The 144,179-nt window shown below is 43.9% G+C and overlaps 1 protein-coding gene across 5 annotated transcripts; it reads left to right on the forward strand.

Moving 5' to 3' along the window:
• Window positions 1–24,056: 24,056 nt before the first annotated feature.
• Window positions 24,057–99,379, forward strand: ACSL3 (acyl-CoA synthetase long chain family member 3). Of its 5 annotated transcripts, none has more exons than XM_023259728.2 (17): window positions 24,057–24,194; window positions 43,618–43,675; window positions 57,441–57,545; window positions 63,876–64,293; window positions 73,013–73,190; window positions 74,662–74,771; window positions 75,992–76,130; window positions 78,331–78,481; window positions 79,725–79,848; window positions 80,077–80,148; window positions 82,377–82,516; window positions 85,305–85,477; window positions 87,126–87,200; window positions 88,753–88,944; window positions 90,248–90,362; window positions 91,960–92,117; window positions 97,281–99,379. In XM_023259728.2, the coding sequence occupies exons 4-17, from the start codon at window positions 63,916–63,918 to the stop codon at window positions 97,436–97,438; spliced, it is 2,163 nt and encodes a 720-aa protein (XP_023115496.1). In that variant the 5' UTR covers window positions 24,057–24,194; window positions 43,618–43,675; window positions 57,441–57,545; window positions 63,876–63,915; the 3' UTR covers window positions 97,439–99,379. The 5 variants fall into 5 exon arrangements, with proteins under 5 accessions (XP_023115496.1, XP_023115497.1, XP_023115495.1 ...); XM_023259729.2 differs by having other exon boundaries at window positions 57,441–57,510; XM_023259727.2 differs by lacking the exon at window positions 57,441–57,545.
• Window positions 99,380–144,179: the final 44,800 nt, after the last annotated feature.

Here is a 144,179-nt window from a genome sequence, read left to right on the forward strand (position 1 = left end):
ACTCTTTTTGTAAGTGACAGAACGTTTTGTAAGTGACAGAAAAACACCTGTAACTAATTTCGACAGTGAAAGGTATTTATCGACTCACATAATTAAAAGTCTCAAGACAGATAGCCTTCAGACAAGGTTTGAGCTGACAATTCAGACAACATCACCAGGAGGAGACCATCTTCTGGTTGGTTCCCCAGGGCATCCCACCACCCTCTACCCACCCCGGAGCTTCAGGTGGCCATATGGAGGCAGCATTCTAAGATCTCACCTCTCCATGCCTTCCAGGGTAACTAGCTCCTTCATAAGTTGTGGGATGCACAGTCTTTGACCAAAATCACGCACATGTCCATCCCTGGACCTATCTCTGTGGCCAAAGGTATGAAACATGTCTGTAGTCTCAAATTACCCCTCTCCTTCCCAGAGATGAAATCGATCCTTTGTGCAGGGGTGAAGTCCCTGATGGCAGCAGATGGGGTAATGGATATAGAAAAGGCAGTCATCCGAAACCCATGGGGCCCTCCCTCTCCATGCTCTTTCCTTTCCTATCACCTTTTAGTTGGAGACACATAGATGTAAAACAAAATGAAACAAAATGAAACAAAACTATACAAAACAAAACATCCCCCCAGATCTTGACAGCCTATTTGACTGCTTTCCAATGGGGGTCCTCCAAGGTAACCTGTTGTCTCTGACCACTTCCATATGGCAAAAAGGATGTTTGCGCTCTTTCTTGCTGAGGTAATTCATTTATTTTACTTACTCGTTTGCTCATTCAATATATGCTGCTTTGCCAGGTAGTGTGTTTTTTTTCCCTCATCTTTTCTCTTAGGACCAAGTGAGGGAGCTGGGCCTGGTGGGAAGAGTTGAACCCATGTAAAGCCGGTGTGCTTAGAAACGTTTGAGAAATTTTCCCTGCTAATATGCAAGCCTGCGGAGGCCTGCCTTATGGACTTATAACTCCACCCACTCTTACCTACAAATGCCTGGGGATTTTTAAGATTGTTAATTAACGACTCAAAGATAATCCTTCGGAAGCCCCACTTGTCAAACCAAGTATGTTTCCATGGTATTTTACAATTCTCTCCTAGAGAACAAGGTAATCACTGCTACTTATTGGAGCACCTAGCAGACAAAATGTTATTTATTTTACTTACATTATTTTATTAAGTCTTTACAACAAAACGCCAAGGTAGGAATTGATTTCACCCATGACAAAATGAAGGCACGGGGAGGTCAAGTAAACTTCTCAAAGTAGAAAGTGACAAGGGGGTGCCTAGGTGGCTCAGCCAGTTAAGCATCCGCTCTTGATATCAGCTCAGGTCATGATCTCATGGCTCTTGGGATCGAGCCCTGTGTCAGGGTCTGTGCTGATGGAGTGGAGCCTACTTGGGATTATCTCTCTCCTCTCTCTCTGCCCTTCCGCCTGCTCGCGCTATCTCTCTCTCAAAATAAACAAATAAACTTGAAAGAAAGAAAGAAAGAAAGAAAGAAAGAAAGAAAGAAAGAAAGAAACAGAACCAGGATGTAAACTCAGATCTGTCCAAAGCCAAAGCCAATGCTTATTCCTTGGGCTTATCGCTTCCATAGGTATGCTGTACTCTGTTAGTAAATGTCAAGTCTTATTTTCATTATTAGGTCGCACTTAACCCCATTCACCACATCAGAGTCTATTCAGTTCAATTAGTAAGTGTGACAGAGACCCTTCCTGAGTTCACATTATAGTTGGGGAATGAGACTCGCAGAGACATCTCTACTCTTGGTTGTCAGAGCAAATTGTAAAATACAGCTGAATGTCAAATGGAGTGCTGTCAACACTTAGAACCACAGCATTAAAATACCAATGCTATCGATAGTAAGTACCCGACCATACACTGTTCCTACGATCTTTTTCTTTTCACAATTGTTGGAAGAAATCTTTTTCTTTTTTTTGCCCTGCCTCACTGTTCCGCACGGGGGACCTCCCATCAGAGCCATGTGTCTGCCCTAGAAATGAGTTCTCTGGGGCGCCTGGGTGGCTCAGTCAGTTAGGCGACCGACCTCGGCTCAGGTCATGATCTCGCAGATCGTGAGTTCAAGCCCCGCGTCGGGCTCTGTGCTGATAGCTCCATGCCCGGGGCCTGCTTCGGATTCTAGGTCTCCCTCTCTCTCTCTGCCCCTCCCCTGCTTGCACTCTGTCTCTCTAAAATGAATAAACGTTAAAAAAAAAAATTTAGAAATGAGTTCTCTGATTGGTGAATGACAAGGATCCCACGGCAAATGGTGCACGTCCCTTGACGGGATAAAAGTCAACCACTTAAAATCTGCAAGGCTGCAAATCATCAAAGACTCATGCTCTTCCCTCTGCCAGACCAGAGCAAGGCAGTGATCCCAGATATCTGCTCAGGTGCTCGGTTCCATAGTTCAGACTGCGGTGTGGGCATAGAACATTAGCCAGCCCTGCCTGTTTGGTGGCAGGTATAAATCCATATTCTGCAATCAGCTGCCACTTTCACATCCGTCTGTTGGTCTCCTGTGTCCTCTTTCTCAGATGCTTCAGAGCGCCATAGGGGAAGAAGGAAGTGTTATTGTTTACTGACCTCTTAAAACTCCCCAGATATAAAACATCTATTTTCTTCTTTATTTAAAATTCAGCAACCATCCTGGCTTATTACGGAATCAAAGACACTCAGTGTAAAACATCTTTGTTGATATTTCAATTTGCCTTGTAAGCGCTCAGCAATGATTTACCAAGAAACCCTTTTTAAGACATGTGCCTGCTTTTCCTAGGGCCCTTGGCAGTTTATGACCATGGTAAAGGTGTGTGGCCACCTACATCCAGCCCTCTACCCCCTCTGATTTCAGTCACAGCTGGTAGATGGTTCTCTGTGAGCTCAGACTGTACCGCCTCAGGTGGGCACCCTGTGTTGTTCATTTTCAATGCCACAGCCCCTTCCCAAGCTGGGGGGTTGCTCACCCAGCCTGGAAGCACAGTGTGCAATTGTGGGGGAGTCAATGCCCACAGGGGCAACCCTCAGGCAGTGAAGAAGAGCCTGTGAGAAGAGCTCCACATGCCTGGCCTTTGGGTGGGCAATTCTGGGAAGCATGTGGAACATTTCTCAAGAGGTCCAAGGGACACTGACCCCCTTTATCCCACAGAAGGGATAGATAGTACACCCCTTTACTGGCACTTCCTCCTTTCCTGTCTCTGCCCTTCTTTCTTGCCTCCAGGGGCCACCTCTCAATTAAACTACCTGCACTCAAATCCTGCTTCTGCCTTTGGAGAGACCCAAAGTAAAGTAATGACAAAAGAGGATACACTCTACCCAGAAGAAGCAGATTCCTCCTTCCTTGTGGTAGGTGACCCCATCCCAACCTATCCTGATACACGAGACATATTACACGCACATCCACACCCACATACACATGTGTGCGCATGCAGATGCCACAGACACACGTATACTCACACAGACCCACAGAGATACCTACACACACAAACACGCATGTGCACATACAGATTAAACACACACAGTGACACAAATCCATCAGGCTTCCGGTCATCGCCTCTGGCCAGATTTCGTTGTTACCACCTAAGGGCGTAAAGAAACACCACCTCGCCATCGAAACCGTGTCCCTGAATGCTGGCCTGGGCTTTTCTGGCTATACTCTCAATTTGTCCTGTTTACTACAATCAAGCAACTGGTTCAGGGGGAAGACGACATCTTATAACACTGCGGGAAGATGTGAAGGTCTTTGTTGTGCTGAATTACAGATACAGTTCCAAGTTCCCCTGTTGGCTTATCCCAACTTTGAACAGTGAAACAAAACTTTCTGACATTTACTGCCATCCTTTTCCCAGTTTAGCCAACAGCTTTATTTTTGCATCCCGACCCATAAGTTTTTCCTGGTCACCTTCCTCGTCATTCTTTGGTTTGGGATATTGCTATTGAGTTCCCCTTGTGTTTTTGGAGGAATATTTTTTTGATTCCCATTTAGGTTCCAGGACTATTGCTTGAGGTGCTTGCTGAGACCATTCCTTTGGAAGCAGCTTCCCGCACAACCTGTCCTGTGGTCTCACCTAAGCCACAGCCTAGAATCTGCTCCCGTTTTATTCCCACGGTAGACTCTTTTCCTCAGAGTCTTGATATTTGGCTCCCTGTCACAGGTTGGGTTCACCAGAAGCATACACTGAGATGATCACACAATAAGTTTTTCAGGGACTGTCCTAGAGATCAACAACTAGGTGAGGGACAAAAGTGGGCAAAGACAGGCGTGCGGCCACACAAATGCAACAGGGCCTCAGCCCACAGAGTCCTGAAGCTGAGAAGGCTCTTCAGAGTCGTCCTGACTTGAGTTGGCCCTGATTATCTCCTTGTAGGCCAGTCATTGGATGCGGGCTGCTCTGGGAAGAGATAGTGGAACAGTCCAGCCAGTTCCTAAAGAGGGCTGACAGCTGAGGGCTATGGGCTGCCAACATTCTCAGCAGCTGAAGAAACAAATCCTTCAGCCCTGAGGGAGTGGGGGAGGGATCTGGGGAGCAGAGCGCACCCCCCATAATCCCTCATTCTTCCACCAGCCATTCTCCAAGTCCTGGGCCCTGGGCTCTGACTATAGATCTTCCAGGTGAAAACCAAAGACTCAGCATCATCTTAAAAAACAAGCAGAAACCCCTTCAAAAATTGTGGTACAACATAGTCTTACTTTTTTACAAAACAGAAATTGAAATGTTAAATCTTTTTTGTTTGGGATAAACGAAACGAAAGTGTACGTTCCAAAATATATTTCTGAAACCCAAGGCATTCTTGCCCAGTGACACTAAACTTGGTGAATTCCATAGGAAATGGAAACTTTTCCCCCCAAATAAACCTTGAAGCAGTTTGGAAATAAAGAGGACCTTCCTTTTGAACCGATGCTAAAAGTCAAGCAGGCCCACAGGCCCTGTGAACCAAACTTTTTTAAGAGTTCAAAATTTGAAAAGATTGTAACAGCAGATGTACGAAAGTCTGTGGCAGGGTTTTTAAGTAACTAAGGGAGTAAACTCCCAGTTAGAAAATTATGCATTTTTTTTTTCTGAACTTAAAAATACATTCATACATTTTCTTTTGTAAATTTTTTAATTTTTTTTTGTGTTAGAGAGAGAGAGCACGCACACACGCGCGCACACACACACACACACACACACACACACACACACGGGGGAGGGACAGAGAGGGAGGGAGAGAGAGAATCCTAAGCAGGTTTCGTGCTGTCCACACCGAGCCTAACTCAAAGCTCAAACCCACGAATGATGAGATCATGACCTGAGCCGAAATAGTTGGACGGTCAACCGACTGAGCCACCCAGGTGCCCCACATTCCTACATTTTCTAACTTAAAATGCATTAACATGTCTTTCAGACATTATAAACTTATGTGAAGACAGGAGTACAAACTCATTTGGAGGTATGAACAACTCAATATTAAGTCATTGTTGTGGGTTGAGTTGTGGAATCCCCCCAAGTCCCGAAAAAGGATATACTGAAGTCCTAACCCCTGGTACCTCAGAGTGTGACTTTTTTTCAGAGATAGAATCTTTCCAGAGTAATCAAGTGAAAAAAATGGGGTCATTAGGGTGGGCCTTAATCTAATACAACTGGTGTTTCCATAAAAAGGGGCGTTGGGGTCAGAGAGGAAAACAGACACAGAGGGAGAGCCATCTGAAGATACTAGGGGAATGCCATCTACAAGCCAAGGAATGCCCAAGGCCACCAGAGGCTGGGAGAGAAGACACAGAACAGATTCTCCCTCATGGCCCTTGAAGGAACCAACCATGCAGACACCTTGATTTTGGACTTCTGGCCTCCAGAACTGTGAGACGATGAATGTCTGTTGTTTTAGCCACATATTTGGTGGTACCTTGTGACTGTGGCCCCAGGAAACCAACACAGCTACTCTGACAGCACCTTCTCCATTCAGCTCACAATTCCTTCTTGCATGAAGGTGGCTCAGAAGTCAAATGGACTTGATCTTGATTCAATCACTTGGTCGAGTTTCTTAATATCGCCAAGACTATTTCCTCATGTAAACTAAGAACATTAATAATACCTACGAGAGAGTTCTTTGGATTATTAAAAGAGCTAAAATAAATAAGATCCTCCTTTTCTAGGTGTTATAAATTCAAGGGCTGAGGCTCTTGATAGCCCACTTGACTATCTTTCAAAAAATGTTTATAAATCTATTGGCGGTCAGGCTGGTCCTTGTAATTTGTACGCCTCCTAGAGATTCAAGTTCAGCATCACTTCCTCTGTCCGTTAGTGACCATTAATAATATTGCTGTTATTTCTTAAAATATATATACCATTTAAAATATAAATATATTATGTGTGTGTGTGTTGCTATTATTTCTCTTTAACTCTCAGTGATCAAAACTGTTAAGCTTCTGAAACAAAACAATTATTTATGTTTTGAGGAAGTCATAAATCAGAAAGACAACCTTAGAGCAAGCATCCAGCCTTTCTTGACAGGTCATAGTGGATCAGTCGTGGGTCACTGTAGATTAATTAGCAGTGTGGGTCACAGTCAGGGAGTCACCCAGCCGGGGACCAACTTCCAGCCTCTTTAGAGCCAGATATGTACATGGCTTAAAGGTATTTTTAAAACCAGATAATCATCGTTGCTTTGTGTGGCACAGACTCTTTCAAATAATGCCCAGATATTACGAAACTTCATACAGATGATCTTTGGACTGTTGGTTATATTTGATTATTTGAACTATTTTTCATTCATCGACAAAGATAATAAAATACTGATTAAGCCACAGTGAGATGCCACTTCACACCTACTAGGATGGATATAATTTAAGAAAAAAGAAAGGGAAAATAGCAAGTGTTGGTGAGGATATGGAGAAACTGGAATCCTTGTACCTTGCCGGTGGAACGATGCTGTGAAAAAGTTTGGTGGTTTCCCCAAAAAGTTTAACATAGAATTACGATATGACCCAGCAATGCCGGGTCAGTATACCCCCCAAAATTGGAAGCAGGGACTCAAAGAGATACTTCTGCACCAGTGTTTATAGTCGCATCATTCACAATAGCCACAAGATGGAAACAACCCCTGTGTCGATCAACAGATGAAAGGGGGAAACAAAATGCTGTATGTGCCCACGCTGGACTATTATTCATCCATAAAAAAGGAATGAAGTTCTGATACATGTCACAACACGGATCAGCTCTGAAAACGTTATACTAGCTGAAATAAGCCAGACACAAAAGAACAAACATGTACGATTCCACTTACATGAGATATCTAGAATAGGCAAATTTACAGGATCAACAAAGTAGACTCGAGGTTGCCAGGGGTTGGGGGTGTGGGAGGATGGGAGTTAATTGCTTGATGGGTACAGAGTTGCTATTTGGGGTGATGGAAAATTTTAGAAAGGGATGGTGATAATGGCTGTACAACATCGTGCATGTGATTAATGCCGCTGAACTGCACACTTACCGATGGCAAATCTCGTGCTGTCTATCCTTTATTACAGTAAGATAAAAAGGAAAGTTGATTATATAATTCTTCTATTCTTTTTTTTTAAATATTTTTTTCAACGTTTTTTTATTTATTTTTGGGACAGAGAGAGACAGAGCATGAACGGGGGAGGGGCAGAGAGAGAGGGAGACACAGAATCGGAAATAGGCTCCAGGCTCCGAGCCATCAGCCCAGAGCCCGACGCGGGGCTCGAACTCCCGGACCGCGAGATCGTGACCTGGCTGAAGTCGGACGCTTAACCGACTGCGCCACCCGGCGCCCCTCTTCTATTCTTTTCACACGGAACCTGGGACATGAACCGAGGAGCTCTATACACATTGGATGATCTCATGTCACCTTTGTCTTCACACAATGTCATGAGGTAAAAATTGTCTCCATTTGACAACTAAGGAAACTAAGGCTCGGAGAGGTGCTCATGGCCAATAGTTACTAACTGACAGAGCTGGGATTAGGCTCAAGTCCAGTCCTTCCCCAGGGCTAAATACGTAGGTTCCTCTACCTACGACCTATCAAGGCAACCCAAACATAGATATCCATTCCTTCTTTACAGCAACAGATTGAGGTTAGTAGGGGAGAAGGGCCCTGTGGGTCCCGTGAAGGAGAATTTCCTGGTTCTGAAGGGAAACTTGAGAGAGTTTTCTCCAGTCCAGTTGATTGTTTATAGAGATAAGTTTTGCCTTGAAAGTGTTACTGGAATGCTTCTTGTGTTTGTGACCTCAGTTATCTAGAACATAGCCCAAAACCCAGAAGCGATAACCCAAAATCCCATTACCTGTTACCACATAGGAGAACGGAAACGAGTAACATGATGTTAAAGTACCAAGCTGTTTATAGTGTAGAGGATGCAGCTTTTCTGCATATTCTTCAAATCCTTTTTTTTTTTTTTTAGATTTTATTTTTAAGTAATCTCTGCACCCATTGTGGGGCTTGAACTCACGACCCCGAGATCAAGAGTTACGTGCTCCAGCAACTGAGCCAGCCGAGCATCCCCAAAGCGTTGGTTATCTTCACTCCCAATCTGCAGCGTTAGCAGCTAGGAGGTGGAGTGGGGAGGGGAGGGGGCAGTTTTCCTAAAGAGAACTGCAAATGGCTATGAGGAAGAGAATCTGCCCCTCCTGGTGTGTGGCATCCTTACTGCACCCTTCTGTGTCTCGTCCCTTCCCCTTTGTCTTCTTTTTGACTCCTCATTATTTACTGGACTTTTAAATGTTGGCCATACCCAGGGTTCTGTCCTTCTCACTTCCCTTTTCATATTATACATCCCTGTGACTGACCCATCCACGCACATGGCTTCAGCTACCCCTGGTCCCCAATGACATATTCCAGTCCTGACAGCTCTTAGAGCCATTATATTGTCTCCAGTTGGATGTCCCCAACTGTATCCATCATCTTGTTCCGAAACCTTAGTTTCTGCTGGAGTGACGGCATTAACCAAGCAGTCACCCAAGCCAGAAAACTTGTACTCTCCCCTTTTTCTCCTCTGTCTCCGTCTCCATCTCCATCTCCCTCTCCCTGTCCTCCTTCTCCCTCTCCCTCTACTCCCTCTCCCTCTCCCTCTCCCTCTCCTCCTTCTCCTTCTCCTTCTCCCTCTCCCTCTCCTCCTTCTCCTTCTCCTTCTTTTCACCCTCCCTAGTTTTTCTGTCCTGTCAATTCTATCTCCGGTACACAGCTAATCATTTTCTTTTCTTTCTCCCACTGTGCTTTGTTCAATTCCTCCCTATCAAAACCTACCAGGATGAAGTGGCCTGTATTTGTCTCCTTGTCTCCAGGCGTATTTCTCTGCAATCGTTCTCCAGAAAATGACTGGATGAATGAAGCCACACCTGGTCATATTTTTCTTCTGCCTTAAAGCTTTCAGGGGCTAATGCTTGCTTGCAAGATAACTTTCAAGCATCCAGGCTTGATATGGCCGACAAGTTCATTCGTGTTCTCGGGGCCACTTTCTTATACATACCCTGAGCTGTAGTTATCCCCGTCAGCTTAAAATTCCAAAAATGCACCTTGGCCCCTCTTGCCTTTGTGCTTTGATATGTATTGTTCTCTCCGCCTGGAATGTCCATCTAACCCCTCATCCCCCACCTCTCCCTAAACCTTACATGTCCTTAGGGATATAGCTTAAATATATTCTTTTAGAACTAGGCATGTCCTGACGGCCCTGGGCTAATTTTGAAGTTTCTCCTTCATAACTTTCCTCTATTAGCCCTATCAGTAGGGTGCAGAACTCTACTCTTTATCATGATGTCTTAATACTGATTTTCTTGGATAGCACTATCACAAGGCTACTGAGTACAGGTAGGAACTGGGTCAAGCCATTTGATACAGAGAAGGAATGAAACACATGTTGAATAAATGCTCCTTGCCTGGAAAATTGTTCTTCCTCAGTCCAAATCATAGGGGGTTATCAGGCAATCTTTCCCAGTGCTAATAGCAATGCCCCGAGAGCTTCTTGAGACTCCAAGGTTGAAAAGAGAAATTGGTTGAGAACCAAAAGTCAGAGCATGGCAGACAGACATTAGAGACATAAAAAAGTGAGTAACGATAATGAAACTTGATGATTCAGTGTGACTATTTGTCGGGGAAACTGGTAGACATTTCTTGTTTTTGCTTTCCAGAAATGCTTTCCCTTTGTACCTTGGTATGTGTGTCTTTGGAGCACCAACCCTTCTCCATCGACCCAGCCCTTGGGTTCAGGTGGGACTGATCCCCGGTTTCCACACCACTGGTAGACACATGCCCCAGGCCTGTCCAGTCAGTGTTCCATTTCCCTTTCCCAGCAGTTGGCTCGGGGATAGGCTCATGACCCAACCCGGACACTGAATGACGCTGAACGCCAGGACTTTCTCTGGAGCGAAATGGAAATTTTCTGTTTTCGCTGAGGTTGGTTGCTGGAACTCTAAGACAGAATTAAAACCTGCAGTGGCTGTTTGCCAGCTTGGTCTTCTTCTTGTGGGAAAAGATTTGAGAATGAAGCCCGTGGCAAAAGGAGGAAGAGCCGCGGGGCAGAAAAACAAATTGCTGATGATAACGTTTGAGCGCCAAATCCAACTTTGCATGAAGTGAAAGCCTGTTTTGTTTTGTTGCTTGTCATAAAATAAATTCTCCTTTTTGAATAAGGTAATCCAGTCTGGGTATCTGTCACTGGCAACCCAAAGAGGCTTTATTAGTTCTGAAATCAGGGTAGTCAGCAAATCTAGAAAAAAAAAAAAATGAATGCACAGACCCCTGGTTCTGTGGTCCTGTGACAAGGGTATGTTTCCTTCCATCTAAATCATTTCACCCGGTGACCCTCTGGGCTTGAGGTCATTGACCCTCTGGACATGTAGCCGAGGAAATAGTACCCTAGAGGGAGTTCTGGGTCTCAAACTATGGCCCACTTAGATGGGACACATCTATGAGGCGCCTGGGTGGCGCAGTTGTTAAGCATCTGATTCTTGGTTTCCCCTCAGGTCATGACCTCACTGTTCCTGAGGTTGGGCTCTCGGCCGACAGGGCAGAGGCTGCTTAGGATTCCCTCTCTTTCTCTCTCGGTCCCTCCCCTGGCTCTCTCTCTCTCTCTCTCTCAAAATAAATTTAAAAAATTAAAAACAAAAAACAAAAAACAAAAAACAAAAAAGCCCACAGATGGGGCACATTTGGTCCCCATCCCATTCTTACTCACCAAAAACATGTTTCAAAATTGATTTTGTTTCATATTAATTTTAATTACTATGCACACTTGAATACATTCTTCTGGTAGACATTGAAATATAGAGAATGCAAAAAGTCCCCTGTCTTTTCCTTGATCATCCCCCTCTAGAGGCCACCCCATATTCAGTTTGCATTTTTATTATTTTTTATTTTTTTTAATTTTTTTTCAACGTTTATTTATTTTTGGGACAGAGAGAGACAGAGCATGAACGGGGGAGGGGCAGAGAGAGAGGGAGACACAGAATCTGAAACAGGCTCCAGGCTCCGAGCCATCAGCCCAGAGCCTGACGCGGGGCTCGAACTCCCGGACCGCGAGATCGTGACCTGGCTGAAGTCGGACGCTTAACCGACTGCGCCACCCAGGCGCCCCAAGTTTGCATTTTTAAACACTTATAACCCAGTATGGACGCAAAAAAGAACGTCGAGGTTTGTTTTACATGGCGGCTATGGAGTGAATGGAATCTGCCTGCATCCACACGAAGGGTAAAGGCCCAGCTACAGAATCCCCTCCCCCTCCCTCTGTCCCCCAACCCCAAGGATATCTCAACTTGCTCCTTCCTTCAAATCCCTTCTAGTAATTTAGCAGTCCTCTCCGAAAGGTTGCTACTGAACAGTGTCCGGGTAAAAGAATAAACTATACTATGGATTTTTCTCATTTTTTTTCCCATTCATTTTTTAAAATTACATAAGTAATATATATAAATAGGTGCTTAATGTAAAAGATCCAGAAAATACAGAAATATAAGGAACAAAAGGGTAAACTCCAGCCTCACTTTACCATCTCCCCTCCACATTCTCCGCCCCTCCTCCCACCCCCACCTCCCCAATCATGTTGTGTACTTTCCCGGTCCTTTTTTCTTTCCACTTTCATTATGTGTCTTGCAAAGCAACAGTATATTTTAGAAACTTTTCCGCGTCACTGTCCTACGACTAAAGGATTAGAAAAAAACCAGAAAATGCCTTTAGGTAATGAGATACAGGATAGGCAAGTTTCAAAGGGTGAGGAGGGGCAGGAAATCTTTGTACACAAGCCTGAATAAGGAGGGCTGGGCTGCCAGGGTGTTGAGTGTGTTTGGGGCTAAGGACTCAGCAGGGCCAGGTCAAAAGCAAGCCTTCCTGCCTTCCCAGGTTTTCCATCCCTGCTTCTCAAATCCTGTTAGTGTCACTGGGGTATTTATTTTAATAATTAAAATAATATGCACGTAAAACACTGATTCAATGCACGAGTGCTATTTTCTCATCGTAACATTTTGACTTAGAGAATCGTCAATGGACCCTTCACGCCATTCAGCCAGTTAATCAGGACAGAGGAGGAAAGAGTGACTCAGACAGAAGATGTGTCTAAAAGGAAACACTGCATTAACTTCTTTTTTACCGTGTTTACTCAGAAACCTGAGCTTGCCTGACCTAGTGCAGGAAGAAAAGGAAGCCCTGGAAATGCGATTCCTGCTCTACAGAGATGGGGAGGTAGCATGTAGGCAGACTCCTGGTAAAAGGCTGAATGAGTCTGTTTACGAAAGATAGAACTCTCGATTTCCCAAGAGTGAGAAGCTACCTTCCAAGGCTTCAGTGAATTTCACTTTGAAAATCTCCTTTCATTTTCCTGTGTGTGTATTAGGACGTCTGAGTTGTGAATGACCCAACACCGGCTTCGGCAAGCACACACATGTCCTGACTCATTTTACCCGTCAAGATAGTGGTCGATGCTGACCTCAAGAACCACCACCTTTGGGGGTTTCTCACCTTCATTGCTTCCCTGGGCTGTGCTGGCCCGATGGTTTCTGAGAGAGAGTTGATTTGGACTCGGTAAACTTCAGGCTTAAACCATCCCAACTCAGCCTCTGTATAAAGAAGCCAAATGCTAGAGTTGGAATGACTGGGCCTGCTTAGATCATGTGACTGCCCTTAAACCAAACCGTAGGTATGGAGGTATTGAGGGATGGGACGTTCTGATGGCAGGTTGGGGTTTTTACTCACCTCCGTGGCCAGTGTGGGGAAGGCTTGGTCACCAGAAACACAACGCACAGGATGGCGAGGAGCCCGTTCTCAAAGGGAAGTGGTGGCTTTTTTTTTTAAATAATGTTTTTATTTATTTTTGAGAGAGAGAGAGAGGGAGAGAGCGAGGTCTTTGTTATAGCCTGAAGTATTGAGGGAAACTACCATTTTTCAGAGCTGCTTTGATAGCAACAATAAGAAGCATTATGTTGGATGGGGCACCTGGCTGCCTCAGTCGGTAGGGCACGTGACCGCTGATCTTGCGGTCATGAGTTCAAGCCCCACGTTTGGCATACCGATTACTTAAGTGCCCAGGCACTAGAAATTGGAGACGCTCTATTGGGTCTCTGGGCCTGTGGTTTTTTTTTTCTCCTTTCAATGCCTGGCTCGTCTCAGTGGCCAGCATATCTCTAGCTGGTGTAGACAAGCTGACACCAATGGTGAATCAGTACTTCTCAGACTCACAGGAATCAGCTAGGGATCTTGTTATGTTACAATGCAGATTCTGATTCAGTAGATCTGGGGAAGGGCTGGAGAGGCTGCATTTCGACTAAATTCCTGGGTGAAGTTCATGTTGCCTGACCATGGGAACACATTTTGAGCAACAAGGTATTAAAGTCATGGGAAGGCTTTCCTAAATAAATTAGGTGCCCTCACTGTGCTCTTAACCTTTGGTATTTTCAGCAATGTGTGTTCGTTTAAGAAATACCCTCTTGGGGCGCCTGGGTGGCTCAGTCGGTTAAGCGTCCGACTTCGGCTCAGGTCATGATCTTGCGGTCCGTGAGTTCGAGCCCCGCGTCGGGCTCTGTGCTGACAGCTCAGAGCCTGGAGCCTGTTTCAGATTCTGTGCCTCCCTCTCGCTGACCCTCCCCTGTTCATGCTCTGTCTCTCTCTGTCTCAAAAATAAATAAAACATTAAAAAAAAAATTTAAAAGAAATACCCTCTTGAGCAAGGTGTGATGTAATCAATACCAGGGTGTGGTGGTTTAGAAATTACATAGAAAGTATATAAAACAGATAAAATATAAAACACATAAAATGTTTTCGTATTTGTTCACGGAGTCCAGGAATGTTTTCAAAGTCATTAGAGATTTAGTGTAACCAGGAATAAACTAAGCAAGATGTAAAAATAAATAAATAAATAAGTAAATAAATAAATAAATAAAATAAGCAAGATGTAAATGAACAATTTTCACGTGTAGATTTTTTTTTTTTGAAGTCAGGTACATGGTCTTCATGACAAATTTCTAGACTAAAACTGTGTTTATAATAGTAAGACAAATAGAAATAATAAAGGTTTTCAAGTCAAGATCTGAAGGAGAAAAAGGAAACCCTGAAATGACTTCTCTGTTTTGATTTTGCCCATAGCTCTCGATTCTGTCTGCCTGATGTTTCCACCTTTAAGAGAATGGAAAGGGAAGAAGAAAGGAAAGAAAAAGGGAGGAGAGAGAAAGACGAGAGAGGAGAAAAGGGATATTTCAGATTGACTTGTACCTTTTTGAAGGTAGGGTAATTTAATTAAAAAACATAGGTTCTTGGGGCACCTGGGTGGCCCCGTCGGTTGAACGGCTGGCTTCAGCTCAGGACATGATCTCATGGTTCATAAGTTCGAGCCCCAAGTTGGGCTGCATGCTGCCAGCTCAGAGCCCGGAGCCCGCTTCAGATTCTGTGTCTTCCTCTCTCTTTGCTCCTCCCCCGCTCTCTCTCTCAAAAATAAATAAACATTAAACAACAACAACAACAACACAAGTTCAGGAGTGGGCATTGCTGTGTTTTGCACACCAGCATTCTCTACCCAGTGTAAAGTAAGTTTACTCCAACTTCTTCCTCACCTCAAGCCTACCTGCCGCCTACCCCTGGTGGCCCCACTCTCAGCTCTGGGGACAGGCCCTGACTACCTTGAGCAAGAATATTTTATCTCTCTGCACACATAGCTGTTTTTGAGGTAAGGATAGCAGATTAGTCTTATCACAGTCAACACAATGCAAGAAGATGTTTCCCAGGATTTCTGAAAAAGATAGCTATTTTTTTCCTCGGGCTTAATTTGGCGATTTGAGGAAGGGTAGTTCAGAGCTAGGGGTTACCCGTCTGGTGAAGTCAACCCATGAAGAAAGACAAGCCCAGAGGGGCAGAAATACAGAGGAGCCTGATGACAAGGGAGTCTAGATGAAGTTGCACCAGAAGGAAACTCTACCTCCAGGGCTCCAATTACGTGACTGAATACATGCCTTTTTTATTTAAATCAGCTGGAGTTGAGGTTTCTGGTCCACTGAAAAAGAAAATGATCTTAGTCAGCTGGGGTGTCCTCCGATGCACAGGAATATCATTCCTCTTTGTTTCTTCTCCTGCTGTCCCCCCCTCCCCCCCCCCAGGGTGATTCTGCACACATAGGTTCTCCCTAATGAATGAATTTAGTGGAAGGCTTTCTGGGTTGGAAGTTGAGACCTGAATATCCAATCCTAGCTTTGTGCATAAAGAACGGGTGACTGTGCACAAATCACTTACCTGTCTGGACTCTGTGTCCTCATTTGAGATACGAAGGGATTGGACCCGGGCACGTACTCTTGGCTGGTGCTATGTCTGCCCTCACCGATGTCGCAGTTATGGTTGCGACGCCCTGTGTCAATTGTGACTGGTACGGGGGACCTATACTCTTTGGTCAGTGCTTTTGCTGTGCTGGTTAAATGTTTTAAACATCTCTCCTGTCAATTTATGAATTCAACAAGCATTTAGTGAGTGCTTCCTACCTGTCAGGCACTGGACTAGGCGCTGGGATACAGTGGAGAGTGAAACACACGCCATCTGTTGTTTTCATGCATCTTACAGTCTAGAGCTGGGGTGATCAATATGGTAACCACTAACCATATGTGGCTATTGAGCACTTGGAGGGGGTTAGTCCAAACTGAGGTATACTGTATGTATAAAATATAAATATAAATATGTATACATACCCAGGTTAAAAGAGCACCCTCTAATAGTTTTTCATTAATATTTTTTATATTGATTATACGCTGAAATGATGATATTCGGGATATGTTGAGTCACATGAAATATATTACTAAAATGAATTTGGCTCTTTTCTTCGAACTTTTTTTTTTTTAATTTTTTTCAACGTTTATTTATTTTTGAGACAGAGAGAGACAGAGCATGAACGGGGGAGGGGCAGAGAGAGAGGGAGACACAGAACCGGAAGCAGGCTCCAGGCTCCGAGCCATCAGCCCAGAGCCCGACGCGGGGCTCGAACTCACGGACCGCGAGATCGTGACCTGGCTGAAGTCGGACGCTTAACCGACTGAGCCACCCAGGCTCCCCTTCTTCGAACTTTTTAAGTGTGGTTACTAGAAAATATGAAATCACATATGTGGCTTCCATTAGATTTCCAGTGGATGGCGCTAGTTAGACCCGGAGACCAGTGATTCTCAATTTTTAATGTGTCTATGAATGACCTGAACAATCTTGTTAAAATGAACATCCGGTGTTAGTAAGTCTGGGCTTGAGATTCCTCATGTCTTACGAGCTCCCAGGTTGAGCAGACTGGAAGGGCTTAGAAGGCCTGCGAAATGGTCAGTTAAATGTGGATTGAAACGTATAAGTATGAATTCAGTAGCATTCATAGAAAGAATGAACATTAAGATAAACGAAAGCCGTCACAGGCGAAATAACGTTTCGTGTCGAACAGCTCAGCACGGAATCAGAGGAAGAGAAAGACACAACTGGCCTCGAGACAGCACAAGAGCTCATGGTGGTGCCATCTGATGTCCTTGTTTCCTTTCACCTTGACTAGTGACGCGCTCTGATTTCCCTGGGGAAGAGCTACGTCTGCCTTTCCACCACACTGCCTCAGTGCCTTTGGGGTGTGGATTCCTGAACCCCACTCTCACGTCCCAGGGGGGAGCAAGTCAATCAGGTCGGGACCGAGCGGGGTGTTCCGGGCACGCAGATTGGGCAGGGAGGGACGCCCAGAAGCTCAAGCGGAAAAGAGATTTCTGGGAAGAGACCCTGAGTTTCCTGTGGGCTCCGAGCAGGCAAGGGCCTCCAGCCGTCTTACTTCCGGGGGGGGGGGGGGGGGTGGTTTCAAACACCCGCACCAAAGGAAGCCGACCTGCAGAACGGAGAGAGAGTCCAAATTGCACTTTCTGATTTCTTTCGAGCTCCTTATCAAGCTGTCCCTACGGGTAGATAAACTCCCTTCAATTTTGTAAGCCAATAAATGCCATTTGCTTAAGCAAGTTTAATTTCCGTTTCCTATTCTTTGGAACCTAAAGAGGCCTAACCAATAACCCAATGGCACAAACAAAGCACAGAAAATGGGACGCGTCATTTTGCTTGGGAGCTTCACAGAGCACTTGACATTTAAATTAAATGCCTTAAATGACAAAGCAAGATCTAATGAAGCTTTAGATGATAGGACTGTGGTCCTCTTTACATTTATTGATTCTGCAAACTGGGCAGGATTCCTAAAAAGGCCAGGTCAAGTTCACGTGATACAAGCATATGTCCCTAGGCTCTGGGAAAAGCTCTCTAGAGCGGGAAGATGATTTTCCTGCCAAAACTCTCAGCCAGTTCCTCATCAGGGCTGCAGTGTCACCTCTCTGAGTTGTCATCGCTGACTTCTCTATCCAAAAGTGTCTCTGTTCTTCCTTTCTTCCAGTTATCCTAAGGTCTAACGAGCGTCTTTGACTCTGTAATTATCTTGTTTCACTATTTTTATTTATTTATTATAGTGATCCTATCTTAGAATATGAACTCCTTAAGGGTCAGGACCTTTTCTGTCTTGATAAGTGCTAGATTTGCAGCATCTGTCACAGTACCTGTCACCTAGTGGCACAGAAATATCTTGAACTAATGTGCAATTAATTAGAGCATTGAATCCCAGCTTGGCTTCCAAACATTTTATAATGATATAAAGAAACTATAGCAGGTCCAGAAAAAAGAAGCAGAAAGGATGAAAGCATGAAGTTCAGTAAGGAACTGTGAAGAAAATTAAGACCGATGGTTCCCAAGAAGAGAAAGGACACATAACCTCACAATTATACGAAAGCTCTTTGTCAGAAAAATGTAGAACAGTTGCCCTCTATTGTCACAAACTTCTAAATCAAAGGGAGAAATGAACAGGAGCACTTTCGTTGGCCCTAGGAAAACTTGAACAACGTCGTGTTAAAGGCATGTATTTCAGGGGAACCTGAGTGGCTCAGTCAGTTAAGTGTCCAACTCTTGATCTCAGATCAGGTCATGATCTCACAGTGAGTTCAAGCCCCACATTGGGCTCTGTGCTGATGGCATGGAGCCTTTTTGAGATTCTGTCTTTCCTTCTCTCTGCCCTTCACCTGCTTTCTCTCTCTCTCTCTCTCTCTCTCTCTCTCTCTCAAAATAAATAAATAAACCAATAAAATAAAATAAAATAAAATAAAATAAAATAAAATAAAATAAAGGCATGTATTTCAGTGCTCAACATATTACGGTTTCCATCAACTGCCCCATCTTTATCAAGGGGGGGGGGCAGACTGTAGGTTGCTTACCCAATAACTTCCCTTACCCAATAACTTACCCAATAACTTCCCTTCATGGTTAGTAACAGAAGCATGATTTCATTTAGGATGGTAATGTGTGCTTCTGGGAGATTTCACATCCCAGTCTATTCTGGTCAATGGCATGTTGACCAGAAAATGGAAAAACCAAAAAATGGAAAATGGAAAAACAATTTCATAATTCTTTTAATTGCCTAAAGAGACTTACTGGGAGTTGCATGCCTTTTACAATCTTCTTTTCTTTGTTCCTGATGCCTGGAAGGCAGATGTGATGGCGGGAGCTCTGGCAGCTAGTTTATGACCTTGAGTAGGGAAGTCACTGGCAGCTATTTTATGACCTTGAGTAGGGAAGTCACACATGAAAAAGCCACACATGAGGAATAATAGCAGAAAGAGAGAATCATCTTGGGTCCCTGATGATTACATGGAGTTTCCATACTCCTTTTCGGTGGAATTAAAGTCCTTGTATGCTTCAGCCACTATTATTTTGCATTCTCAGTTACATACAGTCAAACTTAATTCTAACTGCTATGTCTCAGTTATCTCTTTTTAATCAAACATATCAAGTCTCTATTCCAGAATACCTTTAAAAAATACTAGAAAACCAACTATTTTGGAGAGTTTACTATAACTTCCTGAATTCAGAGTTCTTTATGTCTATATTCAAATGAATTGAAAAATTATAAAGTTTAATGAAGATATTATAAGACTCTATATATGTAGAGACTCCCACATAGAGCAGCAAACAAGCCCAACAGTGGATTTAAAGAGACTTTAAGACACAGACAAATGTGTAGCTAATAAATTTCACTGCCTTAGGGGCACCTGGGTGGCTCAGTCGGGTTAAGTGTCACTTCAACTCAGGTTATGATCTTGCAGTTAGTGAGTTCGAGCCCCACATTGATCTTGCTGCTGTCAGCCTGTCAGCACAGAGTCCACTTCGGATCTTCTGTCCCCCTCTCCCTGCCCCTCCCCCACTTGTGCGCTCTCAAAAATGAATACATGTTTAAAAAAAATGTTCACTTCCTTAATTGGAAATTATCCTTAATCAAAATGAACTTGGTATGAGAAAGTATGTGTTGTTACTTTCAAAAGCTAATTAGGGGTGTCTGGGTGGCTCAGTTAGTTAAGCGTCTGACTCTTGATTTTGGCTCAGGTCATGATCTCATGGTTCATGAGACTGAGCCCTTCATCGGGCTCTGTGCTGACAGAGCAGTGCCTGCTTGGGATTCTCTCTCTCCCTTTTTCCCTGCCCCTCCCCTGCTCATGCTCTCTTTCTCTCTCTCTCAAAATAAATAAACATATATATATATATAAAGATAATTAACATTAGCTTATTTTTATGGAATTCTGATGGGTAGGGCTGGGAATAGATTCATACTGATAAGAGTGTTTATGCAATCTAGTGTCATTGAGGACACTGACATTAAGAATCTCAATCCCTAGAGGTCTTTATATAGAGTGGATAGGAGGGTATCCCACTGTGATATCTTACGTCATGATCACCATGCACTTTCCTCCTGAATCTGATGCCTATGTTACAAAGGGCTTTCTAGAAAGACAGGACCACAGGATTTGGACACACAGGACCTCTTAGAATTCTCCTGATTCTTTCCTTGAAATTCAGTAACTGGAAAATTCCTTGAAATACATTCCATTCCCCCCCCCCCCCAACAAAAAGATAAATGGTAGACACAATTGATTGCCCACTTGTAGCAGATGTGTTGGTGCCCTGCACATATCTTATCACTCATATGTCCAGTATATGCTGATGGCACCTGTGAATCTCTACCTCAGGGCTTTCTCTCTACCAGTGTGTAGGGCAATTATTTGTCTTTACTGGGGCTGCTACAAAATCTTTGTATGGATTTGCCAATCCTGCCCACTGAGTCTTGGCTCACAGAGTGCCTGATTTGCCATCATGGAATCTTGCATAACATTTGTCTGCTACTAAGGGACCCATTTTATGGCAGAGTAGCAATGATGGGCATGTGACTACGGGATCCACGGGTCGTATCATACTACTTCCTCCCCGGTAAGTACTGCCCGATAAAACTCTTTTTTAAAAAAGTAAGCAGAGGGATGCTTGGGCGGCTCAGTCGGTTAAGCATCTGACTTCGGCTCAGGTCACGATCTCGCACTTACTGAGTTCGAGCTCTGTGTCTGGCTCTGTGCTGACTGCTCAGTCTGGGGCCTGCTTCGGAATCTGTGTCTCCCTTTCTCTCTGCCCCTCTCCCGCTCGTGCTCTGTCTCTCAAAAAATAAATAAATGTTAACAAAAATTTTTAAAAATAAATAAAATTTAAAAAATTTAAAAAAACCTCCTTCAAAGAAAGAAAGAAGAAAAAAAGGTAAGCAGAATGGGGGGGCTTAACCTCATGGCTCTGAGATCAAGTGCTGCCTGGTCTACCAAAGGAGCCAACTGGGCATGCCCCGCCTGATAAAACTCTTAAAGGTCCCTTAAAAGACAGTACTAAAGAGCCAGCTTGAGGATGATCCTCTTTTGGGGTGGGCCCTGTCCTTCACAGTGCCCTTCTTATAGTTTGAACTGGAGGTCAAATGATGCTGTGTCCAGCTGCTAGACTGTCCTTTCCCAGCCCTGGTAGGTGATCTGTCAGGGGGCTCAGTTTATCAGATCATTTCACTTGCTAGCAAAATCATGAAGGGAAAGAACATAAACACTGAGCTTGGCAGAACGCAGAGAAAGAAGAAGCTAGGCTCTCGATAACACCGACTGAGCCTTTGAAGCAACCCCGGAAGGGCTTTCCTCTGGCCATTTTAAGCGAGCTAATAGATGGTTTTATTGTTTTAGCACTTTGTGTCAGAGAGAAGTACTTTCAGGTGATATCTGTGGCAGATACTGGGGGCCTTCCCACATTTATTCGTTCCCTGTCTGCTTCCACGTTGACAGTGCCTGCCTCCCATTAGGGAGGCCGGGAAGGCCAACCGTTCCCAGCCTCCCTTGTGGCTAGGCTATGAACATGTGACCTAATTCCAGCCAATGGGACTTGAGGAGCGGTCTGTCCGAGCCTTCTGATGAAGGGTTTCCACCTTAATAAGAAATGGCCTTAGGGAACATGCCTCTAGGTTTGGGCCAGTTGCTGTTGTGTTTTCATGTGACACTTGACACTGTGGCTGCCATCTGTGATGAAGCCGATCTGCTGAGACTGACAGTGAAAGGTGGTAAAAGCTCTGATCCTCAGTGACAGGGCAGAGTCTCTGGACTCATCTCGGACTTGCCCTGCCTCTGGAGTAATCTTTATGTGACGCAAATAAAGGTCATCGTTTTTTGTTGATTGTTCTGATCCTTGGAGCCAGAACCATCTAACTCAAACCTATAGTATCCCGTGCTACCTCAGCTCCTCCCACCCCTTCTCAATCCCCAGAAATGAAAGAACAAAAAAGGCTTCTGTTACACTTTTGAACATCAGCTGGCCCTGGTTTTACATTATAATGATTATGGAAAATGTTAGCGGTAGTTAGCCAGGCGGTCACAGACTATTTCTGCGACCCTTCAAATAAAACAGATCATTAAGTGTTCTTGAGAATTACAAAGACATCTCCCTGGATTCCCCTGTAATTTGGAAAAATAACAAAGCTATAAAAGGTACTGTTGGATGCTTTCATTTAGTTGGCCGTTATAGTTTCTGAATTGAATTTTTCTGAAAGGAAGGAGAGCGAAGGCAAATCCTATAACTCTCAAAAGCTCTAGATAAAAATAAAAATAGACTGAAAACTTTTTTTAAAATAACTATTTTTAAGTTTATTTTGAGAGAGACAGAGAGAGTAAGAGCAGGGGAGGGAGGGAGAGACAGAGAGAGAGCCTGAGGTGGGGCTCGAACCCATGAAACTGTGAAATCATGACCTGAGCCGAAGTCGGACGCTTAACCGACTGAGCCACCCAGGCGTCCCCAGAGTCCATCCTTTGATAGCATTTCTATAGACTAGCAGCAACTGAACATATTTCCTAGTGGAAGAACAGGTTGCCTGATCAGGTAGCCATTCCTTTAGGTAGCTAAATTGGCCTGGGGCCCAAGGTGAGAGAGCCTTCTTTGCTGTGTGCATCAACGCTCCACCGAGTTCAAGTTCAGACTGCTTCGCTGATTTTAGAGATTCTCTTGGGAAGTGCGCCCTTGCTTTTAGCCTCCAGCTGGCTCAGAAACGTCACCTTTCACCTACTTAAAGAAAAGTTTTGCATAGCGGGGAGATTTACTATTCAAGTAGCTATTTCTAGCTCCTTCACTAAAAATAAAAAAATAAAAAAAATAAAACCCTCCAAATCAGTTTTATTTCCTGTGGTATCACATCTGACTTACTGTTATAACTTTGTTCCCAGACCAATTAAATATTTTGTTGGGTTAAAAAAAAAAAAGCCCAACCCTCCTACTAGTGGGTAACGAAAGGCATCTTTTTTTTCAGAGCACTGTAGTTTTTGTGTTAGTCATTTGTGTTTTGGTTTGCATTTGTTTGCTTGTGGGGAGGCAGTGTACCTGCACTCCTGTCCTTTTTGCTTTGCAGTGTTTAAAATGAGATATAACGACAAACTCTTTAAAATACAGAAACACTTCTGGATGCAAAAGAAGAATGTCTAAAAACAATAATGTGGAATAAACTTTATCCCTTGAAAACAATCAAATCTTGATGGGCTATTTACCGGGTTAAGTGGGGCCAAAACAAGAGAAATAATAAAGGAGCCCCTCTCGCTTCCGATTATTTCCGGAAATCATTTTATTTTACAAAATTTGCCAAAAACGTGTGCAAGAAGAAAAGGATAGTGATGCGCTTAAGCGTGAAAAGAATACGCGTATCATCGCATGGTCGATGTTAAGATTTAAACACCACAGCAGCAACAGTGCATTTCCAGTTCTTTTTTTGGGGAGGGGCGGTCTTTTCCCCCTGAGGGGGCGGCCCTACTGCAGACCCCGCTGGACCCGCCTGTCCTCCGCCCACGTCTCGGCCGCAGAGCCCGCCTCCCCTCTCCCCCGCCGCTGCGGTCCGATCCCTCCCGCCGACCGGGTCCCCGCCCCGCGCCGGTGGCGGCTGGGTCCCGTCCGCGGCGGCTCCGCCGAATGACCCGTAGTAACCTCGTCCCGCCCCGGGCCGACCGCGCCGCGCTCCCCGGCCGGAATTCGATAGGCCCAGCCCCGCACGCGCCACCGCCCGCGGGCCAATGGGCGGCGGCCTCTCTGCATATGCAACGAGCGCCGGCCGGGGGTGCGCGTCCCGGGCGGTTCGGCTCAACAGACGCTGGTCTGCCGGCGCCTGCGAGCGACGCTGCGTGTGTCGCCGCGGCCGGGGCTGGGACGAGGCGGTGGCGGTGGCGGTGGCGGTGGCGGCGGCGGCGGCTGCGGCCGGGGTAGCCGAAGGTCGTCCTCTCGCAGTGCGGGCGCGGCGGCTGCGCCGGGGTCCCCAGGAGGCGGCACGGGGCGTGAATTCTCTGGGGCGCAGCCAGGCCTGCGCGGGCCCGAGGCTGGAAGAACGGGGGCTCCTGCGTCGCGGTGAGTGCGGCGCCCGTTGTGGGAGCGGCGGGGGCCGGTCGGCGGCGCGGCCTCGGCGTGCGGCCGGGCTGGGCCCGAGAGCCTCCCGGGCTTGGAGGTGGGACGCGAGCGGCCCGGGGGGCCCCGGGTGCCCGACGAGGCCGCGGAGCCGGGCCCCGGGGGTGGGCGCGCAGGCGGCCGCGGGGTCGCGTGGCGGCCCGCGGCGTAGTGGGGGAGGCAGCCGGGCAGGGTGGGAGGCGCCGCCGTGGGGTCCGGGAAGCGGGTGACGTGGGGCCTGGGCCGAAGGGCTCACGTGAGCTGGGGGAACCGCAGCGCGGGCGTCCGCGCAGTCCGGGGGAGGAAGGATGCCCTGGGTCTTTCCCGGCTCTGTAGGGGCGGGCGGCTTGGCGGGCAGTGGGGGGTGGGGGGGGAGGTGCTGGCATCTTCCTTTGGGTGGGCCTTGACGCGGTCCCTGCGAGGATATAGCCTTGCGATTGCGGGAAACCCTGATGGAGGGACGCGCGGGGGTGTCTGTTGCTGCCGGCTGGGGGCAGAAATTGGGTGGGTGAGCGGGGTCGACCTTGGCATTTGTTCTGGCCCCCTGGCTGGTGGGGCCACGGTTGGCCGATGGTTGGGGTTGAGAGTTGCAGGTTTACTTTTCCGTAAGTGCGTTTTAATTACACATCCAGTAATAGAATGTGTAAAGCTGAGGTGGTGCTCGTTATCAGCAGTCCTGCGGGGGAGTAGTTATCGGGCCCGCTCCATAGGTGAGCCACCTGAGACGCAGCGACATTTAACTGGTTCCCCCGGTCTGGATTTAGAAAATGTGCTCTAAGCTATTGTATGTATGGCCCCTCCAACATGGAAAGGGTAGAACAACGTCTTTAAAATTATATGGCAGCTAGAGAGGGAATAGGCCTTGCGAAAGCGATTACGGCTGAATACAGTGACAAATAGTTGACAATTTATTGAGAGTTTATTACATGCCGGGCTCTGTACAAAGTGCATTAGACGTGGTATCTTCACACAGTTAACAGCCCTCTGTTGTGGTGCTCATTCCCATTTTACAACTAGAGAAACCGCAGTTTGGACACACAACTTGCCCCAGATCACAGCAAGTAAGAGAAGCTGGGATTCAGACTAGGCTGTCCAGAACTCCAGAGCTCTTGAATCTAACCACTATATTATGCTGCCTCTCTTTGGTGGCTGGCTGAATTGTTGCCACGGTGGATTTTTTGGGGGGGCGGGCCCTGGAGAGCTGTAGTTTGAAGACCTTTCATGACCACTGCAACCTTGTTTGTTTCCCCAGATTAGTCCTGGGAGGTGAAGGTTGTCGCTGAGTTGGCTCCTGAAGCGAATTAGAAGGTTATTACGGGGAAGAGGCGTGGTGACGTGGTAGTCAGTTGCACAGACTTCATCCTTTTGTTTTCTGGCATCTTCTTGCACAGTTCTGACCCTTAGGGATGACTAAGACTTCTGTAGTCACTGTGGCTTGTTCTTTAGGCTTTTCGTGCTGTCTCTTCTTTTATGAGCAGGGTCCAGGTGACAGGTCACCTGGTGTCTTTGGGTCTCAGTTACTGGATTTATTAAGATGTCTGGTCGGGATTCAAAGCTGAAATATTTTTTCAGTCTAAAATGTCCTTGAAGGGAGGGAGGGAGGGAGGGAGGGAGGGAGGAAGGAAGGAAGGAAGGAAGGAAGGAAGGAAGGAAGGAAAAGGGGATGGAGAAACGAAGGATGGATAAATTATGAGCGGAAAATCATGCCCACTGGTTTGGGGGGTCAGATTTTAGAGCCTCAGGATCTTTCTCATTGCTTATGTGCTTCCCTGCTTAAATGCCTACTTCTGTTCCTCATTCAATTAATTGCTCAGCTACAGCCTTTTAACTCCTGTTATATTTTAGGCACCATGTAAGTGCTGGAAATATAGCAATGAACAGAATTGAGGTGATCCTTGCCCTCATGGAGGAAACGTATGAAGCAAATCATCCTACAGATAAATATATAATTACAGGTTATGAGAAGTGCAATGAAGGAAAAGTGCTGTGTGAATGAAGAGTATAATGAGGATTGTGATTGAGATGGAAATGAGGGAGTTTTTTGAACTGATGTGGTGAGATTTTACAGTCTTGCGTTCTGAGTCTGTAATCAAATGTACATAATGCGAGAGTTTGAGAACTTTTGAACGATAACATTCTTTTTCATTTCACGGTGTTGGTTCCTACCCAGAGTACTCTAGCTCACATCGCAAGATAGAAAAATGAGATGGGGAACTTTTTGAAGCATTCTGCCTCCCGGCCTGAATGTTCCTGTAACACTTAAAATTTCCCCTCCCAACATGAACGTTTGGGAACCAAGGATCTTTAGGTGAGCTTTGGACTTGATGGGATTTGGATGTTGTCAGGAACGCCAGGCCAAAAAAGGTGACAGGGTTTTCTCACTTTAGATAAGCCAGCATCATAATGATCAAAGGTAACCAGAGTAGTTTACGCTTAAAATTCTCACCTCTTAGGAGACAAAATAATAATGTGGTTTGGGAAATACAAGCTGTTAAGTATATGACTATTTCAGTTGAATGTGTATTAAGCCAATGCAAATAATGCATTGCAGTACGCTTACTCAATGCCATCTGCCTGCACAGCACCGTTGGTGTGCCGTGTGGAATAAATAAAAAGATGAATTTGATAAAGGCCCTGTTTTCAAGGAGATTTAAATTTAATGAATACTAATACTCAGATTTAAGTCCCCCTGTCTCCCTTCAAAGTACTATCACGTTAGCCCGTTTGATCCTCTTAAGAGCCTCATATCATGAGCAGAAATACTGAGAAAAAGGAAATTTGGAGGTAGAATTGCCAGACATGGTGATTAATAGTTTACAGGTTGAGAGAAGGAGATGTCCAGCGATTACTAGTTTTACTGTTCTGGAGCCATCAGTGTGGAGGTGGTGGGTGAACCCTCTGGCCTGGGTGAGATTGCCTGTGAAGAGACTAGAATAGGACGTGGGGGAGGCCTGGGATAGAGCGGGGTAGAGGAGGCACCGCAGATGGGAGGAGTGGCCAGGGAAGTGCGGGCATAGTCAGAAGCAGTGTGCCTGCAGGGGTGGGGGCTCCAATGAGAGGGGAATTGAGTATTGTTTAAATTTAAAAGCCGAAGGGAAGGTGTTCCTTGGAAGGGAGAGGTTGACTACAGATGAGAAAAGTGCTAGCTTCTTTGTGCAAAGTTCCTGAGAACTTGGGAGGGGGTGGGATCCAAGTGAGGCCAGCCCCTTAGCTGGGAGGAGGGACACCCCTTCTGTAGTAGCCCAAGGAAGGCCTGGAATTGATTTTTTGCGAATCAGTACCTTCTAGCGGAGCCCTGGCAATTTCCAAAAAATTGCCAAGAATTGTTAAGTTAAAAATCAGCCCGTCTTTAGCTGACTGATAGGGTCTTTACAAAACCTCACTATAGAAGCATCATGTGAAATTGATTTAATACATGGTTTAGGTTTGATTTTATCCACTTTAATAGGGAAAATCCTTTCATCTGACTTGTGATTAGTTCTCTTCTGAAAAAGGAGAAAAGGAGAAGATATAAACATTAAATCTTGTGATATCTTCTTGTACATGCTATTTTTAGTTTCATAAAGTTTTTAGACTACTTTTGTTTCCTTGACATTTTAAATGCCTTAGTTCTTTTAATTTCAAAGTTTAGCTTCTGTTTTTACTGGAGTATACTTCCATACTTCTAATGTTTCCCACTTTGAGGAATAAAGAATTGGTAGATAATGGGGCACCTAGGTGGCTCAGTCAGTTAAGTGTCCGACTTTGGCTCAGGTCATGATCGCATGGTTTCATGAGTTCGAGCTCCGCATCTGGCTCTCTGCTGACAGCTTAGAGCTTGGAGCCTGCTTGGGATTTTGTGTCTCCCTCTCTCTCTGCTCCTCCCTGCTCACACTCTGTCTGTCTGTCTCTCAAAAATAATAAATAAACATTAAAAAAATTAAAAAAAAAAAGAACTGGTAGATGATTCAGTGGTTTCAACTGATCTGCTAATTCTTCTTTTTATTAAAAAAAATTTTTTTTTTTCAACGTTTATTTATTTTTGGGACAGAGAGAGACAGAGCATGAACGGGGGAGGGGCAGAGAGAGAGGGAGACACAGAATCGGAAACAGGCTCCAGGCTCCGAGCCATCAGCCCAGAGCCCGACGTGGGGCTCGAACTCACGGACCGCGAGATCGTGACCTGGCTGAAGTCGGACGCTTAACCGACTGCGCCACCCAGGCGCCCCCTGATCTGCTAATTCTTAAATAGAACTGAAGATACCTAAATAATCTTTTGGGTAAACCACCTCCAAATACAGGTTTCTACTGGTTTCTGAAGGTATTTGTTATAAGAGAATATAGTGGAATTGATTGATTCATTCACGTGCGCATTTAGTGCCTATCTTGCGACACACTGGGAATTTGCAAATGATTGCTGGTCTCTGTTCTCAAGGAGGTCCTCATGGTTCACGAAAAGAATGAGGCGTATGGACATTCTATGGTGTAGGCGAAGAAGGTGTAAGCGCAGATGCATTGCAGTATGGTACTGTACAGATGGAGCAGAGGAGGGGAAGGGGGAATCTTCACAGTGGAGGTGATAGCCTGGTTTTCTAAGATGAATTGGGCTGACAGGTGAACAAGGGAGCCAGGGAATAGCGTTTTACCTTGAATGTAGTCCAGGTGTGTATGTTTGCAAATATGTACACACTGGAGATGTTGTAATGATACCAAAGACTATTAGAAAAATAAAACGCTTACCCTGCTACCCTAACATTGACTGCGCGGGAGGTGAAAAAGCTGTCCATTTTCCTGTCCTGTCATGGTCAGCTTTGTTATCCCCTACTTGATTTAGAAAGTAACCACAATTATATTTTTCTGGTACAAATCCTGGTTTTTCTTCTAAACTAACGGTCTTTGGAAGAAGGCTAATAGCCGACACCTTTACAATAATTAATACTCCCTCTGGTCAGATGCTCGTTCTGTTTTCTTCTCAATTTTAATAGTTTTTTTGTTGTTTTTTTTAAATCCTTTTTATTTCACAGATGAGGAAATTGAGGCCCAGGGGATCTAAAGTGACTTGCTCGAGGTGTGCTGGATCTCCTGTCAGGCAGTTTGGTTCCAGAGTCTGTGTTATTAGCCCAGGCACTGGGCCTCCTCTCTGGGGCTCTTCCCTCTGAAGACACCATTATATCAGGAAAGGAGCCGCGATGACATTCAGGACAATATTTATTTTGATTACACATAGTTTTACTGCCCTCCCCCAGCCCCCACAGCCCTGTTTTTACAGGGAGAGCATAAATAAAGAGAAATGAACTGAATTGAGAGAATTTAACTAGAATTTTCTTCTTGTACTCGAATGTGAATACTTAAGGATATATCCTCCTGTTCAGGAATCATTATCATTGCCCTTTTGGAATTTTTTGGATCAGGAATATAATGCAGTTTGGAATGCCATAATCTAATTATCACGTTCCTTTTTTATTTTCTTTCTGTTAAAAAAAAAAAGTGCTCTCTGTATGTCTGAAAAGTATTTTATAGTGTTTAATCCAAAGAAAGAGACCTGTTTCCCTCCCTCAAATCCTCCAGTTAACCACTGACATGAACTTGGTGATCTGAATTTTATTATTTGTCTGCATTTCTGTACAGTTTTACTATCCCCCAACAGTGTATAGTATTATGTGTTTTTAAACTGCAGATAGTGTTGTATGTATTTTGCAACGTACCTTTTTTCACTCCTTATCACTTAATCATTGTGGTTTCCTCCGTTGCATTTCATCAGAGTAGGTATGTACATATCTGTGTAGTTCATTTCTTTTCACGGTGACGTGCTCTGACATTTCAGGGCTAGACCACATTTTATTTCCCCTTTGCTCTGTTGCTAGACCTTTAGGTTGTTTCCTTTTTTCCTTCGTTTGTCCTTCCAAATATTAGCATAAGTGTTCCTGACCATCATCCCTCGTGTCCTTCCATTGTTGGTTGACACTGTAGTCATCCATGCTCTCCTTTTTCTTTGTTCTGTATATTTTTCCTAGCTCTGCTTTCCTCCAGTCTTGTCATTGTTTGACTTAAGGTTCTTCTGTCTTAGTTGTAGTGCAAAACCACAGTGGATGCTTTTCCTTTAAAGTTCTTTTTAGTAACTTTTAATCAACCTTGTTTGACTTTCTTCGCTTTTCTCTTTTTGTTCCTAGGCAGTTTTGCACATACTATACCTAATATTTCATTGTAAGTTTCATAAATGACTGTAGGGATAATTCATATGTGCCCTTCCCCTTGGGAAATTTTTGTGCATCTACTTTTGATTTGGCCAGTTCTGCATTTTAGTGCTTGTTTAAATAACTTTTCTCTAAAATGTGCTCGTTTCCATTGTAATTTGGTGCGTCGGAATATGGACTCGGAGTTAAGATTGCTTGGATTTGAGTCCCGGCTCTACTTATTAGCTGTATGACCTTGGGCAGCTTGTTTAACCTCTCTGTGACTCCATTGCTTCTTCTGTAAAATAGGGATCATAATAGAATCTACCTGTAGGTTGTTATAAGGATTTACATGAGGTAAGTGTCTGCACACAGTCAGCACTTCATAAATGTTAACTATTTTAACTGTATTTAGAGTGTGCAATATATTCTAAGTTATCCACTTTTTAAAAAATGTTTTTAATTACTTTTGAGACTGAGAGAGACAGAGCATGAGCAGGGGAGGGGCAGAGAGAAAGAGAGAGAGAGAGGGAGACACAGAATCCGAAGCAGGCTCCAGGTTCTGAGCTGTCAGCACTGAGCCCGATGCGGGGCTCGAACTCATGGACTGTGCCTGTGAGATCATGACCTGAGCTGAAGTCAGCAGCCCAACCGACTGAGCCACCCAGGCGCCCGTATCCACTTTTTATTATTGCCTTCTCTTCTGAAGCAGCATTATTATCTTTGCATATACAAATAATACTTCAAAGAAACGTCTAATGTATTGTAACCTTTAGTTAGGGGAGACTGAGAAGAGATATTGTAAGTAGGAGAAAATTGAGAGGGACATTACCTAGTTTATTGTATTTTAACACTAGTAATTTAGGATTTATCTTGTGCTTTCATTTTCCAGAAATGTATATAAAGCACACTGAAATAGGTTGACATCGTGTACTTCTCATTCATGTAACTTGTTAACAAGAGTCGCCTCTTGTTTTAAATACCTTTTGTGATATGACCTCGATAATGATTCAGGTGGCATTCCTAAATACATTAATTATCCTATATCACCAACTCTGCTGTGGAATGGAGAAGGAATCATTGCCAACCATGTGTATAAAACTTGCTATGTAAATTTGAGCTGGTTCCTTAACCTTTCTAAGCCTTTCATTTCAGTTTCTTTAACATAAATATTTTAATTAACATAAATATTTTAATTCTCCCTCACGGAGTTATTGTGAGCATTAAGGGAGACAACAGATGGTAGTTCAGGGCACACAGTTGACCTCCTGTGTTAGTTGCTTGCCGCCTTCTCTGTCTTCTCTTTTTCTTCAGTTTTTTCTTCTTTGTTCTTCCACCTTCCTTTCTCTGCTTTTTAATTGATATACAGAAATCTTCATATATTTAATGTATACAGTTGGAGTTTGTACATACATACACCTATGTAACCGTCACCACAGTCAAGGTAATTAATATATTTATCACTTCCAAAAGTTTCCTTGTACCTCTTTGTCTTTTGTTTGTTTTGTTTTTCTGTGTCCTTCAGGAGTAGTTTTTTGGTAAGCAGTAACGAGGTATTATGAATCCAGTATGTGAGAGAATCCGTCATATAATAAAAGTGTACGTCATTTAAAGAGGAGTAGGAACTTTTTCTTAAAGACAAGAATGTTCAAGCTGTAGGAAGATACGCACGAGATGTGGTTAATGTTGAGTGAGCCATGCAGAGGTCAGAATGGTTGTGTTTGGCCAGGGCATCCAGGGAAAGGTCAGCTAAGCAAAAGGAGACATAAGTTGGATTTGAAGAAAGAGTTGAGTTTGAGTTTGGTGCACAGATGGGATGTCCAAGGCAGTTGGGGAAGAGCAGGGCTGGCAGATAGAAAGGGAACTAGGAGAGCTGTGTGGATAAATCACAGCCCAGGGGGAAGCACAAAACAGAGGGTGGAAAAACAAAACAATTAAGAGCTTGTGAAACTTTATTCATTGATTCTTTCAATTGAGACAATAATTGCTGAATGAATGGAAGGTTCTAGGAGTAGGAGGGAGACTGCGCAACCAGCAAATGAGGAGGCTCATGTGGGCTCTGAGTTGTTGCAGGAAGAGCATTGGGGGTCTGGCCCAAGGTGTTTCTAACCCTGTCACCATGGCTGCTGATGTGCACTGGCCATATCGAGCCTGGTGGTGTGGTGTTTTCCACACCAGTTAGCCTTTCTGGAGTTCAGTTTCCTTGTTTGTAATCCTTTCATGCTCAGTAGTGTTATGATCTTCTCCATCAGAGTTCTTTTTCTTCACCTTCCTTTCCTCTTCCTCTTGTCTCAGGATTTTTGTTATCTGTGCCCTGTTTCTTTCTTTGGTTTCTTTGAAATTTTATTAGTTTGCTTTGTGCATTTCTCTGTGTGTTCATTTTATATGTTTACTACTCGGAATTCGCTGGGGTATTTACATGGGTTTTATTAGATAGTAACTATGCTGATTGCTGCAATAGATAGCTCTTAACCTTTGAATATTATTTCAGTTCTAAATTGATTTTGTGGAAATGTAATAGAGTTCATTTTTCTTCATTGATGTTTCTTCTGATGTTTCTGTAAAATACTCAGTATCATTTTGGCCAGGATCTTCAACCATATAGGTTTCTTATTCTGGACCTTGTAGTAATCCTCATTCTGGACCTTGACTTTTTTTTTTTTTTTTTACTGTAACAGTGAAACAACCAGAAATTCCTCTCTTCCCATTCAGGACTGTTGATCTCTGGACTTGAAACCTCCTGTTGAGTTTTAAAAAAAAAATTTTTTTTTAATGTTTAGAGAGAGAGAGAGAGAGAGAGAGCGAGCAGGGGAAGGGCAGAGAGAGGGAGACACAAAATCCAAAGCAGGCCCCGGGGTCTGAGCTATCAGCAGAGCCCTATGTGGGGCTTGAACCCATGAACCACAAGATCATGACCCGAGCCGAAGTCAGACACTTAATCTAACTGACTAAGCCACCCAGGCACCCCTGAGTTATTTCTAAGATGAAGCATGGAGTTTATTTTAGTTCATAGACGACCAGAATAAACCACAATTAATCTTAGAACTGTATTTGACATAATTTTAATGTAAACAGAATTAACATTAATTGAAATTATACCACATGGACCATAATACGTGTGTCATTATTTTTTTACATATCCATAGTGAATATTTTCTTAATCATTTCCCTTTTGAATTGTAACTCCTGGTGTTGCTGACATGCTAGAGTTTAAGAATTTGTATTCATCATTTACCCTGAAGCTAAGCCTCTCTTTGTAGACTGTATGCTTTTTTAGACAGCATAGCACTCTCTTTAGAAATTCATAGTGTTTGGTTTGTGTGTCATTTACCGAGGCGTAAAAGGAATTCCTGTTTTATCTAGTAGCATCTTGAGGTGGGAGCATTGTGAGAAGTGGCAGCTGGCTAGGAGCTCGGTGTGAGGTCAGGGAGGGAGCTCATGGGACCCCAGGTGTAAGGAAGGAGATTGGCCTGGGAGAAAAGGGTGATGAAAAGCTTGAGCTTTGGGACCACACTGTTACTTGAATCCCCAAATCTAGTTTTGTCTCATTTTTATGAGCACAGCAAACTCCTTAACCTCTGAGCTTCAGTTTCTTTCGGATAAGGATGAGCCTTTCTTGTCGGGTCCTTGTGTTCCAGGTGTGTATGCAACCCATCGCTAGGGTGCAGGAAGAAAAGGTTAGAAACTTTACTTCTTTTTAAGAATTTCTATGTTTTATGCATGATTTGTAGTATTTACAGTATGCTAGGACGGTAGTACATATACACAGTATTAAAGGTACACGTGTTTGGAATACCAGTAGTTTTTACCAAAAGGGGCTTGTTGTGATCCTTCAAGTTTAGAGACTGAACTCTTAGACTGAAGCTAGGTCGGTGCTTGGAGGCTTATTAGTTTGAGGCGGCTTCAGAGATGAATCGAGTTTGGGAAGAGTTTCAGGAGCTTCGGTTAATGGGCTCTGGGAAATGAATTGAAGGGTATTGGATTTAGGGAGCATGTCTCTGCAAGTTCATTTGAAAAGTGGTGCACATAGTAAAACTGGCATGTGTAATGATTTGAGTTAGTTTATGAAGTCTTAAAACTGTATATTTTCACACTATATCGTGTTAGAAGACTACATGGTAGAAGTTTGGATGGGATATAACCCAGAAACATGAGTCAGTATTAAGGAATTGCTCTTGATGCGTTGATAGTTTACCCAGGTAACTGAGAGCTGACTGCATGTATGTTTAAGTTAATAGTGTTTGTTTGTATTGTATGATTTCAGTGGACAGGCAGGTTCACTGTAGGTGATTAATTATAGCTTTGTATTTCTTGTTACTGATTGATTTCACATTGGCTTCATGAAATAATAAATGTGTTTGGTATCTTGCTAGGTAAGTCTGGAACATGATGTGTTTCTTTGGGGCTCCTTAGGGGACAGTAGCTGTGTTTAATGTATCCCTGCGCTAGAAAGAAAGCTCTGTGAGGACAGGTATATTTTTGTGTTTTATCTACTGATGCACACCCAGTGCCCAGCATATAGAAGTAACTCGTATTTTGTTGCATGAATTAGTGTTTGCATCCCGGCACAGTAAAGGATGTGAGATAGGGTCTATTAAATTGAGTTGGGAGACTTGAACATAACACCAGAAAAATTTTGGAAGGCCAACAACCTGACCCAAAATGACCCGTATATGCTTATTAGTGGGAGCTCAGGAATTCTGAAAGAGCGGACTTACTATTGATAAAATATGCATTTGAATAGCTAGCTGGTTGAGTAATATGTACAGATTATAATTTAGAAATTTCCTGATAAGGAAGATGAGAAAGTGTGATACATTGTCTCAGGCCAGGCCAAGTACTTGAGCATTAATATTATATCTACTTGTTGCCTTCTCTGTAGCCTTTGACACTCCTGACAGTGTCCTTATTGACCTTCATCGTCTGCCCTTGGTTTGTAGAACAGTGTTCTTATTTTTTTTTTAATTAATTTATTGTTTAATTTACATCCAGTTAGTTAGCATACAGTGCAACAAATGATTTCAGGAGTAGATTTCTTAATGCCCCTTACCCATTTAGCCCATCCCCCCTCCCACAGCCCCTCCAGCAATCCTGTTTGTTCTTTATGTTTAAGAGTCTCTTCTGTTTTGTCCCCCTTCCTGTTTTTTATATTCTTTTTGCTTCCCTTCCCTTGTGTTCATCTGTTTAGTATCTTAAATTCCTCATATGAGTGAAGTCATATGATATTTGTCTTTCTCTGACTTGACTAATTTCCCTTAGCATAATGCCCTCCAGTTCTATCCATGTAGTTGCAAATGGCAAGATTTCATTATTTTTGATTGCCGAGTAATACTCCATTGTGTGTGTGTATGTGTGTGTCTGTGTGTGTGTGTGTCTGTGTGTGTGTGTGTGTGTACATCACATCTTCTTTATCCATTCATCTGGACATGTGGGCTCTTTCCATACTTTGGCTATTGTCAATAGCGTTGCTATAAGCATTGGGGTGCATGTGCCCCTTCGAAACAGCACACCTGTATCCCCCTAGTAGTGCAATTTCTGGGTTGTGGGGTAGTTCTATTTTTAGTTTTTTGAGGAACCTCCATACTTTTTTCCAGAGTGGCTACACCAGTTTGCATTCCCACCAGTAGTGCAAAACTGTTCCCCTTTCTCCACATCCTCCTCAACATCTGTTGTTGCCTGAGTTGTTAATTTTTAGCCATTCTGATAGGTGTGAGGTGGTATCTCATTGTGGTTTTTGATTTGTATTTCCCTGATGATGCATGATATAGAGCATTTTTTCATGTGTCTGTTCACCATCTGAATGTCTTTGGGGAAGTGTCTATTTTTGTCTTTTGCCCATTTCTTCACTGGGTTATTAAGTGTCTGGGTGTTGAAATTGATAAGTTCTTTATAGATTTTAGATACTAACCCTTTATGTGATATGTCATTTGCAGTTATCTTCTCCCATTCCATCGGTTGCCTTTTAGTTTTGCTGATTGTTTCCTTCGCTGTGCAGAAGCTTTTTATTTTGATGAGGTCCCGGTAGTTCATTTTTGCTTTTGTTTCCCTTGCTTCCAGAGACGTGTTGAGTAAGAAGTTGCTGTGGCCGAGGTCACAGAGGTTGTTGCCTGCTTTCTCCTCGAGAATTTTGATGGCTTCTTGTCTTATGTTTAGGTCTTTCATCCATTTTGAGTTTATTTTTGTGTATGGTGTAAGAAAGTGGTCCGGGTTCATTTTTCTGCATGTCGCTGTCCAGTTTTCCCAGCACCACTTGCTGAAGAGTCTGTCTTATTCTATTGGATATTCTTTCCTGCTTTGTCAAAGATTGGTTGGCCATATGTTTGTGGGTCCATTTCTGGGTTCTCTATTCTGTTCCATTGATCTGAGTGTCTGTTCTTGTGCCAGTACCATACTGTCTTGATGATGACAGCTTTGTAATACATCTTACAGTCTGGGATTGTGATGCCTCCAGCTTCGATTTTCTTTTTCAAGATCGCTTTGGCTATTCGGGGTCTTTTCTGGTTCCATACAAATTTTAGGATTGTTTGTTCTAGCTCTGTGAAGAATGCTGGTGTTATTTTGGTAGGGATTGCTTTTTTTTTTTTTTTTTTTTTTTTAACCTTTCTAACTGGCTTTGTGGCATCTGTCCTTATAGGTGAATATACTATTTTTGAGGGATTTCATGGTTTGGACTCTAATGCAGGTAGGGTCAGTGATGACTCTAAAATCCACATCTACACCTACAGCTCTGTTGGGAGCCCCAGTCCTATATTTCTGACAAAAATCTTGAATATCTCTCCTGGTCATTCCCACACACTTAGTATCCAGCCCTGTCCTCGTGCAGTCTCCCATGTGGCTGCTTTTCCTCTCATTTCCTCATGTCAAGTACAAGTCACCCAACGTTCTAGAAGTGTTGATGCTAATCTTCCACGATTAATCTTCACATTCCCCATATCCTATTGGCTTTACTTGAGAAAAATCTCTACAGTTAATCCTTCTTCTGTAGCTATTGCCCTAAACTTTGGACCTCTTTGTCCTTCACTTGGGCTATTCCAGTAACTACATACCTGGAATCCTTTATGGTTTCTTTTCTGTGATAGCCCAAGGAATCATGATAAAACAAATTGGATCAACCAACTGCTTTGCTTAGAAAATCCACCTCATTCTATCTGCTACCTGTTTCTATATTTCATTTTCACTTCTAACTTCCCTCATTTTCTGTGTTGCATCTGTCAAGCCACTTGGGATTACTCATTCTGTATTTGTTCATGCCTCTGTGTGTTAGACAGGAAGGGAGGGGGGATGAGTCAGCACAGAGGGGTCAGTGTAGCTCTGTCTGTGGGACCGAGGAGGACCTCACAGAGAGGCTTCAACTCAATCTTGAAGGACAAGTTTACTTTGGCAGGCTTTTTAGCGTCTCTTAATTCTCGCAAATTCTCTTAATTCGACTCCAGTTTTAAGTTCTGGAGAGAATATTCTCACATCAACACGTCCATGTGTTTGATACGGGCCTCCTAGCTCATAGGCTGCTGGGTCCCTGTGAATGTCACGTTTGCTGTGGTTGTCTGGGGTAGAGACGGGAGCGGAGCGGTGTCACACACTTCGGACAGAAGCAGTGTTTCTCTTCGCAAAAGTTGCAGGCCAGGCACTGGGCTGTGCAGGCAGCCTTGCTAGCACGGGAGAGGATTCCGTAATCAGAAAAAAGACTTAGAAACAAATCCTTTTTGGGACGTGGGAACTGTGGAGGAGAGGGATTGCCTGGCTGATTGTTTGCTTCTCGGATCTGCCCCTCAGCTTTCTAGGACTTAAATCCAGCCATTGGCTCAGTTCTGAGTTTTCTTTAATGCTGCTTAATTTATTGAATAATCTTTTAACCACTGCTCTGAAGTACTGCCATTGTCAAATATCAAAATCCAGTGACTGTTTCTGGTCTTAAAATTCTGTGCCAGAATAGTCAGCGTTCCTTTTGACGTCTAACGGGGCAAGTATGTACCAAGTATTCTTGTTCTCACGTTTTATTAGCAGATCTTAAAAGGTTTTCTTCTAGATACGCTTTGGAACTAGTATCAAGTAATCATACAAAACAAACAAGTAACAGAGTCCTACCAGGATTTTGATTGGGATTGCATTTGGTGTATAGGTTAGTTTTGGCAGAATTATAATGATCTTTGCTACCCAGGAACTAACTGGTCTGTTTTTGAATTTAGTGTTCATCAGTAGCATTTTATACATGTGTGCACGCATACACTCATATGTTTAAGTAAGGTGTTGTGTGCATGAGGTATTTTAAAGTTGCTTTATTGTTGTGGCTAAGATCTTTTCTCTTTTCATGATCTTCTTTTTTTAAGTAAACTCTACCCCCAACCTGGGGCTCAGACTCATGACTCCAAGATCAAGTGTTGCATGCCGTACCGACTGAGCCAGCAGGTGCTTCCCTCTTTCCATTTTCTAACTGGTTACTACAGGTATATAGAAAAACCACAGACTTATTATTTACCTAGTGTCCAGATATCTGAGTGAATTCTGTCTGGATAGTTTTCGGATGATTCTTCTGGATTTTCTTGTCAGACCGGCAATGATCTACAAACAGTGAAGGTTCTGTTCTCCTTTTCCAGTACTCCTCCGCATTTCTTTTTTTCACCGTTGCACTGGCTAAGCTGCAGTGCTGGGCTCAGAGAAAGGCAGTGAGAGCCACAAATATGAGCCACATACATGACTTTAAATTTCCGGTAGACATAGTAAATAGAGTAAAAAGAAGCAAGTAATTTTAATGTGTTTTATCTAATCAGTGTATAGTCCTGCCCCCTGAGCTGCAGTTTCGCTGTCCATGGTTGTAGTTACTCGTAGTCAGCCATGGGATGCTCCTGCCCCTGACCTGTCCTCGGAGGGCAGTGGGAGCTGGAGGCTGCCTCTCTTCCACACCTCTCTTCATCTGATCCCTGAAGCATTTGATCGTCTTGCATCATCACAAGAAGGGGGAGTGCAGTGTAGTGAGATGTTTTGAGAAAGATTACATTCACATAGCTTTTGAAAATTATGTTTTTAAATCTTAATTCCAATATGGTCAACGTAACTTTCATTACAGCATGTTGTTGTAATTGTTCTATTTTATTCGTTGTTGTTGTTAAAGAAGACAGTTCAACCATTCGAGTTGAAGACCTAATTCGTTTTACTGAATGATTCACAAATCAGGCAGCATCCCCCCTAGCAAGGAGCGGGGAGCGCCAGGGAGTTGTACCTAATGGAAGATTTGTTTTTAACGTGACTGACATGATCGCACTTTTACCTCCTACTTAAACTGCTAATGTAGGGGCACTGGGTGGCTCTCAGGTCATGATCTCACTGTTTGTGAGATCGAGCCCTGTGTTGGGGCTCCATGCTAACAGCGCAGAGCCTGCTTGGGATTCTCTCTCATTAGTCTCTCTGCCCCTCATCTCTCTCTGTCTGGAAAAATAAATACATAAACTTAAGTAAAAATAAAAATAAGCTGCTAGTCTAGAGAATGATAACAGAATTCTGCTGTGTAATACAAAAGTATGTTTGGTCTTTGTCCCCACTGCTGGTACCCGTCTCCTAAGACCCCTTAAAGTTTCCCTGAATGATAGGAATCTTTTGTTATTCATAAACACTCCCTTTGATCACACCTGAGTTTATGCTAATGAAATGACTTAGGGCGTGGGGGGGGTTCTCCAGATAGCCTCAGGATGGGGCTGGTCACCCCAGAGACCCAGTGATTAGAGGGTTTAAACCTACAGACCCACACGTTGACCTCTGAGGAGGAGTGAGGGGCCGGAGATAAAAACTCTTGAACAATGAAATTGGTTACGCTTCCGGGTTCACCGGGTTGGTGGAGAGCCGGTGCTGGGAAGGTGGCGCACCTGGAGAGGGTTTGGAAGTTTCCTGTGTCTCTCCCTCCCCCTATACCTTACTATATGTACCTCTCCCATTTAGCTGCTCCTGAGCTGTTATTCTTTATAATAAATCACTAAACATAAGTAATGGGTGTTCCTGAGTTCTGTGAGCCACTCTAGCAAATTATTGAACCTGAAGAGGGCATTGTGGGAATCCCTGATTTATAACCAGCTGGTGACTCATGACTAGCAAGTGGGGAATACTCTTGTGAGACTAAGCCCTTAACCTGTGGGATGTAGCTCTTGTAAAATAGTACAAAACCGTCAGTCAATTCTAGCTTTAATAAAATTGTCTTTAAAACTACTATCAAGGGGCACCTGGGGGGCTCAGTTGGTTAAGCATCCAACTGCAGCTCAGGTCACGATCTCATGGTTTGTGGGTTCGAGCCCTGCGTCAGGCTCTGTGCTGACAGCTAGAGCCTGGAGCCTGCTTCGGTTTCTGTGTCTCCTTCTCTCTCTGCCTCTCTCCAGCTTGCACTTTTGTCTCTGTCTCTCTCTCAAAAATGAATAACACATTAAAAAAAAAAAACTATGTATATGCACATGGTGGAGGACTTTTTAAAGTAATTTCTTAGCAGAGTTTGTTTGCAGAATAAGTTTCTTAAGTCTTTGCCTGTCTGAAAATTTCTTTATTCTAAATGCAGCTAATGAGGAATTTAGCTAGGAGTACAATTCTAGATTTAAAATTCATTTCCCTCAAAACTTTGAAGGCATCCTTGACAGCATTTAAGGCCCGTCTCATAATCCCAGGCTGCTCCCTCTTCTCCAAACCCTTAATTTAATCACGTCTACAAAGATGCTTTTCCTAAATAAGGTAACATTTACAGGTTCCAGGGATTAGGGGCTGATACCTGTGGGGTCATTTATCAGCCTGCTTTTATAGGTACTTAGGAGTTCCTGAATACCTCTGCGCTTCTGTAGATGCTGTTACTACGGCCTGTCGTGTCCTCTCTCGTCTCCTTTGCCAAAGATAATGTGGATCAGCTATGTTCTTAGCCAGCCTTCCTTGACCTTTTCCCCCTCCTGGACAGAGGATTGCATTTGTCTGTTCTCTTAATACAGCCTGTGGACTTACCCAGCAGTTTTTGCCACGTCAGGCCTGTTTGTCGTTTCTGTCTCTGCCACAGGAGTGGGAACTTTCTGAGTACCGTGGGCACATTTCCAGAATGGGAAGCATTAGGTATGGAGCCGAGTAGGCATTCACTAAATATTTGTCGAGGAGATTCAACATTTATTAAGGGCCAATTAAATACTGTGACCTGTCACGTTGGACCATTTAATTAACAAAACAAAATAGGGTAAAGTAAGTGTGCACATGTGCCAGGATTTCTCCAGGGCAAATTTTTTTAGAAGGGATTTGCTAGGTCATAGGAACTTACATCTTCAGCTTTGTCTGGGTGCTGCCAAGTTGCTCTCCAAAGTGGCTGCACTTCCCCCAACAAAGCCAAGAGGAGCTTGTTTCCTATATCCTTGCCAAGGCTTGTGATGTGTTTTTTTAATTAAAAAAATTCAATAGGGGGAAATGATAATGTTTTTATTTGTGTTTCTTTGATAACTAGTGGGGCTGACTATTTCATATTTGATGGGCATTGAGGTTTTTTATTCATGGATATTAATAGCCTGTTTTTTCTGCTGAGTTGTCCTGTATTTATAGAAATCCAAATATTGTGGATATGAATTGTTTATATGTTGTTGTCCTTATTTACATATGGATAAACTGGCACAAGAAATAGCAGGTAGATTTATAAGATTCCCCCACCCCCCCCCCCACCCCCGAAGGATAGATGGGTGAATAAATGAATGATTTGTCTAAAGTCATAGCTAATGAGGAACAGAGTGGGGATTTTGGACCCAGGGATATCTGGTTTTAAGACCTATTCCTTTTTTTAGTATATCTGGCTGCCTTACAGGGAATGAGGAAATTAATAAACCGTTAGTTAGCTCTTACAGGCTCTGTGAGTTTGGGCTGATGTTAAAATATTTCTTTAATGACTATGATGACTGCAAATCTATTTGCTTCACAAGCAATTGAGCAAATCATTGAAATAATGGATAAAAGTGTTGTATACACAGTGAAATACTGTTTATAAGTTTATTTTTGCAGAGAGACGGAGAGACAGAGCGTGAGCAGGGGAGGGGCAGAGAGAGAGGGAGACACAGAATCTGAAGCAGGCTCCAGGCTCCGAGCTGTCAGCACAGAGCCCAACTTGGGGCTCAAACCCACGAGCCTTGAGATCATGACCTGAGCTGAAGTTGGATGCTAAAACGACGGAGCCACCCAGGCACCCCGAGACTTTATTTTTTTTGAGCAGTTTCAGATTTACTGCAAAATTGAGCAGAGGGTTCGGAGATTTTCCTGTAAACCCCCAGCCCTCACGTATGCACAGCCTTCCCCATTATGAGTAATCCCACACCAGCATAGTACATTTATTGTAGTCAGTGAACCTAGACTGATAAATCGTCGTCAAAGACCTTATTTTACACTGGGGCTCTCCCTTGGTGTTGTACATTGCATGATGTTTTGACAAATATGTAATGATACGTGTGTATCTGCTGTTATAGCATACAGAGTGGTTCCACCACCGTAAAAATCCTCAGTGCTCTGCCTCTTCATGCCGCCTTCCTTTCGGCAACCTTTTAGTGTCCCAGTAGCTTTTCCTTTCCCAGAATGTCATAAATTTGGAATCCTACAGTATGTAGCTTTTTTAGATTGACGTCGTTCACTTAGTAATATGCATTTAAATTTCCTCTGTGGCTTTTCATGGCTTGATAGCTTATTTCTTTTTAGTGCTGAGTAATATTCCATTGTCTGGATGGACCACAGTTTATCCATTCACCTACTGAAGGACATCTTGCTTACTTCCAGGTTTGGCAATTATGAATAAGGCTGCTATAAATGTTTGTATTTGTTTTTTGTCTTCTGTTTTTCTTTGACACATAAGCTTTCAACTCATGTGGGTAAATATCAGGGAGGCTCAGTTGCTGGATCATATTGTAAAGAATATGTTCAGTTTTGTAAGAAACTGCCAAACTTGTCTTCCAGAGTGGCCGTTCATTTCGCATTCCCACCAGCAGTGAACGAGTTCCTCTTGCACCGTATTGCCAACATTGGGTGATGTTAGTATTTTGGATTTTGGCCATTATGATAGGTGTATAGTAATAAACCATATGCTTTTTTCAGTGATAAAATGTCATTTGCTAGTGTGATAGATGGTGTTTTCAGAAAAAAACCACAAATTTTTCTGTGGGTTTTTGGAAGTAAAAATATTTCTAGGAAAAGGCTGGTATTTGGCTCCGATTAACTAGACCACAAGTAGTAATGTTTGTCTCTGTGTGTTTTGACAGATCTTGAAGGAAAGGCGCATACCTTGAAGGCACTAACACGTCCTACCGTTGTCAACTGGTAAAATGTTAATTTTTTAATTATAAAATATTTCTCTTAGGCATAAAATGTATTAAGTTAAAATCAAGTGTGTATAAATGGTCTAAGAGAAAAATGTTTATTAATTCTTCCCATTTTGTGATTGTAGAATAATGAAAGTTAGAAGGTAGCTTTCCTACTAATTTTAAGTCAGTACAAACCCATTGGAATATTAAGCCATGTTATTCACCGATATTACTGATTTTCCTTTTCTCAGTTTAATTTCACTTAAGTATCTGTGTGAATTTGAACTCAGTAGCCTCTTTATTTTGTGAAGTTTAGCACTGATTAGAGTGGTATTATCTCAACATGTGGTAGTCATTTTTTTATTATTTTTAAATGTTTTAATATTTGCTTTTGAGGGACATAGAGTGTGCAAGCGGGGTGGGGGCAGAGGGGGACAGAGAATCTGAAGCAAAATCACAAACCATGAGATCGTGACCTGAGCCGAAGTTGGACGCTTAACCAACTGAGCCACCAGCCGGGTGCCCCGTGACAGTCATTTTAAATTTGTGTTAGTGTTATTTTAAATTTCTAAATGGATATTTTAACAGAAGTTGTAGGTGCTAGGCCAGGAAAACGGCTGTGGGCTTTTTGTTAACCTGCAGTTAAGTTCTGCACGTCACTTATAGTTGTGATGGGATAGAATGTAGAATGTTTTATTTTTTTCCTTACTGTGGCTTCTGAAGTGAATTAGTGTTTTGAAACTTTGGGGCAAGAATTTGGGGATCCAGTGAACTGAAAATTTTCATCGTAAAAGTAAAATTGGATAGAACTGTTAAAAGGAATAGTCTGTGTTGATAAAATGCTTTGAGAATATAAAAGCAATAAGCATTTTTATCAATTAGAATCATGCTGGTTGATATTTCTTTATCTTGTTTCAGAAGATCATTTCAGAGTCTTGGCTCCTTCCCCCCAAAATCTTTGTCCGTATCAGCCAAATTTACTGATTTTTATGTTATCTACTGATTTTCAACGTTTTTTTTTGTTTTTTTGTTTTTTTTTTTTTAATTTATTTTTGGGACACAGAGAGACAGAGTATGAACGGGGGAGGGGCAGAGAGAGAGGGAGACACAGAATCGGAAACAGGCTCCAGGCTCTGAGCCATCAGCCCAGAGCCTGACGCGGGGCTCGAACTCACGGACTGCGAGATCGTGACCTGGCTGAAGTCGGACGCTTAACTGACTGCACCACCCAGGCGCCCCGTTATCTACTGATTTTAAAAAGAATCCAAACAGGGCACCTGGGCGGCTCAGTCGGTAAAGTGTCCGACTTCAGCTCAGGTCATGATACCACAGCTCGTGAGTTCGAGCCCCACGTCGGGCTCTGTGCTGACAGCTCAGAGCCTCAGCCTGCTTTGCATTCTATGTCTCTCTGTCTCTCTGATCTTCCCCTGCTCGCACTCTGTCTGAAAAATAAATAAACGCTGACAATAATTTTAAAAAAGAATTCAAACAAATATTATGTCTGTTATTAAAAGCTAAACAGTATAGGAGTGTGTAAGTAGCAGATAACTTTGCTGTTCCCGTGGTTCTTTTGCAAGGGTGTTATCCCTTACCAATTTGGAGTGTGTCCTTCTAGACCTTTCATGTGCATACCCAAGATTAGCATCTTTTAATGAAGCAGGTGTGATGGAAAAAGGAATATTCCATGCCCATTGATGTGCCTTCACTTTTATTTTAGACCTTTCTTTGCCTATGGTTTCTTGAGTGGTGTACTTGGCCTCATGAGGAGTGCTTTGAACTAAATAAATGTCAGAAAACGGTAGGAATCTCTGCAGATTCCTTTTAGTGATTAGTGGGTTTTGAAAACTCCAAACTTTGAATTTCTAGCTAAGAATGGGTCAACAGAATTCAGATTTACAATGAAATTGAAATCGCACATATAATTCACTGTGTATTAAGCAATGGGTATTAAATAGTAAGGCATTTATATAAATGACTACAGTTAGTATTGCCTTTATAGAGGCTCAGCTGGATGGGGTCAATGGGGAAGTGGTTTTAGAGTTTAAGTATCTATTTGGGGGATAGGAAAAAAGTGCTGTGGCAAAGGGACAAAAGTAATTTTGTCTCTCATAATGTTGCCTAGGCTTGATCAGGTACCCAAAAAGGGAAAGGACATTTGCCATTGTATACAGGTTAAGTATATTGTGAAGTAAAAGGAACGTTCCAGACGGTTTTGGGGAACCCAGTGTCTTGAATTCTAAAACTTAGAACTCCTCCATGTCACATTGGCAACTGCACATATTCAGAAGGCCTGTGACTTCAGAAATGGTGTAAAAATTGAACTGATTCACATGCAGAGATGTCCATAGTGTAGTTGTTAGATTGCAGTATTTTATTTATACTCCTTAAAAAATCTGGAAGAGCAGAGTTTGATTACAGAGTTTTGTCTTAATGCTATTTATTGGTTAGGGACACCTGGGTGGCTCACTCGGTTTAGCATCAGACTTTGGCTCCGGTCATGATGTCATGATCTCGAGGCTTGTTAGTTCGAGCCCCTCATCAGGCTCTGTGCCGACAGCGTGGAGCCTGGAGCCTGCTTCGGAAGTCTGTGTCTCCCTCTGTCTCTGCCCCTCCCCCACTTGTGCTCAGTGTCTGTCTGTCTCTCTCTCTCAAAAATAAACATTAAAACATTTTTTTAAGTTAAAAGATAAAAAGGACATGTAGAATTTGAAAGAGAACATTAACATAGAATTGGGCAAAAATCAATTTAGAGCCATTACTGAGGTTATTATCTAGTGTTTTAAATCTATTATAGATGCTCAGCAAGTTCATTATTGTTATTTATTTTTTTAATGTGAAATTTATTATCAAATTGGTTTCCATAAAACACCCAGGGCTCATCCCAACAGGTGCCCTCCTCAGTGCCCATCACCCACTTTCCCCTCCCTCCCACCCCCACCAACCGTCAATTTATTCTCAGTTTTTAAGAGTCTCTTATGGTTTGGCTTCCTCCCTCTCTTTTTTTTTTTTTTCCCTTCCCCTCCCCCATGGTCTTCTGTTAAGTTTCTCAGGATCCACATAAGAGTGAAACCATATGGTATCTGTCTTTCTCTGTATGGCTTATTTCACTTAGCATCACACTCTCCAGCTCCATCCACGTTGCTACAAAAAGCCTATTTCATTCTTTCTCCTTGCCAAGTAGTATATACATTGATTTTAAAAAGTGTATTCTGTCAGTGATTCTAGTAATTTACATTTAAATACTTTCTGGTAATTTATATTTAAAAATTTTCTTTTTTTTAGTGTTCATTTTTGAGAGTGAGAGCCTGAGCGGGGGAGGGGCAGAGCGAGCGGGGTCAGAGGATGTGAAGTGGGCTCCGTGCTGATGGCAGTGAGCCTGATGCGGGGCTCAAACTCATGAACCGTGGTATCATGACCTGAGCTGGAGTCGGACGCTCAACCAGCTGAGCCACCCAGGTGCCCCTCTTTAAACATTTCCTAGACTAGACAAGTTCTGATGGACTTCAGGACTTCATCTCTCATCCTAATGATCCAGTGTTACCCGTTCAGATGGTAGCAGAGAGAGTTATCTGCGTGTAGCCATGCAGTAGGGAGGGATCATTCAGAATAGTGTCACTTGTACGTGAAGGTGATCTAGATTTGAAGGTTGGAAGGAGGTGCGGACAGCAGCAGGTGTGCGGCTTGTTGTGGCTTAGCAGGAAAAGGCTTCTTTGAGTTAGGCCAAATATTTCTCTTAACGGTTGAAGGTAGATACCTTTTTCTTGTGCCTTCTATTTTTGTTGTTGTTTTATTTTTTATTTTTTTTAAATTTGCATCTAAATTAGTTAGCATCTAGTACGCCAATGATTTCAGGAGTAGATTCCTTAGTGCCCCTTCCCCATTTAGCCCATCCCCCCTCCCACAACCCCTCCAGCAACCCTCAGTGTGTTCTCCGTATTTAAGAGTCTCTTGTGGTTTGTCCCCCTCCCTGTTTGTATATTATTCTTGTTTCCCTTCCCTTATGTTCATCTGTTTTGTCTCTTAAAGTCCTGATAGGAGTGAAGTCATATGATTTTTGTCTTTCTCTAATTTCAGTTAGCATAGTACTTCCAGTTCCATCCATGTAGTTGCCAATGGCAAGATTGCATTCTTTTGGATTGCCGATTAATACTCCATTGTATATATATATACCATGTCTTCTTTATCCATTCAACCATCGGTGGACATTTGGGCTCTTTGCATACTCTGGCTACTGTTAATAGTGCTGCTGTAAACATGAGGGAGGGTGCATGTGTCCCTTCGAAACAGCACAGCTGTATCCCGTGGATAAATGCCCAGTAGTGCAATTGCTGGGTCGCAGGGTAGTTCTATTTTTAGTTTTTTGAGGAACCTCCATACTGTTTTCCAGAGTGGCTGCACCAGCTTGCATTCCCACGTGCCTTCTATTTTTAAAACAACAGTTTAGGTTTTGACCACGTGTGGAAAAGCTGCAGAGGCCAGAAAGCTGGGCACACTGGCGAATGGAGGAGAGGGAAGACTACTCTTTATCTTCATAGTTTTAATTTTGAAACTTCTTGTTTGAGAAAAGCTTCCTTAGGGGTAAAATAGGCGGTTTATAGGAAGAAGAACATTTATGTAAAGAGCTAAAAAAGGAAACATAGGATGAGATAATATGAATAAAATGAAATATAGTGAAAACTAAGTATTGACTAGAGGAAGTATTGCGTATTTAAACCTTATTCTTAGCTCTGTAATGTTTAGATAGTACAAATAATGAAGTTGATCTAATGTTGGTTGGTGTAATGCAGGTTATTTATCCTGTAGTTCCATATTTCCACGATTTACTTATAGGTTCTTCTTAGTATTGCTTTTTTCTTAAGTTTGTTTTTAACTGATATGGCAAGATAAGGGCTTTTGGGTTGAGGGGAATGAAGGAAAAGATAAGCAAATAGGTAAAGAATCTTACTGAATCATTTATAAATCTTTGAAATTAAAATGTATAGATTGGGTAGACTTAGTGTAGATTAAAATTATCTTGAAAATCTTAATTTTGACACTTTAATGTCTTGACATTCTCAAAGGCTAAACTTTCCTGAGCTGCCTCTTCTCAAACACGCATACTTTATTTTGCTGATTTTATGCTCATTTGCTTTTGCTGACATATTTCACATGCTTGCAACTATTTAGCCTCTGGCTTTTGAATTTTCTTGAATTTTGTGTTCTATTCTTACTGTAGGGAAGAAAATAGTTAAGTTCAAAAGTGAAGTTGTTAATTGAACCAGAACCAATCCACTCGCTCAGATTTAGGTTAATGTAATACTCAGTGAAGTCCTTAGCTGGATTGGGTTGAAATTGCTAAGACCCTCAAGTACCGACCAGCCAAGCTGATGTTATATAATCTAATAGTTTAGGGTCTCCTGAAATATTTATATAGGTGGCTCTTATTAACCATTTTGGAGATAATTGGAATAAGTAAGGAATTAGCACTGAAAGGAGTACATGGTCCTATTTAATATTGTTCTAATATGGTCCAGGCATTTAATTCTTGGCTGTTTAGGACACACTGAAGAATTTGTCAAAACAGTGCTGTGAAGTAGGGCTCCAGGGTTTAAGTTCTCTGCCCTAACATGTGGATAATATAAGGATGATTGAACATGCCATTCTCCCCATTTCCCTTCACTGCATCAACCGTGAACAAAATTATCTGATACAACAAGGTGTACTTCTATATAGAGAATCTCAGATTACCTCTTCTGGGTACAATCATCAGAGGGGAGTTACATGGCTTGGAAGACGAATAGAAAGCACAGTAGGAATAGGTTTTCCCTTAGATGAGGAAGTTGAGGCAAAATGATTCAGAACCCTGAGCTGGTGTGTGTGTGTGTGTGTGTGTATGTGTGTATGCTCTCTGGCTGGAGGGTGGTTGGGGATTGTCACATGACAAGATTGATGAAGGAACAACGGAACCACTTCTGAGTACTCTCCTGTGTATTGCTGAGTTCTGGCATGAGGTTGTTAAGGGTAGACGGGAGACTCTAAAAATCCTGACAGGGAAGTTTGTTGAGGATCATCTTTTATAGATGTATGGAGGCCACATAAGTTGAGTTGGTTAAACAGAGTTGGCCCTGAATTATATTCTATGTGTATTCTTTACCTTTGGAACTGGAGTGGGATCCACAGAGTGGGATCCAATAGTTCTGTGTCCAAGGATATTTACACTTCACATGGAGTACTAGACATGAGAAAAAATGTTCATTTTTGTTTGTTTTCTTTTTTTAATTAAAATTTTATTAATGTTTATTTTTGAGAGAGATAGACAGAGTATGAGCTGGGAGGGGCAGAGAGAGTTGGGAGACCCAGAATCTGAAGCAGGCTCCAGGCTCTGAGCTGTCAGCACAGTAAAACCAAGTAATGGTCTGCTTTGAAACTCTGCATAAAGAGAACCCAAACCAACTATACTAATAAGTGGCATTTATAATGCCTTTGCATTTTCCAAAGTCCTTTATTATTTGCTGCATTCCATTTTATCCAAATGATGACACATATAGGAAGATGAAGTATAGAAAAGTTGTTTCATAAACAAAAGATCAAACTTAACTAGTGGTGGAATCGAGGCTATAATTTGTTTGCTTATTCCTTGAGATGGTTAATTGTAGAGTGACCAGCTTGTCCAGGTTTGCTTAAAACTTTCCTGGTTTTATTCATTTTTTATTAAAACAATTTTTTATGTTTATTTTTGAGAGGTAGGGAGGGAAAGAGAGAGAAAGAGAGAGACAGAGTATGAATGTGGGAGGGACAGAGAGAGGAAGACACAGAATCCGAAGCAGGGTCCAGGCTGTGAGATGGCAGCATTTAGCCCGATGTGGGGCTCGAACCCACAAACTTTGAGATCATGACCTGAGCCAAAGTTGGACACTTAATTGACTGAGCCACCCAGGCACCCCATATTTTTTATTTATATTCTAAAGTTTATTTATTTTTGAAAGAGAGAGTGAGTGTGCATGGGTATGTGCAAGTCAGGGAGGGACAGAGTGAGAGGGAGAGAGAGAGAATCCAGACTGCCAGCACAGGGGCTTGATCTCACGACTTGGGGCTTGATCTCACGAACCTCAAGATCAGAGATCATGACCTGAGCCAAAATCAAGAGTTGGATGCTTAACTTACTGAGCCACCCAGGGACCCCCAAACTTTCCCAGTTTTAGCACTGACAGTCCTGTGTCCTGGGAAACCCCAAAGTCTGGGCAACTCAGAGTGGTTGGTCATCCTAATTAATTGTCACACTTTGTGGTCACCTGGGGATGGGAGTACAGTTGTCAAATAAAACAGAAGAAGGCACTCAGTTAAATCTGAATTTCAGATAAAAAACAATTAAATTTTTTTAAGTTTATTATTGTTGAGAGAGAGAGAGAGAGAGTGTGCATAAATGAGGGAGGGAGAGCGAATTCCAAGCAGGCTCTTGCACTGTTAGTGCAGAGCCCGACATGGGGCTTGAACCCATGAACTGTGAAATTATGCCTTGAGCCAAAATCAAGAGTCGGATGTTCAACCAACTGAGTCACCCAGGCGCCCTCGACTGAATTTTTACTACGTGATCCAGATCCTGCATGAGACATATGTACACTAAAATTTGTTCATTGTTTTTCTGAAATTCAAATTTAACCGGCTGTCTTCTGTTTTTATTTGTTAAATCTGACAGCCTTAAGTAAGAGTAAAGCGATGTGTGAAAAGATCACTTAGCTGCTTTTTTGTGTAGACCTTAGGTTTTATACATTTATTTGCTTAAATAAATGCAGCATCTGGTAGTATTTGACTCTTGTTCTTTTAACTTTGTGGCTCGAGATGCCAGAGTTCAGGATGAATATATGGAACCGTATTGTGCTCGATGCGTCGAAACGTGTGTGTGTGTGTGTGTGTGTGTGTGTGTGTGTGTGTGTGTTGGTTGGTTTGAAGTGGTTCTTCACTTGGGAAGAAATTTAGCCAAGACGGATCGAGCCTTATCCCATCTTTGCTGGATCAGCCTGTCAAACACGGGCACATTCTCACAGACTGCCCATATTGCCTCTAGGCTATGTTAAAAATCGCTGTTGTTAAGATAGTGCATTCACGTGATTCAAAATGAGAAGGAAGTAAAGGCTTTCCTTACTCGCTTCTTGGACCTCTTCATTTGCCCACCATGGAGATAGTCTGATCTGATTGGAAAAAATTAGAATTTTGGAAATAGACCTTAGAAATCTTGTTGAGTGGTCTTGCTTTTTTTTTTTTTTTTTTTTTTTTTTAAAGCAAGGGAACTCTTGCTCTACCCCACCCCCCCCACCAAGGGGGAAGAGTATCTTATGTAGAAGACAGAAATAGAATTGGGCTCCTCCTACATCTTCAATGTTTGATGGTTTTCACTGCTCTGAAATTGATTTGGGAGCCCTTAGCATCAGTACAGTTTAGTCTTACAGTAGATTTATTTGAATCGCATCAACATTTATGGTGAGAAAATTACAATTTGTTGACTTGGACAGGGTGTCATGGTAAGTGGTGGCAGAGCCAGGACTAGTATACTTGTGTATGTGTGTGTTGTGGTGTGTGTGTGTGTGTGTGTGTGTGTGTGTGTGTGTGTGTGTGTGTGTTTGAAACCCCCGTTCTGTATCAAGCTGAGAAAGGTATAATAAGTTCCTTTGCCTAATTTCTATTTCCTATTTGATTCATTCAAGGTTCAACACTTTTCTTTTTTTAAAAAACATCTGGCTCAGACGTTAGAAAAGGAAGATAGGATAAAAGTGGATTGGAAAAAAAAAATGTGTCTTAGCCAGTTAGCGAAGTCAGGGGACTATATTTGTGGTTCAAAGAGAATATTTGAGGCCTACTGTTATTTCAACTATTATGATAAAAGGATTGAAAAAGCTTAAAAATTACAGTGAATAACTGAAGATTATGTAAAGTTAGTTGACTCTGGTCAGCTGCTTTTTAATTTTTAATGTAAATATGTTTATGGGAAAGACTAGCTGAATTTTCCTCCCTCTCCCCCTCTTTCTTCCCTTTTCCCCTTCCCTCCCATTTCTTCCTCCTTATCCCCCTCCCTTCCAGTGTCTTCAGGGCCAGAATTTCATTTCCTGTGGTTAGAATAAACACAAGCTTAGGAGTTGTCTTAAAAAGAAAAGGACACAATTCTTGTTTCCTCATAAAACTTTCTAGTTGTGAATTTGGAAGTTAATCTAATTCAGATGAAAATATGACTCAAACCTCTAATAATGCTTTTAGTAGACTTCCTGGTACAGAATTTCTTCACTTTTTTATTTGTTGTATTAAGGGAGTACTTAAATGGATTAATGGCCTCGATTTTTCAGCCATACAATCTAATAATCCGTAGACCAGTAACAACTGTGGAGTCAGAGTTGAAATTTTCCAAGTTATTAATCACTGTATTAATATTGGAAGTTTTAGGAGAAATCCTTTGTGTTTCTTTCATTAAAAGGAAGGGTGAGGGGCTCCTGGTGGCTCAGTAGGTTGGATGTCTGTCTGATTTCGGCTCAGGTCATGATCTCGCAGTCTGTGGGTTCGAGCCCCGTGTCAGGCCCTGCACTGACAACTCATAGCCTGGAGCCTGCTTCTGATTCTGTGTCTTCCTCTCTCTCTGCCACTCCCCTGCTCGTGCTCTGTCTCTCTCAAAAATAAACAAAACATTAAATAAAAAAAATAAAATTAAATGGCAGAAGCTTTGAGGAAAAAAATGTTAAAAACAACAACAACAACACATTCTCCTGAGCCAGAGATGCATTTTGTCATATTATTTCTGTTACGGTTTTAGCCTGGGGAAGCAGAGAAGCAGGTGTCCTCATCAGAGCCAGGGTCCTGCCTCTAAAGAAACTTTTTCCTGAGAGCAAGTCATTGCTGGTTGCATTTCTCATTACAACTCCTTAGAGCCTCGCTCTGGGAAGGAAATCTTTCTTTCTGCCCTTCTTGACCCAGTTTCTTATTTCAAAACAAATAATTTAGATAATTTTTCAGGGACTTTTTTGGTTTATGTAAAATGTGACTTTTGTGCAAAGGAGTGTCTCTAAAGTAGTGAAGGACTCCACTTTTTTCCCTTTTATTATTATTAGTTTTTAAGTGTATTTATTTTGAGAGAGAGAGTGAGAGAACGCACGTGAGCATGAGTGGAGGAGGGGCAGAGAGATTGGGGGAGAGAGAATCCCAAGCAGAGAGCATACAGAGCCCCACTTGGGGCTTGATCTCAGGAACCTCGAGATCAGGACCTGAGTGGAAATCTAGAGATGCTTAACTGACTGAGTGACCGAGGCGCCCCGTCCCTGTTTTGTTTTTAACAATAAAGTATTAAGCCTAGAGTTCAGGGAGTGTGGAGGAATTAAAAAGCTTGGGTGGGAGTCAAACATACAGGTTAAAATTCTACTTCATCTGTTAGTTGTAAGTGCCTTTGGGCATGATCTGTTTGAAACTGGGTTTTTGTAACAATTCAGTGAGATGATATAAAGCTCCCCACACGGTGCTTGCGTTATTGGTACTCAGAATTGCTCATTTGTTTCAAGTTTGGTGAAAAATTCAAGGCATATTTCACGCCAGCAAACACAGATACCTTGGTATCCATTGGTGTACAATCCCCTTATTTATATACTATCTTAGAGATAACATGCTGAGCTGTATTTTTTTTTCCAGATATAAATATTTCTGGAGTGTCGATGCATGTTTGGGTTTTGTTGACTATAAGGAAAATCCAGGTGGAAATAAGATTGGGTAATGGGCAGGATTAACCAAGAGATTGTGGAGAATCAAGATACCCCTCTGGAGCATTGTCTCGTCGCCTCCCCTCTTTCCTGGGGTGTTCTCTCTGCTCCCAGTGGATTCGTAGGAGAATTTCTAAGTGTTGGGCTTCTGCCCCTGCTCTGGGAGTTGGAGCTTGCGGGTGGTGTTTTGGAGGGAGGTGGTAGTGAGCAGACAGACGCGCTGTATTAGCGGAGTAACGTAATGGTGTTACTGGCCGCTTCCCTCCCGTGAACACTGTAGAAGTCGTGGATTCTGAGCCAGACTGCCATTTCCGTTGGTCAGTCCTGCGGCGCATGGAGATGAATGGCTTGAGATACTACTGTGCCCTCTCTCTCCTGTGCCTCAGAGGTTCTTGAAGTCTCTGTAGGCAGATGCAACCAGATCTGAGCAGGCAAAGCCATTTAATATGTGCGTATGAACATGATCCCTGTGGCAACCTACTTATTGGTTTTCCCTTCCCCCACAATACAGGCATTTACAGGTTTTTTCCTATTACTAAAGCACATGGTGTCTGTGGAAGCTTTTCATATGACTTGTAGCTTTTTTTTTTTTTTTGGGCTTTTAAAGAAAGTTGGGGAGTTAATACAGGTTGTAGGACTATGATAATATTCCTTAACAATTTAAAACATAAAATTTTACCTTTTTTTAAAAGTTTATTTTATTATTTATTTTGAGAAAGAGAGGAAGAGAGAGAATCCCAAGCAGGCTCTGTGCGGTGTGCCTGGAGCCCGGCGTGGGCCTTGATCCCACAAGTGGTGAGATCGTGACCCGAACCAAAATCAAGAGTCGGACACTTAACCGACTGAGCCACCCAGGCGCCCCAAAATTTTATCTTAACATCAGAATTTCATATGTCTCCTGAGTGTATTATTTGAGGGTGATTTTGTAGGTGGGTGTTAATCTCCATTACCTGATGCACAGTTATTTTCAGAACCCCAGCTGCTCTGTCCTCAGCTTTCTGACAGTTACACAAAATCCTATATGCCCTTCCTCCTCCTCCTCCACCTCCACCTCCACACTCCCCAGGTCTCCTGTGTTCTTCCTCTCAAGTGGTAGAAGCCACACAGAGAAGGAATTTTCTTAAACTTGATCGTTAGGATGATTTAAAGCAACTAACTGCTAAAGTGATGCAAGATGTGAGTGAATAACTTCTTTTGATGTAACAATCTCATTTTACGATTGTATTTGCTAAAAAAAAAAAAAAGATTGTATTTGATGGGTCATTTTCTTTTAATGTTGTTAAACTTGAGTCAGCTTGTTATTTTAATTAGCAGTTCTGGGAGTATAGTAAAGATGGAAGTTTTTATATTCTTTATGGTGGGAAATTAATGTACTTTGACCCAAAATAGCTTCCTTTAAAATTTATAAATAATTGCTTAAAAACCTTGACCTGTCCATACTGTTGTTGTCAGACATAAACCATGCAGGCCCGTATATACCTTTTTTTAAGAACTCGCAAGGTGCATGGAAGTCCCTTCAGGTCAACTGCAAGTACATATAACTAGTTTTAATGGCTGCCTCATCGTTCATACTGCGGATGTATATGTTCTTCAGCTTTTCCTTTGATTGATTTAGATCATTTTGTTTTCAGTTGTTTAGAGAAAATTTCCCACGAACAATTTACCGATACAGTAATTCATTCATCAGGCAGCATCCAATGAGTAGATAGAAAGGAGCTCCAAAGAGCTCTGAAAGGTGAGGTTTCTATAGATCAAAGGGAGCCGAAATACGGAAGGTATACTGGGCGTTTGCTGATTGTTTAAGGCGGGGTTACTTTTCTCATGTGGAGCAAAGGAACGTCTTGGAGCCAGTTCAGGTAACTTGCTGAGAGGGCAAGCGCCGACTGGTTGACCCAAGTCTTCTATTTCTCTGTGAGCTAACGGTGGAAGCTTAAGTTTTGGGTTGCTGACTTGGGTTTAGCCTGAGTGACTCCATCTTGGGCCTAATCTGGTTACTTTAACACAGTTTTTTGCCTCTGAAGTGATAGTGGCATGTCCTCCAAGCTTTGCCTTTAAATTGTACTGCTTACTGTTCCTTCTTGTTGCAGTCATCTGTCCCCTTATTCCTCAAATACTTGAACATCAAGCTATGACTCTGCTTCTATCCTGTCATGATTCTTAGTGGTTTCAATATCTTCCCAGTTGAATTTCTTGACCTCCTGTCCTTCAATGATCTCATACTCTGCCTTTGCTGTCCCTTTGTTATCACAACCTAGTCCTCTTCATGAACAATAACTGTATGCCTTCTACACTGTCGGTCTCAAGCATTCGATTCAGACCATCACCTCCTTTTAGTAAGACAGTTCCATCTTGCTCTCTTTTAGTACCTCAACGCCAACAGTTCTGTAACCCAACGCAGGACCTGATTGCCTTGATCTTGTCTCTTTTTCACCAACCTTTTACCTCCTTAGGAGCTATCCTTTCCTCGGCTTAAAACTCCCTGATTAGTCATTGTAGCCACTGCCTTGGAAATAGCCTTCATTCCCTTGTCTTCCTCCCCTTCCCCACGTTTCGTTCTGGTACTTGCTGGTAAAACCCTCTCCTGGGTTAATGCAGCTCTCTGTCGGATTCACGTTTGTGCTCCGCCAGCCGAACTTGGCTGGGAAGCACACAACAGCTGGGTGGGTCTCTCTTTACATCAGGACTCAGACCTCAGGCGGGCTTTAGGCGCTGCGGAGGGAGCCTACTGGCTCCTGCTCCATCTATTTTCCTGTTCTCCTAGATTTGATACTTTACTTCTCCTTAATTTTAAGTTTCTTTATTTTGAGAGGAGGGAGAAGGACGGAGAGAGAGAGAGAGAGAGAGAGAGAGAGAGAGAGAGAGACACAGAGAGAGACACACACACACACACACACACACACCCCCAAGCGGGCTCCATGCTGTCAGTGCAGAGCCCAACACGGGGCTCGAACCCATGAACCGCGAGATCATGACCCCAGCCAAAATCAAGAGACGGATGCTTAACTGACTGAGCCACTTGGGTGCCCCTTTCTCCTTAATTTTCTAATATCTTTCTTTCTTCCTCCCTTTCAGCCAGTGATTTTGCTTCCTATTACTCTGAGAAGATAGAAGCACTCAGAAAAGAATCTTCTACTAGCTCCTGGTACCGCCCACATGCATCTATGCCCCTGTTCCTCTGTAAGGCCAACCTCTTCCACTTGTGTGCTGTGTCTCACTCTCTGTTCTGCTTAATCTTCTTCTTCCTCTACTGGGTCATAGCCCTCAGTATGAAGACAAGCTATAACTATCTCTTATCTTTAAAACAAGAGAGACTGCTTTGTCCTGTCCTAGTATCCACTTCTCTGTTCCTCTTTAAAGTGCTCCTCCTCTTCTTTCCTAAACTCTCTCCAGTTGGGCTTTGATCCTTAACACAGCTATTTTCAAGGTCAACAGTGACCTTCACACCTGTATGCATTTTTTCTTTTGTTTTCCTCTACATGACGCTTGACTCTTTTTTCTTTTTAATTTATAACAGCTCTGTATGTTTTGTCATGTGTTTTTTCCTTTGATTTTCAAATAGTTTCACCAGACAAATGTTAAATCTTTAAAATTTATGTAGAAGAGTAAATCTGTAAGAATTGATAAGAAAGTTTTGAAGCACATGCAGAGTGTGAGTCTTACTAGATATTTAAAATAGTAGTTCTCAAACAGTGCACATAAAACTTACATGGTGGTGGTTTAAAAGTGAGTCTGCCAGTAGAGTTTTCAGCTTATAGGGTAGGGAGGAAAGAATGGGAAGACCTGTCTGAGGAGCCTTCTGTTTAAATACACTCTAAGCAATTCTGGTATGATTGGTCCGTGTATCACAGTTGAGAATCACTGTTGTAAATCTACTGTATTTGGAGGCATGACAAAGCAGTAGCCAGGTCCAAGGAGCAGAATAATGTCTAGACACAGATCCGGTTGTGAACAAGAACTCACTGTTGAAGATGACGTTTTGGTCATTGAGAAAAGTGGGGTTGATTTAATAAGCAGTTCAGGTAATTCATCTGAAAGAAGAAGTTGGCTTTCTCCCTTGTACAATGTGGAAAAACAAACTCCATAATGATTAAAGGTCTAAATGTAAAAATTATGTAAATCCTGGAAAAAATACAGGAGGACAGTAGTTCAACCCTGGGATGGACGAGGCCTTCTTAAAGTGGATTGGAAATCTAAAAGTTGAGAAGGAAATGAACAGATTTAATTGTTCAGGTTTGTTTTCTGAAAGGTGATACTCATTCTGAGACGAGGCAACATAAGAGGGTACCTGTGACTGCTTTCCTAGTTCTAGATTTTCCACAGCCCCTTCAGCAAATAGGATGCAGTTGGCCAAAGGTTTGTTACTTTACCTTGTTTATCTAAAACATTTTAGAAAAATTAAATGTCTTAATTGCATGTGGCTGGTACATGTAGGCTGCGTGTGATGCTACTGAACGCTTCCTCCTTTGGCTCTCCCAACGCTTGGCTTTCACGGTCCTGCCCTCTCCAGGTTCTGCTTTTATTGGTCTCGCCAGTGGGCTTTTGCTCTTCAGTCTTGGCTTTGGTTTCCCTCCAGAGTTTTCTGTCCTTGAACTTGATCTCGGAGATTTCCTACCTTGTCCTCCTCCATCTGATTATGGCTCTAAAAGGTGTGCTTCCAGCTCTGATCCCTCTTAACTCCCATAGTTTCTATGTTTGGATGACTCACAGGCATCTTAAACTCCTTCGTGTCAAGACTTGCATTCGTCTCCTTCCCACCAGCCATGCAGCTGCTGACCAGCTACGTCTCGGGTCCCTGTCTCACTCGGACGCACCCAAGCCGTTTCCCTTCTTTCACTGCAGCTCCTCTCATTCGGGACTTTCCTCGCTAGGATTCTGATCCGCCTGCACTGTGTTAAGAAAGATTTCAGTTGTTGGGAAGGCCTGGAGGAACAGTGGCTGCTGCCACCCTCTGGGCAGTTGGGCAATTGGGAGCTGGGAATCCTAGCTGCTGGCTTCCCGTCACACGCGTTAGTCACCCTACTCCCAGGAGCAGAGGATTATTTTCAACTCTGGTTCATCTGATCGCCTCGCCTCATGTTTCTGCTGCCTTTAGCTGACAGCCGATTTTCTTTCTTTTTTTAGTAATTTTTTTAATGTTTATTCATTTTTGAGAGAGAGAGAGAGATGGAGGGAGAGAGAGAGAAAGATAAAGCATGAATAGGGGAGGGGTAGAGAGAGAGGGAGACAGAATCCGAAGCAGGCTCCAGGCTCTGAGCTGTAGCTGTCAGCACAGAGCCCGACGTGGGGCCCGAACCCACAAACTGTGAGATCACGACCTAAGCCGAAGTCAGACGCTGAACCGACTGAGCCACGTAGGCGCCCCATGGTTAACTAATTTTCTAAAACACTGGAATGCAGTGTGCAATGGAACACCCATGAAGTTTCTTCTCAGCATTAAAGGACCTAAGGATTTGACTTTAATGCCCTGCCCCTGTCTCCTCACCCCCACCCTGCTCCACTGGAACTCCTGCTGCTTCTGGTGCTTATTCAAATTATGTGGTGTCCTTTGTTTAAAAATCTCTATCCCCCCACCCCTCAGTCCCTTTGCTAGTAGTACTAGGCTGTCTTGATCACTGTTGCTTTGTGCTGAGTTTTGGAATTGAGGTGTATGACCCCTCCAGCGGTGTTCTTTTTCAAGGTTGTTTTGGCTGTTCTGGCTACTTTGAATTTCCATGCAAATTTTAGCTTGAAAGATTCTGTATCAAAGCCAGTAGAGATTTTGATAAGGATTGTGTTGAATCCGTGCACCGGTTTGGAGAATGTTGTCATTTTAACGGTAGTAAGTCTTACAGTCCATATATAGCAGATGTTTTTCCATTTATTTAGGCTTTTAATATCTTTAAACAGTGTTTTCTGGTTTTCATAGTAAACGTCTTGTTATATCTTATCCTAAGTATTATTTCTGATAAATATAATTGCTTTAGCCTAATTTTCTGATTGTTCATTGCTACTGTATAGAAATACAATTGATCTGTATATATTCATCGTCCATGCTGCGACTTTTGCTGAGCTGCTTATTAGTTCTATTAGTTTTTTAATGGATTAGGATTTTCTGTACAGTCATCATACAGTCATTATCTGCAGATAAGATTTTTTTTATTATCGTGTTATTTTTTTATTCAAAACACAGACATGTGAAATAAAATTTCAGGGAGAATACTTAGGTAACATCCTTCCCCTGGATTATTGAGATACATTTTATTCTTTGCAGCTCTGATGTCCTGGAAGTAGTAGGAAGGACCATTTGTCTTTTTGTTTTGTTTTTAAATGTTTATTTATTTTGAGATTGAGAGAGAGAGAGAGAGAGAGAGAATCCAAAGCAGTCTCCACATTGTCAGCACAGAGCCCAACATGACACGGGGCTCAACCTCATGAACTGTAAGGTCAAGACCTGAGCCAAAATCAGGAGTCAGAAGCTTAACTGACTGAGTCTCCCAGGTACCCCAGGACCGTTTGTTTTTTATTGTGCCATTTTCCTAAATAGAGACTTTCAATGGGTCCCCATTAATGGCATAAACCTAGATTCTCTGGACTCTTCCTCCAGATGACTTGTCAAAGAAAACAGTCTGGAATGGTGAACAGAGCCTGGGGACTATTTGAGGGTCATGGCTTCTCACCAGCTTTGCGTGGGCAAATTTGGAGGTGTTCTTTATCTTGTAAAATTGCAGAGTTGGACATCTACTTTATTTTTGAAGGTTTTATTTATTTAAAAAATTTTTTTTAATATTTTTATTTTTGAGAGAGAGAGAGAGAGAGAGAGAGAGAGAGAGCGAGTGAGCCGGGAAGGGGCAGAGAGAGGGAGACACAGAATCTGAAGCAGGCTCCAGGCTCTGAGCTGTCAGTACAGAGCCCGACACGGGGCTCGAACCCACGGACTGTGAGATCATGCCCTGAGCCAAAGTCGGACGCTTAACTGACTGAGCCACCCAGGCACCCCTTTAGGGTTTTATTTTTTAAGTAATCTCTGTACCCAGCGTGGGACTTGAACCCACAACCCTGAGATCAAGAGTTGTTTGCTCTATTGACCAAGCCAGCTAGGCATCTCTGGACTTTTAATTTTTTCCCTTAGTTCTTTGAACGTGTTTATGATAGCTGCTTTGATGTCTTGTCTGAGTCTGACATTTGGGCCCTCTTGTGGACAGTTTCTGTTGCCTGCTTTCTCCCACTGTGTTTGGGTCTTCCTTTGCTGTCTGTTTGTATGCCCCATAATTTTTTGCTGTAAGCTGCACATTTCAGCATTTCTGAATGCTGACTCCCCTCCCCCTTTCCCCTGGCTTCTTGCTGTTGTGCTGCTTGCTTGCCTATTTGTTTAGTGACTTGGCTGGCTTATTTCACTGCAGTTTCCACCCCCACCCCCCCCTTGAGAGCACACAGAGTGCCCTTGAAGTGCCCTCTTTAGGGGATGACAGCATGGTTTTAGTAGGACGCTCTTTAACTATTTTCTTTCTCTGATCTCCTTGTTAAACTTCTGCCAAGTTCACGCCCAGCAGTTATTCTCCGCTGATAGCTAGCTGATTGCCTTATTGTGTTGGACAGAGCCCCGGGCCGTAAATTGCCTCACCGTGTGATCCAGTCAAATTATATGGCCTTTGTAAAGGGGCTGCGTTTGAGGCCACTCTTTGAGCTGTCCTGACTCCAGAAGGGCTCTTCTTAGGTTTCTTTTTTCCCTGATTCCATGAAACTTCTATTTACTCTACTCCTTCCTTGCTCTCCTGGAACTACCAGCCTCGGCCGAATCGCTCCTCACCAAGGTCTCCATTGTTTTCCTCAGCGCCACAAGGCCTGAGCTCCCTGTTCTCTGTTCTGACGAAAGTCAGCCCACTTGGGGGTTGCTAAGGGGCTCTCTGTCCTTACAGCCTGCTTTGGCCTGAGCGGAACCCGTGTGCCATTGCTCCAGAGCCAGGGGCAGGGACAGCAGCCTGGCCTGTGTTCTGGGAGTGAGGTGCTGGGCTGCGGCTGTCGCCACTGGTCTTCTCTGGAGCTTTGCTCTCTGTCTGGACGTTATCGACAGGCTGAGGCAAGGGTCACTGGTGCCCAGCGTTCTTGGCCTGCTGTGCCCGCAGTAGAGCTTCCTCACATTTCTTGGCCACATTTGCCTGGAATAGAATTTCTACAGCATGGAGTTGGGGAGAGGAGCTGAGCATGCTAGAAATCATAACCCCCGGGTTTGAAGCTGGATGGAGTCATTAGTAGTTTGCTTCAGTTTCGTTTCTTCAAAAATGATGTTGTTACCTACCTACCACACAAAGGAGTGTTTCCTCTCGAGTGCTCAGTTTCCCTCCGGTAGGCATGTGGCCCACTCTCTCTCTTCCTTGTAAGCCTCTGCTCGGATATCACTGGCCCTAGAACAGGGTTCTCCCACAGAGAAACGGGACACCGAGGCTTTCTTTGTCCAGGAAGCAACTTTGTTCGTCGTGCCGGCACGGGCTCAGTGGGTTTGTACCTGAAAAACTGAGCCCCAAGTACAATGGGTTGTAGCCTTTTATGCAATTTCTACTTATTTGTGTCCCACATATGGTGACGCATATAGTCCGATTGGACATAGTCCAAGTTACAGAGTCGTGTCAGAGCTATGCATATGTGTAGAGAAGTTGATTGGGCCACGTTGCACGTTGCCTTCCTTTGTTCTGAGAAGGCCTTACCGCGTTCCTTAGAGAGGAACTCTGCCACAGCCCGGGCGGCTCTTGTGGGCCCCTCATAGAGCGTCTCTCCAGCCTTGCCCATTCACCTCGTGTTTCCCTTTCCTGGTTCATTTTTCCTCCAGGGATTTGCCGATACTTGGCATGCGTACGTATGTTTGTTCGTCTGCTGCTCCCAGTGACTGCGTGGACTCCATGAGAGGAGGTTCACTGTTGTATTTCCTGTACTTAGGACAGTATCCGACACATAGTAGATTGTCAGCAAATCTGATGATACAAGTATAAAGACCAAGGTTTACAGCCTCCTTGCTTCACCATCCAACCGGCCTAAATTGGAAAATATCACACAAGAAGTGGATTCTGTGTTGTTTGCCAACTCCAGTTGCTTGTTGCTGCCTAGAGAGAGGGAATGGGGCCCACTGGGAAAGAATGCAGTGATTAGTTAATGGTGGCTGCCGAGCCACGAGGGAGGAAATGGTGTATACCGTTGCGTTCCCCAGGGAAGTAAGGAGATTGCCAGGAAGAGGAAATCGATACGTTTTTGGTGTGGATTCTGATGTAGGTCTTCTGGCCTGCTCCTTCTTCACCACTCGGGGTTAGGTTGGAAAAGCCACCTGTTTATAGAATGATGTGGAAAAGAGATACAACACCCTTGGAAGACACTCACATGTACCGTATCAGGGGTGGACAGGACATTGCTGGAGGCCAATACTTGCTGCTGCTTGATTGGAAAAAAATATCTTCATTTGCCCACCTAATATGAAGGATTTTTCTTTAAAGTTACTTAAAAATGATTTTGAACTAATACCTTTCTTTCTCTTCCTTCTAGATTCTTATGGAAATCTGTTAATTCTACTTTTTGAGCACTTATGAATAACCACGTATCTTCAAAACCATCTACCATGAAGCTAAAACAGACCATCAACCCCATTCTTTTGTATTTCATACATTTTATAATATCACTTTATACTGTTATAACATACATTCCATATTATTTTTTGTTTGAGACAAGACAAGAAAAATCAAACCGAATTAAAGCAAAGCCTGTGAATTCAAAACCTGAGTCTGCATACAGATCTGTTAACAGTTTGGATGGTTTGGCCTCCGTATTATACCCCGGATGTGATACACTAGATAAAGTCTTTATGTATGCAAAAAACAAATTTAAGGACAAAAGACTCTTGGGGACACGTGAAATTTTAAATGAGGAAGATGAAGTACAACCAAATGGAAAAATTTTTAAAAAGGTAAGGTGATTTTTCATTGCCTTTTGTTTTTCCTCTGAGTAAAGTGTGCTTGTAGAAATGGCGGCAAGGGACAGGTACAGCCTGCTTCTCTTGGACGTTGCTGATGTGGCGGGAGGAACAGGGTAGGAAGGGGACCTGACTGGGCCCTGACCTCCTTCTGTACTCTCTTGCACAGATTGGTCTGAGTTTTCACAAACCATTGAGACTGCCCACTGAGCCTGAATGTCTAACGTGGCTTGGAATAGAATGTCTAGAGCAGTTTTGGGTCTGAAACCTTATTCCTGGGTAGTTACACAAGCGCTTGTGTGTGCTTGAGATGGTTCTGGGTTTTGGGATGTGGGGCCTGCTGTTTCTGATTTTAATGTAAGTTCTGTTGGGGGCTTTATGTCTTGGTACTTTGACAGTGGCAATGCATGTTTTGTAAAGAATTTTCTTTGGGACGCCTGGGTGTCTCAGTTGGTTGAGCGTCTGACTTCGGCTCAGGTCATGATTTCATGGCCCGTGAGTTCGAGCCCTGCATCAGGCTCTGTGCTGACTCTTTCAAAAATAAACATTAAAAAAAAATTAGAAAAAGAAAAAAATTTCCATAAATATAGACAAGCCTGCCATTGTTGATTTGAAACAGGATAAGATATCCTTAGAGAAAATATAAAGATAGTGGTTAAGAACCTGGATTCCAGATCCACACTGTGGGTTTGGATCTCAGCTTTGCCACTTAACTAGCTGTGTGACTTTGTAAAAGTTATTTAACAAATCGGCCTCAGTTTCTTTATCTGTAACGTGAAGATAATGATTATTGCTGATATTTATTAGCATTTCGTAGGAGTCAGGCTATCTTAAGTGTTTTACATGTATCAAGTTATTTAAGACTTAAAATAGCCATATGAGTTAGTGTTATCCTTGTTATTTTACAGATGACAGCACAGAGGCATAGATGGAGAATGTACACGGGGACATTTCAGTTAGCAAGTAGTAAAGTGAAGATTAGAACCTGCTCCATCCATACTTCGTAAATGCCAGCTCTCAGACTTGTCGAGAGGATAAATTGAATGTGTGTGCACATATAAACACATGTGTGTAGATAGCTTGTGGCATCTGGGGTAAATGCCCTAGATTGCATTAGTACTATTGTCTTGAGAATTTGGTGGACAAAATTATATGAATGAATACAGTACATATCACCAAGCAGTGCAACACTCTGAAGGGTAGGGAGTACAGAAAGGGCACGAAAATGCTGGTTTTGAACTTGGATACAGGATTTTTTTTTTTTTTTTTAATGTTTATTTTTGAGAGAGAGAGAGAATGTGAAGCCCAACGCTGGGCTTGAACTCACAAACGGAACCGTGAGATCATGATCTGAGCTGAAGTTAGACGTTTAACCCACTGAGCCACCCAGTGCCCCGACACATGACTTTCTTATAAGCAGTTCTTAAAGTTCCAGTAGGTAAAAACTGAAGATAATTTTTTTTATTGTTTTAAAGTTTATTTTGAGAGAGAGAGAGCACACGAAAGCAGGAGAGGGGCAGGGAGAGAGAGAAAGAGCGTGAGAGAGAACATCCCAAGCAGGCTTATCACCACCATCAGTGCAGAGCCCAACAACAGGGCTCGATCTCACAAACCCATGAGAGCTGAAACTAAGAGTCGGCTGTTTAACCAACTGAGTCACCCAGGCGCCCCAAGATACACAATTTTTTTTAGAAGCAGTAAGATGATCTGTAGCTGTTTGACAATTTGGTCAGGTTATATGTTTAGTACGTATGTAGGCGAAGTTGTTCTTTCCTCTTACTCTTTTTTCCATCCACATCCTGACTCCAGCTGCTTTTTTTTTCTGTTAGTCACGAAGGAACCTCTCAGGTTTGGGGGAGAGTTCAAGTAATCACACCATGGAATGAAATACTCAGAGCTTCTCCTGGGATGTTCCTTAACTTACCAGCCTGTTAATTTCGGCACTTACCCATACAAATTCTGTAGTCCTTTTCTTCTAAACATGAAGGAGGTGGCAAGCAAGTTAACATCAGTGACTCCTAGAAATTAAAACATGATTTTAAGTCTAGACAACAGAACCTGTAAGTGTTCATCCCCTCTAAGCAGAGTGATCTTTTATCTTGCTTTGCCTGGAGCTGTCCTTGTTTTATCTTGCTTTGCCTGTCACGTTAACAGTGTAGTGGCTTGGGGAAATGATAGGGTCAGTCTACTTTTAAGGCACATTCTCTCTTCTGCTGACTTAGATGAATTGTTTTCTATTAAGTTCACTTAAGGTCTATCTGGAGTTAATAGCACATTTCTTGAAACGGAAATCATAAAGTTACCTATGTTTGTTTATGCTTCTAGCCTATAGATTTTAACTTCTAAAACATATTTTATCTTAATGGTATCTGATATTTAGTTGCCATATTTACTTTTTATGAAATACCATCCTTGATTTTGTCTTTGAGAGATCTGGCAGTTATACAGGGTACCAAAAACACTTACACTTTTTTAGGTGCTAAAGTTCTCCACTCCTCTGCCTTCTCTTAAAAACAGTCATTTTGTTTGTTTGTTGATCTAATGCTATTTGAATTCAAAGATTGGTTCTCTTGTTTTTAATCTCAGCATATGTAGCAGAAGTCCTCCTTTAGCAGGAGGGTTAATTTTTTTCTCCAGAATTGCACATGTGTTATAGGCAATTTATAAGACTGGCACTATTTTTCAGTCCTCACAGTAGCAAACTAGCTTCCAAGTATGTGAACAGGAAATCAGTATGGTAGACGTGAGATTCCTTCTTCAGGTATCAGTGTAATTAGGACAAAATAAAATCTTAGAGCTATCAAAGTTTCTCCTTCAACGTGGCCAGATAACACAACGTGGCCAGATAACACAAGGATGCAAGGAAAGTTTTCCCTGTCGTGTGTGTGTGTGTGTGTGTGTGTGTGTGTGTGTGTGTGTGTGTGTGTAGCCTTTTCCTCCCTGTCCTGCCTGCGGTGTCTTTGTTGTCCTCATTTACTCAACAAAGAAATATTTGAACTCAGATAGGAGAGTTGAAAAGGAAAACACTTGTAGTCAGCTGCCTTCTCTGTCTGTATCATGTTACTGTCAGGTCTGTCTGCCATGCGATGGGCATTTGTGATTCATTGGACTTTTTCGGGAGGGCTCTATGTAAATAAACTCTGATATAGAAAATGTCGTATTTGAAATGAGGCTAATTGGGAAAAAATTAATTTTTAGGTTTCGTGTGTAGTAAACGAATCACATGTTTTCTGTTAGCCTTACTCAAGAAGAAAGTGCCACACCACTGATTAGCTAAGACTCTGGTTTTCTCGGTCTGTGTTGTAACTCTAACATTGGACCGTGGGTATCTCAGCTGGGTGTTATAAACATGCTGGGTTTTTTTTGACGTTTTGGTTTCTTGTTTACACCCACTGTATTGCAGCAGAAGCAGCCTCTGCTCTGACAGAGTAAAAGGGGGACATTTCACAACAGGTGTTTAGGTAGATGTAAGAGTGGAGTTGCTTAGGGTAATGTGGCTTCTGCTCGGAATGCTTCCCAACTAGAGCGCAGACGTGTTTGTAATGAAATGTACCGTCATTCAGTAGTTTCCCTGTTTGACAGTAATCTTGAATTGGGAAAGCCAGCCAATGATGTAGCAGTATCTCTACGTTTCCTTCCTTCTTGTTTTGGGGGCTGAGCTTTGGGGATTAACCCTAGAATGTATCTGATATAGTTGAAACAAAGGTACCCAGACCTTTATTTCAAATAAATGAACTCTGAAGCTTTGTTTCCATCATATCCTAAGTCAGTTTTGAGCTCCCAAGGGAAGATAAGCAGAGAAGTCAGTGGTGATGATTCTACTCTGATTATGCCCATGGCAGTGTGGCCTTCTGCTTCACTAAGACCGGTCTCTCTGGGGGGGCACAAAGAGAAAAACAAAAGGCAGAGAAGCAGAGGCTGCTATGTTCTTGAGGCTTGGCAAGCTTTTCCAGAAGTCTCCTCTGGCTGTATGAAACTATGGTGGGGCTCTGAGCACCTGGGACCTGTGTCAGCCTCTCCCAACACCAGCCTTCCTGGCCGCGAATGCATCGAATGCATTGTACTAAGGTCTTTGGAAATTAAGAACAGTGAAGGATTGGTTTCCAGAGCGTCTTTAAAATACATGGACCTGAAATAGAACAAAGTTGCAAAGAAAAAAAATAATTTTACAGTGAAATAAAAAGGAGCATGAGGCCAGCTCAGACATTTAGTAATCTACCCACCAGAAACACTGTATTTTACACACATTAGAGAGAAGAAAGTAAAAGAGATCATGTAATCATAGTGCTTAGAAAGAGAAGATTTCACTATGCTATGCTATTCTTTGTAAATTGATCCAAAAAGATCATAGAAATACTCGTTTCTGCTCTTGGAAATTGACTTAGCTTGCCTCTTCCACAGTGCCTACTTTTGTGTTATTGCTTATTCCAGAGTCATTCATATATATATATATATATATATATATATATATATATATATATTTGCATATGTGTATGGTATTTATTTTCTGACCCGTTAGGACATTTACATTCCTAATTTATAGAAAAAACAATGGGCAGTCTCTTGGCCAGGGTTCGTGTTTCGGTTGTTAGAGTGCTCTCCCCAGCCAGAACCTTGGCTTTCCTTTCCATGCTTGTTTCTCTCCTGGTCAGCCCGTTTGTGAGAGGCACAAACAAATGGCTCGAGCCAAAGAACCAGGAGTCTGATTCCCACCCCCCCCTTAATAGTTCCCCCATCCCCCTTTTTACAGGTCTTCTGCTTCCACGCTTGCCCCTACTCTAACCCACGCACACTCAGCAGTTGAAAGGATCTTTTATAAATGTCAATCAGGCCACTGTTCTCACCTGCACAGTGACAGCCGCCTCCTTCTGTAGCATCCTCGGAGCGCTGTAATTTAGTCCTTAGATTCCGGAATGAGCCTGTCCGGGTTTGCATTCCGGTCCTACGTAGGCTGTGTGATTTTTGAGCAAGTTATGCTTACTGTCTCTACGCCTCGGTGTTCTCATTGGTAAAATAGGGCTGATAATACTGTGTCTCAAGAGTTAGTGTGAGAGTCTTACAAGCTGCTGCTGCAGTGTGCTTTGCACGGCGTGAACACTGGCAAAGGTTGGCCGCCCTCCTCCTCATCGTCGTTCTCCTCATGACCATCACCCATCATCCAGACCTGCTGAATATTTTCACCCTCTGGCTCCTTCGCAATAAATTGTCATAATCTTCATTCGCACAGAGTAGGGCTAAATGAAACCAGGTGTACTTTGTGGAGGAAGGCAGGAAAGTGTTCATTTTGAAGTACGTCTCTTCTAAATGGCTAAAGTAAAAGAAAAGTTGGTACTTCAACTGGTCAAACCCTTAGCTACCGGAAAACTTGATCTTTATTTGATTGTGTCATTTGTCAGGGTCCTGAATAGTTAAGTATTGTGTGCTTTTATTTTACAGAATTTTCTGTATGTTATCTGCACTTTATTTTTATAGTTTATCTTTTGAGATAAGAGGCCCTCATCTTAGCATCATCAATATGTTCCTGAACAAAGTCAATTATTAAGTTTCTCTGTTCTGGGCAGTGGTAGTCTGAGTGATAACACTGGTATTTACACATGTGTATGTCACACCTGTCACAGAATAAAGATAAGCCAATTAAATGTGAGAGAGGAAACCACCCGAGGAAAGCAGCCGTAGGGCCTATCTTAACTTTCCCCCTAACTTTACAAATTAGGAAACTGCTCAAAGACTCCATGGTAGATGTTTACCTATCCAGACTAGTCATTCCTTTTCCTGACTCAGAGTCGGGAAAATTGAACAGATTAGTGTCTCAGGGGTCATGGATAAGAATATATGGTGTGTGTAGATGAGTGGGGGAGGGGCAGAGAAGGAGAGAGAGAATCCCAAGCAGGCTCCAAGCTGTCAGCACAGAGCCCGACGTGGGGCTCGATCTCATGAACCCTGAGATCGTGACCTGGGCTGAAATCAGGAGTCGGATGCTTAACTGACTGAGCCAACCAGGTGCCCCATGGATAAGAATAGTTGAGAGGTGGCAGGCAAAGGATGTGCACAATGGAAGGGTGGCCAGAACAAAAGTAGCTCGAGGGGTTAAATGATCAGGTGGATGTGGATTTTTTAAAAGCAGTTTTTTCAAAAATGAGGCTTCTAGAGGAGACAGGGGTCAGAAGACTCTCTGAAGGCCCAGAGCGAATTGAAATTGTGTTTAATCAACACTGCTCATTCTATGCGTATAGGAAATAATGACTGAGTGCCAACTATACGCCATTAGGGAGACAATAATGAACAGGACACACAGGTTACCCTTCTCAGGGCTCTTACATTTGTATTGGAGGAAGAGCGACAATAAGTAGTAAGTTAAAGATTTAATATCTACTGTGAAGACATAATGCTAATTGGAGATCAGGGTTAGCCTCTCTTAGTGGAGGTCTGAACAACAGAAGAGCCACCTCTGCGAAGATCTGGGTAATGAACCTTCCGTGTATTGGGATGGGGTAGTGCACTCACTGACTCTAAAACTGGAATGCAGCCTGTTGGGTGAGGCAGTTGGGGTGCAAAATGGAAGGAAGGTATTCTGACCCTGAGAACGAGCACCTCTCTAAATTTTGTGCCCATGGCACCCATCTTGCCTCATCTTAGCTCCTTCCCTGGCCCCGCCTGTTTGAAGGACGGAAAAGACAAAGCATTTACAGGAAGTGATGAGTTAGAGGAAGAGGGTTTGATATGAGCACAGAGACACTGGCAATGGCTAGGTCCTAGGGCTTTGTAGGCCAGGGTAAGGTTTTTGAAGGTTGGAGATAGAAGTTTGGGAAGCGCCTTGAAGTAAAGTCTTTGTAAGTTTGGCTTTTGCTAGGGGTGCTTCAACCATTGTGATACCATGAGATTCTGCAGAGACCAAGGACACAGATGTATGTAGGCTGCTAAACTTGGTGGTAGGAAGATAAGGTCATTCCTGTTGCATTTCTAATTTCTCAGTAATCTATGAGATCGTACCATCAGCTGGAAGTGGAGAAGCAAGGGAGAGAGGGTGGGGCAGAGGATATTTGAGTGGAGAGAAGGTTTCAAGTAGCCATTTCAGAGGGAGTGAAAATGAATACAGCAGGGAAGCATAATAGGATTGCTGGGTCTATGATCCTGGATAGAATGAGGTTGGGTGTTCCTTTTAGCAGTGTGGGCAGGGAGTAAATAAATGAATTTAATCTCAGGTTTGAGCTAACGATAGGGACAAAGTTAGAATTGGAAATTTTTTCCAGTAAAAGACAAAATTGCAGGGTGGGTAGGGGCCTTTAAATGGAATCTTGATGGGAAAGATAGAAGATTCAGTGGTTTCAAGAATTTAGTGAAATTCAGTATGGTTACACTTCAGTTAAATTTGTGATTTGATTTCTTTGCCATATGGTGGCCCCATTATATGGATTTAAATACTTGGATTATACAGATAATACCTTTCAGAACACACACATTCTCTGAAACTTACAAAGCTCATCATTTAGATTCTGGAATCTAAGAGGTAGCTCATGCTTATCTTTGGAGTATAAAATTCTTAATAATTGTAATCCAGTTTGTGCACATTTTGGCCAAATTCTCATCTGTCTTCTCACCCCCACAGAGCTCCTTTTGAAGTCATTGGAGCTCCCCGTGCTGAGCATTTCATGGGGGTGCAGAGCAAGGTGAGAGTTTGGAACCACTAAAGTTAAATAAATATTTTAAATCCAGTTGCCTTAACCATCAAAATTAAGAATTTATTTCTTAAGTACATTATGGAATAGGACACTAGAGGGCAGTATTTACCCCCCTTTTTTTCCTTTTTGTATCTTCGCCCAGCCTCTTATTTCTAGAACTGTCTTAAATGTATGCATTTTTGAAAATGAATATGGTTAGATGGTTTTAAGGTGTGTGAGAGATGTATTAGTGAAACAGCCATGTTTGGGAACTATATGTATATATTTGTAGTGTGAGGAGGTTTTTATCCAATCTGTAGGTAATTGGGGATTTATGGTATGATACAAGTTGGAGAAAATTCCTAAAGAAAAATGTTAGCCAGTTCTAAAAGAGGATTATTACTAACGTAGACTTAATGTTACCTGTACTTATGGTAAACACAAATAAAACGTTGAAAGGCCAGTGGTGCCAGTTGGTACTTAAGGCTTAGATGAATAATGTAACTAGTCCTGGTTGGATACAGCAATTCAAATTGAACAGCCATAAATATGTCTATATCTTGGGTCTGTCCAGTTTCTGTTTGTGAATCATATTGTATCATTTGATATTAAAATCTGGGAATTCATAAATAGAAGGAAAGTAAAATATTGGTACCCTTAGTACTTGATATTAGGCTAAATTTTAAGCTAACATCTATATTGTTTAAGTTAATGATCTATAAGTGAATTAATAATGTAGGATCCTTTGGTCAAAAAATTGATCTTTAAAATCCTGTCAAACTCTGAAGATTTTTGAAAATAACCCCCCCCCCCCGCCATTACAGTGAAGGATTTAGCATGCGATTTGTCATAGAAAATGTCACAAAATAGCTAATTTTCAAAACAGGTTTTTTTCACTTGAAACTCACTGCCTAACTTTTGTTAGAAAGAAATAGTTAAATTACATGCAGACGTAACTCTGGTTTGTCCTAGAACTTGGAGCAACTCTTGGCTTCTTTCTAGAAAACAATATTTTGGTTACATTAAAAGGTATTTATATGTTTTTTGTTTATCAGGTTATTCTCGGACACTATAATTGGCTCTCCTATGAAGATGTCTTCGTTAGAGCTCTTAATTTTGGAAATGGCTTACAGATGTTGGGTCAGAAACCAAAGACCAACATCGCCATCTTCTGTGAAACCAGGGCCGAATGGATGATTGCTGCACAGGCGTGCTTTATGTATAATTTTCAGCGTACGTAGGCTTTCTGATCTTCTGGAAGAGCAGAACTTGAGTTACTGGGGGACAGAGGATATTGTTTGTTTATAAATATTTCATTCTTAAGAAATTAAAATCCGGAAGCTAATTTCACCTTGCATCTAATCAGGGGAGAATTCTGTTACAACTTCGAGTTGTGGGTCTACTTTGGAAAAGGAATCAAGTGTGGAACAGTTGGGGGGCCGGTGTGGTAAGGGGACTGGAACGTATGACTGCGGGGCTCGGGGCCTAGCGAGTGAGGCCTACACCTGTGGGTCAGGGAAGGCTCGGCCGGTCCTCTCAGGAGCTCTCTTGGGAAGTTAGTGTCACTTTGTTGTGCCATTTCTGTTAGCAGTGACAGGTGACGTCAGTACTCGAACCCAACTGCAAGTTCAATGATAGGGAGTTTTTACATTGTAGTAATTCAAGTGGCAACCCTGAGGCCCCAGCCCGTGAGGTCGTCCCGGGAGCTTAGCTCAGAGGCCTTGGTGCCAAAACGTGACGTGATGTCTGGACGTTGACTTACCTTTCAGATGAAACAGAAAAGATGACGCTTTTATCAGGTTTCCTGCTGTAAATTTTTTTTTTTTTAAACTGACATACCCTTTGGCTTTCATAGGTTCGGGTTTACGGTATGCTTCTTTTGAGAAGCTTTAAAATAATTAGCTTTCAAAGTCACTTTAAGTCTAGCTTCTGTCAGTTAGGCAGAAAGCAAATGAAAGCCCACAGGATCATCATTAAATGTCAGCGTTTCTAGAATGTTTTTCTTTAGTTTTCTACTTTAGAGTAAGCAGTACTGCCATTTGTTCATGTTAACATATCACACCATCAACCCGGTACTCAGTGCGTCTTACCTGGTATATTTTCTTTTTTCTTATTTTCGTACCAAGTAGTTAACTAAGGCTTTGACGTTTTAGGAGTCAAATATAATCCCTTCCATTGTGGCATCCCAGAGCAACATCTGTAGATGAAACAAAACTTAAAAAAAATTTTTTTTAAATTATATTTGAGAGAGAGAGAGACAGACAGACAGGGAGGGAGAGAGATACCAAGCAGGGGAGGGGCAGGAAGAGAGGGAGACACAGAATCCGAAGCAGGCTCCAGGCTCTGAGCTGTCAGCATAGAACCCGATGTAGGGTTTGAACTCGTGAACCATGAGATCATGATCTGAGCCAAAGTCAGATGCTCAACTGACTGAGCCACCCAGGCACCCCTCAAATTTTTTTGTTTTAAAATACTGGAAATCTCGGGGGAGCAATTAGGTAGGAAAGGGTGAGTGAGTGGGCATGTTTATTAGTATATTGAAATAATTTAGAAAATCGTAGCACAGTTATATAATAAGCCATGGATTGTTAAATTTAGGGCTCAGTATACCACTATGATTCATGACCACTTTCAGAGACTTTGTTTATATTTGGTACTTCCATGAAATGTTCAAACACTTGACTTGCTCTTCTTTTCCCTGTAGTTGTTACATTGTATGCTACTCTAGGAGGTCCGGCTATTGTTCATGGATTGAATGAAACAGAGGTGACCAACATCATTACCAGTAAAGAACTCTTGCAAACAAAGTTGAAGGTGAGGACTGCAGTTATTTTGTAACTGTCCGAAACCTGAGAATTTTCAGTGTCTTGGGCTCTAATGCTGATGCTATTATGACCTTTCAAATCCTGAATATCTTTGTAAACTTTTAGGAACATCATACTTTATTCCTTTCCTTTAGAAAAGAAAAAGTAGATTTTGCCTGTATTTGTGTATAAGTAGTGCATAGAGTTTCAGAGTGATTGGTAAGTATAATATATATGCCCGTGTCTAAGGGGAAGGGGTCATAACTTTCATTGTGTCCACTTGTGTTCTAGTCTATTTTCAGTAAATTTCTAATTTTGAAGGGTTGTTTCTAAACTAGTAACTCGTTTTATATCGGAAGCATTGGGTCATTATGAGGTTTTAGAATTTTTTTTAAGGAAAAAGACTTTATGAAACTATAGGAGAAAAGGGGTTTAAGTCTCTAGATGACTTCCTGTGAAAACAGTAATATCTGCCTTTTTTTTTTTTAAGTTTATTTATTTTGAGAGAGAGAGAGAGAGGGAGAGAGAGAAGATCCCAAGCAGGCTCCATGCTGTCAGCACAGAGCCCGATGTGGGGCTCAGTCTTCTGACCCCGAGATCATGACCTGAACCCATGTCAAGAGTCAGACAGTTAACCGACGCCCCTGGCGATTTTTTTTTAAAGTTTGTTTACTTATTTTGAAAGAGAAAGAGAAAACCAGTGGGGGAGGGGCAGAGTGAGAAGGGGACAGAGGATCTGAAGCCGGCTCTGAGCCCGATGTGGGGCTCAACCTCACAAACCGAACTGTGAGATCATGACCTGTGCCCTGAAGTCAGATGCTTAACCACCTGAGCCACCCAGGCGCCCTTTTTATATGCAGGTTTGTAAGTGAATCCCCCCATCTTTGTTAGCCTCTTGAAAACATGCGGGTCGGTGGCTGCTCCATTGTTCCGGTGGCCTGTGTTTACACGTCTATTTTGTAAGGAAATGACTTTGTTGATTAGGATTGTACCAAAGAACAGGGTACACAGTAAGTCTAATGCCATAAAATAGCAATGTAAATTTCCGACTGGTATTTCTCCATCTGAAGGAAGTGGTATTCATACCAGTGCACCCCCTCACCCTTTTTGGGAGGCAAGAAATGGATAATTCTGTGACTGCGGTAAACTACTTTTCTCGTGTCCTGGACTGGCTCTAAGCTGTTCGCTGACGAACGGTGAAGAACGTGAGGCACGCTTGTGTTTTTCCAGGATATAGTTTCTTTAGTCCCACGCCTGCGACACATCATCACCGTGGACGGGAAGCCACCGACCTGGTCCGAATTCCCCAAGGGCGTCATCGTGCACACCATGGCCGCGGTGCAGGCCCTCGGAGCCAAGGCGACCGCAGGTACGGCACACCCCGCCAGGTCCCTCCCAGGGTTCTGCAGCGGCTGTGCTCTCCGGAGTCGTTCCAGACCCTGAAGTCAGGTCAGGGACAAACCCACTTCCTAAACCGTCACTTTGGGAAGTACAGCCACTCTACATCTACTGTTTTCTGCCCTTTAAAGAAAGGTTTCAGGAAGAACCCACACATTAATTTATTCGTCTTCTAAAAAGTAGTACGTATTTGAGATTAGTTGGAAAGACTTTTATGTTCTACAGGTTTCCCGTTTCTTTTCTCTGATAGTTTTGAGTGGTTTGAAGTTAGTTTCGTAAATAGTGGCGTCAAACCAGTGCTATGTGAGTTATGTGTAAGTATGAGCAGATGGCTGGAGTGGCTAATCCTGGATTCCCCGCTTTCATTCCCGGCTCAGACTCTCCCTCTTCCTTGCAGAGGGAATGTCTTCTCATCCTCTAGCTGGAACACGTGGGCATGGTGATGCTGGAGGTTCCCACTCTCCGTGTCAGAAAGTGTTAGTGTATTGGGATTTGGGAATATCACAGAAGCTGCTGCGATGCCGGGACTGGATTTCCTTTGTAGCTGGAAACATAGTGCTTATTTAGATGTAAGCACTCAGCTGTGGAATGGGAATAGGGCTGTGCTGACATTAGTGTTGGGCATATGGAATTTTCAGTGCTAGTGGGACATTCATTGTAGCACTTTTTTTAAATCTTTATTTTTGAGAGAGAGAGACAGAGTGGGAGCAGGGAGGGGGCAGAGAGAGGGAGAGACACAGAATCCGAAGCAGGCTCCAGGCTCTGAGCTGTCAGCACAGAGCCCATCGCGAGGCTTGAACTCTCAGACCACGAGATCATGACCTGAGCCGAAGTCGGATGCTTAACCTACTGAGCCACCCGGGCGCCCCTCCGTGTCGATCTTTAGTGGGGGTATGGCATATACTCTGGAGCTAAGTTTGGAGTTAAGAGATTCAGAGGCCAGAAGCACTTAGGTTTTAATTGTAGCTGTGGAAGTAGGTGAGGTCACCCACAGAGAATGGTGCCTCTGAAAGCAGCGGAGCGTTGGTCAGAGAAGAGGGAAGAAACCATGCTGTGTGGTTCCTGGAATCCAAGCGAAAGGAGCCCATCAGTGAGGCAGGAGTCGTCAGCGGGAGTCAGCTGACACTGGGACTGCAGGAGGACCGCCTCAGAGCAGTTCGTAGGACACGGTGGTGGTGGAGGACGGTGCCTGGGATGAAGGGCTGAGTGGCAGGCTAGGAAGGTGGGACTGGAACGAAGACCGTTGTCATGAGATCTGTCTGCGCATGTTGGAGAGGAAGGGTTCACTGGTGAACACGTTTAAAATCGCTTCCCCCCCACTTCCTGAAGAGGTCCACCTGTCGGGGGCTTCCAGGGTTAACCCAGGCAGTGCCATCCGTGACCCACTTCTCGTTGTCTTTCTGCTGTCTGCTGGACGTTGGCTGCTGTCCCTAGCGTGTGCCCAAGGAGGACACGGTCTCTTAATCCAGGACTCGGACTGTAGCCAAGTCAGCTTGGCTTCACCATGTGAGGCCAAGAACATTGTTTAGCAACCACCCTTATTTCTTAGTTGCTGGAATAGCCTTTTGTGTCCCTACTGCCTTTCGTCCCTTTCTCAAGTTGGGTAGCCCCGTAGCAGCCACAGGTGATGACGAACTGCCGTTTGAAACAGCATTGTTTTCTACCCCGGAGTGAAATCCAAAGTCTTGAGTGAGGCCTTGAAGGCTTTGCATGATATGGTCCTGGCTGTGACTTCAGCTTCCTTTCCTGCTGTTTTTCCTCTTACTCACTGGTCTTTACATATGCCAATCACACTGCTACCTCAGGGCCTTCGCTCTTGCCTATTTTCTGCTTGAAACATTCTTCTCCCAATTCCAGGGTTTCCATGGCTCCCTTCCTCACTGTATTCAAGTCTTTCCTAAAATGCCAACTTGACAGGAGAGTTTTTCTTGACTTTTCCATCTAAATTGCTTCCCTGTCATCTCACCTAGTCTTGCTGTGTTTTTCTTTATAGCTCTTATGACATTATAGATTTATGATTTGTTTATATTCTGCATTTCCTTTATGTGAGGGGACTTGATCTGTTTTGCTGACCTAGTTGTTGAATCGAGTTAACAAACATGATTATGGAAAAAAATTGGTTAATATGGCTAAATTTCTCAGAAGTGTGTGTTTTTTTTCCTCCAATGCAGAAAACAAACCTCATAGCAAACCAGGGCCCTTAGATATTGCAGTAATCATGTATACAAGTGGATCCACAGGACTTCCAAAGGGAGTCATGATCTCCCACAGCAACATTATTGCTGGTATAACTGGGATGGCGGAAAGGATTCCAAGGCTGGGGTAAGTCATAGTAAATGTGGTTGTACCTGTTGTTAAATTAACATTTGTGTCGTTTAGCAGTATATGGTAGTAGTAGTTCTTTTAGTCTCTCAGAGTCTGTTCACAGTTGGCATTTCCTTCAAAAAAAAAAAAAGGCAGGACACTTAAATTAATTACAAAACAGTTACAATTGTGAGGTTTAAAATACAGTTTTACATACAATATCATTGTTAATATTTACTTTTCACTTTAAAAGTGTAAATTTTAACTAACTCAAATCCCTTCATGTGAATTATCTTAATCCGTTGATAGTATTGCCACTAGAGTCATTTTTATACCTAAACAGGTGTGATTCAGGTGGACAGATAACTTCATAGATTCCAGGAAATGTTTATTGAGCTTCATTCAGCCTCCGATTTTTCTTCTTAAGAGCAATTCCAGCACTAACGGGCAGGGTGGGCGTGCCGTGGGAAGAGACTGGCGGAGGAGCCCAGATGGGACCGTGAGGGCTTGTCCGGCAGTGGGCGAACGACTGATCTGGTGTGTGGTCACGGCTGGATGTTTCTGATGCCCTTGCGCACAGAAATTACCCTCATGCCAGTTACTGTGGAATTGAATTTAGGGACGGAGAGAGAAGTTTCTCTTATGAATGGATCCCTTTTAGAAAGAATTCAGAGCAGCAGTTCTCTGGGTTGGTCTTAGTTTGCCCTTCATATTTTTGGAGGTGGGGGCACTTCTTGAGATAGATACACATACGTACATGTTTTCTTGTGCATGGTAGAATTTATTATTTGTAAATAACTCTCAAAACAGGAGTCTCTTCTGTAAAACTCCTGGCCAACAGTTGTGGATTCTGTTTGAACTCTTCCATTTGGGAGCCCACCAGCTTTAAAGACCATTTCCTTTTCGGATGATTTCCCCTGCCCTTCGAGAGAACCCTTCTTTTGGCCCCCAGCCTTCATTTCTTCTCTCCTAGCATGTGGCTCCTGCAGCACTCCTAATTAGTGAGTGCCTTCAAGCAGGACCGAGACGAGCCTCCTCCTTAGTGTCTGCCTCCTGGGGTTTAGGCTGAGCTGTGGTTCTCCCCCTGTGCGCCCCCGCCCTCCCTGCACACGCCCAGTGTGTGTCTGCCGCCCCCCTCCCCCACATGTACACACGTACACACTCTCTCACTCTCCCTTTCTCCCCACACGGGCTCCCTTTTGTAGTCGCTTCCTGCAGAGCTGGCCTCTGACGGTTGCTTTTATATCCCCTTGTCTTTCAGAGAGGAAGATGTTTACATTGGATATCTGCCTCTGGCCCACGTGTTAGAATTAAGTGCCGAGCTTGTGTGTCTTTCTCACGGATGCCGCATCGGCTACTCTTCACCACAGACGTTAGCAGATCAGGTAAATTAAATGTCGGTGCCTTTAGATACTAACAAATTTCTTGAACACATTTCCCCCCATCCTTGTGACAGTATGTTGCAAAGGTGACAGTTAATCAGTTAATCACTTGCCTTTTAAGTTCTTTTTACAATGAATGAGTTAAAATGGTGAATTTATAATAATTGACTTTTTGTTCTGAGAATTCCACTGTAAGGATCACTTTATAGAGATCGCTCTTTCTTTCTGTAGTCTTCAAAAATAAAGAAAGGAAGCAAAGGGGACACAACCATGTTGAAACCAACACTGATGGCGGCTGTTCCGGTAAGAATTGACCATTAATCAACGTTGAGCACTGAACAAGCGTTCTCTGCTACAGAATGTAAATGCTAGTGGGAAAGACACTGTTGACGAGGCAGTTTCTGTGATACTCATTACTTCTTGATTGTTTACGTCGCCTTATGCGCTACAGGATTTATTCAGTCTTTTTTTTTTTTTTAGCTTTATTCATTTATTTAAATTTACTAAACGCTCAACTTAGTTTCAGCTTCCCTATGATATTATCAGCTCCTTTTCCCAAATAAGCTTCTTACTCAGATCATTTCATGATATGTTTGCTATGAGTAGAAACCTGAAGCCCAGTGGGAGATAGGGGGGAAGGTGTGATGTCCTTCTCCTCAAAGCCAGTTGTGTCATTGCCTTCCTGAGACAGGAGGTCTGGCCCAGTCACTGGAAAAAGGGACAAAGAAGTTGGTGCAACTTTGAATTAATTACCTGAGAAGCGCTTTGCATCCCAATATACCAGGCACGGGGAGGGGTCTGGGAATGAGAGGAGTAGAAATGGGTAGCAAGGAATTTTCTGTCTCCTTAATGTAAGATTTATGTGGCTTCTGATTTTGTCTCAAAGTGTTGGGATTGTTCCAAACCCTTGAGTGCTCCCAGCCAGCAAAGTTAACGTAGTTACCACGGTATAAATGACCAGTAGTTTGATAGTCTCTAGAGGTGAGGAGTTTCCTTGGTGTAGTATTTTACTTTTTAGTTCATGTATTAGTTCATATAAAATTAAATATAATTTAAAACTGTAGAGGAAAAGCCATTTCAAGTCATTACAGTATACTGCATAGTGATAGGCCTAGCGAGCAAAATGCAGTGCAGAGAAGGAAAATTTCCTGCGTGTAGCATTAAAAGACAATCAATTGGGACGCCTGGGTGGCTCAGTTGGGTAAGCGTCTGACTCTTGGTTTCGGCTCAGGTCATGATCTCACGGTTCACAGGGAGAGCCCTGTGTCGGGCTCTGCATTCACAGCACAGAGCCTGCTTGGGATTCTCTCCCTATCTTTCTCTGCCCCTCCCCTCCCCTCTCTCTTTCTAATAAATAAACTTAAAAAAAAAAAAGGGACCATCAACCAACCAAAATAACCCTATGGTCCCCCTTTTTTAAAAAAATTTTTAACTTTTAATTTATTTTTGAGAGAGCGTACAAGTGAGGGAGGGGCAGAGCGAGGGGGAGACACAGAATCTGAAGCAGGCTCCAGGCTCTGAGCCATCAGCACAGAGCCTGACACAGGATTCGAACCCACGAATCGTAGGATCATGACCTGAGCTGAAGTTGGACACTTAACTGACTTGAGCCAGCCAGGCACCCCAACCCTATGATCCTTTTATCAGCAAAGTGAGGCTGTATTTTTATAAGTTAAGGTATGAGAATTTAAGAAACCATTTCATATAGTTCATTTATTTAGTTCGTTTATTTTCTAAAATAAGACAGTTGCTTATTTTATTTATTTATTAAAAAATATTTTTTAATGTTTATTTATTTTTGAGAGAGACAGAGACAGAATGCGAGTGGGCTAGGGGCACAGAGAGAGGGAGATGCAGAATCCAAAGCAAGCTCCAGGCCCTGAGCTGTCAACACAGAGCCTGACGCGGGCTCGAACTCATAAGCTGTGAGATCGTGACCTGAGCCGAAGTCAGACACTCAACCGACTGGGCCACCCAGGTGCCCTGACAGTTGCTTATTTTATAAGCAAAGCAATATAAAAATCAGTAATGGTAACATTACTGCCCTAAGGCTTTTCTTTTTTCTTTTAACTACTCCTATGAGCATCTAGGTATATTTGTGCTATGAAAAATTATTATTTTTTTTTTAATTTTTTTTTTCAACGTTTATTTATTTTTGGAACAGAGAGAGACAGAGCATGAACGGGGGAGGGGCAGAGAGAGAGGGAGACACAGAATCAGAAACAGGCTCCAGGCTCTGAGCCATCAGCCCAGAGCCTGACGCGGGGCTCGAACTCACGGACCGCGAGATCGTGACCTGGCTGAAGTCGGACGCTTAACCGACTGCGCCACCCAGGCGCCCCTGAAAAATTATTTTTATAGAAACCTCAGTTTTAAACTAGTTGTGGCTCTATTTTAAAAGTTTGTTCCTCTTAGAATATAGTTTTTAAAATGCCTCAGTACTGATAGAAATATTTATCTGTTGTGAAGATGTAATATATAAGACACCTGACAGCATTATTGATTATATTAACTCATTTTTATATATCTAGGAAATCATGGATCGGATCTACAAAAATGTCATGAATAAAGTGAATGAAATGAGTAGTTTCCAGCGCAATCTGTTTATTCTGGCCTATAATTACAAAATGGAGCAGATTTCAAAAGGGCATGGCACCCCTCTGTGTGACAGGTCAGTAGACTCCCCCTCTCTTTGGTAACTTATCATTTTTTCTTATTACTAGCCCAGTTAATTGAGATAGTTGTAAGAAATTTGTTTTAAAAAGTCAAAGGGACTATAAAACACCATCTTGCATAAGAATATGAGCAATTAAAAATATTGCAATATTATTTGAAAAAATGTTTCATTTACAGTTTTCCTGTGTTTAATAGCGTGCTTCTGCAGTGCCTGGGAGGCTCAGTCACTTTAGCATCTGACTCTTGAGTTTGGCTCAGGTCATGATCTCTTGGTTCAGGAGATCGAGCCCTGTGTCCAGGTCTGCTCTGGCTGTGGAGCCTGCTTGGGATTCTCTCTCTGCCTCTGTCCTCTCTCTGTCTCTGTCCCTCTCTTTCTGCCTCTGTCCTCTCTCTGTCTCTGTCCCTCTCTCTCTGCCTCTGTCCTCTCTCTGTCTCTGTCCCTCTCTCTCTGCCTCTCCCCCATTCTCCCTCCCTCCCTCTGTCCTTTTCTCTTTGCCTCTCTCCCATTGTCTGTCCCTCTCCCTCCCTCCCTCCACACGCCCCTCCCCCTGCCTCTCCCCCATTCTCTCTCTCTCTCTCAAAGTAAATAAACTTAAAAAAAAATGTGTGCTTTTATTTTTTGTTGACACATTATGTGGTATGTGATTTTAGTTGACAAATAGTTTCTCTTTGCTTTTAAATTTATTTCAATATGAAGATAAAATGGCAACCAAATATGAGTAAATGTTTTGTGTTTAAAGTGTTAAATGACAGGTTTTACCACCAGCCTTATTATTTGTTATTTTGTTTTTGTAGTGCTAATAGATTTAAGTAGATTTAATTGTAAATAATTTAGGAATTAGAACACAAAGGATGACATTTAACTTTTTAAAATCTATTTATTTTTTATTTTTATTAGAGAGAGAGAGAGAGAGAGAGCAAGCAGTGGAGGAGGAGAGAGAGAGAGAGACAATCTTATGCAGGCCCAACACTCAGAGTGGAGCCTGTTATGGGACTTGATCCCATGACCCTGGGATCATGAACTGAGCTGAAATCAAGAGTCAGACGTTTAACCGACTGAGCCACCCATGCGCCCCAACATTTAATTTGTTTTTATGAGAATATTAATATAGTTTTCAGATACTCCACCTTATTTAAAACTTTGGCTTTTTTTCCTGCCTTATTTTAGCTTTTTTCTTAGTGGGATATATAACCTACTTTGTAAAGCCTGTTAACATACATATGTGTATGTATATATATGTATGTATATATATATATATATGTATATACACATGTATACATGTATAACATAACTGGAAATTTTATTTATTATTATTTTTTAATGTTTATTATTGAAGGAGAGAGAGCATCAGCTGGGGAGGGGCAGAGAGAGAGGGAGATACAGAATTCAAAGCAGGCTCTAGGCTCTAGGCTCTGGGCTGTCAGCACAGAGCCCGATGTGGGGCTCGAACTCACGAACTGTGAGATCATGACCTGCCGAAGTTGGACACTCAAGTGACTGAGCCCCCCAGGTGCCCCAAAGCCTGTTAATACTTTTTAAATGATTGCTGCTTAGTCTTCACCTTTTCCAGAGTTATATTTAAAAAAAAAAAAAAAAAGCCCTTATCTTTTTCTGATAAAGATTAGCAGGTAATCTTTTTATTAGTATCTTTCCAGAAATATTTTAATTAGATATTTGAATTTTATTTTTTTTAATTTAGCAGACATTTTTTTTTCATTCATCCATTCATTGTAGACAGCACGCAGTTGGGGGAGAAGGTCAGAGACAGTGAGTAAGAAAGAATCTTAAGCAGACTCCATGCTCAGCACGGAGCCTGGAGCCCGACACGTGGCTGGACCCCATGACCGTGGGATTGTGACCTGAGCTGAAATCAAGAGACACTCAACCAACTGAGCCTCCCAGGCGTGCCCCATTAATTTAGCAGACATCTTAAAAACAATAAACACTTCAGAATCCAGTGAAATTTTTAAAAAGAGTTAGGTCATTCAAATATGTACACATTTCTAATGAAAAGCAAAAAATAATTTGCTTTTTTAAAAAATTTTTTTAAAGTTTATTTTTGAGAGAGAGAGAGAGCACGGGCAGGGGAGGGGCAGAGAGAGAGACACAGAATCGGAAGCAGGCTCCAGGCTCTGAGCTGTCAGCACAGAGCCTGATGTGGGGCTCGAACCCACAAACCCACAGATCAAGACTTGAGCTGAAGTCGGATGCTTAACCAACTGCACCTGGGTGGCTCCGTTGGTTAAGCATCTGACTTCGGCTCAGGTCTTCATCTCCCTGTTCGTGGGTTCGAGCCCCACATTGGGCTCTGTGCTGACAGCTCAGAGCCTGGAGCCTGCTTCTGATTCTGTCCCCCTCTCTTTCTGCCCCTCCCCTGCTCACACTCTGTCTCTCAAAAATAAACTAAATGTTAATGCTAAATTAAAAGCATTGTGTTAAGATCCAACAGGATTATTCAGTATTAATATATATATTATAGAATATAAAACTAATTGCTCTGGCCATAAGCAAGGGTTTGCCATCACTATACAAAGTTAAACCTGACAATTTTGAATTCAAACATTACTTGAAAAGTTAAGAGAAAAGTCATTATGTTCTTTACTTGGTGGTTGAACTTACAAGAGTTAGGATTTAAGTAGTGGGTCAGAGAATCTCCCGAATGGGTGGTGTGGCCTTGGGTGAGCCTGACTCTCAGAGTCAGGAGATCACTTTGGAAAATCCCACTCAGCTTTAAAATCCTGTGATTCTCTGCTTATTTATTTTTATTTTTATTTGTTGCAAGGTTTATTTTTCGAAAAGTTCGAGGCTTGCTGGGTGGAAACATTCGGCTTCTGTTGTGTGGAGGCGCTCCACTTTCTGCAACCACACAGCGGTTCATGAACATCTGTTTCTGCTGTCCCGTGGGGCAGGGGTACGGACTCACCGAATCTTCTGGTGCAGGAACGATTACGGAAGGTTGGTGTTATCAGTGCCTGGTGTGGCCGGCAGAGGCTGGGGTGCAGCTCCAGGCACCATGTGGTGGTGGTTGTTTTGGGCAGTGTATCCGATGAGAGCGGTTCAGGTATCTGTGTGCAGGATGATGGTGATTATTGATACGGTATTCAGACTGTATCAGCTACACCTAGTAGTCAGTAGTTGAAGGAATTTTTCCTGTTAGACTACAATGTGTCCTTTAAAAGCTACTTAGCGTTCTGGAAAAGAAGTTGTAGTAACAAGCATTGTCTTTATTATATACATTTATTTTCTTATATCAGGCAAGAAGTTTCTTTTTGTGTAGAAAAATTGCCATGTTTTGTAGAGTTGTTTAGGTGTGTATATTAAGGCTTAAACTCAGAAGGGGTTTATGGGCGTGGTCTGTGTGAGAGGGAAACTAGATTCAGTTCTAGAAAATATAATTTCCAGCGTATGAGAATATAAATTCCAGGGTAATTTCTGTGTCCTGGTGACGTGGTTGAAGAGGTGATCCACTGTCCAAGTAGGTGATGAATCCCAAAGTGCTTTATGTGTCTGTCCCTTTTATGGAGGGAAGTTACTTTGCTTCTCACTACTAGCAAAAGCTGCTTTGCATTTTCTAGGTACTCACAGATACTCAAGCTTTTAACTGATCATTTTCCCCTACTTAGCTGAGTTGTTTCAGTGGTCCATTCTTATGGCAGGTTTATCTGGCATTACTTCTGTATTTTCCTGTTTTCAGTGATATTTTCTGTATTTTGGAAGCTACTTCTAAGTCTCATTTTGCAGGAAATAAACCAGCAACCTTAAATACGTGCATATATGCTTCCTTTCTTCTGAGGATCCTTACATCTTCTGTTTTTAAGATTCACGTTGAATGTGATTAATTGGTTACAGTTTATGGTGTAAAGAAAACAACCTGTAAAGTATTAAAGATAAGCCTTTTATTTCTGATATTTGCCCCTGAGAAGGGCACATAACACAGTAGCAATTCACAGTAATGGTGTGTGCTTTTCCCAGATCCTTGCAAGCCAGCCTTGATCTCCAGACTGATCTCTGAACTCTCACTGCATGAATTTAAACAGATGATAGCGAATGCTGATTTGGGGAAGCTCTCTCTGAAATAGTGATGGGTGGGAGGGAGAAGGTAGGAGAGGTTATTTGTACTACAAAGCCATCAGGTCTAATAAGAAAGCAGAATAGGTGTAAACCATCGTGAGCCATCATCCTTTACAGAGCAGGGCTCTAGACTCAGGAAGCAGACAGCCACTGCGGGGAGTGGAGTGAGCCCCGAGGTAAGAGAATACACGATGGGTGTAAGGAAGGAGTCTGGGGGACCTGGATCAGGCGTGGCCGTCTCAAGGGGCCACACTTGCTGCTGGGGATGTGGACCCTGTTTCTCCTGGAGATCCCACACTTCTGTGTAAAATGTCCTGGATTTTCAAATGTCCATAACCAGTTCAGAATCAAAACACAGAACAAGGCCACACGGCTTGTGGTTTACCAGTTCGTGACTCCTGCTTTTAAAGAGTCCCTGGGGATGTGAAAGCTTTGGGATAAGTCATCACTTTTGGTAATTCAGAAAAATGAAACTGTTTATTTACCACTCTAGTCAAATACTTTTTTTTTTTTTTTTCATTTGTGTCTTTAGTATGGGACTACAATACTGGCCGAGTGGGAGCACCATTAGTTTGCTGTGAAATCAAACTGAAGAACTGGGAGGAAGGTAAATAGTCTGTTGTCCCCACAGAGCGTTCGCTGGTGTCATTTTCGACTTCAAAATGGGAATTGTGCTTCATTTTCGTCCTTATTCTAGAATATAAAATTATCCACGAGTGCTCGTGTCTTTTGTGATAGAACTGCTCTATCGGGATCCATGCAAATGCGTTTCTTTTTCTTGTTTCAAGGATGATTCTGAAGAAATAGAATTGTTTTCATTTTGCTTATTGTCTTACTGCATAAATGCAAATAAGAATTATAGCAAAAACTTAAGAAATCTGCTTAATGAATAATGTCCATAAATTAGGAATGATCATAAGTGTATTGTATGGAAGCAAAATCATGAAGTGTAGTCTATGAAACGGAAGATTTGTACATTTTTTTTTCTTTCTTTTCCCCTGAGGACTTCAATCTAGAGTCATCAGAAGGAAAGTTTTACTGTAATTTCATAAAAATCTGTTGCTTATACCATTTAAATACTAATCACTTTTTATTTTTTTTTATTAAAAAAATTTTTTTTTCAATGTTTATTTTTGACAGAGAGAGAGAGACAGAGCATGAGCAGGGGAGGGACAGAGAGACAGGGAGACTCAGAATCCGAAGCAGGCTCCAGGCTGTCAGCACAGAGCCCTATGTGGGTCTTGAACTCACGAACTGTGAGATCGTGACCTGAGCCAAAGTTGAATGCTTAACCAACGGAGCCACCCAGGCACCCCAATACTAGTCACTTTTTAAAAAAATTATTTGTTTCAGTTAATGTGTATACATTTTCACTGATTGGATTAGATGCACTTTTCTTTTATTCAAAGTAAAGATTCTGAGGGTTAGATGCCATTATCCAATTATCTTTTAGCAGAATTAGTGAAAATGTTCAATAAATTTAAACTTGGAATCATTCTGAAATTATCTGTAAGGCATAAATCTTTGTTTTTTTTTTTCAACGTTTATTTATTTTTGGGACAGAGAGAGACAGAGCATGAACGGGCGAGGGGCAGAGAGAGAGGGAGACACAGAATTGGAAACAGGCTCCAGGCTCTGAGCCATCAGCCCAGAGCCTGACACAGGGCTCGAACCCACAGACCGCGAGATCGTGACCTGGCTGAAGTCGGACGCTTAACCGACTGCGCCACCCAGGCGCCCCAGGCATAAATCTTTTAAATACAGTGTAATTTTGATTTTATACAGAGAGGTATTTATTAAATATGTGATTTAATACTTTCATCAGATGTATAAGAATCTCTACAGAATCCCTAAAGGATTTACCTGTGTAGTCTAGGTAATTATTTAATACCGCAAGTGTTGGATTTTTCGGTGTAATTTTTTTTCTTGGACTAGTGGTTTTAAGTGCAGAAGTGCTTATGGTTAAGCAACTGAAAATTTGTACCTAGTTCTATATTAATGGGTTTTGCTCATTCATGCTGTCTGCCTTACTTCTTTTGGGAAACTCTTTGGATTGAAATCAGATGTTCCCCATTTAGACACTCATAGTTTCAAATTTTCACATGATGGGCATAGGGATAAAAATGTTGAATTAACTCTAAATTATTTGTGTTTTCTAGGTGGATACTTTAATACCGATAAACCACACCCCAGGGGTGAAATTCTTATTGGCGGTCAAAATGTGACAATGGGATACTACAAAAATGAAGCAAAAACAAAAGCTGATTTCTTTGAAGATGAAAATGGACAGAGGTGGCTCTGTACTGGAGATGTTGGGGAGTTTGACCCTGATGGTTGTTTAAAGATTATTGGTGAGCTATCTCATTTTTTTTTTTCCCCTGATCGTGGACGTTTTGGAAATAGTTTTACAAAAGAGATAACTGTTTATTTAGGGAAGCTGTTCAATAGTATAAGAATGTATCTTTCTGCAGTGTTGATACGGTCTATTGTATCATCCCTGGAATATAAAATTTTATACTAGGGACTGTGTGGGAGTTTTAAGGCTTGACATTTTAGAAGGTCTCAGTCTGTTCAATAGCACTGGTATTTTGAATTATTAGATAACCCTCAAAGAATCAAATTCTTAGTAGGAAATCTTTATTTTTTGTGCATTCTTGGCTGTTTAGAGGTTATTGGACAGGGCTCTCTCGTGTTGGAATGGTGTCGTGGCCTTGCCTGTGAGGAAGGCCTGGCAGTTCGAGTATTGACCCCCCCAGGGGCAAAAAATAGCTCCCCGTCTTCCCTCTTACATTCTTTTTCTCTTAATAGCATTTCTGTTCCAGTCATGCTACCTAGAAACCCGGGAGGAGATGAGACTCTTCAGTCAACTCCTCGTATCTTGCCCACACCCTACTGACGTGTCATGTGAAACATGCCTCAAGACCATTCTCTTCGTTCTCTGTGCCCTCTTCCCATGATCAGGCTTACACCTTCTGTCACCTCGTTGTAAGAAATTCCTCTCTGTTGACGTTGACATCCCTCTTGAAACACACCCTCTCACATACACACACACATACCGTGTGATTCCTCAGCACTGATCTCACTGGGCCACGTTGCTGCTAGGGGCTCAGTTCGGTGTACCTCTGTTAACGGAGCCCCAGTTCGCCTCCACCTCCATCACTGGCTGCGTCCGCCCCGTCTGTGTTCTTTACCAGTGCTCTTCTACTTGGTGACCGTCCGGTCTTCCCTCAGGACTCCGCTCAGGCCTCACTTGTAGGCATTCTTTCCAAAGCAGCAGGTTCGGGAGGCTTGACACTTCACCACTGCCATACTGTCCTGACGTGATGTGTCCCTGCTCACGCTGCTCTCCAGACGGTGTGTGAGCCTTCAGATGGCGCTGAGAAGTCTTTACCTTCCTGGTGTTAACTGGTCCCAGACACATGCCTGTTCGGCAGAATGTACCTGAGGCCCTGATGACAGGGTCCCTTGTCAGAAGCTGATTTTCTTTTTTGGAAGAGTTTATTTAAAACTACAAACATTAGGGTCTAATTTTACTATGTACCTTTAATTTTAGCGTAACTATTGTAATGACCTTAATTGATAGCACATGACTTCGGCAATGGCCAGTATTCATAGGTATGACTGTTACTATCTCTCTTGTGCTCCCCTCCCCAGATCGTAAAAAGGACCTTGTGAAACTCCAGGCCGGAGAATATGTTTCTCTTGGGAAGGTAGAGGCAGCTTTGAAGAATCTCTCACTCATAGATAACATTTGTGCATACGCAAACAGGTAAGAAAGTAGAACTCCTGCTACTTTTGCTCAAAACGTTTGTGTGCCTTTGGCATTTCCTTCCTCGATGAATCTTCTTTGCCAGATTATACTAAGAACCCTCCCTTCTTATCTGTTGTCTCTGGGAAAGGCCTCTTCTCAGCGCAGTGTAGACACTAACTGATTCCTCCCTTGCGGTGCGTCTCCTCCTCGTCTTTCTCTGTGTCCCTGTTTCCTGCTCTGTACCTCACTGCGGTGTCCTGGCTGGTAGGGAGGTGAGGAAAATCACGTCCTCCTTCCTGCCACCTTGGTACCCCCAGCTACCTGTCCCCGGCACAGGGAAGCTTCCCGGGACCAGTCAGAGCAAAGGGGGTGAAGAAGGAAGTTGGAGGAACAGAGTCATCAAGCACACTCCGCTCAGCACTTACAATCCTGCTCTAAACCTGGGCCTGCTTGGGACCCGGGCCGGGCCGAGGGCTTCTGCCTTCAGCTATGTTAAGCTGTGGCTGAACACATAGCATCTCTAGTCCGTGATGCTAATAGAGGCAGCTGGGAAGGAGAGCTTAACGTTAAAAATCCCAGAAGTGTATTCTTGGGAAATGTGCTGGAATCTCAGACTGGCACTGCGGTGTTCTGGGGGAAAGTTATTCTCCGCCGTTCGCGATCAGCTACTTTGCGGGCAGCCTAGGAACCACACCACAGCAGTTGATAAAGTGGTGACTATGAAAAAATAAAATCTGCTGTCAGAAGAACCACCTTAGAAACTTTAGACATTTTAAAGATTTCCTTCGTTGAATTATAAATTATTCTGCCCTTTAATTAGCTGTGAGGTAACTTCTTTAGCCATGCTACAGTTCTGGAGTTCACGTGTGTGATAGAATCGGACCGCCCTTCCCTCCCTGGCACACTGCTTGCCATCCCGCAGTGCCATGGGCAGGCCACCGAAGGCTCTGTCGCCACATGCTCATGATAACAAAAGAAAAAAACACAACCGCATTACTTTGATTTGCTCCCAAATTTCTTTAGACACAACTTTTTTTTTTAATGCTTATTTTTGAGAGCGAGCACAAGTGGGGGAGGGGCAGAGAGAGAGAGGGAGACCCAGAATCGGAAACAGGCTCCAGGCCCCGAGCTGGCAGCACAGAGCCCGACGCGGGGCTCGAACTCACGAACTGCGAGGTCGTGACCTGAGCCGAAGTCGGACGATGAACCCACTGAGCCACCCAGACGCCCCATCTTTAGATCTAACTTCAAATTTACATTAGCTTTTATTTTTGTTTAGCCAGTTGATGTGAATGACAAACTCTTTTAAAAGCAGATTTTTCTAATACTTGTAATCTTCTTTTAAGAGATGTATCCACGGAACTATTGGTAACAGTTACACATATTTGAAATTTGTCATCAAGTGTCAGATTAAGGTGTGCTTAGCAGTGAGCTCTGTCAGAGCCTGGAGCCCATGGCGAATCAGGCAGTCGCGGTGGCCGTCGCTTGAAACGAGTGGGCTCGTACCACACGCGCCTCGTGTGTGTCCTTTCGAGTAGTCCCGGGCTGATTGCAGCCGCGTCTGTGTCGTTGGTGAGCGCGGGGCCTCAGCCACGTTGTCCTTCGTGTATCGCAGTTACCATTCCTACGTCATTGGATTTGTCGTGCCAAATCAAAAGGAACTCACGGAACTCGCCCGGAAGAAGGGACTTCAGGGGACGTGGGAGGAGCTGTGCAACAGCTGTGAGATGGAGAACGAGGTGCTCAAAGTGCTTTCCGAAGCTGCTGTTTCAGGTGAGTGAGTGGTAGCCGGAGCCTGAGGCCTGAGAGGAGAGAGCGCTTGAATTTATTACGTAGGCTCTCGTATCACAGGCCCGGTGACGCCGATTCCTGGTGTTTCCCTGCCGTTGGGTGGAGGCACATGCTGGTCAGGCCCGCATCCAGGCGCGTCCACAGGGCTCGCGTCACCTGCGCCCGTGGCTCATGTGCATGAGTCGGAATGTCCTGGCCTCTGCAGCTTCTGTCTTCTGGGTTGGCCCTTGCTCTCTTACCTCAGCTGTGTCCTGGCCACCCTGGCCCACCCTGAACTGTCCAAGGCTCTCTTCTTGCATTTTCTACACTTAGTGTACTGGGAGCTGCTGATACGGATAGGTCCTGTACCGTGTGTGTGTGTGTGTGTGTGTGTGTGTGTGTGTGTGTGTGTGTGTGTGTTGGGGGGCTGCAACGAGACTGGGACATCTGGGTTGTTCTGCTTTGGGTTGGTAATGAATAATGCTGCTCTGAACATTCAGGTGCAGGTTTTGTGTGGCCGTGCTCCCTTCTGGGAAGATACATCGGGGTGGAGTTGCTAGGCCTGTGTTAACTTTATGTTGAACCTTTTGAGGAAGTACCAGACTGTTTACCAGAATACTTTTTTCCAAGTATTTCCCAAACTGTTTTCTAAAATGGTGACATCCTCTCACCATTCCCATCAGTGTCAGCTTCCGGTTTCCCCACAGCCTCGCAACACTTGTTAGTTACTGTTCATCCTTTGGCTTCTAGCCATCCTACTGGGTATGAAGTATGGGGTCTTGTGGTTTTGATTTATATTTTCCTGGTGGCTAATGATGTTGAGCATCTTTTCTTGTATTTAGTAGCCATTGTATATCTTCTAGAGAAATATCTATTCAGATCCTTTGCCCATTTAAAAAAATTTTTTTTAAGTTTATTTATTCTTGAGAGAGAGAGACAGAGCATGAGTGGGGGAGGGGCAGAGAGAGAGGAGGAGACACAGAATCCAAAGCAGGCTCCAGGCTCCGCCCTGTCAGCACAGAGCCCGACTCGGGGCTTGAACTCACAAACTGCGAGATCATGACCTGAGCCGAAGCTGGACTTTGCCCATTTTTTAAATAGGATTGCCTTTTTATTATTGAGTTGTACAAGTTCTTTATATATTCCAGACACGACGCTGTAACCTGATAAGAAATTTGTAAATATTTTTTCCCATTCTGTGGGCTGTATTTTTACTTTTTTTAATGTTAATTTATTTTGAGAGAGAGACAGAGACAGAGACAGAGAAAACAAGTGGAGGAGGGGCAGAGAGAGGGAGGCAGAGAATACAAAGCAGTCTCCAGGCTTTGAGCTGTCAGCACAGAGCCCGACGTGGGGCTTCAACCCACAAATTGTGAGATCATGACCTGAGCCGAAATCAAGAGTATGACTTAAGGGACTGAGCTACCCAGGCATCTGTCCCTGTGTTTCTACTTTCTTTCGTGGTATCCTTTGAAGTAGAAGAGTTTAATGTTGAAGGATACATTTTCCCCCCTTCTGTTGCTTGTGCTTCTGGTGCCACATGTGAGAAACCACTGCCTAACTCAAATGACAGTCCTGTGTTTCATTCTAAGAGCTTTAGTTTCAGCTCTTAACTTTTAGCTCTTACTGGATCCACCTGAGTTCATTTTTATGTGATGTGAAGAAGGGATCCAACCTCATTCTTAAGTAAAATGCTCTGTCTTCTGAATTAGTAGGTTATAGAGACGGAGACTTACTGTGGAGACTTGGTTTCTGAGATCTTTGGGGGCCGACTAGGCAAAGCTGGGAGTCCATAAGGGCAGACTGCCTCAGCTCTGCTCCTACGGCCTTTCAGTGGACCGAATGGGACCCACTGTTTATCTGGGACAGTTTTCCTCCCATAAAGCAGACTGATTATGGACTTAATCATATGTACAAAATATCTTCAACCCGTAGACTAGCGTTCAACTGAATAACTGGGAACTCGGATGTAGCCCGGTCGATACATAAAATGGACCTTCCCAGTCCGCGACTTGTCAGCCTGGCCCCCGTGTACATCTCCTTAGAGCTTAGTTGATTTCTAAGCAAGGACAGTAACAAAGAGTCCCCCCTGATGTGCTACGTCCGCCCTGCACACAACTGAAAACACATCAGCCTTCTCTGCAGAAGAGGGTACACACTGTGTGAGTGATTTTTACTCTTCTTGTCTTCTGTGATATCCTGTCACTTAAATTTTTTTAATGTTTTTACTTATTTTTGAGAGAGAGAGAGAGAGAGAGAGAGAGACAGAGCACGAGTGGGGGAGGGGCAGAGAGAGAGGGAGACAGAATCCCAAGCAGGCTCCAGGCTCTAAGCTGTCAGCACAGAGCCCGACACGGGGTCTGAACCCACAAACCACAAGATTGTGACTTGAACCGAAGTGGGACGCTTAACCGACTGAGTCACCCAGGGGCCCCTCCTGTAACTTAAATACAGTGATACAAAGTTTTTTAATGTCTGTTATGACAGAGAATAAGAAGGAAGAACATATAAATAGTTGCTTTAACATATGTACAGACACAAGATAAAAAAGGACTATTCCCATTACGGCGCTCGTTCCTCTGACGGGTCATGTAGCTGTAGCTGCATGTATTTTCCTGAGCGGAGGCCGTCCCTACACATGACCTAATCTCGAGTCAAGGCACAGAGTCCAGTACCGAGCATTTCGAGATTGAAAACCTTAAACGTGGTCTCCAGTGTGTGCTTTTTAGTCTCTCCCACATCTCCGGAGTCCAGACTCCTCTGCCCCTTGAGTCCTGAGGTCCGGGCCCGGCTGCTTTTGCTAACAGTGGTTTTCCCTCTAGCAAAGCACTCTTGAAATAGTTGGGTTTTTTTTTTTTTTTTTTTTTTTTTACTTTAAAGTTGTTTTTTTTTTTTTAAGTTTATTTATTCATTTTGACAGAGAGAGAGAGAGAGAGCAAACAGAGGAGGGACAGAGAGAGAGGGAGAGAGAACCCCAGGCAGGTTCTGCCCTGTTAGCGCAGAGCCTGATGTGGGGCTTGAACTCAAACTGCGAGATCATGACCTAAGCTGAAATTAAGAGTTGGACACTTAACTGACTGAGCCGCCCAAGTGCCCCGCTGTTGTAGGACGTTTACCTCGATGCCCGAGGTTCGTTGTCCCGCTGCTTTGAAGAACGCAGAAGTGGGCACTGAATGAGCAGCAGGAGGAAGTTGCCTGGGGGTAAGATCAGAAAGGAAGAAGGGTAGGAAAGCCGCCTTTACAGAGAGGACATTGGAAAGTGGATGGCCGCGACTGTAGGCGAGGGTCCTCGTTTTATAAGGTTCTGGTCACCGCCGCCCTCTCAGGTCCTCCCCTTGCTGGCTGGATAAGTCAAGGTGCTGCGCTGTCCAGCTCTGATTGGCCCGATTCCGCTGTGTGAGGGGTGGTCTGTGGGCACATCTTTTCCTTACGGGTCACACCTAAAAGTAAGTCTGCGACTTACTTTTTAGTCAGGTCTTGAGTCAGATTCCTGAGGGGAACCTGAGGGGGAGCCGGTGGGGTCTGTTACATTCTTAAGCGGAACCTTAACGCCTGAGGGGGTTTGCTGTGGTCAGACACTCCCAGCATTGTTCCAGAAGGTGTGTTTTCTTCCCTACCGGGGGACCTCAGGTCCTAATCTTTCCTTCTCTGCCTACTGAATCCTACCCAGCTTCTCCTATTGTACCACTCCTGAAATAGTTGTAATCTTCCAAGAAGAAAACCTTGGTATGTCAGTGTTTATGTTTACAAGTTAAAATGAATATCTCTTTTGCTCCCAAGGCACTTACCCGTCTTCAATTTAGTGAGCGAGTAAGCGTGTATTTACCTGTTTACCTCTTTATCCTTGTTAGATTGTAATACCACTTGAGAACAGAAACTATCTTTGTATTAAAAAAATTTTTTTTTTCAACATTTATTTATTATTGAGAGACGGAGCATGAGCAGGGCAGGGGCAGAGAGAGGGGGAGACACAGAATCTGAAGCAGGCTCCAGGCTCTGAGCTGTCGGCACAGAACCCTACACGGGGCTCCAACCCATGAACTGTGAGATCATGACCTGAGCTGTTAGCACAGAGCCCGACCCACAAACTGCAAGATCATGAACTGAACAGAAGTCGGATGCTTAGCTGACTGAGCCACCCACGCACCCCGTTTTTTGTATTTTTTAAAGAGTGCTTAGTAAAGCGCTTTACGCGGTATTTTTTCAATGAATATTTGTTGAACGAATGCTGAAAAATAAACCCTTCTTATTAAAGAAACCTATTCCTTCAAAACAACATCTCCCTGTTTTCCCTCCCTGTCCCCATCCCTCACTTTCCTTTCCCATCCCTCTCTCCCTCTCCAGCCCTCTGCTATTGAGACTCTCCTGGGTATCCAACAGTGTGTTAGGAACACGCTAGCGAGCAAACATTGTGTCCTCATAGCTTCTGCTGAATATGCTGACAAGGTTCAATGACAGGGTCCTCTTTAAACTTTATTAGTTAAAGTGATTATGCTCTTTACAGTAAACTCGAAACAAATAGGTGTGTGACACTTGCTTTTTTCCTTAATCCTCCATGTTAGGCCCCAGAGGTGTCCGTTTTATGGTTTGGTGTGTATCCTTCTCGTCCTGAATATCTACCTGTGTAACATTTGTCTAGTATTAAAAAAAACCACCTGTTTTTAGCCTAACGATATATTGCTCATATCGTTACATACCCATGCCATATAGATCTAACTCATTTTTAATGACTGAATTATATTCCATTTTATGCCTATTATATTCCATTTTTTGTTTTTGTTTTTGACGTGGGGCTCGATCTCATGATTGTGAGTTGTGAGATCCTGACCTGAGCTGAAATCCGACGGTTAACTGACTGAGCCACCCGGGCGCCCTATGTGCCTGTATCTTAATCCAACTTAATCCAACTCATTCTGTTGGCGGTCAGGTCAATTTTTTAAATGGCTTTTTGCTATTACAGTTTCATACGTATCTATTTTTTTGTTTATTTGTTTCTTTGTACTTCTACTAGCCTTTTTTGAGGCATGGATTATCACGAGCGAGGTTCGTGGGATGTTGGGTGTTCACCAAAGATTGGGGAAGTTACACTGTTCGCTAAGAATCATAATGGCACATTTTTCATGCCTTTGCATTTATGTTTTATTTTTTTCTTTTCCACCATCCCAGCAAGTCTAGAAAAATTTGAAATTCCAGTAAAAATTCGTTTGAGCCCTGAACCGTGGACCCCCGAAACTGGCCTGGTGACAGACGCCTTCAAGCTGAAACGCAAAGAGCTTAAAACACATTACCAGGCGGACATTGAGCGGATGTACGGAAGAAAGTAGTTCTCCTCTCTCAGCACGGTTTGCTACAGGGAGCTCAGATCAAATAGGAAAATACTTGAAGCGCGTGTCTCCAGCTGTGAGGCAAACCCCATTCTTCGTATTAAAGCCTAAACTGTTACTTCTCATGACGTCGCCATTTTTACTGACAGGATTAGTAAAACATTAAGACAGCAAACTGGTGTCTGCCTCTTCTTTCTTGCCCCTTTCCAACTTACCACCTAGGACTGCACTTGTCAGCATGAGGACTTTCCGAATCATTTTGGGGAACGGTGATTTTAAAACCTCAAGTTTTTAAACATGATTTATATGTTCTGTATAATGTTGAGTTTGTAACTTTTTAAAGTTTGGATGTATAGAGGGATAAATAGGAAATATAAGAATTGGTTATTTGGGGGGCTTTTTTACTTACAGTATTTAAAAATGCAAGGGTATGGATGTGAAATTATGTAAATTCAGACGCTTATGAATCAAATCATTGTTGAACAAAAGATTTGTTGCTGTGTAATTATTGTCTTGTATGCATTTGAGAGAAATAAATATACCCACGCTTATGTTTTGAGAAATTGAGACCTTGTGAATATATGCCTGGCAGCGTCTTCTTTATGTATTTATTTTTTATTAGGGAAACAATGCAGTTTGGTTGGTGCTGCATGAAACGAAATAGCACTAGGGCGTTAGGTTCAGTAGCAAAGAAGAAAACACGGCAGGTGTAGCACCAGTGGATAATTAGCGTCCAGTAGCTGATGCTCAGAATGTTCGGGGTCTTCTAGGTAGCTTCGAAAATAGGAAGATACCTTAGCTGGGTTTTTTTGTTTTTGTTTTTTTTTTTAAGAGTTGGAAGCAATCCTAGAAATTGGGGTGGAATTTAAAACACAAAGCATAGAAACCTGTCGACCATATGTACGCTGAGTTGTCTGTATTTACAGCACATCAATCCTGGGAGATTATTCTGTCCACTTCTGGACTTTGAGTCGAGATGTGTAATCCTGTCTCATTGCAAAATTAGGATGTTTTTCCTCTTGATAGTTTGCACTGGTTGTGTGTGTGTGTGTGTGTGTGTGTGTGTCTGTTGGCAGCTTATTAAAAAAGCACCTTACCCTTCCTGTGAAACAGAAACTGAGAACATGTAGAATGCTTCTGATACTGGCATTCTGACTAAGATACAGGAGAATTTAATTCACTTTATACCGAGGTGACTTAAGATTTAATTTGTAGGTGTTTATGTTACTGTAGGAGTTATTTATGATTCCAAAAACAGTGCTTGTATGATAACATAGTCTTTTTGTGTGTGTTGCTTGCCTAGTATTATTTGAGCATTTATCAAGAGTAATATTGCACCAACGAAGGAAGAGGTGTTCAAGACTTAAAAAAACATAGGTACCATTTTTTTTTTTAATGTTATATTGGTTATTTTCTTGTTTCTCAGTTACTTTAGGCATCAAAGACAAAGAAAAAAGAAGAAAAAGTTCTGAATGTAGATCTGTGTAGCATAGTGGGAGTGTTGAGACCCAGGGCCATGTAGCTTTTGGTCACGTCACATACACGTCATGTTTGGAGATACTGGAATACGGTGTTGTGTTTTGAACTTTTTTCTTGTATTTGTGTCTATTTGTGTTATGTTTGGAGTGCATTTCTCCTTGTCATAGTTTAAATTTTCATAAAGTTTGGGAAAATTGCCAAGAAGTTAAACCATGAAAGAAATGAAATGGAACATATCAGGATGTTGGGAATCTAAAAATGAAAGTCAGGGTGGGTGGAGAATTTGTTTCTGATGCTTGATCTTTAGTATTATTATTTGCTTTCAAATGACTTGAAGTTGTATTTAGAAAAAAAGGTTCAGTGCTTCAAAGGAGAGAGAACAATATAATTGTGACTTGAAACAGCTTCAGGTGACTGTGCAGCTTACCCCTGATTCAGAATAAAAGTTGTTTCTTTTCGGAAGCATCGATGAAGGCTGGTTTAATCTGCATCTACTTCGTTTTTCTTCCATTTTTTATGATTCCTTTGAATCCTAAAATCCCAGATGCCAGGTGTCATGCCACAGCAGAATGTGAAATTAAGTGAGGAGAATCCACTTTCAAACAAATGACTCCGTGATATATTTTAAAAATGATATATTTTAATATCACCCTTTCAAAAAGAACCAGTTGGTGTAAAAACCAAAACAAAAACCCAACAACGAAAATTTTGTTATAGAAAATACCGGCTTAGCCAAAAGATGCCTGGGGAGAAAAACTTTGAAGAATTTCAAAATAAGTTGCTAAATCCAATACATCTGAAAATAGACCATAGACCCTCAAAGAATGATTCCAAAGAACTTGTTTTCTGGAAGGAAGTTACAACAGAATTCTTCAGCCTTTCCTGTTACAGTAAGTGGAGGGGTTTCTAGAGGGCAGATTTGTGGCTAACTCCACTCCTCCTCTTGCCCGGCTTCCGCAACCTCTCCTGCTGGGATTTTTCAGCTGCAATTAAACAGGTTTTTACAACAGAACAAAACTGAAAGTGGCCTCTACTTTATGAGTACTGCTTGTTTTTAAATAATGGATCTGATATCCATGGTGTTCTCTAAAGCTTGCAATTTTTTTCAGCCATGTTTAAAAAAAAAGATGATCCTGGAGTAACTTTTTGCTGGTCAAATCACAACATTTTACAGTTTTTAAGCAGTTACTCCCTGTGATACAACTTTAAAACGACAAAAAAAAAAAATCTCTGTGTGTGAGTTCTTTCTTTTGTAAGAGTATTAGGTACATCGGTGATGTTTTAAAGGGGATTCACTTTTAACAGTATACGAATTGGGCCACACTGAAATGTAATGTGTCCTTTCTCTATACTTAACAGTTGGTTCTTCGCTGCGAGTTCATTTTCTGTTATTCTTGGTTATTGCTGTTTTCCGCCCGGGGAAGTGTACATCATAAGCAACATAGCTTCATGGTACAGACTATTCATTTGTAACTTGATACGAAGTTTGAAGAATAAAGATAAGTAAAAACTTTCTGATATTAAAACTCAACATTTTGTTTTATTCAAAAAAAACTATAATAAAGTCAAACGTTAATTGACAGTCCTGAAATACTTGTTGAAAAAGGAGTTTGGAGAATTTTCTTTCTTGGCCTAGCCAATCCATTTGAAGGGAACTAAGAAACATTTTTTTTTTTTTAAGTGTTTATTTTTGAGAAAGAGAGCGTGTGAGCGGGGGAGGGTCAGAGAGTGAGAGGGAGACACAGAATCCGAAGCAGCTCCAGGCTCCGAGCTGTCAGCACAGAGCCCAACGCAGGGCTCGAACCCACAGACCGGCAAGATCATGACCTGAGCCGAAGTCGGACGCTGAACCCACTGAGCCACCCGGGCACCCTGGGAATTTTTTAATCTTAGAAATTCTGCTCTTAATTGACTTTGTTTCCTATAGCATTCTTCTGTTCTCCCCTTCTCTCACCCTTCCTGATGCCTCCTTTCCATTATGGTTTTGACTCCACAGATGGTGGTACTGATAAAATGTTTTCTACACTTAGAATATTCACATAGCATGACGTGTTGAGTTAGAGATGATAAAATTTGTGTGTGGGGGGTGGGGATTAAAAGCAATGTGGCATAAATCAAGGTTTTATGCCAACATTTAATCCTGTAATGGAAGAATTCCATCCTGCCACGATGTCTCGGAGACCAACCCCTCCCTGTCTTCAGCGGCCACTTGATGTTTGTTTCTGATGAAACCCCAGGTATGTGGACCTTTAGGCTAACGTAGCACTTGTATAAAAGCAAGTGGTTGTATGGAATCCTGCAACTGTAACAAAAAGGATCTAGCAGCTTCATTGTGTTTTGCATCAACTTAGATATAATGGTGCCTCATTTCTCTGTCATCAACTTGGCTCATACTGTTATTTTAAACATTAGTCGCTTAATACCACACTGACACCTATAACTTTAGGCTAATACGGTAGGTCGATATTGTCATGGAAAGATTCGTCTGATTACCATCTAAGTACACATGTACTAGACTTAAGTGATACGTTATCAGTGTGACCGCCTCCCGCCCCCCAAACAAAACCAAAACTTGTCTCTGGTTCTAATCTGTCTACTTACAAGCATGTATGCTCCAAGGGCACTTCTGTTTGGAAATCCCCTCTAACTGCAGGCTCTTAATAATGGCCCATGGTTCCCTGAGTGGGCATTCTGTAACTTTTCTTGAGGGAATCAAATGTTAACAAAACTATAACCACAATGCATGTCTGTGTCTGCGTCTAATGTTACATGCATTTTGCTAGTTCTGACTTTTCAAAACACTTTCCAGCAAACTCCCATTAACATCCTTGTTTACGGATACCTTTGAATAATACTGTTGACTTGGTGGGATTCATAAGGACGCAACTTTTCCATTTGGCGATGCCTTGTTAAGTTAATCCTCGTTTCTTTGTGGAGAAAAATGACTCTCCTGCGTGAGTTCTAGGTTATGCAATAAGATGTGCCCGATTGAAGCTTTTCCTGAACAGATTACTGTACAGAAATAAGGTATCATTTCCAATAGTTTTTCGATGCTGAAAGTTCTTCTGCAGTGAGTGCTTTTTAAGATTCTCTCTTTAGAACGTGTCCTCTGGAAAGAGAGGGTTGAGTTGCAAGTTTACCCCACTGCCTGCCCTCACAGGGTTTCTTCATAGAAATCTCCGTGTGAGCTTTTCTGTTTAATCAAAGGCAAGACACAAGTGAAGATTTTCCTACGATTTCCTACATTTGTGGAGTCTCTCCAGTGTAAATGCTTTGATGTTGACTAAAAGACGCATTATAGCTAAAGATTTCCCTAGTTTTTCACATTTTTTTAAACTTGCATGAATGCTCACATGTTGGGTGAGGAAGGGGCAGTCCCTAAAGACTCGTATTTTACAACCCAAGGATTTCCTACCTGTTTGATTTTCCACATGGTAAGCCAGGAGTACTCTAACTTTTTGATCTCAGGACCTCTTTACAATCTGAAAGAAATTACAAAATTATCGAGGACCCTGGAAAACTGACTTATGTGGCTTACATCTCAGTATTTTAAAATCACAGACTTTTTCTTTCAAAAGTGTCTGTGCTTTACTATGAAGCCTGGAGAGTTTTAAAATCCTTCACTTTAGGGGTGCCTGGGTGGCTCAGTCGGTTAAGCATCTGACTTCGGCTCAGGTCGTGACCTTGCGGTTCCCGGGTTCAGGCCCCGCGTTGGGCTCTGTGCCGACAGCCTGGAGCCTGCTTTGAATTCTCTCTCTCTCTCTCTCTCTCTCTCTCTCTCTCTCTCTCTCTGCCCCTCCCCCACTCATGCTGTGTCTCTCTCAAAAATAAACATTAACATTATTAACATTAAAAAATTAAAAAAAAAATTACTCACTTTAGTTTTCCCGAATGACCATAGTCCTGTTAAGAATTTTTAAGTGCGAGGCAGGAGTCAGGGGGTCATGGGGAGGGGTGTATATGTACCTCCTCCCATCCCTGACCCCGACTTCCCACCGGGGAGAAACATCGTAGCTGTGAAATATTTGCTCTGGGATACCTCACAGTTCCCTGGCCTTCATCAACACAGGAATGAAAAAACCTACCACTATGTGGCCCAAATCATTTGATGCCCCAGATTTCCAAATTTTATTTATAAAAGCCTATAGTTCCAATGCCCTTATGCTTTGTTTACTCTCATGGCTGTATTCTGGATGTTGTCAGCCCTCAGAAGGACCCAGTGTCTGAAATGAAGACTGAAGGTCAGAGGAGATGGGCGGATGGCTTTAATAGGAGGTCTGGTGGGGATCAGGGGATGGGCACTCAGGCTGGGTTGGACAAAGACTGTGAAGTTGTTTATAGTAACCGTCAATTGGAAACACCCTGACTGCCCTAATTCTAAACAGCTAAATACCATGGAACACGCATTTGATTGATCATACAGGCAACTTCTTATATCATGAGGATTATTTCCTATTATGAATTATTTGGGGGAAGAAAGTTGGAATCAAAATTAAGAGGCACTTCAGGTCAAAATTGTGTGTGTGTGTGTGTGTGTGTGTGTGTGTGCAAGAAATGCGCCAACTTGGTAGTTGTGAAATTGCAGCTAACTTGCTTTTCTCCTTATGCGTTTCTTCACTGTTTTTTTTTTTACAATGGCATTACTACTATCATAAAAAAATCAAATTTGTGCGAATAGTTTAAACCTTCTTTATTTTTTCTTATCCCAGCAAAATCAATAATTTTTAAAGCTTTTTATTGTAATTACTTTTAAGTTTATTTTGAGAAAGAGAGAAAATCCCAAGTAGGCTCCGCACTGTCAGTGCTGAGCCTGACGTGGGGCTCGATCCCATGATTGTGAGATCGTGACCTGAGCTGAAATCAAGAGTCAGATACTGAACCAACTGAGCCACCCAGGTGCCCCTATATATATATATTTTTAAATTTAGAGAGTTTGGGAGAGGGGCAGAAGGAGAGAGAGAGAGAGAGAGAACCCAAGTAGACTTCATGTTCTGCATGGACTCAGGGTTCCATCCCATGACCCTGGGATCACACGACCTGAGCCAAAATCAAAGAGACGCTCAACCCACTGAGCCACCTCAGGAGCCCCCCCAAATCAATGATTTTTCAGAAAAAAATGTCTTGAAATTGTCTCATGTTTTGGCAAAAACCAGAAACTTCTTTATTTTGTAATCTCATTGTATCTATATCAGTGTACCGGTTTCCTGGGGCCGCCGTCACAGAATACCACAAAGTGGGTGACTTACGACAAGAGAATCTGTTCCCTCCCGGTTCTGGAGGCCAGAAGTCTGAAGCCAAGGTATGCTGGCCTGGCCATGTTCCTTCTGGAACCTGTCAGAGAATTCTTCCTTGCCTCTTTCCAGCCGCTGGTGGCTGGCCATGACGTTTGGCCTTCTCTGGCGTGTAGATTCATCTCTCCAATCCTGCACATGTCATTTTGTCTGTCTTCACACCGTCCTCCTTCTGTGTGCATCTGTACGTCCAAATGTCTCCTGTCTGTAAGGACACGGTCAGATTCGGGCCCACCCCGAGTGACCTTATCTTAACCTGATCATCTGCAAAAACCCTCCCTCCAAATAAGGACCCATTCTGAGCTGCGAGGAGTTAGGACTTCAAGATATGTTTTATTTATTTTTATTTATTTATTTATTTATTTATTTATTTATTTATTTATTTATTTATTTTTGCGGGGGGAGGACCCAATTCAACTCATAACACATTTTTTTGAAAGCGTTCTTCAAATTATACTCTTGCTTATCAAATTTGTTCTCTTTGTTCTATCTTTATAATACCCTATTTGAGTATCGCTTTATCTTCTTGCATCAAAAGTCTTTCCTTCCCTGTTTTGTGTCTTTATTTCCACATTATCCATCCTCTCGGTGACTGCTGTAACATTCAATTTGAGTTTGCCTATTTACGTGGAACTTTTGTTTCCATACAGCTCTTCAAACGTTTTTACGTATATTTAATATATGTGTCCCCTTTTTAATGTAGCACTTTATCAGTATCCGGTCAGATGGTATACATTTTTTCAGACCACTCATTTACAAAAATGTAAATAATTGACTAATCTTTTGAAACAGCTTTCTTGAGAAATGGAAAATTCAGAGAGGCGCTTACCTCTGATCTTTTTTTTTTTTTAAGTTATTTTTATTTATTTTGAGAGAGAGAGAGCAAGCAGGGGAGAGGCAGTGAGAGGGAGGGAGAGAGAATCTGAAGCAGGCTCCATGCTGTCAGCACAGAGCCTGAGGTGGGGCTCGAACTCACGAACCATGAGATCATGACCCGCTGAGCCACCCAGGCACCCCCTTTCCTCTGATCTCTTCCTGAAAGCTGCTCAGTTTATCTTTGCCTTTTTGTGTTGTTTTTGGACGATTTCCTGATTCTGGTTCTTGCCACGGGGTGCCATGCCTGTCACCCCTCCTCTCTGCTTCAAGGCAGTGTCATCCCTATGGGAGGATTGCACCAATGTCCTTTAGAGACGTGGCCTGTGGCTCCGTCCCTGTTGGCACACGCTTTAAAAACCAAAACAAAACTTGTATTTGGAAGCAACTTCAGTCATAAAGATTGATATCCTAGGTGTTAAAGAACTGCTTAGTTAGCATAGGGAATGGGTGCTCGTTATAAAATTTCTAGCAATTCAGAAAAATACGCTAAGAATGAAAATCCTTCTTATACAGAGTTTTTAGGGAGCTTGTTATGGGCTGAGTTACACCTGCCCACAACCCATGCACAGAAGCCCTGAACTGACCTCAGGACCTGAGACAGGTATTTGGAGACAGGGCTTTTAAAGCTGTAATTCAGTGAGGGGCACCTGGTGGCTCAGTCGGTTGAGCGTCCGACTTCGGCTCAGGTCATGGATCTTGTGGCTCGTGAGTTCAAGCCCCGCGTCGGGCTCTGTGCTGACAGCTTGGAGCCTGGAGCCTGCTTTGGACTCTGTGTCTCCCTCTCTCTCTGCCCTTCCCTCGCTCACACTCTGTCTAAAATAAACATTTTAAAAAAATTTAAAAAAAAATGTAATTCAATGAAAACAAGGCCCTTAGAGGGAGCACTAACCCAAAATGGATTAGTTGCCCTTGTAAGAAAGGGGTTGGGACTGAGACGCACAAAGCACACTGTGACAAGACAAGCAGAAGGAGAAACTAACGCGGCCAACACATTCATCTCAGCCTTCCAGGGGCGCCTGGGCGGCTCAGTCAGTTAAGCGTCCGACTTCCGCTCAGGTCATGATCTCACTGTCTGTGAGTTCGAGCCCCGCGTTGGGCTCTGTGCTGACAGCTCAGAGCCTGGAGCCTGCTTCGGATTCTGTGTCTCCCTCTCTCTCTGCCCCTCCCCTGCTCATGCTCTGTCTCTCTCTCTCTCTCTCTCTCTCTCTCTCTCTCTCTCTCTCTCTCTGTCAAAAATAAATAAACATTAAAAAAAATTAAAAAAAAAAAAATCTCAGCCTTCCAGCCTCCAGAATTGGGACAAAATGGATTTTTATTGTGTAAGCGTCCCAGTGTGTGGTATGTGTTATAACAGTCCTAGCAGACAATACACAACAAAGTTGGACCATGGTGTCTATTGTGTAACTCGCCTTTTTTTTCATTGATACATTGGGTATCTTCCTGTGTCAGAATGCAGAAATTGACCTAAAAAACTGGTCTTTTTAATGGCTACACAGTTTTCCATAGATGGTTGTATTAATCGTATCAATGTACTTCATCATGCTTTCATTACAAGGCATCTACGTTACTCCAGTGTTTGCCACTAGATTCAATGTGACCACAAAGAGCCCTTAGTAACAATTTTGGGCATACGTGGAACCCGCTAGAGCAAACCTTGGAAGTTTTGCAAGCTATCCAACTGTTACTTTGTTTTGAACGTATCTATCTGGACTCCTGGGGTAAATTTCAGTTCCCGAGCACACAGGGGGCTTTGGCAATTCTTATATTCCACAGGTCTAGCATATTATTCTTTCTTCTAGGAAGTTCTGAGTAAGTGTTGGCTATAGTATCATTTTCACGAATTAGCCTTGAGTCCAGGTTAAAATGCAGGGAACAAGGAGAAAGACGGCGTGCAATGCGATCTGTTGGGATTTGGGTCACACGTTCCCTCCCTCCCTCCCTTTTCTCCTTGTTTATAAATAATAATTTCATATGCCTCTTGAGTCACTTGTGAAATTCTTTTGCTCTGTCCTTTCCCAGGGATGCACTAATAATGAACGAAATAAAAATGAAAACAGTCCCATTCATCAAACAGACGTGCAGGCGTTTGCTGGGGGCTTCACGGCAGCCTTGCCTTTGTGGATCTTGCCTCCCTCCTCCGCATCATTGACAGGAAGCAGCAGGGGCCTTGGGGGGGGGGGGTAACTGATGCCGTGTCTGCGACAATGGTCTGCCACCCATTCCCCTCCTGTGAATCACCAGCCCTGTGATGCCGTCCACCGTGTATGCTGACGCGCCCCAGCCCCGCGGCTTCCTGTCTTCCCAAAGTGACGATGGAGCCTTTCTCCTAAAGAACCCTGGGAACCTGGTCGATCAGGACATGCTATGTTCACAGGTGGAGGAAGTGACGGACCCAGACTCACCGCAGCAAGATACCCACGGACAACGGTCACTGGTGCGCCCTTGATGTCAAAATTGACTATGGATGTGGGAAGAAGAAGATGGCTTTTGGAGGTCAATAGTGGGAACGAGAATTGCTTTTTTGAATTTCCTGATGGGTCTCCTCTTACCCCCCGCCCCCCGCCAAGTCCTTCCTCTTTATTTCTTCTGCTTTAAAGATACAGGAACACGATGTCCCTTTTTATTAGAAAAACCTCTTGAGAAACCATGCTCTGGAAGACGCTAACTATTCTCACGCTTGTGAGTCCTGGAAAAAGAATGCTCCTATTAGTTAAAACTGAGAACTTGCCACGTGTGGGGTGCACGTTACCTCCACGACTCCCCATGACAATGCCACAAAGACGGGTGTCCCTAGCCGCCCTGCTCGACAGATGACGAAGCTGAGGCTTCCACCGGTTAAATGAGCGACAGACGTGCGTCAGGAACCCAGGCGGTCTGAGGCACAGTGCAACTGGTGTGTCGATTCCGATCTCCTGGACGCCAGACTCGCTTGGTGTGTGCCTGCAGGGTCGTTCCGAGCTGTCCTGCTGGTCCTGCCGTGTCGACCGGCCATCCTTACCCCAACCTCTCATCCCTCCCTGCCCCACTATCTTAGTGGCTCCTGTGGCTCACCTGGGCTCCCACCCTCGCCTGTCTGAGTCTGGGCTGGAGTCCGAGCATAGCACTGACCGTCTGCTCTGGACAGTCAGTGAAGTGAGGACAACTCAGGGGATGGCTTACTGCGCGCCTGGCTCTGTGCTGGGTGCTTTATACGTGACCGGGTGGAAATGACCACGCTGGATGTGTAACAGCAGGGACATTGCCATATGCCTCGGACGGAGTTTTGTTAACTCTGGCTGAGAGTAGGCAACCTAGGTATCCTGTTCCTGACATGGAAGTCGTGCCATTAATTTCTCTTTCCCTTTGCGTGTGAAAATTACGACCCTATTTTCCATCCAACAGTTTCCTTTTTCTCTTTCTTTTTTTTAAAAAAAATTTTTTTTAATGTTTGTTTATTTTTGAGACAGAGAGAGACAGAGCATGAACGGGGGAGGGGCAGAGAGAGAGGGAGACACAGAATCCGAAACGGGCTCCAGGCTCCGAGCTGTCAGCACAGAGCCCGACGCGGGGCTCGAACTCACGGCTCTGAGCTGTAAGCACAGAGCCCGACCCAGGGCTCGAACTCACGGACCACGAGATCGTGACCTGAGCCAGAGTCGGCCGCTCAACCGACTGAGCCACCCAGACGCCCCTCCTTTTTCCTTTTAAAAATAGCTTTATTGAAGTATTTATACACCAGAGAATTCACTTATGTTAAGTGTGTCATTTAGTGATTTTTAGTGAATTCATAGAGTTGGGCAACCATCGCCAGCCACAGTCCAGTTCTCGAACATTTCCTTTACCCTCCCAAGGGTGCCTCAGGTCCATTGAAAAATCACTGTGGGGGTTCCTTTTGCCCCCTCCTGCCCTCTGCTCTGGACTTTTAAACGGTTTCCCAGGCAGGGAGGAGAATTTTCCCTGTGGACCCCCGGGGCCTTCTTTCTCTGTTAGCTCTAGCCGGGGTGTGTGACATATCTGCTCGGGGCCCGGATGTTGGTTCTGCTAAGCAGGTGGCTTCTGATTGATGTCGGCTCCCCCAGGGGACCCTCAGACGCCTGCAGCCACTCCGCTGACAGCCTCGTCCACAGCCTCCAATCCGGGGGCTCCTATGGGAACAAGGACCCCCGCCATAGCCCCAGCGGGATTACCACCCTCTCTCCCTGGCCTCTCTGTGAGGCCTTTCCACCTCCATGGGGAGATCCTGGGGGAGGAGAAGAGAGCTGGCATGTTCTCAGCTGCTCCTGGCGGCCTTCCCCGGACCCACAGTTAGCCCAGACCTCCCCACCCTGCCCATCTCCGCCAGGGGGTAACGGTGGTAGGTGGGGTTGCTTCCATGGCTTCTCCTGACTCAAGAGGTGCTATTGTCATCTTCCCGTTGTCCCTCTTCAGGTCGCAGTGCCCCTGGAGTGGTTTGCCACTCCGGCTGCTGAGTGGGGGTGCTGGTGAGGTATCAGGGCACCGGCCACCTCGTCTCGGGGGACAGTCTAGCGACGGCTTGCCAGGTTCCTCCCTCTCTTCGTGAGGACCCTCAGCCCCAGTGGGATGAGAGAGTGATGGATTCGGGGACCAAGGGCGCTGTGAACGAACTGGGCCCCAGCACCAACCAGCCGTGTGATACGTGGCTTCTCTCTCCCAGGCTGACTTTCCTGGACATACTAAGAGCAGAGCACTGCTTGTGAGGACTCCATCAGGTACCACATAGAGGGACTTCTAGCAGCGTCTGGAAGACATCCGTGCTAGAGACACGGTAGTTGGACCTGAATCTATGCAGTTCGCACGGCCCTCTAACGGGCTGGATTCTGTCCTAGAGCCTCGCTTCTCTCCCCATTGGTCAGAATCCTACACATCTTCCAAGGCGGAATTGAAAACTCTCCTCACTCCCCGAACCTTCATTCCCACCTCTGCCTTCTCACTGGTTTGTCCTCCTCCTTTGACCCTTTTTTCTCTTCCCATTTCTCTTTTGCCAAAAGTCCTATGACCTGCTCCTGGATCCGTGGATGAGACCTGTTCTCGTCTCTTTTCTGTCTTTTTTTGTTTTGTTTTGCTTTTAATCTCTCGAGTTTGGGACCTGACTTTTGGGAAGTCCTGTGGATTTTCTTTTCCGAACCGTCGTAATGAACTTTCTGTTCGCAATCGTTTACAAGTTCTTGATAGCTCTTATTTTGGTCTATGATTTTCTTCTTTCTTCACATAGCATCCTATTTTTGTTTTCTGGGTACGGTTGCTAATTGGAGTTTTCGTTTTTTGAGTTCTTGTCTCTAACCCAATTTTTCTTTACAGTGGTGGGAGTCATTTAAAAAATGGTCTCCGGGGGCACCTGGCCAGCTTAGTTGGTGGAGCACGTGACTCTTGATCTCAGGGTATGGGTTCAAGCCCCACGTTAGGGGTAGAGATAACTGAAAAATAATAATAATGAAAAAAAAAAGGTCTTAAAATAAAGTTGTCTTTATCCTGAAATGTCATCCTTGTGCCCATTCAGATTGGAGTGTGAAGCAATAAAAAGGTCCTGTATGTGGGCAGGACCTGTCAACTGGCTCTGCAAGGTTGAAGGCATCTTAAATGCTGCAATGCAGATATGTTTCTAGTGGTGCCATTTGGTTTGTTTTGAGGAGTCCCCTCTAATGATTAAGTTGGGGCATGGGGAGGGTGGGGGCAATGTTTGGAGTGAGCACAGCGGGCAGACCAGCTGTTCCTTGTACGCACCTTCATTTCGCTACCTCATCATCCGTGCTGTGTCTGAGTCCTGAACCACATCAGAGGGTTTGGCTGCTTTTCTGGAATGTATTCCACATGGACTCTAGGTTGTGATTTCCTTTGATATTCATTTTTTTATAAATTTTTTTTTCAACGTTTTTTATTTTTATTTTTGGGACAGAGAGAGACAGAGCATGAACGGGGGAGGGGCAGAGAGAGAGGGAGACACAGAATCGGAAACAGGCTCCAGGCTCTGAGCCATCAGCCCAGAGCCCGACGCGGGGCTCGAACTCACGGACCGCGAGATCGTGACCTGGCTGAAGTCGGACGCTTAACCGACTGCGCCACCCAGGCACCCCATCCTTTGATATTCATTTTAACAGCACCCCCATCCAGCCTCTGTTTTCCAGGCATTTGTTGAATTCATCTCAACAACAGCCCTTCTTGTATTTTCTTTACTGTCGTGGGCTTACGTTCTTTAAAATTCTCTTGCTACCACTGAACGGGAGCTCAGGAGAGGGAGGCATTAAACACACATATTCAGTCCTCCATCGAGGTGGGAACTCCTGCTTTCTCTCCTCGCTATTTAATTAACTATTCAGATCGGGAGAGTTTTCTGTTTGTGGGACTCAATTTCTAAAAATGTAAAACTGGATTATAATCTAGAATGGGGAGGGGCGCCTGGGCGGCTCAGTGGCTTAAGCATCTGGCTCTTGGTTTCAGCTCAGGTCACGATCTCATGGTCCATGAGTTCAAGCCCCACATGGGACTCTGGGCTGACAGTGCAGAGCCTGCTTGGAATTGTCTCTCTCTCCTTCTCTCTCTCTCTCTCTCTCTCCCTCCCTCTCTCAAATAAACTTAAAAAAAAAAAAAAACAGGATGGGGAGGGATCATGTTTGATTCTTTATTTCGTGGAGCCTAGCCCAGTATCTTTTATGTGATATGTGCTCAACACGTATTTATCGATCGCGTCAGCTTTAACATGGAAACCTGCCACTTTTCTTCCTGTTTCACATTTCTATCTGTCCTTACTAGTGTAATTTCGCATAGAGTGGACTCACAGATCTGGGGAGCCATTTGGGTCTCCCTTTTATGGCCTTTTATATTTTTAGTCTTGACTCTGCTCTTCTGCCGGCTTTGAAAGTGATAAGAAAATATAGTAGGTGCCCTATGTGGAGAGATTCATATTCTGTAACATGTCTTCAAAGTTATCGTCCTCTTAGCTTACTTTCCTTCCAGGGAAAAGCATCTAGTTATCCCTTAATCTCTCGCTCTTGTTTTGTTACTGGGGACAGTAGGTTATTTCCTCCATAAGTTCCAGAGTTTTCCGAGTTGCGGGGTGGGGGGGGGCACCCTTCCCTCCTTCCGCATGGCTGTGAACGTGTGTCCCCTCTACACGCCCTGGCTTACTCTGGACACTTTTCCGCTCAAAAGAAAACTAAATTGGTGGTTTAATCTCATCCAAATAAAGACCATCAAGCGGAGCGGCGTGATATGGTCCTTAAATCCCACAGGTCATGTTTCTGGCAAAGAGCCGTGTCCTGCAACCATCATTCCCATGATGTCCAGCTTACGCATCATCTAATGCATGCCATTCTCTTGGTCTTGGAATGTTCCAGCTTAATTAACATTGGAGGCAAAACAGTCTTTCTTCTACATCGCAAAGAGTTTTAAAGTACATCATGGAGACTTTTTCTCATCAAGGCTGTAGAGGAAGAGAAACGGCCTGCCCTGCCCTCCCACCTCCCGCCCCCAGGGGGAGACAGCTGGTCCAGGATGGAATCAGCTCCGGAGGAAAGCTGGAAGTGATGTTTCATTCTTGGGAAAATTCACTGCAATATTTTGCCCCTTTGTGCTTCCGTGACCAGTAAAACGACCCATTAATTTACAACAGCAATTCCCACCTTTTGCAGAGACCATCACTTAACCCACCATTCAACACATTTGGAATGAGACAGCACAGTGGAAAAGACGTCGATTTTGGGGGGGGGGGCTGAGAAGTTCTCAGCTTTGAATAGTAGCTCAGCACCATTTTCTGTCCATCTCTTATTGTGGTAAATACACATCAAATTTAGCATGTTAACCACTTTTACGTGTGCGGTTCGGTGGCACGAAGCATGTTCCCAATGGGCCACCTTCACCGCCACCCGTTTCCAGAAGGCTTACATCTTCCCAAACTAAACTCTGTCCCTGTTGAACACTAACTCCCCATCTTCCCTCCCCCAGCTCCTAGCAACCTCTCATCTATCTTTTGTCTCAATGCCTCGAATTTGCCTGCTCTCAGTACCTCATTTAAACCGGATCATATATATTTGCCCTTCTGCGTCTGCCTTATTTCACTCAGCATCATGCTTTCAAGGTTCACCATTCTGTAGCTTTGTATCAGAATTCCATTCCCCTTTAAGGCTGAATAAGAATCCATTTTACGTTTATACCACGTTTTGTTTCTTCAGTCAGCTCTTGATGAGCATTTGGGTTGTTTCCCCTGTTTTGTTATGGTGAATAATGCTGCTTGGCACATCGGTGGACAAATGTCTCTTTGAGTTCCTGCTTTCACTTCTTTTGCGTGCATTCCCAGAGGTGGAATTGCTGGATCCTGTGATAATTTCGTATTTAACTTTTTGAGGAACCGTCAAACTGTTTTCCACGGCATCAGCGTCATTTTACAGATGAGAAGACTTAGGCTCAGAGAGGTTAAGTGACTAGCCCAAGGTCACAGAGCTGGCTGCCGAATTTAGCTGAACGTGTCTGTAATGTGCCCGGATAGTGCTTTCCATAAATAGGCTCTTAATGATGTTTGATCTTTTCCTTTCTCCTTCTGATGGTAATTCAGGTCTAACTGTATTTGAAACCCCGGCACTCTTTCTTTCATTTCTTTATTGATAACAGGAAAACAAACAATCCCCCTAATCTTGGCCAAAGGGATTCAAGAGCCTTTTCAGACCTCAGAAGTGCAAAGCCCCTTTCAAACAATGCACGTGCTGATTTCATTCAAATCATTGTTCTTTGTCGACAGTCTTTTCCCGGGCAGACTCTGATGGCTGTCTTTAGTGGATCCTGAGAAACTTAACAGAAACCCATGGGGAGGGGAAGGAAAAAAAAAAAAGAGGTTAGAGTGGGAGAGAGCCAAAGCATAAGAGACTCTTAAAAACTGAGAACAAACTGAGGGTTGATGGGGGGTGGGAGGGAGGGGAGGGTGGGTGATGGGTATTGAGGAGGGCACCTTTTGGGATGAGCACTGGGTGTTGTATGGAAACCAATTTGACAATAAATTTCATATATTGAAAAAAAAAAAAAATAATAGTGTTTGGGGTTCTGGGGCACCTGGGTGGCTCAGTCTGTTAAGCATCCTGCCTTTGATCTCAGCTCAGGTCATGATCTCACCCTTCTGGTTTGTGAGATCGGGCCCCACATCATACTCTGCGCTGACCGCGTGGAACCTGCTTGGGATTCCCTTTGTCCCTCCCCTGCTCACGCTCTCGTGCTCTCTCTCTCTCAAAATAAATAAACTTAAAAAGATACTGTTTGGGGTTCTTGAGCGTAATTGAATTGCTCTATAGATTATTTAACGTAGAGTTTTCCCCAGTGATGATAGATCTGCCCCCTTTCCCCTCTCTAATCCCAAATACCCAGAATGGAAGCAGTGACATCATGGAAGGTGTAGGCACGTATGGGAGGCAAACTGAAAGTGTGTGGAGTGGAATTTAGAGGCTTCATTGGCTTTCTTTGTCACAGGCCTTGCTGCTTGGTGTCCATATTTAGCCCTTACTTGGTGGGGGCGGGGAGGGGGTGGCAAATGGCCTTTTTCTTCCACCCCAACCTTTCAACACCTGTCTGTAGGTTGGCTACCACTAATTTAGGTTGGAAACCAAGCTGTTACCTCTCCCGGGGCTATTTATACCTAAAACCAGAAGAAAAAGCACCCGTTAGAACTCCCAACAGCCGAATTTTGGGAGCCAAAGGTGGGACGACCTCCCATCATGCCACTGAGATCCCGCCTCATCGTTCAGTCACTTTGGAGAGTAGCGACTGATGTCACCCACAGTGTTTCCGGACAGAGGGACTTGAATCGGATAAAGCTGCTGATTAAGAACAATTTGGGAGGTGTCAAAACCCCGAGCAGCCTCCAGTTCTCTGCTTTTTGGGCCACAAGGAAATTCACTCTTCTTTTTTTTTTCCTGAAAAAGAGTGGGAATCACCAACCCAAGGCACTCCCAAACCAAAGAGAGTTTGGAAAGTCCAGGACGGGGGAGGAGTGGAGACAACACGGTCTTGCTTTGGGGCTGGGAGGAGACGGGTAAACAGAGGCGGTTCACGCACAGGGACACAGGGCGCTTTCGGTAGGTGCAGTTCCCAGACTGTCCACAAGATGGTGCAGAAAGTCTGCTCACTGCCCGTCCGGGGCGATTTGCAGCCTCTGCCAGGCTCCGGGTGGATTGGTAAACTGGCGAGGAAGGCACGAGGAAGCCTTCACCGTGGCGAAGATGCCTTTTGACATTTGCAGCATTCAGACTGAAAATCTGATTCAAGATAGAGTGAGTTCCTGATACATTGCAGGCAATTAGCAATTTCATTCCATTTGTACAAAAGCTCCTCGTCCAGGACCTGGCCTATGCACGGGGGTGTCAGAGAAGAAAAAGGAGGCGTGACCACGACATTGTGCAGGGAGATGCAAGGCGCCCCCGTTGCCAGAGAATCTTTATGAGGAGCCAGGGACTCGCTCGTTCACCCCTTTGGGCATTTGCTACGGACGGCACTACCCTGCGTGCTGTGGAGACAGCAGTGAAAATAATCCCAGCCCTCGGCCAGCCAGCTTGCATCGTGTTGGGAGAATCGGATAACGAGTTAGCTAAGAAAAAGAAATCGCGTGCCAGACGGTGTCACACACTGTGGAAAAAATATTAAAACCAATACGTGGAGTCGGGGGGTGGGCTGCCAGGTTCAATGGCGTGGCCACGCGAGGCCCCTCTGAGGAGGTGACATCTCAGTAAGACCTGAAGGGTTGACGGGGCAAGTTACGGGGATCTTGGGGGGAAGATCATTTTAGGCAGAGGGCACAGCGAAGGAGCAGGTCCAGAGGTGGGACTGTGTCTGGAAAACTCAAGGGAGAGCAAGAAGCCAGTGTAGATGCCGAGGGAAGGGGGAGAGTGGTAGGATGTGAACTGCAGAGACACCGTTGGGGATTTGGAAGCAGACGGATTTTATAAACCCTTGAAAGGCGTTGTAAGAACTTTGGCCTTCACCCTGGGATTGGTAGGAGCCGTTGGGGAATTCTAAGTACAGAAGTGACATGATCTGACTCGCATTTTGAAAGGATCACGCTGGCTCCTGTACTGAGAAGGTGGAAGGTACTAGAGGTGGAAATAGGGAGACCAGGGAGGGGACTGGTGTGAGGTTCCAGGCGAGAGACGATGGCAGCTTGGGCCACCAGTGGTGACAGCGGTGGGAGTGCCGAGAAGTGGTCACATTTGGACGTGTTTTGAGTCAACAGGATCTGATGGTAGATTGGATGAGTGTTTGAGACAGAGAGAGAGAGAGAGAGAGAGAGAGAGAGAGAGAAGTGTCAAGGATGACGACAAGGTTATTTCCCTGAGCAACTAGGCATTAACAGCGATGAGTTGGGAGAGCAGGTGTCTTGGGGGAAGATGAGGAACTCGGTTCTGGATTTGCTGACTTTGGGATGCCCTGGTGATGTCCAAGTGGAATTCAGGGAAGGGGTCCGGGCAGAGATATAAATTCAGGGGAGGGGGCCTGTGGATCTACAGGTATTTAAGGGCGGGGATTGGAGCGAGAATGGAGTCCAAGGACCAAGCCCAGGCACACGCTACCATTCAGAAGTTGGGGGGATGAGAAGTAAGGAGAGAACAGACCTGAGGTTGGAGGAAACTTGGAGAGTATGGCGTCCTGGAAGCCAAGGAGGAAAACGGCCAAGGAGGAGGGACATCGACGGTGTCTGCTGCTGGGGCATCGACTGCTGCTGCTGGGCCAGCGTGCACATCACTGCCAAACGTGGTTTCTCAACCTCAGTGCTGCAGATGTGTGGGACTGGGTAATCTCGTTTTTGTGGGGGTCACCCGGTACACTGCAAGATGTGTAGCAGCACCCGTGGCCCCTACCTACCAAATGCCAGAAGTACCTCCCTCTCACTTGTGCCGAAAGTGCCACCGCTCTGTGGAGAACTGTGGTTCAAGGTCTGAAGAGCTAACGTTCGGGAGAAGAAAGAGGTCTTCTAGCAGAGGGGAGAGAAAGCTTCTGGAGAATTTGACTTGAAAGCTCGGGTAGAATAACACAGAGGGACCGGGGCAGAATGGGCACGGGCATGGGAGCCAGGGGAAAGTTCCTGATGCTTGATAAAATGCCTCTGTGTAGAGACCAACATCTCCTTTTGGAGTCATGGAAACAGTAATATATCATTTTCACCACGTCTTGTTTTAGGCACATGGTCACAGTTTCCATGACATCTTTCTTCCCCACAAAGGAAGACTGGAGATTACAGGATTTTTTTTTTTCCCCTGAAAAATGATTTCTAGAGGTTTAGGTATGACAATACATAGTATACCATTTTAAAAACCGTGATTAAAAAAGAAAAACTACCCCTCTGCCCTCCTCACCTCTCCTGCCTCCCCACCTTCGGCATCTTTCCAAAATGATAAAAGAGAAGCTCGTCTTTCCCCCCAGCTTCCAGATACAAGGTCAGAATGTTTTTCCCCTGTTGGAATAAAAGATTAATTTATTGCTTTGCGTAAATCGGACTCAAAATCTCTCCTCCCCTACAACACACACACACACACACACTCACAGAGTTGAAATATAGCACTCGCTATTTGTTTTTGTTTTTGTTTTTTTTAAAGCAATACTTTACGGGCTCATTAGGAATTTTGCTGAGCACCGATGGGAGTGATTCTTTTTCTGGACATTTAGCCACTATGTTCAGAAGGCAAATGCAATGTTGCATTTATAGGAATCTCAACGGGAAAAATGTTCATCATGAGAAGGGATAATTGGATTCCACTTTGAGGGGGGGGGAGTCCAGATACAGTTCAAGGTAAAAGACAGTTTGAGTGGGAGGTGTTAGGACTTGGAAGGGCTTTTTTTTTTTTCAACGTTTTTTAATTTATTTTTGGGACAGAGAGAGACAGAGCATGAACGGGGGAGGAGCAGAGAGAGAGGGAGACACAGAATCGGAAACAGGCTCCAGGCTCCGAGCCATCAGCCCAGAGCCCGACGCGGGGCTCGAACTCACGGACCGTGAGATCGTGACCTGGCTGAAGTCGGACGCTTAACCGACTGCGCCACCCAGGCGCCCCTGGAAGGGCTTTTTTTTAAAAAAAAAAGTTTTTATTTAAATTCTACTTAGTTCACATACAGTGTAATATTATGTTCTTGTGTGCAATATAGTGACTCAACACTTCCACTACCCGGTGCTCATCACAAGAAATGCACTCCTTAGTCCCCGTCACCTGTTTATTTATTTAAAAAAATGTTTATTTATTTACTTTTGGGGGGGAGGGGCAGAGTGAGAGGGAGAGAGAGAATCCCAAGCAGGCTCTGTGCTGTCAGCGCAGAGCCTAATGTGCGGCTCAATCTCCCGAACCATGTGATCATTACCTGACCCAAAATCAAGAGTCGACAGCCTAACCAACTGAGCCACCCAGGTGCCCTGCCCCACCACCTATTTAAACCCATCCCACCGCCCCATCTCCCTGCTGGGAACCATCAGTTTGTTCTCTATACTTAAGAGTCTATTTCTTGGCTTCTCTCTCTCTTTGCTCCTTTGTTTTGTTTCTCAAGTTCCACATGTGAGTCAAATCATTTGGTATTTGTCTTTCTCCGATTGACTTCTTTCACTTGGCGTAAGTTCTATCCACATCATTGCAAATGGCAAGATTTCATTCTTTTTTATGGCTCAGTAATATTCCAGTGTGTGTGTGTGTGTGTGTGTGTGTGTGTGTGTGTGTATACACCACATCTTCTTTATCCATTCATGGACACTTGGACTGTTTCCATACTTTGGCTGTGGCAGATAATGCTGCTATAAACATCAGGGCGCATGTGTCCCCTTGATTTAGTATTTTTGTATTTTGGGGGTAAGTACCCAGTACTGCAATTGCTGGGTGGTAGGGTGGTTCTATTTTTAACTTTCTGAGGAACCTCCCTACTGTCTTCCAGAATGACTGCACCAGTTTGCATTCCCACCAACAGGGCAAGAGGGTTCCTTTATCTCTACATCCTCACCAACACCTGTTGTTTCTTGTGGTGTTGATTTTAGCCATTGTGACAGGTAGAAGGTGGTATCTCACTGCAGGTTTGATTTGCATTTCCCTGGTGATGAGTGATGTTCAGCGTCTTTTCATGTGTCTGTTGGCCAGCTGGATGTCTTCTTCGGAAAAAGTCTATTCATGCCTTCTACCTATTTTTTAGTTGGATTATTTGTTTTTGGGTGTTGCGTTTTTAAGTTTTTTATATATTTTGGATACTAACTCTTTAGCAGATATGTCATTTGGAAATACCTTTTCCCATTCTTTAGGTTGCCTTTTAGTTTTGTTGATTGTTGGAAGGGACTTTTTGCAGCAGAGGAGCAGGAGAACCTCTGGATAAGTAGAAGCGACTGGCTATTGGTGTTACATTATCTTCTTGGAACACGCTGGGCGAGCTTCCCATGGTGGATTATAAGGAGGACCATTCACGAGGAGATGGTGTTCAGGTGTAGACTCTGTAAAGCTGGGCATGGAAATGGCCTTTTCCAGGGATTCGCAAGGTTGGTCACCCATCACAATCACCATGTGCTGAAATCAATGGGCCAACCCCTAGGCTTCTAGATCAGTCTACATGGGATAATCTCCTAGCATCTATAATTTGTAAATGTTCCCCAGGTGATTCTGACCAGCCCTGGATTCCACTTGGCATCTGGGAATTATGTGTCCAATTTTAATAGAACTGAAGGAATTCTAGGCCTCAGACAAGGAAGAGGTTCTATGACTTGGTGATCAGGACTTCTCCTTTTTAAATTATTATTATTATTATTATTTATTTTTTTATTTACATCAATTAATTGGTTTCTAAATGAAGATGATAACATGGGAGCAGATACACCGCTGAGAAAAATGATTTGGGGGATTTTTGTTTTTAATTTTTTTAATGTTTATTTATTTTTGAGAGAGACAGAGACAGAGTGCGAGCAGGGGAGAGGCAGAGAGAGATGGAGACACAGAATCCAAAGCAGGCTCCAGGCTCTGAGCTGTCAGCACTGAGCCCAATGCGGGGCTTGAACTTGTGAGCCTCGAGATCATGTCCTGAGGTGAAGTTGGACACTCAACCGACTGAGCCACCCTGGCGCCCCCGGACTTTTTGTTTTAAGCTGACGTGACTTCTGTCAAGCATGTGGCGAACTTTTGCCTTCCTCTTTTTTTTATTTTTACACTTTATCTTGGCCGTGAACACTAGGCGTCTAGCAGTATTTGTGCTTTGGTCCATGATTCTCTGTCAGATGATGCTGGCGTCTAGGTCAGAACCAGTCACTGGGACTCGGCTTACCGAAGTATTTATATATATTGTGCATCTGTCATTCACCTGAAGTGATGTGACTTCATGCCTTCTGTCTTTTGAGGTCTATCTGCTTCAAAGAAATGTCCATCTCTCATATCGTACCTTTTAGAGTGTCCCTGGTAAGCAGGGCTAGATAACTCCATTCATCAGGGATGGGAAGAACCAAGAGTTTCCCCATGGATGGCCACTGCTGCTCCATAGCATTTTCATTAACGGTTATGTGAGCTTTGTAAATCCCACTTAGCTTGGAGGGTGTTCCTTGATCGCCTTGTGTCTGCTGTTATCTATTTTTATGGTAATATGCCAGCACCAGTCTGAGAGATTCTTCTCCACTAGCAGTAGAAGGAACAAGACTTATGGAAGACCACTCTTCAAAGATCTTGGTTTACTTTGGAGCTATAAACATACGATGGTGTGCAGTATTTTTTAATTTTATTTTTAATTTTTAAAAATTTACATCCAAATTAGTTAGCATCTAGGGCAACAGTGATTTCAGGAGTAGATTCCTTAGTGCCCCTTCCCCATTTAGCCCATCCCCCATCCCACAGCCCCTCCAGTAGCCCTCTGTTTGTTCTCCATATTTATGAGTCTCTTCTGTTTTGTCCCCCTCCCTGTTTTTATGTTATTTTTGTTTCCCTTCCCTTATGTTCATCTGTTTTGTCTCTTAAAGTCCTCACAGGCATGAAGTCATATGATTTTTGTCTTTCGCTAATTTCCCTTAGCATAATACTCTCCAGTTCCATCCACGCAGTTGCAAATGGCAAGATTTCATTCTTTTTGATTGGAGAGTAATACTCCATTGTATATATAGACCATATCTTCTTTATCCATTCATCTGTTGATGGACATTTGGGCTCTTTCCATACTTTGGCTATTGTTGCTAGTGCTGCTACAAACATGGGGGTGCATGTGTCCCTTCGAAACAGCACCCCTGTATCCCTTAGGTAAATGCCTAGCAACGCAATTGCTGGGTCGCAGGGTAGTTCTATTTTCAGTTTTTTGAGGAACCTCCATCCTGTTTTCCAGAGTGGCTGCACCAGCTTGCATTCCCAGATGGTGTGCAATATCTAGAGAATGTGTTCTGTGTAGGGCCTCAAAGACTCCCTGTGAAATCCTAAGTAACCTTCATCAAGGACCTGTCTTCTAAGCTTGAAGGTAGAAATCTGTACATACGACCATCTCATTTGTAGTTTCCTCCATAAGCAGAGATCCCTTTTTTTTCTCCACGGATGGTGTAATGACTCCAAAGTGGTTTATGCTGTGTCAGGAAAGAGGGTGAACTTACAGGACATTTTCAGAGAACAATAAAAAGCCTATTACTTCCATTCGCACTTATCCTCCCAGACTCTAAAATCTGCATTCTCAAAACATCTTTGCTACACTGCACTGTATGAACTTTCGACATGATCGTGACAGTAAAGGCGCTGGGTCCACAGGCAGCCTGGCTCCGTGATTCCTGCACATCTTACCGAGAATACCCATCCGTATGTGGAGACTGCTGACCTCAAATGGCGGCTGTTGGGCCGGGGTGGAGGGAGAATTATTCCTCTCGCTCAACTGTGTGCTCTGTGTACCCATATAAAGGCTCTATCAGGAATAACAGGCCCGTTTTCTCTGCTCGTGTCTAGTTTAATCCCCTCAGGAAACCAAGTTAAAGATTAAGCCCAGAGAATACACCAGTGTTATTAGTCATGGCCATCAACGGCTTCCACCCATTAGGCAACTGGAGCCCCTGACACGTAGCAGATTTGTTAATTAGCAGCTAAAGAAGGGAAGAAAGCTCCATGACCCCACATCGTCCTACCATTCCAGTCGCTCTGTGGGAGGCCTCCGGGTACATTGAAAACCTCACACTGCCATCAGCCCTTTCAGGATCACCCAGGAAACTTCCAAACGTCTTTAAAAGACGTTACTTTTCCGGGACGTTTCAGGATCACCCAGGAAACTTCCAAACGTCTTTAAAAGACGTTACTTTTCCGGGACGTTTCAGGATCACCCAGGAAACTTCCAAACGTCTTTAAAAGACGTTACTTTTCCGGGACGTTTCAGGATCACCCAGGAAACTTCCAAACGTCTTTAAAAGACGTTACTTTTCCGGGACGTTTCAGGATCACCCAGGAAACTTCCAAACGTCTTTAAAAGACGTTACTTTTCCGGGACGTTTTATTTCCGCTAACGAGACCCAAGGGCAAGGCGACCTTGCCTCTCTCTCCTTTCGCGCTCCGTCTCCATCCTTCGCTGTCTGCAATTTACATCGCCACGAGGGCTGTCTGCACCGAGTCTCCCCCGCTTTGCTGAGGTGTCCCCTTGAATTTCAAACACTTTAGTTTTGCTTCCCCCGGAGAGGCAGCGATGCCTCAGGCTCCAGACCGCGAGTCGCCCCGGATGTCCGCGAGTCCGTGTCCCCGCCAGGGGGCGTCCTGCCGCAGAGGCGCCGCTGGGGGTCCCGTGACACCTGCTGCACCCCCAGCTCGGGACGTCCGGGTGGGCGCGGCCACCCAAGGGTGCGGGGGCACCGACAAGACTACCAGGCCTGGTTTCTGTCCGCAGGGAGCTTACGGTGCAACATGGAGGAAGAGGAAGCTGTAGGCCACTGGCCCTGAAAACCCGCCTGCAATTCTTGGCTAGGAGGGATGGACGGTTGAGAACTCAGCCATTTCCCTTAACTTAATTTCATTTCAGTATTCCTTTCCCTGCGTTCAGCAACTTTCTTCTCTGCGTGTTGCCCCGGTGCCCCTGAAGGCCCCCCGCCCACGTTGTCGGGGTCAGGGGACCACACGGCCAGGCGGAAACGGGGCCTTGGGTGGCTGTTTCCGAAGGGCCTGGAAGAAGGAGTCTCCAGCTCGCCCTGGCTGCTGAGCGCGCTCCGTGGAGACTCGGTGCTTCTCCAGCCGGTTTTAGATCTCCTGCGTACCTTCTAACCCCCAGGAGGAGACCTGACGTTGAAGGTTACATCCCCTGGTGGGGCTGGAGGGTTCTTTCCCCCTCGTCCTGTGGTCATCCCTCTTCAGCGAAAGTCGTTCGGAGCTACAGCTGGTCTCTCCCCGCCCCCTCTCCCCATATTGCTTGCTCCCACCCTGTTGTTTCTCGCACCCACTCTCCTTCGTGGGTCACCCCATCCGCCCCCCACCCCCAGCCCTAAGTGCCGGCGTCACAGGACTCGGTCCTAGACTCCCTCCCTGCTTCTGTCTTTGAACCCACCTGTCCCTTTGAGCCACCGGATCCATTCTCCTCATTTGTAGGGACTGAGGGGTACTTTAATGGCCTGGAATTGCGCACATCTTTGCTCTGCAGTGCCATGAACCGTTAACTCCGGCGTGCACGCGCTCCCAGGCCCCAGCAAAGCTCCCGCCTGGGCCCTTCCTTCGGTCCGTGCCCCACAGGGGAACCTCTGTCCTGACCTCTAGCACCACCGATTAGCTTTGCTTGTGTTTGAACTTCATGTGGATGAGATCACACAGTACATTCTCTTTTCTGTTTGACTCAACATTTATTTGACCCAACATTGCGCCTGTGAGATTTAACCACGTTGTATCATCAGCTTGTTCTGTCCATTAAGGTGTACAATTCTATTCTAACAATATTTCAAAATTTATTTATCCACTCTAGGGTGGATGGGCATTTAGGTGGTTCTGTGTTTGGGCCCATTCTGCCCGGAACATTCCTTTGGGGGACCCGAGCATCCTTGGGTGTGTGTTCAGCAGTAGGTCACAGGGTGTACACATTTAGCCCTGTGAAGGATTTTCACGTGTTTTTCCAAAGTGATTGTGCAAATTTACACACCTACCTGGCGCGTAAGAGAATTCCAGTTGCCTCTTATTTTCTTTTGGAGTTGTATTTTTTTAATATATATTTTGGATATGAGTGTCTTGTTGCTTTAAAAAAAATTTTTTTTAATGTTTATTTTTGAGAGAGAGAGAGAGAGAGAGAGAGAGAGCGCGTGAGCGGGGATAGGAGACAGAGAGAGAGGGAGACACAGAATCCGAAGCAGCTCCAGGCTCCGAGCTGTCAGCATGGAGCCCGATGCGGGGCTCGAACCCATGAACTGTGAGATCATGACCTGAGTCAAAGTCTGATGCTTAACCCACTGAGCCACCCACGTTCCTCTTCACTTTTTTTTTAATCTTTATTTATTTTGAGAGAGAGAGAGAGACAGAGTGTGAGCAGGGGAGGAACAGAGAGAGAGGGGGAGACACAATCTGAAGCAGGCTCCAGGCTCCGAGCTGTCAGCACGGAGCCCGACGCAGGGCTCGAACTCACGAACTGTGAGATCATGACCTGAGCTGAAGTCCGACGCTTAATCAGCTGAGCCACCCCGGCACCCCTGAGTGTCCCGTTGCTTTTTAAGTAAAATCCCAAGTCACCAAAATGATGGCACGCAGGCACTGCCCAGGACCTGACTTCAGCCTGGTCCTGTACCACTCACCCTCTCTGTCTCCTCTGTCCCTCTTCCATATTCTTCCCTGCCTCGGGGCCTTTGCCTCTTCTGTTCTCTCTGGTTCATTCTACTATTTAGGCTCTTTCCCTAAACAACCAGTTTTTTTCTGCTCTTGTTACCCAGACAGCTTGTACTCACCCCTCACCCTCGGGGTCTCAACTTACACTTTACCCCGTCCCCTCCCCCCTCCCCCCGCCCCCGACTATGTTAAATCTTTCTGTTAAATGTTCTTATGCCACCTGTATATAATCTTCATGCTATTTATCGCAAGTTTCAACAATTATTTGTAAGATTCTTTGGTAGATCTGCCTCCTCAATCCCACCAGAAACTTCCGGAGGGTTTGGAGGGAGTCCGTGTTGCGCCCCGGTTGTGCCCTCACCGCTTAAAACAAGGCGTGATGTGTAAAACTTGCTCAACAAATACTTTTGAAAACATAAGAAGGGTGATGACATGAACAAAGCAATATATTGTGCTCAGCTCTGTCTGGTTCTACAGTTGGGGTTATTTATTTCTATTACCAAGAAGCTTGCATTGCTGTTGGAAACTATACAGGGGGAAAAATCTCTAGCCTTCTGTAGGGGTCAGAAGCCCTTGATCCTGAATGTGAGACCCTGTGCGCCGTGGTTGTGGTGCTATCAGCAGATTCAGGGCCTGGAAGAATGGCAAAGGGTGGGGGGCGTGAGAATAGGGAGACGGCGGTGTGGCTGGAGAGACTTGGAGGGCAGGTGGAAAGGAGACAAGGTGTTAGGGAGAGGGGAAAGGGAGAGGTGGGGGGGAACATTAAAGCTAGATAGACAATTGCAGAAACAATGGCCCACACATGGCCATGTCTCATGAGCGCGAGGTCTGCAACAGAGGGGAGGAGAGAAGTTGCGGGCCAATTGCACTCAGCTAGAAATAAAAATCACACCAAATTTGCTGACTCTTACGGCTTGGGAATTCCAAGATATTTTAAAGATTTTAAGACTATCTCAGGTAGTGATGAGTCTTTGGGGGTTAAAATAGAGTCCAGCACTGTTTCCAGCCAGATGGCCCTTGGAGTCAATGGTGTTTTGACATTGGGGAGAGTGCCTCCTGGGGGAGGGACAGTGTCCCTGTCACAGTGTCAGGCTCTCCAGTGCTTTGGTGTGATGTGGCTGAGCTGTTGGGTGTCTGGACTGACAGAGCATGTTTTGAGCAGAGCTTGGACCTTATGGTCCCGGGAACTTCAAATCCCTGTGAGGAAATAGGTCAGTCTGTGTATCAGGCACTAGACTCATGAATACTGAATCTTGCAGATGTGTTTACTTTCCTGGTCTATGTAGATGATCTTCTAGTTGGTAAATATACATCTTTTTAAAAAATATTTTTTAAATCTTTATTTATCTTTGAGAGAGAGAGAGAGAGAGAGAGAGAGAGACAGAGTGTGAGCAAGGGAGGAACAGAGAGAGAGGGAGACACAGAATCCGAAGCAGGTTCCAGGCTCTGAGCTGTCAGCACAGAGCCGGATGTGGGGCTCGAACTCACGAACCGTGAGATCATGACCTGAGCCAAAGTCGGACATTCAACCAACTAAGCCACTGGAGCGCCCCAATATACATCTTTTTTAAAAGATGTTTTTATTTATTTTTGAGAGAGAGACAGAGACAGAGAGAGAACGAGTGGGGGAGGAGCACAGAGCGAGGGAGACATAGGATCTGAAGCAGGCTCCAGGCTTCAAGCTGTCAGCACAGAGCCCGACATGGGGCTTGAACTGGTGAACTGCGAGATCATGACCTGAGCTGAAGTCGGATGCTTACCCAGGCACTCCAGTAAATATACATCCTAAGAGTACTTTTGAGCCCATTGCTTTCTACCACTTAGTCTTAAAAATGAAGCACTAGGAAATGTACAGTGACATTCATGTCGAAGCGTTTTGAAAATTTTCTGGTGTTAAGCGAGATGATCTTTTATGCCTGAAAAGGTCGGAAGCCATCTTGTCCTGTTGAACCTGGAAAATGGTTAAGGCTCCAGATGTGCCTTTGGATGTTGGACAGATGAGGAGGTGCTGCCCCCAGGACAGGCAGTGGCTGAACTAAGGTCTGGTGGCACCTGGTGGACAAACTGCCCATGACGCCAGGTCTCAGGACTCCCAGAAAGGTCTAGATTTTACCCCTAAGGTTCTGCGTGGAGAGTAGTTCCTGGGGAACACCCCCTACCCCATTATATGTCTGGGTCTTTGTCATGAAGCTTTCTCCCTTGGACACCAAAGTCTCCAATAAGCCACTGAAGATTGTAGACTTTACACTGAAAACAAGATGGCACTATTTTGTCATAGTGCAGAAGTTAGAACTTAGGAGCAAATGCTATGCTTTCACTAGAATGGTGTGATTGCTTTTTAGTGATGTGATTTGAGGCACTTGGAGGTTTATTTGTGCAGAGGCAGCTCAACCCTGCCTAACTGAGCCCCGAAGAGCATGCTGGGTCCCACCTGGAGTAGTAAGGGTGCCCACTCTCTCTCTTGTCTCTCTCCTTTCTGTCCCCTTCCTCCTTGGGTGCCTAAGGGTGTGGTGAGATGGCCTGAGCCCCCTACCCCCCCCTTCTCTTTTTCACAGTAACGATTATTTTCTCATAGCTTTATTGGTAAACAAGAAATTACACGGATTCAAGGCATGCAATTCGATGTGATTGGATATATGTGTTCAGAGGTGTCAAACCCACTTTATAAAGGTAAATATAAAGACAGATGCAAAATATGATACTAGTGTAATAGTTGTATGTCAATTTTAGTGTAAAAGTTAGAAGACAACGCGTTAAGAACATCTCTGATTCCAAAATTGGTTCACAGAAAGACAATTATGAAAAGGTGTAAATTATGACATCAGTTACCCCCTCCCTTTGGTATTCAGGTCGGCTCAGCGTGTGTTCAGAGAGCGAGGACACACTCTTCCTGGAGGAAAAGAATCTTCTCTCAGCCTCATCTGTATAGATGTGGGCTGCTTTCATCTTTTACCAAACAGATTGCAAATCAAAGTTGCCTGGAAAGAGATTCGGAAGGGCGGGGGGGGGGGGGGGGGGAGGGGAACACAAAGCCAAAACAAGCAAAAGAAAACAAGACAAGACAACACGAGGCAAATCCACGATCATTTCTCGAACGGGGCATGTTTCTATTTCGGGTCCTATGGCTCAAATATTAATTTAAGGGATTTTCAAAAGATTAAAAAGAAATCTCTTTGTTGTCAGATTAAAGAGCATTTCCCACGTAAAGTAAAATAAAAAACTCAGATTAAAGAAAGCGACATTGCCAACCAGCTTTCTCCCATCGGCTGTGACGTCGACCCCGGGGTCTGAGATGGAACGGCTTCAGAAAACTCTTGTCTTTTGAAGTCCCGTTCCTGCCGCGAGGCTGAGGGCACCAGGGAATGCAGAGGCCGCCTGTTGGGCCGGTGGAGGGCACGTGAGCCTCTTGCACGGGGAGCGATCACTTTGACTTTCACACGCGATCCAGGAGAACCGAGCGCGGCCCCGTGCCTCACACGAACAACCTCCACTGCAACACAACGCCTGTGTTTCCCGTCTCTTGCTTTTTCTTCTCCTCTTCGAGAGTAGACTGGCCTGTTTGGAGACCTGACATCTGTGCTTTGAAGTCCAGGAGAGCGAAGGAGCCTCGAAGCCCTGACTCGACGGCCTTCGAAGGAATCGGGCTGTATTTGGACTAGAGGGAAGATTTTGTAGCCTTGTTTATCTACTAGGGCTCCAGGGTAAAAACTGTGACAGTCAGTAGACATCTGCTGATCTCAAGAAGCACATATGATGAGTGCTGGGTCTCTCACCTTCCCACGGCGTCCTCAGTTTTCCCAGAACCTTTTGTTGCTCTTAGCGAGCCTTACCATCTTCCCGGCTGACCTTTTATTCTGCTTTCTTGTTAGTCATTGTCCCCACCACTTGCTTCTTTCTCTACCTGCTCCCTTAGTGACTTGACCTTGCCCCGTGTCCTTTGAAGGGGAAAGAACAGAGGTGAAGAAATACTCATGTCAGTCACGACTCCTTTGGGATGTCCATTAGCTCTGAGTGCCTCGCTTGAGGAGCTTTGATTTTCCCTCCCTCTGCAAAGCGCTATAGAATTTTTTTTTAATGTTTATTTTTGAGAGAGAGAGAGACAGAGAGAGACAGAGAGAGCAGGGAAGGGAGACACAGAATCCAAAGCAGGCTCCAGGCTCTGAGCTGTCAGCCCGGAGCCCCATGTGGGGCTCAAACTCATGAACCGTGAGACCGTGACCTGAGCTGAAGTCGGATGCTTAACCGACTGAGCCACCCAGGCACCCCATCAGCAAAGTGCTTTAAATAGCAGACTTTCTCACACGGCTCCAGCCCCCGTGCATCCCAGCCTGGGAGCCATTTCTGTGTGGCCAAGAGAACCTCCACCCCGTAACATTGACCTTCTCTTGTGAAGCTAACTTCACAAGACTTTCTGCAACCTTGAACTTTCCTCGTTATGCATCGTTACTTGGCTGGCCAGCCTACAGCTTCATCGTCTGACTACGGATGTGTGTAAAGGTTCAGTTCCTACTTCTGTCCCCCCGGAGGAGAAGTGGTATTCATATTGAGGAAAAGAGGGAGAGCTCCGGGGTCGACAGGCTTGCAGGGAAACACGGATTACTAGCTGTGTGGCCTTGAGCAAGTTAGTGAATGACGCTGTGTCTCAGCATCCACCTCTGCAAAATGGGGGTTGTCATAGAATCTACTACTCATAGATCATCAAAAAGATCCTATGAGATAGGGCATATGAAGAGCCTAACGTAGTTTGTGACATATCGGGAATGGTCAAAGGTGTTAGCTGGTAGTCAAAACAGACGTAGAGGGAGATTTAATTGTATTGATAGAAACCAGTTACGTCTGCAAACTCCCAGGCCATCTGAGAGAGGCATAGTGTTATCACTGCCAAATCTCCTTCTTGCTGTATCAAGTCCACGTCGGGGCTTGTGGCTCTGTCCTTCTTGTGTCCATCTGCAGGACATCTTAATTGAAAGCGAGAATAGCCTCAACCAGTAACGGTGACTTTATCTCTGAAGATATAACCTCAAACTGAAAGAGCAGACCTAGGCCGGCTGACTAGCGACTATGTCCCCAACATGGCCGCAGAAAGAAGTTCCTGCTCCAACCTCAGACCACGCCTCCTCCCCTTGAGTAACTTATGTTTTCTAAGAAAGCAGGCTACCGATTGATGCATTCTTCCGAAGTCTGAGGTGGGAGGAAGGGGAGTGTGAGAGGCGTGGAAAGTGTGAGTAGAAGAGGGAGGGCTTCTCTCAGGTAGGGGCCAGAGGCAGGAGCCCTCAACCCTGTCCGGGCTTAGAATGACCTGGAAGCATTTTACCCCTCCCCAAACCAACTCATCAGAGTCTCTGGGGATGGTGTTTGGTGCTAGGTATTTATATAGCACAGCAAGGCTGACAGCCAATGGTTAATAGGTGCCCAGTGAGAAACGTTCTGTATACACTGAGGCCAAACATGTTAGAGATCCTCAGACACAGTGGTTCTTAAACGTCAGGTGCATCAGAATCTCCTGGAAGACTTGTTCAAACACAGATTGCTGAGCCCCACCCCCGGAGTTTCTGATTCAGTAGGTCTGTGACCACCAGGCCCAACATTTTTAACAAGTTCCAGGTGACGTTGATAATTGCTGACCTGGGACCACACCTTGGCAGCCATTGTTCTATCCTTCCCCAGCCAATCGGCTGAGGCCACGACCCTTCCCCAGCCAATCGGCTAAGACCATGATCCCTCTAAAACCTTTGTGCTTTTGAAACTCGCTCTCTCTCTCCGGTATCTCATCGCCTGTCGGTGCAGGTAGGGGATTGAGCTCGAGCTAGCTCGCATAAAGGCTCTTTTGCTTTTGCATCGGACTCGGCTCCCCGGTGGTCTTTGGGGATCACGAATTCTGGGCATAACAAAACCTTTCGAGAGGCTAACTGGTGTGCGAGCTTGATTCAGGATGCTTTGAAGTTCCATCTCCTGTCCTGCATGGGTGGTCGCTATCATCGTCACCATCACCCTCGTCATCACCATCATCACCATCCGCAGCAGCGATGACAAACCACCACCACCACTCGCTTGGCGTGGAAGAGCTTCATTCAAGCTGCGGACAAGACAATTTTTAATAAAGGTAAGCAAAGGAAACACACAGTCCTTGACTTAGGATGTAGGTACTCTCCATTCTACATTACAATATTAGGGAAAAAAGTTACCTTGGGAACTGAGCGGCAAAAAAAAAAAAAAAATGAAGCCCTTTTCTCCAGACTCACGCCACTGCCTTGCAGACCCTCACTATCTCTGGCCTGGACCTCACTAGTTTCCCCGCCTCTGGTCTTGTCTTGACCGCATTCTACCCAGCACTATAGCCAGAGACAGATCTTTTTGTAAATTTATTATTATTTTTTAATGTTTATTCATTTTTGAGAGACAGAGAGGGACAGACTGTGAGCAGGGGAGGGGCAGACAGGGAGACACAGAATTCGAAGCAGGCTCCAGGCTCTGAGCTGTCAGCACAGAGCCCGACGCGGGGCTCGAACTCAAGAACTGTGAGATCGTGACTGAGCCGAAGCCAGATGCTTAACCGACCGGGCCACCCAGGCGCCCCAAGAGAGGGATCTTCTATAAAAAAAATTTTTAATGTTTATTTTTGAGATGGGGGAGGGGCAGAAAGAGATGGGAACTGAGGGTCTGAAGCAGACTCCGAGCTGACAGCAGAGAGCCTGATGGGGGCTCGAACTCACAAACCCACTAGACCATGACCTGAGCCGAAGTCAGATTGAGCCCCCGAGAGGGATCTTTTTAAAATGCAAGTTTGATCAAGCTGCTTTGTAACCTAAAAACTTCCGTTTCCCTAATTTCCACGAGACAGTGTCCAAACCTCTGAATAGAGGTCTCCTCTCTTATACTGCTATTGAAAGCAGTGTCTGGAATACACAAGTTATTTTTCATCTTCTCTTGTTTTAGGATGATTTTACATTAGCCTCATAAGCTCTTTCTTTTTGCGACTACATAGAGTATTACTACTCATCCCCAAAGAACCAGCTCAAATGTCACCTCTTCTAGGAAAATGTCCTCAATATTCTGGTGACAATTAGGCGTTTATTTCACTTACTCCCACAATGCCTTGCTCCTATCTGTATGAAAACGTTGAGGCACAGAAACAAATTATTATAACACTGGGATTCCAAAGATAGCGGGAGCTGTGCTCTGTCCACCTTGATGTCTGCCTCACAGGGCTGGGTACAACGTTGGTATTTAATACTTATTGAGGGAGTAAAAACACCTATGTTACTTAAGATAAGACCTAAAGATAGACACCAAAAGTTTATTTTTGTGATGAGAAAGTTATACTTTTTTCCCTCCTGAGAATTCTTTTCCCATCTTTGGTGCTAATGGGATGGAGGGCTAGGCAGAGCTATGGAAACTAGAGAGAGGGAGGGAATTAGACGAAATGCAAGTGTAGAGAGTGACAATTGAGACGGAAGGGAAGGGAAAACAAGGCCATCCGTCTTGATTAGTGTATCAGGTTCAGGACCAGAGAGAAGAATCTCCATGGATTTCCAAGAAGAAAGCTGGGGTCCGCAGTCTGGCTGCAGTCAGGGCCATGTGTCCATCTGTCCCTGCTTCCGAGGGAAGAGAACTTGTGAGGTCTCCCTGTACAAAGTTCAGAAGGAACTCGGGCGTCCACACTCCAGCTGTCTCTCCATTCTGTTTATTTTCCTTTTCAAACTCCCTCCCAGCACTTAGGAACCTTCCCTTTCGGCCTGTTCCGCTGAAGACATAACCTTAGCAACGCGAAGGGCCTTTGGGGCCCATTCAGCCTCCCATTACTCCCAATCCAAGAGCTAGGATTTAATTGTCTTCCACTGACGACTCATTTTGCCTGAGAACAAAGTGTCCTATGCCTTGGCTGAGCTCAATAGCCATACGGAAATATACTGGCTTCTCGAGTGGAAGGACTGGGTGGCCGTCCACGTGGGTGAAAGGGGGTCAGCACAGCCAACCTGCCGAAACTGGGGAAGCAGGTTTAGGTGGAGAATCTTTCGCTCTGTGTCTCTTTGCCTTTTTATGTGTGAACACAGTCTGGAAAAGGAATTCTTGGAACACTGTACGTCATGAAAAAGAGAAGGTCGCAGGGGAGGCAGGGGTGCGTGAAGCCGGTAGATTGCCCATAGATTGACAAAGGTCTTTCCAGGGAGCTGTGCCACTGGGTTTAGCTCTGAAAGTAGAAGGTACCCCACTCCCAGTAGATTCTGCTTGGGAAGGGGCTAAAGACGGACAGTGGTTCCCCTTCTCCTGGAATAACCGCCCTCATTGGCCTCCTTTCAGGGCCATAGACCCAAAGCGCTTGAAGTTCCTGCAATTGGAATATGGACAAAAACTGGGTCTATTTCACCAAGTAGCTGATCATTGCCTGCTTCCCTCATTCCACTGTGCCTTAAGATTCCACCCCCCAGAGTGTGGATCTGGGTGCCATTTGTCATATTTTCCCTTTCCTAGGGGCGGCTCCAGGTCCTACCCACAAAGGGAAGGTAAGAATTAAATAGTAAAGTATTCAAATGTATGCCCTATTCATGGAGTTGATAGACTCAAAAATTCCCAATTAGTAGAACGTTTTCATCAGATCGTAGTCTAAGTTCATGGTCCAATGAGTGATGTGTAGACAAAGATCATATTTTTTCCTCCAGGCTTTAACACATACACACACACACACACACACACACACACACATCCCACATGCATGCACATTCAGCTTTTTTATGATTAGGGTTCGTTTCATTATGGTGGAAAAGTAGGCAATGCCTCATTCATTCATTTATTCATTCATTCACATAATATATTTTGGGCACATTTATGAGCCAGTTTCTCTACTTGGAGCTAGAACGTAGTAGGGGATAAGTCAGAGGGTCTTTACCAGCATAAGGCTAATAACTAATGTAATATCAGACAATAGAATGAGATCTCTATGATCTCTGGAGTACACTATTTCTTTTTTTAAGCTTATTTATTTTTGAGAGAGAGAAAGAGAGAGAGAACGAGCTAGGGAGGGGCAGAGAGAGAGGGAGACACAGAATCCGAAGCAGGCTCCGCGCTCTGAGCTGGCAGCACAGAAGCAGCTGTGTGACTCGAACTTATAAACTGTGAGATCATGACCTGAGCCAAAGTCGGACGTTCTACCGACTGAGCCACCCAGGCGTCCCTGGAGGACACTATTTCTTTTTTTAAATTTTTTTTTTCAACGTTTATTTATTTTTGGGACAGAGAGAGACAGAGCATGAACGGGGGAGGGGCAGAGAGAGAGGGAGACACAGAATTGGAAACAGGCTCCAGGCTCTGAGCCATCAGCCCAGAGCCCGACGCGGGGCTCGAACTCACGGACCGCGAGATCGTGACCTGGCTGAAGTCGGACACTTAACCGACTGCGCCACCCAGGCGCCCCCGGAGGACACTATTTCAATGGACTTTTATTTTTCCTCTCTTCTCGGTCATGGCAAGTCCCGTGGGTGCCAGCAGCTGTGTGATTCCAGAGGAGACGTGTCAGGGATCGTAACACCTCGACACTGTCTCATGTCAACTGGCTAAGCCACCAGGTTTCCTGGGGACGCCGATTTCCACAACTCTGTTATGAACAAGTCAGCGCCCACCCACGCCACGAGGGCCTCTCTGTTGACTTCCAGTGTGACAGCTGTTCTAGGAAACATCTGCAGGGCTTTTGCCCGGGAGTATCTCACGCCGTCTGTCCAGTGTCCGTGGGGAGACCACCTGCCCAGAGGTGTTGTGCTTGGCCTCCGGGTGGAATCCGGGCTTCTCTCCGCTGTCTTGTTTATCAAGCCCGGTCAGCTCGGTCTCACGTGGAGAGGAGAACACCAGGAGGTACACTCAGCCCTCTGCAGACAGCTCTGGTAATTTTCCTCTGCGAGAAAAGGGGCCGGCGGCCAGCCTTGGCCTGTGATCCGCGGCTGTCCCCTCCAGTGGCAGCTGATGCAATTAGGGCTTTTGGTTTCCTTTTCCGATATTTTCTCTGACACCGAACCACTAGGGAAAAGAGGCTAGGAACTTTCAGGTTATCCCAGGCAGCTGAGAAATATTCACAGAAACAAAAATATTAGGCTCACTAAATCCTGGGACCTGAATCGCAGCGGTATACGAATGCTTCTGAATATATTGCGCATGGGTAGGTTTGTGTGTATGCTTGCGAATGGGCATTTTTCTCCCCCAAAGGTGGCATCAGATCGGAAAGAATAATAGTCCCTTTGCATTATCTTTGCTTTTGTTTTGTTTTACATTAAAAGCAGAAACACAGCTCTTGGCCGAAAAAGGGCTTTTCTGCCAAACATTTTTGGGGCAGGGTTTAGTGGGGAATGTGGGCCTTCCATCTTTGATATATTCCTATATTCCAATTTTTGGAGGGACCCTTTCTCTCGGATGTTGTGGTGGGATTAGGGTAGCATTGCACATGTTGGTTGGAGCACTATACTCCAACTTTCTAGTGCGTTTCATTGCCTTCTAGTATATTCCACCACAGAAAGTGTGTGTGTTTCTTTTTAACAACACAGTCTAGTTTTCTCTAGGGAGAACATTATTTCTATCATTAAGACTTTGGGGTGCCTGGCTGGCTCAGTTGGGAGAGCATATGACTCTTGATCTTGGGGTTGTGGGTTTGAGCCCCATGTTGGGTATGGAGATTACTTAAGTAAATAACTCTTTTTATTTTTAATTTTTATGTTTTTAGGTTTATTTATTTGAGAGAGAGAGCGAGCGTGGGAAGGCCAGAGAGAGAATCCCAAGCAGGCTCCACACTGTCAGTGCAGAGCCTGATGTGGGGCTTGAACTCATGAACTTCAAGATCATGACCTGAGCCCAAATCAGGAGTTGGATGCTTAAAAGACTGAGCTACCCAGGCACCCCGTAAATACATTTTTTGTTTAGAGAGACTTTAACTTCTTCTCTGCTTGTTATATATATATCTCTTTATTTCTCTAAAGAGATTTGATTCTTGTGCCTCTGTATCTTACAAAAGCCCCCAAGGAGCTGAGAACGGCTCTGTGAGCCATCTCAAACAAGCTGGACCAACCTTCTGGAGATTATTTGTGACTCCCATTTTCTCCTTCGATGGAAGGCGGCTTTGGGGCTCCATAAACACTACCAAGAATCTTTAAATTGTGGACACATTTACATGGATAAATGGCTTAAACAGATTCATCAATTTGTTTGATTTACGTTGGTAAAATATACACTTAGGTAGGAAAATATACACTTTGATTCCCTCCACAATCGTTTTGGAATTCAACCATTGAAGGGAGGAGATTAATTCGGTTGCTTGTCATCGTGCAGATAGGACAAGTCGTTGATGAACTCTGCTCTTCCCTCTCCGGCCGTGTCTGCAGCTGGTATTACACAGTCTAAGGTGATTCACGTGGTCAATTATCGTGACGTTCCTTCTCTAAACTGTTCAAAAAGCGAAGGTTGAAAAATTGCTCTCAAGAATTATTAAGGGATCATTTTACCGGTCTGTTGGGATCTAGAAGAAAAAGCCCTGAGAAAACTCAGTCTCACAGAGGTCATTTCACTCGAACGTTAGCTCCACCTGAAGGAATATAGATCCTTCTCTGATAATCAGCTAAGGCGCCATGTGGGATCATTTAGCTAAGTGATATGCAGTCACTCTCCTTTCTGTGACACATTAATTTCTGGAGCTCCATTTGTTGTCTTACCTTACACGTAACTATGGCAACGGACACCCTGCTGACAAGCTCTGTGCCTACCGTTATTAGAGATGCTACCCTCTCTGTCAACTTCAATTAACTGGCATTCTTTTCCCCCGGCTTTGTAAGGCAGTTGACGTCAGCATTTCCAAGGTGCAAATGAAGACATTTTAGATATGGGGGGGAAAAAAAACCCAGACTTCATTTGAAAATCATGGCATTTACTCATGGTAGCTCAGAGAGGGAAAATGCAAATGAGGAGGCATCGGTCGGGTCCGCCTTCTTTTTCCGAGAGGGACCTTGTCAGTGCTTCCGTGTGTGAAATTTGAGCCTATGGCCTTACACACATCCAGGTGTAGGACCGCTATTTTTTTTCTTGCAATATTTAGAGAGAAAGCATCCTAGAGAAAAGGTTAAATAGTGATCTAGTATTTTGGACAGCCCTCAAGATGGCTTTTCCTCAACCTTTCTTTTTTTTTTTTTTTTTTAAATTTTTTATTTTTTTTTTCAACGTTTATTTATTTTTGGGACAGAGAGAGCCAGAGCATGAACGGGGGAGGGGCAGAGAGAAAGGGAGACACAGAATCGGAAACAGGCTCCAGGCTCCGAGCCATCAGCCCAGAGCCCGACGCGGGGCTCGAACTCACGGACCGCGAGATTGTGACCTGGCTGAAGTCGGACGCTTAACCGACTGCGCCACCCAGGCGCCTTTCCTCAACCTTTCTAATGAGTTATTTGCAGTTTTATTTCTCCAGGGTTTGTGGTGGAAAGTAGTCTGATTGTTTTGACTTGCAAACTCGACTTAATGGTATTTTGATGTGTCAGAAATCCATAGGCAAGGGACTAGGGCTTTGAAAGAGCTCTGCATCGTGGGTATATTTAGTACCAAGGTAGGGTTAGGAGACATGGTGCCATGTTGTGAGACCCTCAAAGGCCCCTGGAAAGACATTTCAGCAGATTCCAGGTTAGTTAAGCATTTATTGAGTGGCCATATGTGCCTTGAAGAGTGCTAGGTTTCACATTGATTTCCTCACTTAAGAACTTAGTATCTTTATTAAGGTGAAAAGAACTCCTAAAATTTTTAAAAAATATTTATTTATTTTTGACAGAGAGATAGAGTCGAGAGGCGGAGGGATGGAGACGGAGACACAGAATCCAAAGCAGGCTCCAGGCTCTGAGCTGTCAGTACAGAGCCCAATGCGGGGCTCGAACCCACAAACTGTGAGGTCATGACCGGAGCCAACGTGTCAGATGCTTAACCAACTGAGCCACCCAGGTGCCCCAAAGAAAAAGAACCCTTACCATTACACTTGAATACGTATACATGTAAAACACGCTCTTATACTTTTTGACCCAAGGAGATAATTAACAAAGGATTAGAAAAGAAAATGACATTACCACATTAAAGCCAAATATAATTTGATGCAGAAAAAAAGCAATGGAAGCAGAGCCCAGCAGATGGTCGGATCATCTGCGCTAGTCCACCCTGGGTCTGTCGCATCTGGGGCTTTTATTTTCTCTACTAATGCGACGGGCTATTTCACCACTTCTTCAAGGTGGGAGTTTCTCCAATGATGTTTATTTCCCGGTGAATGGACTTCATTCAAGTCCAAGGAGCCAAATGGTTGGTATTGGAGTAAATTTCTTTGCGACACATTCTTGGGCAAGCCACAAGCAATGAAGACAAAGCGTATCAGCCTTATTCCACATTCTGCCAGTTGGCGTTTGGGGGAGGTGTTGGAGAAGAAGGATAGAAGGATGCGTATCGTTGGGAAGGTTTTAATACATTTTGATATTTTTGGCACAAAGGCATCTTGGGTGGAGTCATGTAGCTCTCCAGGTTGGGCAAAAGGAATGATAATGACGCTGCCATTTTCTGACCACCTACTGTGTGATAGGCACAGTGAAAATTGCTTTACAAACATTCCCTTGTTTGTGACAGGAAATCTGCATAGATGAACTCTTCCTACTCTAGTCTATGTGTGAGGAAACTGACGTACAAAGAACTTAACTTGCTCAAATTCATCTGGAGAAAGCAGTAGAACTAGAACTGAAGCCCACAAAGGAACCCTGACCCACCAGCTCTTCCCACGCACATACTCTGAATTGACTTGAATGGAGTAAAATTATAACTTGACTCAGAGAAGATAAAAGATGTATTTATTTGATGCATCTACTAATGATAATTTCTGCAAGTTTCTGTGCTAGGGCCTGGGGATATAGAAGCTAGCCTCTTGGTTACCTGCAGCTTCTGGTCTACCAGAAAAGACTGATAAATATGAAATAAATCCTAATATTAGTTGATTATTTTTTTTGATTAAGTGTAGTAAGTGCTGTACAAGAGAGCATGTAGAGAGGGCAGTAACATGGCCAAAGGGATGATCCTCAAGCCAGAAAGTGACACTGCAAAGGATGCTTGGATTGGAAGGGCAGGATGAGCGCGCGCGTGCACACACACACACACACACACACACACACAGTCCTCCCTTCTCCCCATGGCCACACTTTATTAACAGTTCTTCACATCTCAGCCACAGTGCTCCTTCCTCAGTGCTCTCCCAGCTGCACACCATTTCCTCCTCTGGAGTCCAATAATTACCTTATTAGTCATGAACATTTATTGTGTACCGGCCATGTGCCGAATATCCTAAATGCTTTCAGTGGGTAACTCATCTGACTCTCACAACAGCCGCTAGATAGTTACTATTATTGTCCCCATTTTGCAGATGAGAAAACTGAGGGACCTAAGTAACCTGCCAGCAGGTCACACCGAACAAGATTTGAATCCAGACAGCATTGTGCAACCCAAGAGAAAATGGTTGTAATGCTCATCTATGTAGGTTCTAGCTTTGCCTCTTGTGGGACTTAGGCTTTCTAGCAAATATTACACGAGTTTTTGGAGGTGTTATCTTCCTTAGTGGACCTGAAGCTGTTTTTTAAAAAAATAATTTGTTTTTATTTACTTTTGAGACAGAGAGAGACAGAGCATGAGCAGGGGAAGGGCAGAGAGAGAGGGAGACACAGAATCCGAAGCAGGCTCCAGGCTCTGGGCTGTCAGCACAGAGCCCTACGCGGGGCTCGAACTCACAGACTGTGAGATCATGACCTGAGCCGAAACCAAGAGCCGGACGATCAACCGACGGAACCACCCCGGTGCCCCTCAACATAATGTTTTTAAGATTCATTCACTTTGTTCCTTTTTACTGCTAGTAGTACTCTTCCTGCAAGTTCTTTAAAGACAAGGCCTGCCCATCTTCATATTGTCCTTAGAACCAGGGTGATACTAGAAATATTTATCAACAGGGCTGGCGTGGGCACCTATCAAAACAGAGCATCCCTTCTTCTGACTTCCACAGGACTCAACTACACTTTCTGTCTTGCTTTCAGGCTTGGATGACTGCCAATCAAGGAACCTTGTCTTCCCTCGACAAGAAGTGGATGGGTGATTCAAGCTACACTGATACAAAGCTTCTCCCCTAGAATGTGGATATCACATAAAGGAATGCGGAGGATTATGGGTTGAACTGATGGATCCTGATGTTAGCACCCTGAACAGATGGTCCTTTGGTTCCTGCTGCCTAATTATCCAGAGCTTCCCAGATTTCCAGCTATTCTGAAACTAGATCTCTCTGCTTTTCTTTCATTGCTGTGAGTTATTCAGTAGACTTTCAGTATTTTTCTTCTTCTTCTTCTTCTTCTTCTTCTTCTTCTTCTTCTTCTTTTTTTTTTTTTACTTAATGTAGCCAGAGTTAGTTTCTGTTGCTTGCAACCAACAAACTCTGATTTAGACAGCCTCCATCTTGCCAGCCCCCACCAGTATTTCAGGATATCTTAAATATCCTAAATATTTAGGATATTTAGTCGCTAAATAGGATGATCAGTCACTGAGTACAGAATACTTTTGAGGGGCGCCTGGGTGGCTCAGTCGGTTAAGCAGCCGACTCTTGATTTCAGTTCAGGTCATGATCTCACGGTTTGTGAGTTGAAGCCCCACATCGGGCTCTCCACTGACCGTGCAGAGCCTGCTTGCAATTTGCTCTCTCCCCTCTCTGCCCCGTACCACGCTTGCTGTCTCTCTCTCAAAATATAAATAAATAAATAAATAAATACTTAAAAAAAAAGAATACTTTTGAGTGTTTACTTTAGAGAATGGAATGCCCTACACTCTCTTATGAACGGATCATGTGGTTTCGCCACTTGAGTCATAGACTGGGATGTCTGGAAATCCAATGTTTCACTTTATGAGTCAGTTTCACGTTTTGTTACACGTGACTCTCTAAGGGGTTCCATTCAGAAAGGCGCTGTGAAGATTTGAAAATAATACCAATCATTCCATACTCTTGAGAACAGAGACACATATTGATTAAAAAAACGAAGATTCTTATTTTTATGGCTATATCCAGTGGCTGTCGTGTGTGTGTGTGTGGGGGGGGGGGGCTGTCGTGTGTGTGTGTGGGGGGGGCTGTCGTGTGTGTGTGTGTGTGGGGGGGTATGCACATGTGTGTGTATTTTAATCACATTTCTTTCCCAATCAAATTAAATATTTCACTTTCTCTTTCCAGCTCTCTTTACTAGGCTCAACTATTGCTGTAATGTGCCCTTCACCTTCCTTTCTCAGCTTCTACTAACTTTTCTACTAGCTTTATCTCTTGCTACTTACTTGGAACACTCCAACGTTTGCTGCTGATGAGTGCTAATTGAACTGTACTCCTCGTTTTTTCTCATGAATCCCGGGGAGAGTCACATTTTTCTCCCCAAGGGAAAATGGAAACACGACAGAAGACTGAAGTAGCTGTTATGTAAACAGGAGAGGAATGAAAGAACAGATTTCAGCGGCCTTTGTGCAAAAGGAAAGTGGAAGGACAGCAATTCAAGTCCAGGGCTGGCCCCGCAGACTAGCCTTTTGCAACAATAGCACGGCATGAGAAAAAAAGGAGGGCCTGTCTCAAGAGGAAGTGCCCCATGTGGAATGGCTGAGCAGGAAGTTGCTGTTATAGTCCTCCGTAGACTCAGGATGAATGAGAAGAAAGCCCTAAAGAACCTCGAGATGGTACAAATTCGAGAGAATCTGTCTGAAAATCAATATGATTCTCAACAAATTTTGTCCTCTCTCGTTGGTTGACAATGAGAATAGGTGCCTTAGCAGACAGAAAATAAACAGAAGCTTGGAGGGTAAAATCTGTCCTTCTGACTTCACGGTAAGTGCCTGTATCCTTTGGTGCTTTGAGAATTATCTATCATGTCTCACTCACGTTTGCTCTTACTATCGCTACTCTTACTCAAGATCTCATCATTCCTGGTAGCATTTCCTAATGGTCTCTCTTCTCCTGGTTTCTCCCCTCTTCACCCTCTTCTGTCTGCTTCTAGAATAAGCAAGACCTCTTTATGTCGATCACCTGCTAAAGACCTTTGCCGATGCTCCTTAGTTCAATGGACCAAGCTGGACTCTGTGTTAAGACAAGGAAGACCCTACCTGTGTGGGTCTCCATCTGCTTTCTGGCCTTGTCCTTGGTTACCAGCTTCCCTTCGTCTCCCACGCGGGTCTAGTTGCTGTTTCATAGACCCCCCAAGTATATTAAGGCCTCTGTGACTCTGCCCCAAAGCCTTCCATTCTGGTTTTCTCTTCAAACTTCTTTTAAAGTAATCCTTTAAAGACCAACATTGGGGCGCCTGGGTGGCGCAGTCGGTTAAGCGTCCGACTTCAGCCAGGTCACGATCTCGCAGTCCGTGAGTTCAAGCCCCGCGTCGGGCTCTGGGCTGATGGCTCAGAGCCTGGAGCCTATTTCCCATTCTGTGTCTCCCTCTCTCTCTGCCCCTCCCCCATTCATGCTCTCTCTCTGTCACAAAAAATAAATAAAAACGTTGACAAAAAAAATTAAAAAAAAAAAAAGACCAACATTAAATTACAAAATCTCTGCCCAGCAGAATCTATTGCCTCTTTCTCTGTGCGCAAGTGTTTTTCTATATATACCACACCTGTAGCCCATACACTGTATCAGCGTAGTCCAATGCAAATATAACCTGAGCCAGATATATATTGCAAGGGCTCATAGTGATGTTTGCTGGGCTATCATAATGAACAGTCAGCATTGGGCTATAGGTCATTGTACACTGTCTCTCTTTTGGTTCCACAGTGTGTTTCTTGAGGAGTGTGCCTTATTCATCTTTTGATGTCTGATTTATTGCCCCGTGCGGGGAACATAGCAACTGAGTAAATGTGTGCTGCGTGGAAGAATAATTTTTAAAAGTCTTAGGAATCTGGGGCACCTGAGTGGCTCAGTCGGTTGAATGTCTGACTCTGGATTTTAGTTCAAGTCATGATCCCAGGGTCATGGGATCGAGCCCCCACGTCAGGCTATCAGGCTCCATGCTAAGGCTCTCTCTCTCTCTTTTTCCCTCCCTCTGCCCCGCTCCCTTGCTTGCGCTCTGTCTTCTCTCTTTCTCAAAAAAAAAAAAAAAGTCTCAGAAATCTATGGATGTTAGGCCCACAAATGAGTCATTATATTTCCATTTTTGTCAAATTCCCATGCTGGTCTCAGGGCAGGCTATAAAATGATGTTTAATAACTCCCTGAAATCAATTGCCAGATGGTCAGTGGGGTAGTGCATAATAGGAATGACATGAAAGGAAGATTCGTTGCGCTGTTCAAATTCCATTTAGCTGTTGTAAAACGATCATAACAGTTTGAATACGTTATGACTACAATGATTACATTGTAATTGTGTACCTCTTGGGTGTTTTTCTCATGCCGTTGACCTAGATGAATCCACCTTGCACACGTGGTCTCGTCAGTCATGGAAGGCATCCCTGAATGTGTTCAGAGGAGATAAAAGTGGAAGGAGAAAAGGGCTGAGTTAAATCCAACGTTATTTGATAATCATCTTTTCTCAATTCCTGTGGATTGACAACCCACATGGAGTAACGTGCACGCGGTGATCCTGTGGGTGTAAGTCACAAGGAAAATCCGCGGGGTCTCTGATAGCAGCGGTTACACACCATTGGAAGAGTCTGTTCTTTAATCCCACACTGTTACAACCTTCTCAAGACTGCAGGGAAAGGGTCTCTGGTGAGGAATCTTGGGATTTCAGGATAAAAGTACAGAACACAAAGCACTGAGACACGCATCTAATATATTATAAACAACGTCTCTTCTTGCCAGAATGAAGTCCTTGAGAATCATTCAAGGACTTAACATACAAATAGCGATTGCGTCTGAGATTATCCAAAACACATGGTTTTAGATGCCTTCGCTAAAGCAAAATCTTGTTTCCGTCCCTTAGAAGATAGCATTCCGATGGGACTCTTGTCATGTCTGTTACCATATTTGCCCTTCCAGGTCATTTCGACTTTTCCAGTGTTTTTACATGCTTTAATCCATCATACTGTCCATTCGTTAATTAAAAAAAAATATGTATCAAACTGTTGTCATCATGTGCACTATGGTTCACATTGGCTATGGAAATTATTAAAACTATCCTAGCTCATATTTTAGAAGGTGTCCATTATTTTTCAACCTATAGACATGACCACAAACAATTACTCTTGTGCCATAAAAGAATCAGCGGTCGTAATCCAAGGCAACTTCATTAAAAAGAGACAACAACATTAAGACTTTGGCTTCCTTCTCTCTTCTCTCTGTGGAAGAAGCTCCTGAATGTTGATAACAGGAACACACTGGGTCTCAGTGGACAATACCTACTCA

The sequence above is a fragment of the Felis catus genome, chromosome C1 (assembly GCF_018350175.1).
Source record: "Felis catus isolate Fca126 chromosome C1, F.catus_Fca126_mat1.0, whole genome shotgun sequence".
Lineage (NCBI taxonomy): Eukaryota > Metazoa > Chordata > Mammalia > Carnivora > Felidae > Felis > Felis catus.

Coding starts and splice junctions, on each gene's coding strand:
- ACSL3 (XM_023259728.2), top strand. CDS start 63,916: ATGAATAACCACGTATCTTCAAAACCATCTACCATGAAGCTAAAACAG. Junction 64,294..73,012: donor ATGGAAAAATTTTTAAAAAG/GTAAGGTGATTT, acceptor TTTGTTTATCAG/GTTATTCTCGGACACTATAA. Junction 87,201..88,752: donor ACTGAAGAACTGGGAGGAAG/GTAAATAGTCTG, acceptor TGTGTTTTCTAG/GTGGATACTTTAATACCGAT.